The sequence below is a fragment of the Cervus canadensis genome, chromosome X (genome assembly GCF_019320065.1).
Source record: "Cervus canadensis isolate Bull #8, Minnesota chromosome X, ASM1932006v1, whole genome shotgun sequence".
Classification (NCBI taxonomy): domain Eukaryota; kingdom Metazoa; phylum Chordata; class Mammalia; order Artiodactyla; family Cervidae; genus Cervus; species Cervus canadensis.
In genome coordinates this window covers 51,245,375-51,386,503 of record NC_057419.1, presented here as the reverse complement: position 1 = coordinate 51,386,503, position 141,129 = coordinate 51,245,375, and the positions used below count along the sequence as shown (strand labels likewise).

Below are 141,129 nucleotides of genomic sequence, written 5' to 3'. Positions count from 1 at the left end.
TCAGAAAGAAAGGGGCCACTTGACCACCCGAGGGTCCCCAATCAAATATGGTGATCAAATTCTTAGACTCTTGGAGGCAGTCCATCTGCCCGCTGAGGTTTCAGTCTCCCATTGTAAAGGACACCAAAAAGGGAGCACGGAAGTGTCACGAGGGAACCAAGCAGCTGACCAGGCAGCTAAGAGAGCAGCATTACAGAACCATGACCTAATAGGGATTGCCACCCTAGTTCCACAGACTGATTTACCAGAAACTCCTTCATATACCGAAGGTGAGATTCTTAAAGCTAAGAGTGAAGGCTTTCAAGAACATCATATGGGGTGGTTTCAAAAGGAGGGACTCCTTTTTCTGCCTGGGAACCTCCAATGGAAGTTGGTTAACTCCTTTCATGCCACCACTCATTTAGGGGAAAAGGCCCTCCAAAGACTACTAGAAAGGTCCTTCAGAGGAACAGGACTCCAAACGACTATAAGGCAAGTGGTCTCTTCTTGTCCCACTTGCCAATTAAACAACCCCCAAGGAGCTTGAAGACCCCAGTTGGCCCAGCCCATCCAATGACGTGGGGCCTATCCAGAAGAGGACTGGCAGATGGACTTCACCCAGATGCCAGTTTCTCAAGGGTATAAATACCTATTAGTCATGATAGATGCATTCACAGGATGGATTGAAGGCTTTCCCACCTGGACTGAGAAGACTGAGGAGGTGGCAAAAAAACTGCTCCACGAAATCATTCTAAGATTTGGTCTGCCCAGGTCATTACAAAGTGACAATGGGACATCATTTACTTCTAAGGTCACCCAAGGGGTCACTAAAGCATTGGGCATTACTTATTATCTCCATTGTACATGGAGGCCTCAGTCTTCAGGAAAAGTAGAAAGAGCCAACCAATTCTTAAAATCAGCGATAAAAAAAGATAACCCAGGAGACCTCCCTGGGATGAAAGGAGGCTTTACCAATAGCTCTCCTCCGCACCCGTATTGCCCCTAAGGAACAGGTTGGTTTTAGTCCTTATGAGATGCTATATGGGAGACCTTTTGTTTATGTCAATGACCTCTTCCTAGATCCAGAGGTTCAGACCCTCCAGTCTTATACCATGGCCATTGGACAATTCCAACAGGATATACACTTGTGGGGTATGACTGCTAAGTCACTGCTAAGTCACTTCACTCGTGTCCAACTCTGTGCGACCCCATCCCTGGGATTCTCCAGGCAAGAACACTGGAGTGGGTTGCCATTTCCTTCTCCAATGCATAAAAGTGAAAAGTGAAAGTGAAGTCGCTCAGTCTTGTCTGACTCTTTGGGACCCCATGGACTGTAGCCTACCAGGCTCCTCCGTCCATGGGATTTTCCAGGCAAGAGTACTAGAGTGGGGTGCCATTGTCTTCTCCGTGTGGGGTATGAACCAGGACCCAAAAGATTCTAAGGAGTCACCACTATATGCTCCAGGGACACAAGTCCTAATTAAAGTCTGGAAAGATGGGTCCCCAAAGACTCAACTCCAGCCCACATGGAAGGGTCCCTACCCTGTAATACTTTCTACCCCCACAGCAGTCAAGGTTCCAGGACATGACTCCTGGATTCACTACTCACGAGTCAAGCCATGGAAGAAAACAGAAGAGGACACTCAGTACACCTGTGAACCCCTGGGAGCTCTCAGATACCTATTCAGAACTACAAATGAGTGCCATTCTAATGAATATTCCTAAAATCTGGTCTCTGGGGATAAGATTTCTCAAGACAGCTCTAAAGAGCCAACACAACTTGGCAGGGATAGTACTCCAAAGCAGACAGGAGATAGATCTTTTGATCTCTGAATAAGGAGAGACTTGAGCCATCCTGGCAATGTAAATTTGAAATTGGCTAATGCCCCTACTAGTCCTTGTTATGCCATATTGATGCTGCTTTTGATTGTTCCATGTACTGTTAATTGTCTAACTTGTCTTGTCTCTGCCCAGGTCAAGCTGTAACATGCAGTGCCAGTTCAACAAAGATATAAAACTACAGGCGACCATGGAAAATATCACTCGCCCTTAGATGGACACCGCTATGAGGACTCCGAGGCCTGAGACTAGCAAGAGGGGGAGGCCCAATGCCACTTGCCATCCCAGTTCAGCAGGAAGTAGCCAGAAAGACCTCAATGCCCCTATTCCCAAAGAATTGGACCTCCCATCTCTTGAGAAGGGAATGTTAGGTAGTTAGAATAGGGAAAAGGAGTCCTGAATGGCAGTGGCTAAAAGACCTGGAAGGGAAAAGCCCATGAAAATAGAACAAAGGAAGGTCCGAGGACCGGAGTGAGGACCTCAGGTAAAACAAACAGCACTCCTGGCTGGCCCAATTTACATAGGACAGGCCCAGGGAGAGAGAAACATAAAAAGAGGAGCCAAAGCTAGCTCTCTCTCTCTCCCGCGTGCTGGGGCTCTCTTCTCTTCACGTCTTTGGGTCAACATGCCCTCACACCTCGAAGATGGATTTTCCTGCTATTATCTAATAAAATAGAGTTGTAACACTGAGCTGTAACACTGATTTATCTAAGAGCTATAACACGGTCCGTTCGAGACCTGAGAGCTATAACACGGTCTGTCCAAGACCCGAGAGCTGTGACACATGGAGGGGAGCTTTAATGTCCGCCACTCCAAATCTTTGTTGTGACGAGACAAAAACCGAGGAGCATACACTCGCCTGACAATGCTATTCAGGCCACTGATGACCAATTTGAAGATGACTGTGAAAGGTTGTTGCTGAACGATAAGACGCCGTGATTCTTTGCCTCCGGAGGAGACGAATTCAATCCAGGGCCAGAAGCGAGGCTGGATCGCTCAGAGCTTTTGTGTGATAAAGTTTTATTAAAGTATAAAGGAGATAGAGAAAGCTTCTGACACAGGCATCAGAAGGGGGCAGAAAGAGTACCCCCCTGCTAGTCTTTGGCCGGATGTTATATAGCCACTGCTACTGCTGCTAAGTCACTTCAGTCGTGTCCGACTCTGTGTGACCCCATAGACGGCAGCCTACCAGGCTCCACCATCCCTGGGATTCTCCAGGCAAGAACACTGGAGTGGGTTGCCATTTCCTTCTCCAATATAGCCGCTAGCAGTCTGTTAATGAAAAGAAAGGAATGTCTTAAAACTCAGAATGGCACCAGATGATTCATCCCAGGCCATAAAATGATTGACTTGAATCTTGTAGAAGGGCAGATTACCATACAAATAATTTCATTTACATAGATTAGGGGAACAATATCTGAGTATAACATACTGGTTTGTCAAGTAGGTTCTGAGCCATTTGGCGGAAGAACTTTAAGACTGAGTCTGGGGTAAATGCATAGCACATTAACATAGCTTAAGACAAACATTTCCATAAGAAAAATGTATCAGTTAACTCAAGGTTTGATAATAGTTAGCTTCAGGTGAAACCAGGTGTCACTATGGCAACACAGTATTTGAAGAGAAACCTCCTTTTATTTTTATTTTTTCAATTATTTTTATTAGTTGGAGGCTAATTACTTCGCAACATTGCAGTGGGTTTTGTCTTACGAGAAACCTCCTTTTAAATTTGTATAGAGAAGGAAAAAAATATCATTAGTTTGTTTCCTCCTGCCGCTTAAGAGAGATAAAAATGTCTGACACTTGCAGCCTATTTCCTCCGTTTGGAGACCCCTGGCCTTCCTGCCTGTTACCCTCTCATTCCCCCCTTTTCTTTTAGGAGAATTATGTTGCCTCGGGAAAAGGGGCGTCATTCTCATTCCATAACTGCTTCCCAGCTGACAAGGGGCGTTGTCCCTAAATTGGTGAGGCAACATATTCTCCTAATCCTCATACTGAGGATGTCTGATCCAGGGGCCCCAAATAGTAGTTGGAAGAAGCTGCAGCGATAGCAGGAGTTTGAGCAACCATTTGTAACTTAAAAGCTTTCATGTGACTAGAAACAAATCCAGTTACACAGTTACAGATGCAGGAAGCAAACAGCAAAAACAAAACAATCAGAATTATTGTAATTAAGATAGTTTTCCACCATGGGGAACTAGTTAACGTCTCTCAAAGTGAGGCAATTGAGGTTTCAGCAGTATCCAAAGCCCCAGTCATCTTGTTCATGTGTTTAGTAAAATGAGTAATATTAGTGCTCATATCAGGTATATATGTACAGCACTGGGTATGAATAGTGGCACAAGTTCCTCCTTGCGCAGCTGTCAGAATATCTAAAGCCAATCTGTTTTGTAAAACCACCTTTCTAATTTGTGCTTGTTCAGCATTAAGAGCTGAAATAGCTTTTTGAGAATCTTGCAATGCCTGTTGAGTAAAATTAGTCAAAGCATCCACTCATAGCATAACATCTGTAGTTCCCAAAGAGGGAACAAACACTGCAGCCAAATAATCATACCAGTGAAATACAGACCTTGCCCACCGAGTTTTAAGGCAGGGTAAATTAGCAGGCTTCTCTGGAAGCTCTGAAAATATGAAGCCGTGAGTAAAGGCTAGACCCAGGGTGCATCTCCCTATCCAGCCAGGGGGAAGCCATGCCCATAGGTAACAGCCACATATCCAATAAGTCCCATTTGGAGCAAGCCAGCCTGACTGAGATATCCAGTCCCAATCAGTGCCTGGCCAGGCAAAGGGAGGACCTGAATTGTGGTTGGAAAACACGGGAATGATTACATTGCATATTTCCTGAGGCAATAATCCCAATTGCTTCCAATCATTGTAATTAAGTTGTTGGCTAACTTTTGGGGATGACTCCGTTTGTTCCCAGCATTAGACGTCCTTTTTCAGGAGTTAGCCATATAACCTCATCCCATATTTTATAAACGTCAGGTAAAAAACCGTCAGATCTAGACCTATTTGTCTTATGTGTAGCAAAATAGTCATTAAACCGAGACAATGTATAATCAAAATTAAAAGTCACATTATGTCCATAGTTAAAGTACAAAGTCTTGCACCAGTCCATTTTAGGGTTGTTAGATGTCATCAGATGAAGAAGAGACATCACATATGATTGTTGTTGAAGGTATTCATGGGTTTGGAGAAAATCTTGTCCTTTAAGTGGAGATGTCCACCACAGGAAGCCTTCCACTGATGAAGAGGGGAGTGCTCCACAGACCCAGCAAGTTAGACCGATTGTGGAATGTAGCATAGGAGGGAGCCCAGGACAGGAAGGCATTGTCTTGAGGATCAAATGGCAGACTCAGGATCTTTGGAGTCAGCAGGAGTAGGCTCACATAGATTATCAGGCCCATCTGAAAAGTACAAAGTCAGAGCATAGAATGTAAAGACATAAAATGACATCACTTAGTTCTGGTCAGGGTGCCACCTCTTAACTCGAGTGTGATGTACCCTCGAATCAATCCCTGGCACTTTGACAGCTGTGGGAGAAGAAAGAATAACCTGGTAAGGGCCTTCCCAGAGGGGCTCGAAGGATGGGCCCCCAGATCCCAATGTTTTTATGAGGACCTCGGTTCCTGGCTCAAATAGAGGCTTGCTTGACTCAGAGGCTGGGTCAAGAGTCGTCTCCCAGAGTTCTGTTAATGCCTGTTGAAAAGCTGAGAGCTGAGTTACATAACTAGTCAATTCCAAGGCTTCAGGGTCTATAACAATGTCTGTGCATAAGAAAGGCCTCCCATAAATACATTCAAAGGGGGACAGTCCCTCCTTTTTTGGGGCAGTTCGAGGCCTCATTAAAGCTATGGGTAGGACTGTAATCCAGTTGTCCTGTGTCTCTTGAGTTAATTTGCGCAGATGTCTTTTAATAATGTCATTAGCTTTTTCAACCTTTCCTGAGGATTGGGGTCTCCAGGAACGGTGTAAGTGATACTCTATTCCTAGAGCTTTAGACACCCCCTGAGTTACAGCAGCTTTAAAGGTGGAGCCATTGTCACTCTGAAGGCTCCGTAGCAGCTCAAACCTGGGGATCATTTCGTGGATTAAAATCTTTATAACCTCCTTAGCTTGTTCAGTACGACAGGGGAAAGCCTCAATCCATCCAGTAAAAGTATCTACCCAAACTTGTAAGCAGGAATATCCATTAGCTTTTGGCATATGAGTAAAATCAATTTCCCAGTCCTCTCCAGCATACTTTCCACTTCATGGTAATCCAGATTTTGCTAGCTTTTCAGTCTTTGGGTTATTTTTCTGACAAACCTCACACCTTTTGATAATGTTTTTTAAAGTTTTCATTACATTTTTACCTTCAAACAAAGGAGAAGCCATCTGGTAAGTACTCTCTGCACCCAAATGAAAACTCTGGTGTAAACCCTTAAGAATTTTCCACTGAGCATTTTCAGGAATTATTAATTGCCCATCCTTGGACTGTAACCATCCTTTATCAGTAATCTTTGCTCTTCTTTTCTCATATCTTTCTAATTCTTCCTCAGTATATTGTGGCTTTTCCTGTTCCACAGGGCCTGTCCAGATCAAAGGTGCCTGTAGTGAAGGGGTTTCGTAAAGTGCCACTTTTCTGGCTTGACAGTCAGCTGATTACCTTCCACTACTTTACTCCCATCCCTGATGTGCCCTTTGCAATGCATAACAGCTACTTCTTTAGGACAATATATAGCACTTAAAAGTCTCTTGATATCTCTGAAATGCTTAATAGGTTCTCCTGTTGCTGTTTTAAACTGTCTTTCTTTCCATATTGCAGCATGAGCATGTAAAGTCAAATAAGCATACTTAGAATCGGTGTAGATATTTACTCGCTGACCTTTGCTAAACTTTAGAGCTTGGGTCAGAGCCACAAGCTCAGCTAAGTGAGCACTGGTTCCCTGGGGGAGAGATTTTGCTTCTAAAACCTGTTCAGCAGTCACCATGGCATAACCTGCTTTACGCTTTTCCATCCCGAACAGAAGAACTACCATCTGTAAATATTTCCATGTCAGGATTGTCTAATGGGGAATCCATTAGATCCTCCCGAGCTGCATAGTTTAAAGTTAGGAATTGGGAACAATCGTGATCAGGTGTTTCATTTTCTTTTTCAGGAAGCAAAGTGGCAGGATTTAAATTTCCACAAACTTTAAGCTTAGTTACTGGTCCTTCTAACAACAATGACTGATATTTAAGAAGTCTACTGTCTGTCATCTAAATATTAACCTTAGAATTTAAGATTCCACTCACATCATGAGAAGCCAGTACAGTAAGGTTTCATCCATTAGTCATTTTTAAAGCTTCAGGTGCTAATAAAGCTGCTGCCCCAATTACTCTTAGGCAGTGGGGCCACCCACGTGAAATTACATCTAATTCTCTGCTTAGATAAGCAATAGGTTGCTGGTGAGGCCCTTGGGGTTGTGTCAAAACTCCCAAGGCCATACCTTTTCTTTCAGTGACAAACAAATTAAATTCTGACCTTGAGGGCAAGCTCAAAGTGGGAGCTTGCAGGACAGCAGTCTGAAGAACCTTAAAAGCCTTTTGAGTATCTGGAGACCAAACCAGTTTGTCGGTTTGGGCCTGCTGAGTTTCAGCTATAAGTTTATAAAAAGGCCGGGCAAGTTCCCCATAACCCGGAATCCAAATAAGACAGTAGTCTGTGATTCCCAAAAATCCTCTCAATTGTCTTAAAGTCATAGGTAGGGGATGATTTAGTATAGGTTTAATTCTCTCAGGGCCTATGGCCCTAGTCCCTTCTGATATGATTAGGCCTAGATATCTAACAGATGGTTGACAAAGCTGAGCCTTCTCTCTTGAAGCCTTGTACCCGCAGCCTGCCAGAAAGTTTAAGAAATCTTCTGAGGCTCGTGAACAAGCTTCCTCTGTCTCAGCACAGAGTAAAATATCATTGACATATTGTAACACCACCACTTCAGAGCTATTAAAGTTTTGTAGATGCCGTGACAAACTTTGTCCAAATAAGTGAGGACTGTCACGAAATCCCTGGGGCAAAACTGTCCAGGTTAACTGAGAAGCAGGCTGGTAGGGTCCTCAAGGGCAAATAGAAATTTCCTTCGCCAAAGGCACTGAATAGAAGGCATCTTTCAAATCAATTACTGAGAAATATTTGGCTCATTCAGGAATTTCAGACAATAGAGTATAAGGATTAGGCACCATGGGGTGTAAATGCCTCATTCATTATTTGTAAATCTTGAACTAGTCTCTATTTACCATTTGATTTCTTTATACCCAAAATAAGAGTGTTGCATGGACTGTTACAGGGAACTAATAGTCTCTGCTCCTTTAAATTTTTGATGATGGGTTTTAACCCTTCCGTAACCTCGGGTTTCAGTGGATACTGCTTCTTATGTGGAAATAAGTGTGGGTCTTTGAGCTTGACAACTACAGGAATAGCATTTTGTGCTCGACCCACAGATTTTCCACCAGCCCATGCTCTAGGATTTCCATTTTGTTCAACTAAAGGGAGAGAAAGGGAGGGCTCCATATTCATGAAAACAGAGGCATGGACCTTGCTCATCCCCAAAAGGGGTGATGGTGATTCTGGCACGATCATAAACTCGTGTGAAAATAGCACAGAATCCCTGTTGCAAGAAAAAGAATAACTGAAATAATACCTTTTGGCTCATCCAGACAGTCCCATTACAGAAGTGGATCGAGAAGAAAGTGGGCCAGGGGCTTCAGTAAGCACAGAATAAGTGGCCCCAGTATCTAAAAGGAAATTGATGGATTGGCCTCCCAGTTATCAATACCCGGGGCTCCTCAGGTGTAATTAGGATGGGAGCTTGTGTGGGGACCCCTGGGCACCTTCAGTCCTGATTGATTGTCTTGAGAGTCCGACCCCTGAAACCCATGCCTCTGGGGTCAGTCTCTCTTCCAGTGTGGTCCTTTGCAGACCGGACATGGAGCCGGGGGTGGCTTAGATGCCTGAGGGCAATCCTGCTTGAGGTGCCCCTCCTTTCCACAGTAATAGCAAGCCCATCCCTTTTCACCTGGGTCCCTCTGGGCATTTTTCTCAGGCTGTTTAAGAAAGGTTTTCATAGCCATTGCGAAGGCTTCCGCCTGTTCCTTTGTCTTTCTCTGCCTTTCTTTTCCTCATATTCCCTACTATAATAGACTGTCTGAGCCAGTTGTAACAGATTATCTAAAGACTGATTTGGTCCATACGCCCATTTTGATAATTTACGGCGAGTATCTGGAGCCAACTGAGTGAGAAATCTATCTTTTAATATCGCTTTTCCCTCATTTTCTACAGAACCGGTCTAATTGTAAAACAGTATTATACTTAAGAGACCCTCCAACTGGCCACCGTTCGCTGTCCTCCAGTGGGTACTGTGGCCATACAGTATCACATAGGAAGACCAGGTGTGTCTTCGTTAAGCCCTGGGGGTCAAATCTATCCTAGTTTTTCAGGATACAGTTCAAGGGAGTGAGGCTGGAATTGTTAGCTCCCATCTGTAAGAGAGAAAAAAAAAAGCGACCAGCGCCATCTTTCTACTGGAGGCGTCCCTCCCTGCTCTAGATGAGGGTGTAGACAGACTTTACACCAAAAGCTTTTCTCTCTTGGTCGGACTTAGTCTGTCCCTCGCCGACACAGGCATCATACTCGTCCCTCCCGGTTCCACCACCGAGACGGAGTGGGGATGCACCAGGGGTAGACCTGATGGCATCTCTACCTGACGTCCAGCTCTTCACCATTAAAACCTTGCTTGCCTCTTGTGAGGCTGCCAGGGTTAATACCATGACGGGCGGCCTGGACCTAAGTTTTAGCTTCCCCCAAAATGGTAAGATTCCCTACCCCCATCAGGTAACCTGGAGCCAGCCAATCAATATGCGCCCAGTAAGAACAAAGGGAGAGCTGAAAAGCCCGCGAAAGTCTGTACCGATAGAATTACTTTGCAAACATGTAACCAATCCGCTTAAGCCAGCTACTAACCGTTTTTGCATATCTTATAAATCTGTGTAACAAGCTTGAGCTCGGCGCTTTCTGACCCTGCACCACTGTGATGTTTGTGGCAGAAGGCCCTGGCTCGAGACAGTAATAAACTTCCCTTTTTGCGAGTTGCATTGTCTTGGAAGCCTTCTCTCTCTTCCCGCTCGGGGATTCGGACATCGGGCATAACATCTGGGGGCTCGTCCGGGATCCCTTGACCGGGAGAAGGGAACGCTTACAGGACAAAGGGGAAGGATAAATAATAACACCGGTGCTCAGGAAGCAGGGCGGCAGCCGACTCCGCGAGAAGGCTTTTTATAAAGGGGGAGCCACACGGCGTAAGGCCAGGGCCAGCGGACACGCTGGGCGGCAGCCGACTCCGCGAGAAGGCTTTTTATAAAGGGGGAGCCACACGCCGTAAGGCCGGGGCCAGCGGACGCGCTGGGCGGCAGCTGACTCCGCGAGAAGGCTTTTTATAAAGGGAGATAGGGGTAAGCAAGACCCTGGGGACCCAGAGTTACCTTCATCCACTGTTCAGGTGCTCCCCGTCCGAGTGGGACCAACTAACCCGGACGGAGAGCGAACCTATCAGTACTGGCCCTTTTCCACGAGTGACCTGTACAATTGGAAGACCCAAAACCCTCCTTTCTCAGAGAAGCCCCAAGGCCTCATTGACCTCTTAGATTCCATTTTGTTCACTCATAATCCCACCTGGGATGATTGTCAGCAGCTGTTGCAGGTGCTCTTTACCACGGAAGAACGGGAGCGAATTCTGGCAGAGGCACGGAAACGGGTACCAGGGGTCGACGGGAGGCCAACCGCCCAGCCTCATCTTGTGGACGAGGGGTTTCCTCTGTTGCGGCCTAACTGGGATTTTGAGCGGGTGGAAGGTAGGGAGCGTCTCCGAGTGTACCGCCAGACTCTAATGGCTGGCCTGCGGGCTGCAGCAAGAAAGCCGACAAATCTGGCAAAGGTAAATTTAGTAAGGCAAGAGCCCACTGAAAGCCCGGCAGCCTTCCTAGAGAGGCTGATGGAAGCTTTCAGGCAATATACACCTATGGACCCCCAGGCTGAGGAGTCACGCGCTGCAGTTTTGTTAGCGTTTGTGAATCAGGCAGCCCCAGATATTAGGAAGAAATTACAAAAGGTAGAGGGATTAGGAGAACAGACAATACAGGATTTACTGAAAGTAGCTGAAAAGGTATTTAATAATAGGGAGACCCCAGAAGAAAGGGAAGAGCGAATTCGGCGGGAAGAAAGGGAATTAGCGGAAAAGATCAGGAAAGAAGAGAGGGAACATAGGGCGAGGGAAAACCGGAAGAACCAGAAGGAGCTAGCCCAGATTCTTTTTGCGGGGTTAAAGGCCGGAACAGAATTGAGGGAACCTCGAGACCCCCGGACGGGAGAAAAAGAAAAACCAAAAAGGCAGGCCCTAAAGAAGGATCAGTGCGCCTACTGCAAAGAACAGGGGCACTGGAAAAACGAGTGCCCTAAGAGGGACTCAAGGAGAGGAATGACCCAGAGAGAGAAAATCGCCCCCGGAACTCGAGTTCTATATGCGGGGGAAGACAGTGACTAGGGGAGTCGAGACTCGGCACCCCTCCCCGAGTCCTGGGTAACCATACATGTGGAGGGGAAACCCGTTGGCTTCATGGTAGATACTGGCGCCCAACACTCTGTTTTAAATAAAAAACTGGGACCAATGTCTAAGAAAGCCAGCTTAGTGCAAGGAGCCACGGGAACAAAAAGATATTGTTGGACCACAGAACGGAAAGTAAATCTGGGGACCCACCAGGTGTCCCATTCGTTTTTGGTGATACCAGAATGCCCAGCCCCTCTACTTGGAAGAGACTTGTTGACTAAAGTTAATGCTCAGATCCATTTTGACCCCGGGGGAATGTCAGTCACGGATGGACTTGGACAACCGATACATGTCTTGTCCCTAGCCTTAAGGGATGAATACAGACTTTTTGCGCCTAAGTCCTCAGAGACCATAGCTCTAGATGTACAACCGTGGGTCCATAAATATCCATTGGCCTGGGCAGAAACAGCAGGAATGGGACTAGCTAAACAGAGACATCCGGTCGTCATCGAGCTAAAGGCCGAGGCAATTCCTGTGAGGGTGAAACAGTACCCTATGAGCCAAGAAGCTCGGCGGGGGATCACTCCCCACATTCGACGGCTCATGGAGGCCGGAATTCTCAGGCGATGCCAATCCCCTTGGAACACCCCCTTACTGCCGGTGAAGAAGCTAGGGGGGACAGATTACAGACCTGTCCAAGACCTGCGAGAAGTCAACAAACGGGTGAGTGACATACACCCAACTGTCCCTAACCCGTATACCCTCCTGAGCAGTTTACTGCCTGAGTACACTTGGTACACTGTGCTGGACTTGAAGGATGCCTTTTTCAGCCTACCCCTGGCAGTCCAGAGCCAGGAGATATTTGCCTTTGAGTGGACTGAGGGGGAAGGCCAACCGGTAGTACAATTAACTTGGACCCGCCTCCCACAGGGGTTCAAGAACTCCCCTACCTTGTTTAATGAGGCTCTGAGTGAGGACCTCTATGAATATCGGGCTTGCCACCCAGAGGTCATTCTGCTACAATATGTAGATGACCTTATGTTGGCTGGAACCACAGAGGAAGCTTGCGGCCGTGCCACTGGGGACCTATTACAAACCCTAGGCATCTTGGGGTATCGCGCTAGCGCAAAGAAGGCACAAATAGCCCGGCAAGAGGTCACCTATTTGGGGTATAAGATCAGGCAGGGGCAAAGGTGGCTAACTCAGGCCATGAAAGAAACAATATTGCAGATACCAGAGCCCAAAAACCCCCGCCAGGTGAGAGAGTTTCTGGGGACTGTTGGATATTGCAGACTGTGGATTATGGGGTTTGCTGAGAAGGCCCGGCCCTTATATGAGGGAAGTAAAGAGACCCCAAAGTGGACTTGGACTGAGCCAATGAAACAGGCTTTCCAGACACTCAGACGGGCCCTACTAGAAGCCCCAGCCCTTGCCCTGCCTAACCCAAATAAGCCATTCCAGCTGTTTGTAGATGAAAAGCAAGGAATAGGAAAGGGGGTCTTGACTCAACAATGGGGACCATGGAAGCGGCCGGTAGCATACCTTTCGAAGCGATTAGACCCGGTGGCCGCTGGGTGGCCCCCTTGCCTTCGCATCATTGCAGCTACAGCCCTCCTCGTCCGCGACGCTGACAAGCTGACGTATGGACAGCAACTCTCGGTTTACACCCCCACGCCGTGGAAGGGGTTTTAAAGCAGCCGCCGGGTAAGTGGATCTCCAATGCCCGCTTGACACACTACCAGGCCTTGCTGCTCGATGCCCCACGGGTGCGTTTTCAGACCCCTTGCTTCCTAAATCCGGCCACGCTCCTACCCAACCCAGAGAAGGACAGCCCTCTCCATGATTGCAGTGAGATACTGGCTGAGGCCCTGGCGGCACGAAAAGACTTAACTGATGTACCCCTAAGCAACAGTGAGCTAGTATGGTTCACCGATGGGAGCAGTTATGTAAAAGATGGGCAAAGGAAGGCGGGAGCCGCCATAGTTGATGATTCAGGGCAGAAGATATGGGCTGAGACACTACCCCCAAACACTTCTGCACAAAAAGCAGAATTGATTGCCCTAATACAGGCTCTGGAGCAAGCCAAAGGGAAGAGAGTCACCATTTTTACTGACAGCCGATATGCTTTCAGCACTGCCCATATTCAAGGTCCCATATACCAAGAAAGGGGATTTCGGACAGCTGAGGGAAAAGAGGTCAACAATCTGCCTGAGATTCGCAGGCTTTTGGAAGCTGTCCAACTACCCCGGGCAGTAGCTATAGTACATGTCCCCGGTCACCAGAAGGGAGAAGACCCTAAGGCGCGAGGCAATCGTGCTGCTGATGCGGCCGCTCGAGAAGCGGCTAGCCGGGACTATGCCGCCCCCATATTAGCCGTGGGACTTCCACCCCCTGGTATGGGGACCTTGCCACCAGTTCCCGAATATTCCCTCCCTGATCTTGCCTGGATCAACAAGGATACCACCCTCTAGAAAGATGACCAAGATGGATGGTACCGAGACCAAAACAACAACCTGATCTTGCCTGCCACCCTGGGTCGTCACCTGTGTGAACACCTGCACACAACTACACACTTGGGAGAAAAAAAGACCCTAACACTTCTCCAGACGGCCTGCCTGAGGTTCCCTCGACAAAATGCAACTGTACGAGAGATAATTCAAGCCTGCGAAGCGTGCCAGCTGATGAGGGCAGAGAAGAAGCAGCACTCGGGAACGAGGTACCGAGGGGAAAAGCCAGGGCAACATTGGGAGATAGATTTCACCGAGGTAAGGCCAGGCAAGTATGGGTACCGCTATCTGTTGATACTGGTAGATACCTTCTCGGGGTGGGTAGAAGCTTTCCCCACTAAGGGAGAGACAGCAATAGTGGTTGCTAAAAAGATCTTAGAGGAGATAGTGCCTAGGTATGGGCTGCCAGTGACTATGGGCTCTGATAATGGACCTGCCTTTGTGAGCCAGATTGTACAAGGGCTGGCCCAAGCTCTGGGGACGAAATGGAAGTTACATTGCGAATATAATCCCCAGAGCTCAGGACAGGTAGAGAGAATGAATCGGACCCTAAAAGAAACTTTGACAAAGTTGGCAATAGAGACTGGCGGGGACTGGGTGACCCTCCTCCCCTTTGCACTCTTTCGGGCACGTAACACCCCTTATAAGCTGAATCTTACTCCTTTTGAGATTCTGTATGGAAGACCCCCTCCTGTGTATCCTATTTTCGAAGAAAAATATCTGCCACCCCCTACTTTGGGACAATTCCAGCAAACTCTGATAGCATTAAGTAAGGTGCATAACCATGTTTGGAAATTGATTCGAGAGATACATGAGGGCCAAAACAAGAGGGCCCTCCCCTCACATAATATTAGCCCAGGTGATTGGGTTTGGGTAAAACGACACCAATCTAAAGTATTAGAACCTAGATGGAAAGGCCCTTATGTCGTTCTCCTTACCACTCCTACCGCTGTCAAGGTCGACGGGATTGGACCCTGGGTTCACTGCAATCACGTGTGGCAAGCCACATCAGAAGAACAGGAAAAAGCGCGAGCAGAATGGAAGGCGAGTCCTCACCCGTCAAATCCTTTGAAACTGAAACTCGTCCGCTGGGAGGCCTCCTAATTCTCCTGCTGATGGCAGCTCTCATCGACCCAGGAGCGACCAGTCATAACCCCCATCAACCTGCTAAGATCACATGGAAACTCAACGACGGGCAAACTCATGAGCTGCTCAATGAGACCTCAGGAATCCACCCTCCAAACACCTGGTGGCCGGACCTGAACTTCGACCTCTCAAGCCTCTTCGCAAAGCAGGACGGTCTCTATGATAAATACTATAGGGATGGGATAAAAAACCATAGGTTGGGGTTTTGGGCTTGCCCGGGCTATGTAAAAAATAACTGGAAAACCTGTGGTGGCATAGAAAGCTATTATTGCAGGAGCTGGAGTTGTGTGACCTCTTGTGATGGACCCCAGAGGTGGGATGTCGGAAACAGAGATCTAGTTAGCTTCACCTTCAAGGACCGTAGACACCAGGGGCCTCAGGTACGAGTACGATTTAACCAGGAACGGGTGAAGAAAGAAAACCGCTGGACCTCAGGACTGACTTGGGGTTTTCAGCTTCACGTAAATTGGCCCGGCCCCTACCCAGGCGAGCTTTTAATCATTAAACAGGTTATTGAGCCGGTGCAGGTACATAGTTTAGGTCCCAATCTGGTCAAAGCATTACAGGGGCACAAGGCGACCCCCAAGCCAACCCCCTTCAGACCAAGCTTGCCAGGAACATTTAACATCTCCTCTACCCCAAGCCTCAGAGGCAAACTGACAGAAACCCCTGGCCCTCTGGCTGTTACCATTAGCTCAGCAATTCAGGACCCCCTATGGGCCTTAGTGAATGCAGCCTTTACGGTCTTAAACCATACCAACCCTAATGCAACCCAGTCCTGTTGACTTTGTTATAATCTTCACCCCCCCTTCTATGAGGCCATAGGCCTCAATGTCTCTTACCACTTATCTTCAGGCCAGAACCCACCCCCATGCCGATGGGAAGAACGCAAGGTTGGCCTCACAATGAACGAAGTTTGGGGACAGGGACTCTGTTTGGGCACAGTGCCACGTGATAAAACTTCCCTCTGTGCCCGGACTATTAGTAACCTACGCTTATATGGCAAAAATTGGATTGTGCCAGAGGTTGGGGGCTGGTGGATTTGTTCACATACTGGGCTAACCCCATGTTTAAATGTGAAGGTTTTTAACCAGAGTCAAGAATTCTGTGTCCTGGTTGCTGTAATGCCAAAAATCTTATACCACTCTGAAGAGGTTATGTACTCACATTGGGACCGAGAATTGCTAAGACAAAAGAGAGAGCCAATCAGTGCGATCACCATGGCAGCCTTGTTCAGTCTTGGGCTGGCAGGAGCAGGGACAGGAATAGCTTCACTATCTCTGCAAGGCCAAGGGTTTTCTTCCCTACGAGCCGCCATAGATGAAGATATAACTCGCATAGAAGAATCAATCAGCCACTTAGAGAAGTCTCTGACTTCCTTGTCTGAGGTGGTCTTGCAGAATAGGAGAGGATTAGACTTGATTTTTCTCCAACAGGGTGGGGTCTGCGCGGCTCTGGGAGGAGAATGTTGTTTCTATGCAGACCATACAGCAGTGGTAAGAGAATCTATGGCAAAAGTGAGAGAAGGGCTGGCGCAACGAAAGAGGGAACGGGAGGCCCAACAGGGATGGTTTGAGTCTTGCTTTCAACGCTCCCCCTGGCTGACCACCTTAGTTTCCACCCTCCTGGGCCCGCTTATAGTGCTATTATTAACACTTACATTTGGCCCTTGTATTTTAAACCGGCTAATGTCATTTATTAAAGAACGTCTAAATACCATTCAGAGTATGGTATTGAGGCAGCAATATCAGATGGTAGCCCAGGATGAAGAGAAAGATTCCTCTACAGGAACAACAAGACAGAGGGGAATGTGAGGCTGCCAGGGTTAACACCATGACGGGCGGCCTGGACCTAAGTTTTAGCTTCCCCCGAAATGGTAAGATTCCCTACCCCCATCAGGTAACCTGGAGCCAGCCAATCAATATGCGCCCAGTAAGAACAAAGGGAGAGCTGAAAAGCCCGCGAAAGTCTGTACCGATAGAATTACTTTGCAAACATGTAACCAATCTGCTTAAGCCAGCTACTAACCGCTTTTGCATATCTTATAAATCTGTGTAACAAGCTTGAGCTCGGCGCTTTCTGACCCTGCACCACTGTGATGTTTGTGGCAGAAGGCCCTGGCTCGAGACAGTAATAAACTTCCCTTTTTGCGAGTTGCATTGTCTTGGAAGCCTTCTCTCTTTTCCCGCTCGGGGATTCGGACATCGGGCATAACACCTCTGATGCCACCCGGGGTGCAATCAGGATAACCTTCCGGAATGCCTCCTAAGATAAGACTGCTGGCGGAAACATTCATCACCTAGGTGCCTGTGCACAACCCTGAGTATATTCCTGACCACAATATGACCGATATGAACATGAAACAGATGTTCCTTCCAAGCATCACCACACCAGTATAAGAGGCTCCTCTAGTCCACTAAGAGCCAGTGTTACCAAAGGAAAAAAAAAAAAACCCATTGCAGTTCCAATCTGAGGAACCTTTAACCTCAGAGATGCTCTTGGAGTTAGAGCTCCATCTAGCTTCCGACATTTCGATTCCTAGTGAGGCTAGGCGCTTCCTGACTACCAATCCAAGTTTGGAACCTAGGCCACAGTACACAGTAGCAACATAGATTACAAGTCCCTTGAAAGCCTATGATCCAATAGATTAGGTTAGTACTTCTAGTTCCCAAGGAGTTATGAAATGGTCAAAGAGACCGAAAAGTTTGACGGAGAAAGGAGGGTTCGGCCCACACGCTATGCCCATTTCTGGTCGGTACCCTAACGAGACGTTAGTTGCCTCTTGGCATTGGCAGGTCGGTATAAACCCCCGATAGGTTTCTGCCATAAGCTGTATGAGGTCGCCGTGGGACCGCAGAGCAGGGCTCCTCACTTGCCTTAGGATGACTGTACTGTAACCCTCCTCCCCCACTTTGTCTATAAAAACTCTTACCCCTGCTTGTGGTGGGGGGTGGTGCAGTTGGCCTTTGGACAGATGTTCACCATCCTCCCCCACCCGAGTTGCCAGCATTTGAAACAAAGTAAAATTTCCTTTCCACCAGCCTGGCCTGTTTACTGACTTTTGAGCAACGAACAGCTGGATCCCCAACACATACCTTTTGTGTGTTTTTTTGTTTGTTTTTTTAATTTTTATTTTTATTTATTTATTTATTAGTTGGAGGCTAATTACTTCACAACATTTCAGTGGGTTGTCATACACTGATATGAATCAGCCATAGATTTACACGTATTCCCCATCCCGATCCCCCCTCCCACCTCCCTCTCCACCCGATTCCTCTGGGACTTCCCAGTGCACCAGGTCCAAGCACTTGTCTCATGCATCCCACCTGGGCTGGTGATCTGTTTCCCCATAGATAGTATACATGCTGTTCTTTTGAAATATCCCACCCTCACATTCTCCCACAGAGTTCAAAAGTCTGTTCTGTATTTCTGTGTCTCTTTTTCTGTTTTGCATGTAGGGTTATCGTTATCATCTTTCTAAATTCCATATATATGTGTTAGTATGCTGTAATGTTCTTTATCTTTCTGGCTTACTTCACTCTGTATAAGGGGCTCCAGTTTCATCCATCTCATTAGGACTGGTTCAAATGAATTCTTTTTAACGGCTGAGTAATATTCCATGGTGTATATGTACCACAGCTTCCTTATCCATTCATCTGCTGATGGGCATCTAGGTTGCTGTCCTGGCTATTATAAACAGTGCTGCGATGAACATTGGGGTGCACGAAACACATACCTTTTGGTAACATATTTTGGTGGCCAATGTGGGGCTGGCTACTGTTGGCTATGGCTATCTACAGCTGGCTATGGCTATTGCTGGCTCCTGTGCTTTCAAGGCACCTGGCTCTCCTGGGTCTTCCAGGGGAGAGCTGTAGCTGTGACAGTGTATTAGCCTGCTGCTTGTGGTTCGCTCACCCGGGTAGGGGATTTGGGGGATGTTCTTAGCAGCTGCCGAAACCATTTGTTTTGAGGATCCTCCCTGTTTCTCCCCTGCTTGGTACTGGCTGCCAACTTACGCTTTTCTTGGTGGAATGGAAACTTGCATCTGGGATGAGCTGATGCGCTCCAAGACTGGGTAACCAGTGTGCACACGGGCAACCTTTCCATTTGTGAGTGCTAGTGCTATTTGGGCATTCTTGCCAGTTGGTTCTGATGTGCATCTGATATTGAGAACTGTTTGGGACACAGGGTGCTATTTGCCAGTTGGTTCTGACATGTGTCCGATGTTGAGGTTCGTTTCTGAGCACTGACTGCTATGTGAGCATTGTTGCCAATTGGTTCTGATGTCTGTCTGCTATTGAGGACCATTTGTGAGCGTGAAGTGCTATTTGGGCTTTCTTACCAATTGGTTCTGACATCTGACTACTGTTGAGGACCGTTTTTTTTTTGGGGGGGGGCACGTGTTTGTTTGGGACTCTGTACCGGTCACCCTCAGAGAGGGTTTATGATAGATCTGTCATTTGGTATATGAGTGCATATTCCATTTGTGTGATTGGTATTCTTGTTGCCTTATGTAAAATGGGAAATACAGGTTTAATTCATTAAGAAAAACTTCAGCTGTAAATTTATGCCTAAAAAAGAAAGATGATTTTTTTTGGGGGGACAAGGTATGGCTACAGTATTCTTCAGACTCTGGAGAAGATTAAGATGAAAGTCTTGAAATTTAAAAAATTGGTTCTTTTTGCATATGCTGGAAAGCTAACTTGATAAAATACTTTTTTCAAACCCTGAGAAAACAAAAATATGCCTGGGAAAAAGTTTGAGATTGACGTTTATTATGTCCTTTTTTTTAAATCACGTCCTTGAAATAAAAACACAGTGCACTTTGCCTGGCTCTTCGGCCTTGGGTTAACTATGCAAAGGAAAAAAGGCTTCCCCCCACCTCCAAAAAAAGGTTTTAAGATTGAATGTTTAATTTGGATATTCTGGCTATAATCCATGGACTGATTACCTACTTTTGTATCTCGTAAGACCAAGAGGGAAACTAAATATGTTTGGGTTTATTAAACATATGTATTGTACCACTAAAGAAAAATTATGCTATGAAAAAAATGTATGTTTTTTGAGGTTATAAAATATGTTCTTATGTTTGCCAATCAGAAAATGTTGGCATAACATTTCAATCACTTGTTTCTTGGTCTTGTTGAAACTTTCAAGGGTTAAAAATTGTGATATGTAAAAATCATAAGCACATTTTGGTATGTAAAACAAGTAGGATGTATGTTGACAAAGAGAAGGTATAAAATATGGAGCTATTTTTGTTGAAGAAAAATGATGTTAAATTTTGTTCTACAGTTGTTTCTGGATGAATAAATACAGGACATGTTTGTTTGGATCTAGAAAGTGACAAAAGGTTTGTTAAAAATAAATTTTGGATTAAAAAAATACATTTCAAGATTAAGATTAGACTGAATTTAATTAGGTACTAACAGTAAACTGATACAAGACTAAAGTTAGTTTTTCTCTCTGTTAAGAAAGCAAAAAAAAAAAAAAAAAAAAAAAAGAAGAAAGCAAAGACCCCCCTGGAATATTGACCTGATTTTGAAAACAGACCTCTAATAGAAAGTAATTGTTTTGATTCTAATCAGACTTTTGACTCCAAGGTTCAGGATGGAAAAATTGTCCAGTAAAGTTGTCACAGAGTATAAACTGCTCATGATGTATAACACTGCTTGCTTTAAGTGTACCACTTAAAGCACATGTACAATGTTTGTGTGACAATTGGATATGAATGATAAAATGTATGACCTATAAAGCATTTGCCTATTTAACATACTTCCGAGCCTGTTCATGATATCTGATTAGTTTTCCCCCAACGTGGACAACTAGGCAAATATATAAATGAAAAGGAGGCCTGGCACCGAGGGACATGGATGGGCCCAGAGAAGGCAAATAAACCACTTTGGCAACATTGGATCAATGCTCCTTATGGAAAGAGTTGCAACTTAATAGGGGAGAATAATGGAAAAAATATTCACACATTGAGGTATGGGAAAGTCATTCTGGCCAATACATGATTTAATATGAACTTTAGGCTAACCAAAATAGCCTGTTTGTGGCCTATCAAACATACATTGTACATCTGCTTTAATCATTAAGACAGAAAATAATACAAAGGTAGATTTTGATTACTATCCTCATTGCAATATGTCTAGTAATTTTCAAATTTTTGTCCAGGTACTATGAAAGTTTATTGCTTTCTTGCTCTGTACCTGTCCCTCCTCAAAAATGAGGAATATCAAAGAAAAGGGGGGATTGAAATGGAGCAGAACACTATGGTCCTTGCCCTGCCCCCATGTTCTCTGCTTGGCTTTTGCCTGTGGAAAACTTTAGTCAAAGAATGAGTTTAATCACAGAAGTGAGAAATGCTGAAACAAAGGGAAACAGTCAAGGGAGACTAAATAATAACGCAATCATTAAGCATAATCAAGGACCCATAGTTCTTTCTCAAGGGCTGTAGATAATATTCTGAGCCATATCCTGTGAGCAGTAGGAAATAGAATAGGATTCTATTTCAGATCCGAAAAGTTGGTGCTGTGAAAATACTGCACTCAATATGCTAGCATATTTGGAAAACTCAGCAGTGGCCACAGGACTGGAAAAGGTCAGTTTTCATTTCAATCCCAAAGAAAGGCAATGCCAAGGAATGCTCAAACTACTGCACAATTGCAGTCATCTAATACGCTAGCAAAGTAATGCTCAAAATTCTTAAAGCCAGGCTTCAGCAGTATGTGAACTGAGAACTTCCAGATGTTCAAGCTGGATTTAGAAAACGCAGAGGAACCAGAGAGCAAATGGCCAACATTCGTTGGATCATTGGAAAAGCAAGAGAGTTCTAGAAGAACATCTATTTCTGCATTACTGACTATGCCAAAGCCTTTGACTGTGTGGATTACAACAAACTGTGGAACATTCTGAAAGAAATGGGAATACCAGACCACCTTACTTGCCTCCTGAGAAATTGGTATACAGGTCAAGAAGCAACAGTGAGAACTGGACATGGAACAACAGAGTGGTTCCAAATTGGGAAATGAGTACATGAAGGCTGTATAATGTCACCCTGCTTATTTAACTTATATGCTGAGTACATCATGTGAAATGCCAGGCTGGAGGAAGCACAAGCTGGATTCAAGATTGCTGGGAGGAATATTAATAACCTCAGATATGCAGATGATACCACCCTAGTGGCAGAAAGCGAAGAGGGACTAAAGAGCCTCTTGATGAAAGAGAAAGAGGAGAATGAAAAAGCTGGCTTAAAACTCAACATTCAAAAAAGTCAGCTCATGGCAACCGGTCCCATCACTTCATGGCAAATAGATGGGGAAAGAATGCAAACAGTGACAGACTTTATTTTCTTGGGCTCCAAAATCACTGCAGATGGTGACTGCAGCCATGAAGTTAAAGATGCTTGCTCCTTGGAAGAAAAGCTATGACAAAACTGGACAGCATATTAAAAAGCAGAGACATTACATTGCCTACAAGGGTCTGTGTAGTCAGAGCTATGGTTTTTCCAGTAGTCATGTATGGATGTGAGAGTTGGACCACAAAGAAATGTGAGCATGGAAGAACTGATGCTTTTGAACTGTGGTGTTGGAGAAGACTCTTGAGAGTCCCTTGAACTGCAAAGAGATCAAACCAGCCAATTCTAAAGGAAATTAGTCCTGAATATTCATTGGAAGGATTAATGCTGAAGCTGAAGCTCCAATATTTGGGTTACCTGATGCAAAGAACTGACTCATTGGAAAAGAACTTGATGCTGGGAAACTTTGAAGGCAGGAGGAGAAGGGGATGACATAGGATGAGATGGTTGGATGGCATCACCGGCTCGATGGACATGAGTATAAGCAAACTCTGGGAGTTGGCAATGGACAGGGAAGCCTGGTGTGCTGCAGTCCATGGGGACACAAAGAGTCAGACACAACTGAGTAACTGTACTGAACGGAGTACAGCTCAGGTATGAAAGTACACAGAGGTAAGGGAACTTGACTAAGATCTCAGAGCTCAGAAGTGGAAGCACAGAGTGGTCAGACAACTGGCCTAAGATCACACAGCTCAGATATGGAAGCACAGAGAGGTTAGGCAACTTGCCTAAGAATACAGAGCTCAGAAGTGGAAACACAGAGAGATTAGGCAACTTGCCTAAAATCATACAGCTCACATGTGGAAAAACAGAGAGGTTCTGTAATTTATAAAAAAATCACACAGATCAGAAGTGGAAGCAGAGAGAGGTCCTGCAAAATGCCTAAGAACACACCACTCAGATGTAGAAACACAGAGGTCAGGTAACTTGCCTAGGATCACACAGCTCAAATATGAAAGCACAGAGATGTCAGGCAACTTATCTAAGATCACGCTACTCAAAAGAGGAAGCACAGAGAGGTAAGGCAGTTTGCCTAAGATCACACAGCTCAAAACTAGGAGCACATAGAAGTTAGGCAACTTGCCTAAGTTCACCCAGCTCAGATGTGCAAACACAGGTTTGAAAACTTGCCTTAGATGTGTGCAGTCTCAAAAACGACAGAAGGATCTCTCTTCATTTCCAAGGCAAATCATTCAATATGGCAGTAATCCAAGTATATGCCCTAAACACTAATGCTGAAGAAGCTGAAGTTGAACGGTTCTGTGAAGACCTGCAAGACCTTCTCGAGTTAACGCCCAAAAAAGATGTCCTTTTCATCATAAGGGACTGGAATGCAGAAGCAGGAAGTCAAGAGATACCTGAGTAACAGGCAAGGCTGGCCTTGGAGTACAAAATGAAGCAAGGCAAAGGCTAACAGAGTTTTGCCAAGAGAATGCACTGGTCATAGCAAACACCCTCTTCCAACAACACAAGAGATGACTCTACACTAGATACTCAATAGTGAAATCAGATTGATTAATCACATTAGATCATAGAAAAATCAAGAGAGTTCCAGGAAAATATCTACTTCTGCTTTACTGACTACACCATAGCCTTTGCCTGTGTGGATCACAACAAACTGTGGAACATCCTTAAGGAGAGGGAAATACAGGACCGAGTTACCTGCTCAACTTACCTGCTCATAGCTTAGAAGTGGAAGCACAGAGTGCTCAGGCAACTTGCCTAAGATCCCACAGTTAATCGGATGCATGCAGAGGTCAGCCAACTTGCCTAAGATCATACAGTTCAGAAGTGGACATAAAGAGAGGTTAGGCAACTTGCTTAAGAACACACAACTCAGATGTGGAAGAACAGAGATATCAGGCAACCTGACAAGAATCATGCAGCTCAAAACTGGAAGCACAGAGAGATCAGGCAGCTTGCCTAAGATCACAGCTCAGAAGTGGAAGCACAGAGTGTTGAGGCTACTGGCCTAAGATCACACAGCTCAGAAGTGGAAGCACAGAGAGAACAAGAAACTTGCTTAACATCACAGAGCTCACATATGGAAGCCCAGAGAGGTTAGGCAACTTGCCTAAGATCACACAGCTTGAAAGAAGGATAGAGAAGTTACGACACTTGCCTAAGATAACACAGCTCAGATGTGGAAACACATAAGAGGTCAAGAAACTTGCCTAAGATCACACAGCTCATAAGTGGAAGCACAGAGAGGTCTGGCAACTTGCCTAATATCACAGAGTTCAGAGGTGGAAGCACGGACAGGTTAGGCAACTTACCTAAGATCACACAACTCACAACTGGAAGCACAGAGAAGTCAGGGAAATTGCTTAAAATCACAGAGCTCTTAAGTAGAAGCCACAGAGGTCAGCCAACTTGCCTAAGATCACACAGCTCAGAAGTGGAAGCACAGAGAGGTCAGGTAACTTGTCTGGGATAACACAGCTCAGATATGAAAACACAGTGAAGTTAGGCAACTTGCCTAAGATCATACAACTCAGAAGAGGAAGCACAGTGAGATTAGGCAAATTGACTATGATCACACAGCTCAGATGTGGAATCACAGAGACTTTAGGCAACTTGCCGAAGATCACACAGCGCAAAAGTGGAAGAACAGAGAGTCAGGCAATTTGTCTAATATAACACAGCTCACATACGGAAGCACAGAGAGGATAGGCTACTTGCCTAAAGTCACACAGCTCAGCAGTGGCAGCACAAAAGATCAGGCAACTTGCCTAAGGTCACCAAGCTCAGAAGTGGAAGCACAGAGAAGTTAGGCTACTGTCTAAAAATTCACACAGCTCAGAAGGGGAAGAGCAGACAGTTTAGGCAGCTTGCCTGAAGTCACACAGCTCAGATATAGAAGAACAGACAGGATACACATGGGACCTAAGATCACAAAGCTCATTGTGGAAAAACATAGAGATCAAAAAACTTGCCTAAGATCACAAAGCTCATAATTGAAAGCACAGAGAGTTTAGGAAACTTGCCTTATATCACACAGCTCACATGTCGAAGCACAGAGAAGTCTGGCAACTTGTCAAAGATCACAGAGCTCAGAAACGGAAGCACAGATAGCTTAGGCAATGTGCCTAAGATCACACAGCTAACACATGGAAGCACAGACAGGTTAGGCAACTTCCCCAAGATCACACAGCTGAGATATGGAAGCACAAAGAAGTCAAGCAACTTGCCTAAAATCTCACAGCTCAAAAGTGGAAGCACACACAACTCAGGCAACTTGCCTAAGATCACACCTGGAGAGGTGGAAACACAGAGAAGTGAAGCAACTTGCCTAAAATAAGACAGCTCAAAAGTGGCAGCACAGAGAGTCAGGCAACTTGCTTAACATCACACAGCTCAAAGGTGGAAGAACAGAGAGGTCAAGCAATTTGCCTAAGATCACACAGCTAAAAGTGGAAGTACATAGAGGTGGCAAATTGCTGAATATCACAGAACGTAGAATGGGAAACATGGAGAGGTTAGGCAACCTGCCTAAGATCACACAGCTCAAATGTGGAAGGAGGGGTCATGTAATTTGACTAAGATCACAGAGTTCAGAAGTGGAAGCACAGAGAGGATGGGAAAATTGCCTAAGATCACACAGCATAGATGTGGAAAAACTGAGAGGTTAGGCAACTTGCCTAAGATCACAGAGCTCAGGAGTGGAAGCACAGAGAGCTTAAACTACTTGCAAAGATCACAGATGCTGAAGAAGCTAAAGTTGAATGGTTCTATGAGGACCTACAAGACCTTCTAGAATTAACACCCCCAAAAGATGCCCCTTTCATTATAGGGGACTGGAATGCAGAAGTAGGAAGTCAAGAAACACCTGGAGTAACTAGCAAATTTGGCCTTGGAGTACAAAATGAAGCAGGGCAAAGGCTAATAGAGTTCTGCCAAGAGAATACACTGGTCATAGCAAACACCCTCTTCCAACAACACAAGAGAAGACTCTACACATGGACATCACCAGATGGTCAACACTGAAATCAGATTGATTATATTCTTTGCAGCCAAAGATGGAGAAGCTCTATACAGTCAGCAAAAACAAGACTGGGAGTTGACTGTGGCTCAGATCATGAACTCCTTATTGCCAAATGCAGACTTAAATTGAAGAAAGTAGGGAAAATCACTGGACCATTCAGGTATGACCTAAATCAAATCCCTTATGACTATACAGTGGAAGTGAGAAATAGCTTTAAGGGACTAGATCTGATAGACAGAGTGCCTGATGAACTATGGACAGAGGTTCATGACATTGTACAGGAGAGAGGGAGCAAGACCATCCCCAAGAAAAAGAAATGCAAAAAAGCAAAATGGCTGTCTGAGGAGGCCTTACAAATAGCTGTGAAAAGAAGAGAAGCCAAAGCAAAAGAGAAAAGGAAAGATATACCCATTTGAATGCAGAGTTCCAAAGAATAGCCAGGAGAGATAAGAAAGCCTTCCTCAGTGATCAGTGCAAATAAATAGAGGAAAACAATAGAATGGGAAAGACTAGAGAAAATTAGAGATACCAAGGGAACATTTCATGCAAAGATGGGCTCAATAAAGGACAGAAATGGTATGGACTTAACAGAAGGAGAAGATATTAAGAAGAAGTGGCAAGAATACACAGAAGAACTGTACGAAAAAGATCTTCACAACCCAGATAATCATAATGGTGTGATCACCCACCTAGAGCCAGACATCATGGAATGTGAAGTCAAGTGGGCCTTAGGAAGCATCACTATGAACAAAGCTAGTGGAGGTGATGGAATTCCAGTTGAGCTATTTCAAATCCTAAAAGATGATGCTGTGAAAGTGCTGCACTCAATATGCCAGCAAATTTGGAAAACTCAGCAGTTGCCACAGGACTGGAAAAGGTCAATTTCATTCCAATCTCAAAGAAAGGCAATGTCAAATTATGTTCAAACTACCGCACAATTGCACTCATCTCACACGCTAGTAAAGTAATGTTCAAAATTCTCCAAGCCAGGCTTCAAAAATACATGAACTGTGAACTTCCAGATGTTCAAGCTGGTTTTAGAAAAGGCAGAGGAACCAGAGATCAAATTGCCAACATCTGCTGGATCATTGTAAAAGTAAGAGAGTTCCAGAAAAACATCTATTTCTGCTTTATTGACTATGCCAAAGCCTTTGACTGTGTGGATCACAACAAACTGTGGAAAATTCTGAAAGAGATGGGAATTCCAGATCACCTGACCTGCCTCTTGAGAAATCTGTATGCAGGTCAGGAAGCAGCAATTAGAACTGGACGTGGAACAACAGACTGGTTCCAAACAGGAAAAGGAGTATGTTAAGGCTGTATATTGTCACTGTGCTTATTTAACTTACATGCAGAGTACATCATGAGAAACCCTGGGCTGGATGAAGCACAAGCTGGAATCAAGATTGCCGGGAGAAATATCAATAACCTCAGATATGCAGATGACACCACCCTTATGGCAGAAATTGAAGAAGAACTAAAGAGCCTCTTGATGAAAGTGAAAGAGGAGAGTGAAAAAGTTGGCTTAAAGCTCAACATTCAGAAAACAAAGATCATGGCATCTGGTCCCATCACTTCATGGCAAATAGATGGAGAAACAGTGGAAACAGTGGCAGGCTTTATTTTTGGGGGCTCCAAAATCACCATAGATTGTGACTGCAGCCATGAAATTAAAAGATGCTTACTCCTTGGAAGAAAAGTTATGATCGACCTAGACAGCATATTAAAAAGCAGAGACATTACTTTGCCAACAAAGGTCCGTCTAATCAAGGCTATGATTTTTCCAGTAGTCATGTATGGATGTGAGAGTTGGGCTATAAAGGAAGCTGAGTGCTGAAGAATTGATGCTTTTGAACTGTGGTGTTGGAGAAGACTCTTGAGAGTCCCTTGAACTGTAAGGAGATCCAACCAGTCCATCCTAAAGGAAATCAGTCTTGAATGTTCATTGGAAGGACTGATGTTGAAGCTGAAACTCCAATACTTTGGCCACGTGATGCAAACAGCTGACTCATTTGGAAAGACCCTGATGCTGGGAAAGATTGAAGGTGAGAGGAGAAGGGGATGACAGAGGATGAGATGGCTGGATGGCATCCTCTACTCAATGGACATGAGTTTGAGTAAACTCCGGGAACTGGTGATGGACAAAGATGCCTGGCATGCTGCAGTCCATGGGGTCGCAAAGAGTCAGACAGGACTGAGCAACTGAACTGAACTGAAGATCACAGAGCTCAGAAGTGGAAGCAGAGAGAGGTCAGGCAATGTGCCTAAGATCACACCACGAACATATGGAAGAATAGAGAGGTTAGGCAACTCCCCTAAGATCACACAGCTCAGATATGGAAGCACAGAGATGTTGGGCTATTTTCATAAGACCACACAGCTCAGATATGGAAGCTCAGATATGGAAGAGGTCAGACAATTTGCCTAAAATCACACATCTCAGAAGTAGAAGCACAGAGGATAGGAAACTTGCCTAACATCACAGAGCTCACATATGGAAGCACAGAGAGGTTAAGTAACTTGCCTACAATCCCACAGCTTGAAAGTGGAAGGATGGAGAAGTTAGGCAACTGTCTAAGATAGCAAAGCTCAGGAGTGGAAGCACTGAGATTTTAGGGAACTTGCACAAGATGACACAGCTCAGATATGGAAGCACAGAGAGGTTGGCAACTTGCTTAAGATAATGCAAATCAGAAGTGGAAGCACAGAGAAGTCAGGGAAGTTAATTAAAATCACACAGATCAAAAGTGGAAGAACAGAGAAGTCAGGCAACTTGCCTACAATCACACAGCTCAAAAGTGGAAGCAGAGACAGCTTAGGCAACTTGCTAAGATCACTGAGCTCTTAGGTGGAAGAACAGAGAGGTTAGACAACTTGCCTAACATCGCATAACTCAGATGTGGAAGCACAGAGTTGTCAGTCAACTTGTCTAAGATCACACAGCTCAAATGTGGAGAAACAGAGAGTTTTACAACTTGCCTATGATCACACAGCTCAAATGTGGAGAAACAGAGGGTTTTATAACTTGCCTATGATCACACAGCTCAAAAGTGGAAGCACAGAGAGGTTTGCAACTTGCCTAATGAAAGGTTGCTGTTGAACCATAAGTTGCTGCGATTCTTGGCCTCCGGAGGAGACGAATTCAATCCGGGGCCAGAGACGAGGCTGGATCGCTCAGAGCTTTTGTGTAATAAAGTTTTATTAAAGTATAAAGGAGATAGAGAAGGCTTCTGACATAGGCATCAGAAGCGGGCAGAAAGAGTACCCCCCCTGCTAGTCTTCAGCTGGATGTTATATAGTCAACTTGAAGACAGAGTCTGGGGTAAATGCATAGACCCCGTGGACTGTAGCCCACCAGGTTCCTCCTTCCATGGGATTCTCCAGGCAAGAATACTGGAGTGGGTTGCCATTTCCTTCTCCAAGATAGTCAACTAGCAGTCTGTTAATGAAAAGAAAGGAATGTCTTAAAACTCAGAATGGCACCAAGCCCCTCATCCATAAATTGCATTTTGTGATAATCTTGGCACCAGATCCCAGGCCATAAAACGATTGACTTGAATCTTGTAGAAGGGCAGATTACCATACAAATAGTTTCGTTTACATAGATTAGGGGAACAATATCTGAGTATAACATACTGGTTTGTCAAGTAGGTTCTGAGCCATTTGGCGGAAGAACTTTAAGACTGAGTCTGGGGTAAATGCATAGCACATTAACATAGCTTAAGACAAACATTTCCATAAGAAACACGTATCGGTTAACTCAAGGTTTGATAATAGTTAGCTTCAGGTGAAACCAGGTGTCATGGCAACACAGTATTTTAAGAGAAGTCTCCTTTTAAATTTGTATAGAGAAGGAAAAAATATCGTTAGTCTGTTTCCTCCTGCCGCTTAAGAGAGATAAAAATGTCTGACACTTGCAGCCTATTTCCTCCATTTGGAGATCCCTGGCCTTCCTGCCTGTTACCCTCTCACTAAGATGACACAGCTCAGAAGTGGAAGCACAGAGAGGTTAGGCAAGTTGCCTAAGATCACACAGCTTCGAGGTGGAAAAACAGAGAGGATCTGCAACTTGTCTATGATCATACAGATCATAATTGGAAGCATAGAGAGGTCACACAACTTGTTTAAGATCACCCAGCTCTTAAGTGGAACCACAGAGAGGTCAGGTAACATTCCTAAGATCACACATCTCAGAGGTGGAAGCATGGAGCAATTAGGCACCTTGCATAATATCAAACGACTCAAACTTGGAAGCACAGGGAGGTCAGGCAACTTGGCTAATATCACACTGCTCAGAAATGGAAGGACAGAGAATTTAGGCAACTTGCCTAAGATCAGACAGCTCTTAGGTAGAAGCACAGATAGGTTGGGCAAGTTGCCAAAGATCACACAGATCATAAGTGGAAGCATCAAGACATCAGGTAACTTGCCAAAGATTACCCAGCTCAGATATGGAAGCACACAGAGGTGTGCTAAGATAACACAGCTCAGATGTGGAAAAACAGAGAAGTCCTGCAACTTGGCTATATCACACAGATCAGAAGTGGAAGCACAGACATATCAGGCAACTTGTCTGATATCAGAGCTCTCAAGTGGAAACACAGTGAGGTTAGGTAACTTACCTAATATCACACAATGCAGACATGGAAGTACAGGGTGGTCAGGCAAATTGCTTAAGATGAAACAGCTCAGAAGTGGAATAACACAGAGCTTAGGCAACTTGCCTAAGATGACAGAGCTCAGAAGTGGAAGCACCGAGAGGTTAAGCAACTTGTGTGAGATGACACACTCAGATATGGAAAACCAGAGAGGTCCTGCAACTTGCCTCAGTTCAGTCAGTTCAGTCACTCAGCCGTGTACAACTCTTTGTGACCCCATGGACATGCCAGGGTCCCTGGTAGCATGCCAGGCTTCCCTGTCCATCATCAACTCCTGGAGCTTGCTCAAACTCCAGTCCATCGAGGCAATGATGCCATCCAACCATCTCATCCTCTGTTGTCCCCTTCTCCTCCTGCCTTTAATATTTCCCAGCATGAAGGTCTTTTCCAAAAAGTCAGTTACTTTCATCAGGTGGCCAAAGTATGGGAGTTTCAGCTTCAGTATTAGTCCTTCCAATGAATATTCAGGACTGATTTCCTTTAGGATTAACTGGTTTGATCTCCTTGCAGTTCAAGGGACTCTCAAGAGTCTTTTCCAACACCACAGTTCAAAAGCATCAATTCTTTGACATTCAGCTTTCTTTATAGTCCAACTCTCACATCCATACATGACTACTGGAAAAACCATAGATTTGACTAAGCAGACCTATGTCAGCAATGTAATATCTCTGCTTTTTATTTTTTTTATTTTTTATTTATTTATTTATTTTTTTTATATCTCTGCTTTTTAATATGCTGTCTAGGTTGGTCATAACTTTCCTTCCAAGGAGTAAGCATCTTTTAATTTCATGGCTGCAGTCACCATCTGCAATGATTTTAGACTCCCCCCCAAATAAAAGTCTCTCACTGTTTCCATTGTTTCCCCATCTATATGCTGTGAAGTGATGGGACCAGTTGCCATGATCTTAGTTTTCTGAATGTTGAGTTTTAAGCCAACTTTTTCTCTCTCCTCTTTCACTTTCATCAAGAGGTTCTTTAGTACTTCTTCACTTTCTGCCATAAGGGTGCTGTCATCTGCATATCTGAAGTTATTGATAGTTCTCCTAGCAATCTCGATTCCAGCTTGTGCTTCATCCAGACTGGCATTTCACATGATGTACTCTGCTGCTGCTGCAAAAAAGTTAAATAAGCAGGGTGTCATTATACAGCCTTCACATACTCCTTTCCCAATCTGGAACCACTCTGTTGTTCCATGTCCGGTTCTGTTTCTTCTTGACCTGAATACAGATTACTCATGAGGCAGTTATTCCCATCTGTTAAGAATTATCCACAGTTTGTTGTGATCTACACAGTCAAAGGCTTTGGCATAGTCAATAAAGTAGAAGCAGATGTTTTTCTGGAACCCTCTTGGTTTTTCAATGTTCCAACGGATGTTGGTCATTTGATCTCTGGTTCCACTGCCTTTTTTAAATCCAGCTTAAACATCTGGAAATTCACAGTTCACGTACTACTGAAGCCTGGTTTGGAGAACTTTGAGCATAACTTTGCTAGTGTGTGAGATGAGTGCAATTGTGTAGTAGTTTGAACATCTTTTGACATTGACTTTCTTTGGGATTGAAATAAAAAGTGACCCTTTCCAGTCCTGTGGCCACTGCTGAGTTTTCCAAATTTGCTGGCATATTGAGTACAGCACTTTCATAGCATCATCTTTAAGATTTGAAATAGCTTAACTGGAATTCCATTAACTATGATCACACAGATCCTGAGTGGAAGCACGGAGAGTCTGGCAACTGGACAAAGATCACACAGATTAGAGGTGGAAGAACAGAGGGTCGGGCAATTTGCCTGTGATCACACAGCTCATAGGTAGAAGCACAGATTGGTCAGGAAACCTACTAACATCACACAGGTCAGGGGGGGAAGCACAGAGAAGTTAGGAAATTTACTTAAGATGACACAACTCAGAAGTGGAATCACAGCGAGGTCTGGCAACTTGCCTGAGATCACACAGCTCATAAGAGGAAGCATCAAGATGTCAGACAACTTGCATAAGATCACATAGCTCATGTGTAGAAAAAAACACGCATCCTGCAAGGTGCCTATGATGAAACAGATCAGAAGTGGAAGCACAGAGAGCTCAGGCAACATGCCTAACATCACAAAGCTCATTAGTGGAAGCACAGAGGTTAGGCAAGTTTGCCTATGATCACACAGCTCCTAGGTGGAAAAACAGAGTTCCGGCAACATGCCTACGATCACATAGATTGGAAGTGGAAGCACAGAGAAGTCAGGCAACTTGCACAAGATCACACAGCTAAGATATGAAAGCACAGAGATGTCAGTCAACTTGACTAACGTCACAGAGCTCAGAAGTGGAAACATAGAGAGGTTAGACAACTTGCTGAAGATCACACAACTTAAACATGAAAGCACAGAGATGTCAGGCAACTTGCCTTAGATCACCAAGCTCAGATATGGAAGCACAGAGAGGTTAGGTAATCAGCCTGAGATCACACAGCTCCTAAGTGGAAGCACATTGTAGTCAGGCAAGTTGGCTAACATCACAGAGCTCAGATATGAAAATACAGAGATGTTTCACATCTTGTCTAGCAATCACAGAGCTCAGAAGTGGAAGCACAGAGAGGTTCAGCAACTTGCCTAAGATCACACAGCTCAGAAGTGGAAGAAAGAGATGTCAGGCAACATGACAAAGATGACAGAGCTCGGAAGTGGTAGCAAAGTGAGGTCAGACAACTTGCCTAAGATCACACAGCTCAAATGTGGAAGCCTAGGGAAGTCAGGCAATGTGCCTAAGATCACAAAGTTCAGAAGTGGAAGCACAAAGAGCTTGTGCAAGTTTCCTTAGGTCATTCAGCTCTTATGTGGAAAAACAGAGAGGTCCTGCAACTTGCCTATGATCATAGAGATCAGAAGTGGAAGCACAGAGATGTCAGGCAACTTGACTAAGATCACAGAGCTCAGAAGTGGAAACACAGAGAGCTTAGACAATTAGCCTAAGATCACACAGCTGAAACATGAAAGCACAGAAATGTCAGGCGACTTGCTTAAGATCACCAGGCTCAGATATGGAAGCACAGAGAGGTTAGCTAATCAGCCTGAGATCACACAGCTCCTAAGTGGAAGCACAGAGATGTCAGGCAACTTGCCTAAGATCATATAGCTCCAATATGAAAGCACAGAGGCGTTACTCAACTTGACTAAGATCAGAGAGCTCAGAAGTGGAAACAGAGAGGTTAGCCAAATTGTTATGACCACACAGCTCAGACATGGAAGCACAGGGTGGTCAGGCAACATGCCTAAGATCAGAGAGCTCAGAAATGGAAGCCCAGAGAGATCAGGTCACTTGCCTAAGATGACAGAACTCAGAGGTGGAAGCACAGAGAGAACAGGCAACTTTTGTAATATCCCAGAGTTTCGAAGCAGAAGCACGGAACAATCAGGCAACTTGGGTCCGATCACACAGCTCTTAATAGGAAACACAGAGATGACAGGCAACGTGCTTAAGATCACAGAGCTCAAAAATGGAAGCACAGAGAGGTTAGGCAACTTACCTTAGAACACTCAGCTCTTATGTGGAAAAAGAGAGAGGTCCTGCCAACTGCCTGTGATCATAGAGATGAGAAGTGGAAGCACAGAGAGGTTAGGCAACTTGCCTTAGATCACACAGCTCAAATGTGGAAGCATAACGAAGTCTGGCAACGTGCCAGGATCACACAGTTCCAAAGAGGAAGCACAGAGGGGTCAGGCAGCTAGCCTAAGATCACACAGCATAGAGGTGGAAAAACTGAGAGGTCTGGCAACTTGCCTAAGATTGAACAGATCAGAATCGGAAGCACAGAGATATCAGGAAATGTGCCTAAGACCACACAGCTCCTACATGGGAGCACAGAGAGGTCAGGCGACTTGTCTCCCATCACACGGCTCACATGTTGAAGCCCAGAGAAGTTGGAAATTTGCCTAAGATGACCGAGCTCAGGAGTGGAAGCACAGCGAGGTTAGGCAAGTTTGCCTATGATCACACAGCTCCTGGGTGGAAAAAGAGAGCTTCTGCAACTTGCCTATGAGTAAATAGATTGGAAGTGGAAGCACAGAGCAGTCAGGCAACTTGCACAAGATCACACAGCTAAGATATGAAAGCACAGGGATGTCACTCAACTTGACTAAGATCATAGAGCTCGAAGTGGAAACACAGAGAGCTTAGACAGCTTGCCTAAGATCACACAACTTAAACATGAAAGCACAAAGATGTCAGGCAACTTGGCTAAGATCACCAAGCTCAGATGTGGAAGCACAGAGAGGTAGGTAATCAGCCTAAGATCATACAGCTCCTAAGTGGAAGCACAGAGATGTCAGGCAACTTGCGTAAGATCACACAGCTCATAAGTGGAAGCATCGAGACGTCAGACAACTTGTCCAAAGACACACAGCTCTGAAGTGGAAGCACAGAGTAGTCAGGCAAGTTGCCTAAGATCACACAGATCTGATATGAAAATACAGAGATGGTTCACATCTTATCTACCAATCACAGAGCTCAGAAGTGGAAGCACAAATAGGTCAGGCATCTTGCCTAAGATCCAAGCATAGAGGTGTAAAAACAGAGAGGTCTGGCAACTTGCCTAAGATTGAACAGATCAGCGTTGGAAGCACAGAGATATCAGGCAATGTGCCTAAGACCACAGAGCTCCTACGTGGGAGCCCAGAGATGTCAGGCAACTTGCCGAAGAGCACGAAGCTCAGATATGGAAGCACAGAGGGGTTAGGTAATCAGCCTGAGATCACACAGCTCCTAAGTGGAAGCATGGAGACTTCAGACAACTTGTCTAAGGTTACAGTGCTCTGAAGTGGAAGCACATTGGAGTCAGGCATGTTGCCTAAGATCACAGAGCTCAGATATGAAAATACAGCGATGTTTCCCATCTTGTCTACCAATCACAGAGCTCAGAAGTGGAGCACAGAGAGGTTAGGCAACTTGCCTAAGATCACACAGCTCAGAAGTGGAAGAAAGAGAAGTCAGGCAACTTGACCAAAATAACAAACCTCAGAAGTGGAAGCAAAGAGAGGTCAGACAACTTGCCTAAGATCACACAGCTCAAATGTGGAAGCACAGAGGGGTCAGACAGCTAGGCTAAGGTCCCACAGCATAGAGGTGGAAAAACGGAGAGGTCTGGCACCTTGCCGAAGATCACCAAGCTCAGATATGGAAGCACAGAGAGGTTAGGTAATCAGCCTGAGATCACACAGCTCCTAAGGGGAAGCATAGCGACATCAGACAACTTGTCTAAGGTTACACAGCTCTGAAGCGGAAGCACAGAGTAGTCAGGCAACATGCCTATGATCACACAGCTCAGATATGAAAATACAGAGATGTTTCACATCTTGTCTACCAATCACAGAGCTCAGAAGTGGAAACACAGAGAGCTTAGACAACTTGCCGAAGATCATACAACTGAAACATGAAAGCACAGAGGTGTCAGGCAACTTGCCTAAGATCAACAAGCTCTGATATGAAAATGCGGAGATATTTCACATCTTGTCAACCAATCACAGAGCTCAGAAGTGGAAGCACAGAGAGGTCAGGCAACATGCGTGTGATCACAGAGCTCATGAGTGGAAGCATAGAGACGTCAGACAACTTGTCTAAGGTTACACAGCTCTGAAGTGGAAGCACATTGTAGTCAGGCAAGTTGCCTAAGATCACAGAGCTCAGATATGAAACTACAGAGATGTTTCCCATCTTGTCTACCAATCACAGACCTCAGAAGTGGAAGCACAGAGAGGTTAGACAACTTGCCTAAGATCACACAGCTCAGAACTGGAAGAAAGAGAGCTCAGGCGACTTGACTAAAATCACACAGCTCAGAAGTGGAAACAGAGAGGTTAGCCAACTTGTGATGACCACACAGCTCAGACATGGAAGCACAGGGAGGCCAGGCCACTTGCCTAGGATCACCCAGCTCAAATGTGGAAGCATAGGGAAGTCAGGCAATGTGCCTAAGATCACACAGTTCTGAATTGGAACCACAGAGAGGTCAGGCGGCTTGCCTAAGATCACACAGCATAGAGGTGGAAAAACTTAGAGGTTGGCAACCTGTCTAAGATTGACCAGATCAGAACTGGAAGCACAGAGATATCAGGCAATGTGCCTAAGACCCCACAGCTCCTACATGGGAGCGCAGAGAGGTCAGGCAACTTGTCTACGATCACACAGCTTACATGTTGAAGACCAGAGAAGTTGGAAACTTGCCTAAGATGACCGAGCTCAGAAGTGGAAGCACAGAGGTTAGGCAAGTTTGCCTATGGTCACAGAGCTCTTAGGTGGAAAAGCAGAGTTCCTGCAACATGCATGTGATCACATAGATTGGAAGTGGAAGCACAGAGAAGTCAGGCAACTTGCACAAGATCACACAGCTAAGATATGAAAGCACAGAGATGTCAGTCAACTTGACTAACATCACAGAGCTCAGAAGTGGAAACATAGAGAGGTTAGACAACTTGCTGAAGATCACACAACTGAAACATGAAAGCACAGAGATGTCAGGCCACCTGCGTAAGATCACAAAGCTCAGATATGGAAGCACAGAGAGGTTAATTAATCAGCCTGAGATCACACCGCTCCGAAGTGGAAGCATAGATATGTCAGGCAACTTGCCTAAGATCATATAGCTCCAATATGAAAGCACAGAGGTGTTACTCAACTTGACCAGGATCAGAGAGCTCAGAAGTGGAAACAGAGAGGTTAGCTAAATTGTTATGACCACACAGCTCAGACATGGAAGCACAGGGTGGTCAGGCAACATGCCTAAGATCAGAGAGCTCAGAAATGGAAGCCCAGAGAGATCAGGTCACTTGCCTCAGATGACAGAACTCAGAGGTGGAAGCACAGAGAGAACAGGCAACTTTTGTAATATCCCAGAGTTTCAAAGCAGAAGCACGGAACAATCAGGCAACTTGGGTCCAATCACACAGCTCTTAATAGGAAACACAGAGATGACAGGCAACGTGCTTAAGATCACAGAGCTCAAAAATGGAAGCACAGAGAGGTTAGGCAACTTACCTTAGAACACTCAGCTCTTATGTGGAAAAAGAGAGAGGTCCTGCAAATTGCTTGTGATCATAGGGATGAGAAGTGGAAGCACAGAGAGGTTAGGCAACTTGCCTTAGATCACACAGCTCAAATGTGGAAGCATAACGAAGTCTGGCAACGTGCCAGGATCACACAGTTCCGAAGTGGAAGCACAGAGGGGTCAGGCAGCTAGCCTAAGATCACACAGCATAGAGGTGGAAAAACTGAGAGGTCTGGCAACTTGCCTAAGATTGAACAGATCAGCATTGGAAGCACAGAGGTATCAGGCAATGTGCCTAAGACCACACAGCTCCTACATGGGAGCACAGAGAGGTCAGGCGACTTGTCTCTGATCACACGGCTCACATGTTGAAGCCCAGAGAAGTTGGAAACTTGCCTAAGATGACCGAGCTCAGGAGTGGAAGCACAGTGAGGTTAGGCAAGTCTGCCTGTGATCACACAGCTCATAGGCGGAAAAAGAGAGTTTCTGCAACTTGCCTATGAGCAAATAGATTGGAAATGGAAGCACAGAGAGGTTGTGCAACTTGCCTTAGATCACTCACCGCTTATGTGGAAAGTCAGGGAGGTCCTGTAACTTGCCTATAATCATAGAGATCAGAAGTGGAAGCACAGAGATGTCAGGCAACATGCGTACGATCACAGAGCTCAGAATTGGAAGCACATAGTGTTTTAACAACTTGCCTAAAAGCACACACCTCTTAAGCGGAAGCACAGAAAGGTCAGACAACTTGCCGAAGATCAAACCAGCAGATGTGGAAGCACAGAGAGGTTAGAATGCTTTTCTAAGTTTGGTGCAATCATACAAATTACAGAATGATCTGTGTTGTTTTCAACGCAAACCATTCAATATGACCGTAATCCACATCTACGCCCTAATAGTAATGCCAAAGAAGCTGAAGTTGAATGATTCTATCATGACCTTCAAGACCTTCTATAACTAACACCAAAAAAGATATCCTTTTCATCATAGGGAACTGGAGTACAAAATTAGGAAGTCAAAAAATACCTGCAGTAACAGGCAAGTTTGGCCTTGGAGTACAAAATGAAGCAGGGCAAAAGCTAACAGAGTTTTGCCAAGAGAATGCACTGGTCATAGCAAACACCCTCTTCCAACAACACAAGAGATGGCTACACAAGGACATCACCAGATGGTCAAGAGAGAAATCAGATTGATTATATTCTTTGCATCTGAAGATGGAGAAGCTCTATGCAGTCAGCAGAAACAAGACCGGGAGCTGACTATAGCTCAGATCATGAACTCCATGCTTCCAAATTCACTTAAATTGAAGAAAGTAGGGAAAACCACTAGACCATTCAGGTATGACCTAAATCAAATCCCTTATAATTATACAGCGGAAGTGAGAAATAGATTCAAGGGATTATATTTGATACACAGAGTGCCTGAAGAACTATGAATGGAGGTTCATGACATTGTATAGGAGGCGGTGATTGAGACCATCCCCAGGAAAAAGAAGTGCAAAAAGGCAAAATGGTTTTCTGAGGAGGCCTTATGAATAGCTTAGGAAAGAAGAGAAGTGAAAGGCAAAGGAGAAAAGGAACGGTATACCCACTTGAACGCAGAGTTCCAAAGAATAGCAACGAGAGATAAGAAAGCCTTCCTCAGTGATCAGTGCAAATAAATAGAGGAAAACAATAGAATGGAAAGACTAGACATCTCTTCAAGAAAATTAGAGGGAACATTTCATGCAAAGATGGGCACAATAAAGGACAGAAACAGTATGGACCTAACAGAAGCAGAGGATATTTAGAAGAGGTGGAAAGAATACACAGAAGAACTATACAAAAAAGATCTTCATGACCCAGATAACTCACCTCTGAGTCAGATCCCTGTGATCTCTGTGATCACTCACCTAGAGCCAGACATCATGGAATGTGAAGTCAAGCGGGCATTAGGAAACATCACTAAGAACAAAGCTAGTGGAAGTGATGGAATTCCAGTTGAGCTATTTCAAATCCAAAATATGATGCTGTGAAAGTGCCACACTCAATATGCCAGCAAATTTGAAAAACTCAGCAGTGGCCACAGGACTGGAAAAGGTTAGTTTTCATTTCAATCCCAAAGAAAGGCAATGCCAAAGAAAGTTCAAACTACTGCACAATTGCACTCATCTCACATGCTAGCAAAGTAATGCTCAAAATTCTCCGAGCTAGGCTTCAACAGTGTATGAACTGAGGACTTCCAGATGTTCAAGCTGGATTCAGAAAAGGCAGAGGAACCAGACACAGCTGTGTCTCCCTGAGTGTGGGCTAAGTGTCTTCGGTCATGTCCGACTCTTTGAGACCCTATGGACTGTAGCCTGCCTGTCTCCTTTGTCCATGGGAATTCTCCAGGCAACAATACTAGAGTGGGTTGCCATTTACTTCTCCAGGGGATCTTCCTGATCCAGGGATCAAACCCCTGTCTCTTAAGTCTCCTGCATTGGCAGGCAGGTTCTTTACCATTAGCACCACCTGGAAAGCCCCAGAAGTGAAAGGGATAATCCACCAGGCTCCTCTGTCCATGGAATTCTCCAGACAAGAATACTGGAGTGGGTTGCCATTCACCTGGGTCTACCTAGGTCACAGGCTTTTTCTTTACCTTCTGAGCTACCAGGGATGCCCCTTCCAAATGGACTCTGCCCTTTCAGGCCTTTTAGCCCTGCAGGTTCCCGGCCCTCAGTAGCCTCTAGACCCTTCCTCTTCCCATCTTCAGACCTCTCCCTCCCCTGCTCTTTAAGTTCTCACCCCTTCGGATGCCTTAATTGCCTGGACATCCCACCCTCCTCTCCCAACTTAAGGACCCATCTCATGGTCTCTGTGTCTGGAAGGCTGTTGAAGCCGTGTGGCCGTGGGATGGTTCATGGTGAAGTCCAGGGCCTTGTGCTCTGGCTCCTAGGGCTGCTGGCTGGGCCAGGCGGGACCAGTACTGGATTTGGTAGCGGAGGACTGAGCTTAGAACCAAGGCTCAGGGCTTCAGCTGAGTTGTCGAAAGGTACTGCGTGGTGGTGTGGGCCTCATGGAAGCCTAGCGTCTGCTCTGTCACCTGGCTCCTAGTTGGGGCTGGGGCTTCCGGTGTCGTTCAGGTCTCCGGAGTTGGAGGGGGTTGGGGCCTGGGCGAGTCCTCAGATCCTGCCCCCTGACCTGACCGCCTGCTTCTCTTTGCAAAATAAGGGAATGTGGAATCGGACCGCAGGTGGTTTCTACCGAGAGGGACTGCAGAAATCCAGAGAAGGCAAGGGTGAAACAGATGGAGTGAGAGAAACAGGAATTGAGGGATATACACCTAGTGACACAGAGACAGTAATGGAGACATAGAGATGGAGGCAGAAAGAGACATATAAGAAGGTGTGTGAGGGTCAGAAATGCAGGTGGGAAGACCCTTAGGATCAAATGGAGTCCAAGGCGGCAGAGAAACCGAGGTGGGAGTGTAGAGTTCTGAGCTGGGTTGAGGGGCTGAACCAACAGAGGGCGGTCAGGCCAGGCCTCCTCAGGCTGCCTGCCCACTTACCCTGTAGCTGAGCAGCCTCAGAGAGGCAGAGAGAGGTGCCCTAACTGCATCCTCTTTCTTCCTCTCTCTCATTTCTAATTTAATCCCATCTGTTTCCAATAGGGGTCACAGTGGCTCTCCCACAGTTTCTTCCTTCCTATCTTCCTCCCTGCCTGAGACCCATTTCTGCCTTTATCTGTCTTGATCCGTCTCTCAGCTCTCTGCTTTGATTGATCTGGTTGGTGGCTCTCACCCTCCCTGAGTCCTGGGGTTTGTCATCCCTCTGTCCGCTTGTGGTGGGAAAGGGAAATATTTGATGGATGGAGTTAGAGATGTGGACATAATCAGGGAAGAACCACGGGGTCCAGCCCTGTTGGTGGAGTAGGGGAATCCCTCTGTCCACTTCCTCAGGCAGAGACCCTGAGAGGCTAGGGAAAGAGAGATGGGGAAATCAAAGACAGACAGCAAAGAAAAGATAGGGAGAGGCACATAGATACCAAGCGAAAGAGAAGCCCAGTTTACAGAGACATTGAAGGAGAGATGAAGATGCAGAGAAGGAGACTGCAAGAAAGAGAGGAAAAAAAAAAGTAGTACATGTTAAAAAAAAAAAGAAGGAAAAAAGGAAGTGAAATTGAGGAGATAGAGACAGAGATAGGGAGAGACAGATACAGCAGAAAAAAAGAGAGAAACTGAGGGGCAGAGAAAGTCAGAATAAGACAAAGAAGTGGAATGAGAGCCTAGAGAGTGAGAGAAAAAGTAAGACAGGAGAATTGGGTGCACCCTTACCCGGAGTCTGGGAGTTGCTTGGTCTGAGTATTCTCATTTCCTCTGTTCTTTTACTGGCCATTGGAAAATGCGGCCTGGATGGGCAGGACAGCCCTACGAGCTCTACCCCCGCTGGTCCCAAGGCCCAGAGGTGGGTGGGAGAGCTGCTTTCCCCAGGGATACACCTTCAGAGATCTGTGCTCTGATGTTGGAACCTGGGGACCATCTCAAGAAGCCCATTTAGGGCCAATTTAGGGAGCTGACTAATGGGGGCCATCTCCAGGTGAACTGCAGTGTCATCGGATTACCTACAAGTCTGTAGAGGAGGAAGGATGTGCCAGTGATCACTTCGGTGGGGACAGTGGAGCCTTCCTGTCCTTACCCCCATTATGCATATGAGGAAACTGAAAGTACAGAAAAGGTAAAGCAACTTGCCCGTGCTTATACAGCCTGAAAGTGGCAAAAAGAAAGTGAAAATGAAAGTCGCTCAGTCGTGTCCAACTCTTTGTGACCCCATGGACTATTCAGTTCATGGAATTCTCCAGGCCAGAATACTAGAGTGGGTAGCCTTTCCCTTCTCCAGGATCCAACGCTGGGATTTATAGTCTTCTTTAGAATGTGAAGAGTTTCAGAGAGGTCATTTGCAACATAATTTCCAGGACAACTCCTTATCTGTCATAATTACTGGTGTCATTTGAAGGTTTTCACAGGCCATAGCAACAATTTCTGAGCGCCCTTTGTTATAATAATAATTTCAAGGACAGCCTTATCTCAATGGAGATTAAAGTTGTCAACAATCCTGGGCATTCTCAAAGGGCTGGGGGATTCGGGGATTCGAGACAAAGTTTCCCAACTGAGCACCTCACCACATCAGGTGGTGCAAACTGTTTTTATGATGCAGAATGGAAGCTCTTCCTCTACAGCCAAAGGACGGGAGAGCATCTCCATTCCTTCTTAGATTCCTTTAGTTAATTATAAAGGTAATTATCAGGCTGGTCTCTGGGAGTTTCCTCAGTGAGCATTAGAAAGAAAAAACAAGACTTCCCTGGCAGGCCAGTGCTTAAGACTCCGTGCTTCCATGGCAGGGGGCACAGGTTCAATATCCCTGGTTGGGGAACTAAGATCCCTCATGCCATGAGGCGTGGCCAAAAAGAAAAAAAAAGGAAGAAAGGAAAAACAAGCCCATGAAGCTAAATTTTTATTGCAAAATACAAAGAATAGGGCCAAAGAGGAGTTTTTAAACTTTTCAGTGAAATAATAAACAAAAGGAACCTGTGTTTCCTAATACTAAAGGAAATTTCCATTCTAATGTGCCACACCAAACCCTATTAGTAATCTCAGTCCACACCCCTCATTTCCCACAGGTTGTAGTCTTAACCTCTGGGTGCTTAGAGAGTACATGGGGAGAGTGGGCTGTCCTTGGAGGGAAAGTCTTCACACAGGCATCTTTTGAGATGTGCCAGATCCTGAGGTCCTCAGCTGTTGATCCATGCCTGATGCTCTTGCTTTATCCCTCAAATTGGTTATCAGGCTCCTCCAGATCTAAATCTCCTAAATAAATCTGTGTCCCCCTCCCAGGCAATAGGAAATATTAATTGCGCTTTCCAGCCTTAATGGGAGCTTAATGGTTTTGTGAGCCCCACCTGCTAGAATAACATATAGACATGTCTACCCCAAAAGGTAGCTTCAAAACACAGTAATTGACAAAAGATTAACAAGCAATCCAATAGAAATAGAAAAGCAAGCAAGCAAAGGATGTGGAAAAACATTTTACAAAAGTGGAAACCCAAGTAGCCAATAACATATGAACATATGCTCATGGTAAATCAGAGGACTGTGTCTTAAAATAGCAAAATATTATTTCATCACTCAAACAGGCAAAAAAAAAAGCCCTTAAAATCCAAGAGTACTAAGTGTTGCTAAGGATTTCTGGAAACAATGGGTCTCATTCATAGTTCATAGGAATGTAATGGGTACACCAATCATTTTGGGAAAGCTATTTGACAGTATCTACTAGAGCTGCATATATGCACACCCATCACCTTGTGCTGCCATTTCTAGGTGTACACCTAACATAAATGTGCACAAATGTTAGCCAAAGACATGTACAAGAATATAGCAGCTTTGGATTTGTCTTGTGGTACAGTGGATAAGAATCCACCTGCCAATGGAGGAGACACAATTTGTATCCTTGGTCCAGGAAGATTCCATATGCCTCAGAGCAACTAAGCCCATGCACTGCAACTACTAGCCCGTGCTCTAGAGCTCGTGAGCCCGAACTACTGACCTGCAAGCTGCAATTACTAAGCCTGTGCACCTATAGCCTATGCTCCACAATGAGAGAAGCCACCACATTGAGAAGCCGGTGCACTGCAACAAAGAATAGCCCTGCTTGCTGCAACTAGAGAAAGCCTGAGCACAGCCAAAAATAAATAAAATAAATTTTAAAAATTATTTTAAAGTGTCTGTCAAGGAAGGCTATTTAATTTCATAGTAGGTCTTGCTTCTGGTCAACTAGCTCACTTCTCCTATTAGGTGTAGAGTTTTTTAGATGGTTCTCTTGAATTTTCTAATAACATCAATGGGCTTCAACCAAAGAACATCAGGAATTCACCAATAGTTAAAATTGGGTTTATCAGCTCATCACACTGAGGGAGAACACACATCACAGAGAACCATGGGGCATCTCAGTTAAGGGAGTTAGAAAAGTCGTCACAAGATTTGAATGTGTGTTAGATGTTTGTGTTGACTCTTGTGATGTGACAAGGGCTGCTTAGTGGCATTTAAGACTGGACAGGCTCTGTTGGCCAAAAATCCCACAGGCAGTTACCAAAAACAAGATAATGATCATTTGTCCTTGTAATAGATCCTGGACATAGTATCCTAGGTAATCCAGCCTGGGCCATGGAAACATGTCCTATGGCCCAGCTGGTCTCTTGTAGACAGCCCAGTGCCTTTTTTTTTAACCCTCATCGGAAATTGTTCTATTGACCTGTAGTATTTATATAAAGTGCAGCAGAAGCTGTCCACCTCTGGAATCATCAGTTTCCAGAGAATTCCTAAAAATCCTCAGTTTGAAGCCTATTAATAAGGTCTTTTCCACTGAGACTCATGGGAAGTTTCCCTTTGATCATGCAGACTTTGTTGAGGTGGATATTTTAAAAATGCAGCTTTAACATATTATGGAGATATCTAGAGGTATCACATGAGTCTTTAGTCACATTGGCCTGTAAGAGGGTAGGATTCGAGGAGAAATGACAGAACAGAGTGGGGCAGTCTGTTATTAACACAAAAGTAGCTAACTAGAGGTGGTCCCCAGAGGGGTTAGAGCTCATTGCCATTAAGGCTAATGGTAATACTTTAGTCCCTGGAAGTTTGAGGGTTAGGGTTAGAAGTCTGTTGATTTTACTTTCCAAATTCCATTAGGTCTCTCCACTTTTTCTGAAGATTATAGGTGATAATGGCTGCAGAGTTTCCGGGGAAGTTAAAACTTTACAGAGTTTTTCTAATACAACACTGTAAAGCAACTAAACTGAAATTAAGTTATATTAAAAAAAAACTTTATGGAGTTTTAAAATACGTTATTTAGGTGTAATGCCTGTCCCTGCTACTGAAGAGATAAGTTGAGTTGGGAATTACAAAGGCAATCTATTTCCCTATCCTTAGAGCAAAAAGTCTCTGGCCAGTAGGAAAAGTGCAGTTCACCTGGAAAATAAACCACAGCCAGATCTTGCTCATAGCCCTTTGTATGTGTGCTAAGTCAGTTAAGTCATGTCTGACTCTTTGCGACGCTATGGACTGCAGCCTGCCAGGCTCCTCTGTCTATGGGATTCTCAAGGCAAGAATACTGGAGTGGGTTGCCATGCCCTCCTCCAGGGGATCTTCCTGATCCAGGGACTGAACCTGTGTCTCTTACATCTCCTGCATTAGCAGGTGGGTCCTTTACCACTAGTGCCACCAAAAGGGCCTCAAGCTGTTGGTTCCTATCCACACCTTACATTTTCAGTCTTTAAGAGCTTAATGGTTGTTAAGAGCTGTGACGTTCAAGGGAAACATCTCAGCAAGACCCATCAATGTTGGTCCAGTGTCAAGGCTATTATGAAGCATTTTTGCTAACTTCCACTCTTGTGGTGATCTCAGGTGTCAATTGGAGAAAAAAACACACAACATAAAAATAGTGAAAGTGAAAGTCACTCAGTCATGTCCGACTCTTTGCAACCCCATGCGCTATGCAGTCCATGGAATTCTCTAGGCCAGAATTCTGGAGTGGGTAATCTTTTCCTTCTCCAGGGGGTCTTCTCAACCCAGGTATTGAACCCAGGTCTCCTGCAGTGAGTTGAGTTTTACTCAGTGACTTAGAGAACTGGGAACTGTTTCAAAGAGGCAGGGGGTGGGGGAGCCAGTAAATGTATGAATTTTTTGGCTGGAAAATACATGTGGTCATGCACGCACCTTCGTAAAAGATTGCTGCTAATCACACACACACACACACACACACACACTCACACACACACACACACACACACACACACACACACTCACACACACAAAAAACCCCACCATATCTCAGTTAAGTGTTTTAGTGCTTATCTATGGGAAGATGCAAGAATCTGGTGTCATTGAAATTCTTCCCTAGATATGCATCTTTGTTGTCTAGGGGCCCATATATACAAAACAAAGAATGTTTTCCCCTGAATTCCTTTCAGGGTGTACTTGTAGGTCAGTGACTGCAGTGGCTAATGATTTGAGCCTTTTAAAATTTGAATTGTGGGCTACATTCTTTATTTACACAAGTAGTGGAAAGCTATATAGAAATTCCTTCATTTGTTATCCGTTTTGAGAAGGGTTGTGTAGTGTAAGGGTTGTGTAGTGAATATGAAATTATCACTGTGAAAGGCTAGTTACATTTCCCTATGAAAGGAGAGGGGAAGAATTTTGTCTGCAGGAAAATGAAATTTGACATAATATGCTCTAAAGAGAGTTATTACAGCTGATTTAAACATTAACTCAGGCCCTTGAAAATTTTATCATGGCATGCTATTAAAAAGTCAGCACTTCTTGGGGGATTCCTTTGTGGTCCAGTGGTTAAGCTCTGAGCTCCCAATGGAGGGAGCATGGGTTCTATCCCTGGTTGGGGAACTAAGATCCCGCATGCTGGGTGTCCAATAAATAAAGTAAAACAATTTTTTAAAAAGTCAGCACTTCTTAATCCTCAAATACAGAAATGAAGAGGAGGGTGTTTCCTTTGTTAAATAAAATGACCTCTCTCCTTTAGGTAGATAAAACAAGCAAGCTCTACATGTAGTTTCTGCCCTTTTTCCTAAGGAATCTCTCAAATTGATGATCTTGTTCATAACAAAAGTTTCTCAAGGTGGCTACTTAAATCTCAATTTTTTCCTGGCAAAATTATGCCACTTAGAGAGATAAACATATGTGTTGACATTACAGTGAGAAAACAGGAATGAAGCAAGTGCTTGGCCTGAAAGGGGCACAGTTTCAGACTGAGAACATCTCCTAAGAAATGCAGTGTTCCATAAAGGTGGTGGTTGTGTGACTTGATGTCTCCAGATTTTGGCCAAAGGCCAATTATCACTGATCATGGACCAGGAATAAATACCCTCCTGATTCTGGGTGGATGAAACTAAACAAAGCAATTCCCAGGGAAACAAAGACAAGACTGAGGAAAGTTCACATAAGGTAGTTTTTTTTCCAATTTATTTTTAGTGGTAAAATACACATTACATGAAATTTATCTCCACCATTTTTAAGCGTACAGTTCGGTGGTATTAAATGCATTCATAGGAATGAACCTGGTGGTTCAGTGGTTAAGAATCTGCCTTCTAATGCGAGGGATGTGGATTCAATCCCTGGTCATGGGACTAAGATCCCACAGGCCACAGGGCAACTAAGCCTACACACCACAACTACTGAGCCTGAGTGCCTCAACTAGAGAGCCTGCAGGCTAAACTAAGACCTGATACAGCCAAAAATAAATAAATAATTTTAAAAAATACATTCAGGACTTGCCAGGTGGCCCAGTGGTTAAGAATCCACCTGCCAGAAACAAGACAAGGGTGCCCACTCTCACCACTACTCTTCAACATAGTTTTGGAAGTTTTAGCCACAACAATCAGAGAAGAAAAAGAAATAAAAGGAATCCAGATTGGAAAAGAAGAAGTAAAAGTCTCACTGTTTGCAGATGACATGATCTTCTACATAGAAAAGCCTAAAGACTCCACCAGAAAATTACTAGAGCTAATCAATGAATATAGTAAAGTTGCAGGATATAAAATTAACACAGAGAAATCCCTTGCATTCCTATACACTAACAATGAGAAAACAGAAAGAGAAATTAAGGAAACAATTCCATTCACCATTTCTTGATCAGCTTGTGATGTGTGACAAATAGTGTATTTTATATGACCACTGGTTTTGACCAGCTCAGTGGTTGGACAGAGAAGAAGCTCCAAAGCAATTCTCAAAGCCAAACTTGCACCCAAAAAAGGTCATGGTCACTGTTTGGTGATCTGCTGCTGGTCTGATCCATTACAGTTTTCTGAATCCCAGCGAAACCATTACATCTGAGAAATAATGCTCAGCAAATTAATGAGATGCACTGAAAACTTCAACACCTGCAACCAGCGTTGGTCAACAGAGAGGGCCCAATTCTTCTCCATGACAACGCCTGATGGCACGTTGCATAACCAACACTTCAAAAGTTGAATGAATTGGGCTATGAAGTTTTGCCTCATCCACTTCATTCACCTGACGTCTTGCCAACTGGCTACCACTTCCTCAAGCATCAGGACAACTTTTTGCAGGGAAAATGCTTTCTAAGAGTATGGCAAATCCTGAAACAAGGATTTTTATGCTACAAGAATGTGTGTGTTAGTCGCTCAGTCATTGCCGACTCTTTTTGACTCCACGGACTGTAGCCTGCCAGGCTTTTATGTCCATGGGATTCTCCAGGCAAGAATACTGGAGTGGATTGCCATTCCCTTCTCCAGAGGATCTTCCTGACCCAGTGATCAAACCCTGGTCTCCTGCATCATAGGAAGATTCTTTACCATTTGAGCTACAGGGAAGTCTGCTACAAGAATAAGGAAACTTATTTCTCCCTGGCAAAGATGTGTTGATGGTAGTGGTTCCTATTTTGATTAATAAAGATGTGTTTGAGCCTAGTTATAATGACTTAAAATTCACGATCTGAAACCACAGTTACTTTTGTACCAACCTAATATTTACCTCTGAAGTTACCTTTAGCAAATTTCTTTGTTTCTTCATGCGAATTTGAGTTATTGATTTGGTGTCCTTTTTTTGCCACGTGTCATGCAGGATCTTGGGCTTCCCTTGTGGCTCAGCTGGTAAAGAATATGCCTGCAATGTGGGAAACCTGGGTTCGATCCCTGGGTTGGGACGATCCCCTGTAAAAGGGAAAAGGCTACCCACTCCCGTACTCTGGCCAGGAGAATTCTGGCCTCTCGCAAAGAGTCAGACATGACTCAGCGACTGTCACTTTCACTTTCACATGCAGGATCTTAGTTCCCCTACAAGGAATCAAACCCAAACCCCACTTCATTGGAAGTGCTTTATACATACTTATTGAACTCCTATTATACTCTAGGTTTGGGGATGCAGTGGTGAAGAGATTGAAGACTGTCCCCGTGAAACTTACACTGTAGTTGGGGAGACAGTATATAAAGCATTATAGAGGAAATATGATGAAAGAAATTGATAAGTGCTACAGTGGAAAATAAAGCAGACCTAGACACAGAGAATTTGAGTTAGAAAGATCAAGGAAGGCCTCTGTGAAGGGTGATATTTTCTAAACAGACCAGGATGAAACAAAGGAACAAGCCACATGCAAAATGAATAGCAAATGCAAAGATACTGAAGTTGGGAACATGCTCGGCATGTATGAAGAAAAGAAAGGAGAAAAGTGCAGGTACAGAGAAAATGAGGGGGACAGTGGTAGGATGGGAGGTCAGAAAGGTAACATGGGCAAGATCTCACAGGACCTCATGGACCATAGGCTTTATGTGGGTACATGGACTTTAGCTTTTATTCTGATGGGAGCTGGGAGGAGGGAATGCTGAGTACATAGGAACATTAATTAGAATAGGGTCCCTCTGGCTGCTATGAGGAAAAGAAACTATCAGGGGGGCAAGGGAAGAAGCAGGGAGGCTAGTGAGGTGGCTACTGCAAGGGTCCAAATGACACACGTTAGTGCTGGCAGTGGAGGCGAAGAGAAGGGGTTGGATTATGGATCTATTTTAAAGGATTTCCTCAGAGACTGGATGTGGGGGTGAGAAAAAGAGAGGCATCAAGGATGTTTTGTGGTTTTTAAAAGAATGAAATAATGCCATTTGCCACAACATGGATTTGCCTAGAGATTATCATAGTAAGTGAAGTAAGTCAGAGAAAGACAAATATCATATAACATCACTTATACGTGGAATCTAATAGAAAATGATACAAATGAATTTTTTACAAAACAGAAACTAACTCAGATCTCAAAATCAAATGTATAATTACCAAAGGGGCTATATGGGGGAAGGTGGTGAATTAGGAGATTGGGATTAACATACACAAATTGTGTGTGTGTTTTCAGTCACTCAGTTGTGTCTAGCTCTTTGGGACCCTATGGACTGTAGCCTACCAGGCTCCTCTGTCCATGGCATTCTCCAGGCAAGAATACTGGAATGGCTTGCTCCTCCAGAGGATCTTCCTGACCCAGGAATCGAACCTGTGTCTCCTGCATCTCCTACATTGGCAGATGGGCTATTTATTGCTGAACCACTGGTGAAGCTCTACATACACATAGACAACTAATGAGGACCTTCTGCATAGCACAGGGGACTCTATTCAATATTCTGTAATAACCTATATGGAAAAAGAATCTGAAAGAAAATAGACATATACATTCACTATGTTGTACACCTGAAACTAATAAAACATTGTAAATCAACCATACTACAAAAAAATTTTTTTAAAAAGGATGCTTTATGGTTTTTGATCTGAGAAGCTGGGTGAATGATGGACCACTTATGGAGATGGGGGAGACTGAAAGAAGAATCGAGTTTTTGTTTTGTTTTTGTCTTTGCAGTGGAAGGGCAGGCCTTGTAAGACAGTAAGTCAACAGTTGGGGTTCGGGGAAGTTAACACTGAAATGCTTATGAAATACCCAAGTAGAAATGTTGAGGAGGCAGTTGGAGTTTGAATCCCAAGAGGCCCGGGCTAGAGATGTGAATTTGGGAGTAACAGTAAATACAGGCTATTTTTAAAGAATCTGACTGGGATTTCTCTGGTGGCCCAGTGGTTGAGAGTACATCTTGCAGTGCTGGGGACACGGGTTCCACCCCCGGTCAGGGAACTAAGATTCCACATGCTTTGAAGTAACTAAGCCCCTGTACCACAATTAGAGAGCCCGTGTGCCAACAGCTGAGATCAGATGCAGCCAAATAAAAATTTTTAAATAAATAAAATAAAAAGAATTAGAGTGACAGAGCTCTGGAGGAGCTCATACTGGCAATCAAGTGCTCCAGCCTGAGGCCAGACAGGCTGTTTCCACTCTGTCATGAGGAAGTACAATCCTCCCACCTTCCGTGGTCCTGGAAGGGAGAAAAAAAGAAAAATCCTAGCAAACAGCAGGAATGACAACCACAGAGAGCCAATGGACTTGTTTTTATGTTTTTACTTCTGCAAAAGTCTATCCGCATCCCTTGTAATTGGGGTTTGATTCTTAGCTCTCCACTCCCCCCGCATGGCTTGACTCCATCTGCAATCTGTCTCCTAGAGAATGCCTCAGAATAATTGGTCCCCTGATGGCTCCCTTGAAAAGCACCACTCAAGGTATTGGCGGGGGGGGGTTGCTTTGGGGGAATTTGGGTGAAGGAAGGGAGGTAGATGTGTCTGCTCATTAGACCATTTTGCCACACTCTCCCAGAAGGCTTCAAAATACAGCGAATGAGAACATGTCCCACTGTGCTTCAGGCTCACCAGCCTTACTTCACTTCCTTGAACGTGCCATGCTGCTTCTCAGCTTAAATCTTTTTCTTGTGCAGCTCCCTTGCCTGAAATGCTTTCCCCCTATACCCATCTCCCTGGGTAACTCCTCCTGGACTTTTAGATCTCAGCATAGATATCCTTTCTCAGGGGGAATTTTCCAAGCCCCCTCCCCCACTATGGGTGGTAGACCCTCTTACCACTGGGTACTTGACAACTCTGGTGTACAAGCTAAATTTGGTTGAGTACTGCCAGACAATTGCCCAAAATGGCTGCTCAAGCCCAGACTCTCACCAACAGTACATGAAGGTCCCTGTATCTCCACAAGACTGCCAAATTTCATGTGATTCAGTTTTCTAATTTCTTCCAGTACGGTGGATATAAAGTAATATGTCATTTTTTAAAAATTGCACTCCTCTAATGATTAGTAAAATTGAGCATGTCTTCACATGCTTGATAACCTCATGGGTTTCCTCTTGTGTGAGCTGTCTATTCCTATCCTTTGCCCATTTTTCTTTGAGGCTCTTGTTTTTTTCTTGCTGTTTCTCAAAGTCACTTTTATATTCTGGATGTTTAATCTCGGGAGATTTCAGCTATAGCAAATAGATATTTGCTGTTTCATCTGTTAACTTTGTGTATAGGGTCTTTCATTAAACAGAAACTGTAAATTTTGATGTGTACATTGTCATTAACATTCTTCCTTGTGGTTTGTGCTTTTGAAGTTTTGTTCAGGAAGTCCCTCCCCATCCCTAGGTCACATAGTATATTTTTCTATTAACTTATAGTGTTTTCTTTAACACGAAAATCTTTAACCTGTCCGGAGCTATTGTTTGTATATTGTGTGAGGACTCCAGCTTATTTTCTTTCAGTTTTCCATACACCATCTTACCTTTCTGGCCTTAGAACACATCCCAATACCTGGTAAGTCAAGTCTACTTTCTTATCTTTTTCAGAAATGATTTAGCACTTCACAAATCTTTATTCTTTTATATATATATTTATTTATTGAGATATAATCACATACATAAGATTCATCATTTTAAAGTGTACAATTAAATGGTTTTTAGTATATTCACTAAGTTGGTCACCCATCAACGTTATCTAATACCAGAACATTTTCATCACCTCAAAAAGAAACCCTGTACTTATTTGCAGCCACCCCTGTTCCCTTCTCTTCTCCCCTCAGCCCCTGGCAACTACTAATCAACTATCTCTATGAATTTGCTTATTCTGAGCATTTCACATAAATGGAATCACAAATTATGTGAATTTTTGTGTCTGGCTCCTTTTCACTCTGCATAATTTCAAATTTCATCCATATTGCAACATGTATCAGTACTTTGTTTCTTTTTATGGATGAGTAATCCATAATAATAATAATCCATAATAATATGGATGAGTAAAATATTCCGTTTTATGGATATACCTCACTCTGTCTATCTAGTCATCAGTTAGTAGATATTTGAGTTGTTTCTATTTGGGGGTTATTATGAAAAATGCTGCTTCGAACATTCATGTAAAAGTTTTGTGTGGACTCTTTATATACATTATTGAATAAGATTTATTGATTTTCCTTAAAATGTTCAGCTGGGATTTAAATTAAGATTATATAGAAATTATATAGTAATTTGGATGTAATGGAAATAGTTATAATATGAAATAGTCTCATCCAAGAGAATGAAACATGTCTTCTTTTATTCAGATTATCTTTTGTGTAACAATATTACCACAAATTTCTCAGCTTAAAACATTAACTAACAGTATCTGTGGGTCAGGAGTCAGGGTATGGTTTAATTGGATTCTTTGCTTCAGTTCAGTTCAGTCACTCAGTCATGTCCGACTCTTTGTGACCCCAAGAATCACAGCACGCCAGGCCTCTCTGTCCATCACCAACTCCTAGAGCTTACTCAAACTCATGCCCATCGAGTCAGTGATGCCACCCAGCCATCTCATCCTCTGTTGTCCCCTTCTCCTCCTGCCCTCAATCTTTCCCAGCATCAGGGTCTTTTCAAATGAGTCAGCTCTTCGCATCAGGTGACCAAAGTATTGGAGCTTCAGCTTCAACATCAGTCCTTCCAGTGAACACCCAGGACTGATCTCCTTTAGGATGGATTGGTTGGATCTCCTTGCAGTCCAAGGGACTCTCAAGAGTCTTCTCCAACACCACAGTTCAAAAGCATCAATTCTTCAGCACTTACCTTTCTTCACAGTCCAACTCTCACATCCATACATGACCACTGGAAAAACCATAGCCTTGACCAGACGGACCTTTGTTGGCAAAGTAATGTCTCTTCTTTTTAATATGCTATCTAGGTTGGTCATAACTTTCCTTTCAAGGAGTAAGTGTCTTTTAATTTCATGGCTGCAGTCACCATCTGCAGTGATTTTGGAGCCCCCCAAAATAAAATCTCACAAAGTTGAAATAAAGGTGTTGACCAGAGCTACAGTCTCATCTGATGCTCGTCTGGGGAAGTATCTGTTTCCAAGCTCACTCAGGTTGTTGGCAGAATTCAGTTCATTGCAGTCATAAGACAGAAGGCTTCAATTTCTTGCTGGCTGTCAGCTGGGGTCACCCTTAGCTCCTAAAGGCCACCTTCTATTCCTTGCCATGTGAGGTTCCCCAAAGTGGTCAATTGTTTCATGAAAGCCAACAAGGGAGTGGGAGTTGCCTCACAAGTTGATCATTTCCACCTCATTTTTAACATGATTATGTACATGTAATCACATTCGTCTGGTCACCTTTGTACACACACACACTCAAAGGGAGGGGACTACCCAAGGATGAGAATACAAGGAGACAAGGATCATGGGAGCCATCTTAATTGTGTGTCCGTTACACCATCCCTGAGTATATAATCTTCAGGTTCATAAGGGGATGTGTGTAAGGATTTTGGGGCTTCCCAGGTGGCTCAAGTGGTAAAGAATCTGCCTGCCAATGCAGGAGTCATAGGAGATGCAAGCTTGATCCCTGGGTCGGGAAGATTCCCCTGGCAACCCACTCCAGTATTCTCTTTTTTCCTCCAACCAGGTTTATTAAACTTAACAAAATTCTGTATACAAGGTGACCTAAATATGCTGCTCCAAAACATGATACTTTCTTTAACTAGTATTTTGATAAGTCAATCCACAGAGTGTCAAAATGCAGCCTACTCTAAAATTAATAGAAAAGTGCTCAATATATATTACATGAATGGTCTAATAGTTCTATAAGATAATTAACATAAGGTACGACTGAGTCCCTGTGACAGGCTGCTGGAGAACTGATGCGAGTTGTCAGGAGGCCATTTTGTGAACTGCCACTGTGATGCCGTCATGTTTCTGGATCATAATCTTCCCATTATTTGATTCTAGATACACCACAAGAATATCAGTGGGGTCCGAGGTTAGCTTAGCTGCTTGCTGGGCTAGTACAGATATCACCCCAGCATGCTCATCTGACAGGGTTCTGCAGCAACCTAGATTGAGTCCCTGTGAATCTGTGCACAGGACTCCGAAAATAGATGGATTCTTCATTGTGTCCTCCAAGTGCTGCTCTAAGGTAGCCTCTATCCCGCTGTGTGTCACCTCCTTCTTTGCCACGGGTTTCAGGTGCCCCTTGGTCCCCATTCCAGTATTCTCACCGAGCAAGAGTTGGACACGACTGAGCACGCACAGTAGAAGCAGTTAGAATGGCTTAGATATACTCACAGCAACACAAATGGATCTTTCTTTTATTCACTTTTGATTTATGTCATGTTACCATACTTTTAAAATTCCAGCCAAAATGAAAATGCCTTTAAAAAATCTGGTTATAATAATGATACAAATTCATTGAAACTTTTTTTCAGATAACAGAGAAAAATGTAAAGGAGAATGTGACAAAGCATCTGTCATCTCCCCCTGCACCCACAATAACCACTGATATGCCCTTCCTGTCATTTCCCCCCCTATAGATACAGAAATTTTACCAAAGTTTTGTTTTGTTTGCTGTATCATTTTATGTGGCTTAAAATCCTTTTGGAACAATTTATGAATGAAACCGATCTAGATATCTATGGAAGACAAGTAGAGACAACTAAATAAAGACAGACACAGGAGGAGGGTTGCAGAGATGAAGGGAGAGAAAGAATAAGAGGCAGGAAGAGATAGATGGGAGGGGAAGACAGAGAGACCTATGGGCATATAAGGTCAGAAAGAGAAACAGAGCAATGGAGAGATGAAGATACTGGGAAAGAGACAAGGAAAGGATAAAAAGGAGCTTTTATTGAGCTCCTACTAAATGCCATTTTTTTAAAAGTTTTTTTAAAAATTGAATTTGTTATGACATTGCTTGGTTTTATGTTTTGGTGTTCCGTTAGGAGGCATGTAGGATCTTAGCTCCCTGATGAGGGGTTGAATCCATTGCTCCCTACATTGGAAGGTGAAGTCTTAACCACAGGACCACTAGGGAAGTCCTCTAAATACCATTCTTATTAAACCTTCAAAGCCACTCTGGGAGGCAGTTACTAGTAACCGCTTTATGCAGGTAAGGGACAGCATCTTAGAATGGTGAACTAATTGAAGTCATCACTCTGTAAAGGCCGTGGTCCATAGGCCATCCGTAACTGTTTATCCAATGAACAAAATTGTATATCTCCTCCCCAAGAAGAGGGGCGGCAGGGGGGACCAGACCCCCATTCCACTCCACTGAGTCATTTTTCCTGCCTGTCTGCTGAGGCGACTGCAAGGTCTGTTGCTCTGGCAACTGGCCTCCGACTGCCATGGCAACCGCCATCAAAGGCTCCAGCTCATCACCTTGCCCCTCGGGCATCTCCTTGGCAACGGGCAGGATGCAGAGGCTGAGGGAGCTAAAGGCTGCGCTTGCGTAGAGTGACAGGATGGGATGGGCAGGGAAGGGCAAGATTCCTCAGCCTGCGCAGCCGCAAAGCACCGCAGCGGTGCGGGGTAGCTCAGGCGCTGCGCACTTGCCAGTCAGTCCGCCTGTCCGGAGCCCGGCTCGCTGGGGCAGCATGGCGGGGTCGCCACTGCTCCACGGGCCGCGGGCCGGGGGCGTCGGCCTTTTGGTGCTGCTGCTCTTGGGCTTACTTGGGCCACCCCGCACTCTCTGCGCAAGGCCGGTAAAGGTGCGACCCGGGTCGGGCACTGGGTTGGGGTTGGGGGGGGGGAGGATGCTACAGGCGAGGGTCGGTGCCTGGCCGCTGGCCCCTGATCCTCGCTGGCCCCAGTTCTCGGGACCTGTGGAGAGATCGGCCATGGGGGCCTGGGGTCCAGCCTCCAGTCTGCGCCCAGGCCATGCCAGCCTCCGTCTCTTGGGTGTGCGGGTGGCAGTATCTGGGGGTCGTCTGGCTGCCGCGCCCTGCCTGCACTAGGCGTTGGGCCCGGCCTTGCCCCGCCCGCCGCCCGTGGCGCTGTCCACGGGCGTAGCACACTGGAAGGAGAGGGATGCGGACCTCGGTCTGTGTCCGAAGATGTGATGACAGGGATATGAGTGCGTACTGTCTCTGTGTGTTTCTTTTGATATAAGTGTGTGATGCTTCTGTGTGTGACTTTTCTCAGTGTGGCACCGGTGTGTTTGTGATTCCTGTGATGATGGAGTGACTTATGGGTGTGTCTGTGTGTTTGGGTGTGTTTCTGTGTGATTGTCTTTTTGTTTGGGAGGGAGTGGTCTTTGCATCCCCTAGGTGCACATCCCATTTCGGTTCTATTGAACTGAGAGACTGGGATTTTGTATATGTGTTGATGAGACTCTTTCTTTGTGGAGCTGTGTCATTGTGGAGAGAGGAGCCATGATGTCGCTTTCTGTGCGGCATTATGTCTTTAAGGGTGGTGCGTGCTCTTACATCTAGATGGCTTGGCAATTGTAACTGCATAGCATTGGTGAGTGTGAATGTTTGCAGTCCCCCCCCCCACCTCGAGTGTGGATGTGGCAGTGTTGGGTTGCATATTTGACATCTCAAGGCTTGTCAGTCCAAGTAGTGTGTGTGAGACCATGATTGACGTGTGTGATTCCCTGGGGGATCTCAGGGGTGGTGGCCATCAAGGGCACTTGGAGCACATCCTCCTCTAATGAAGAGTTCAAGGCTGTATGCATCAAGGATGGTTTTTTTTTAAAGTATTCTTTATATATGAGAATATATCTAAATATATGTATATATACAGTGTAAGAAATAATGATAAAATAATCCCTTTGTGTACCCATTACTCAGCTTAAGAAATCAAACATGATCAATAGTTAGAAGCCCCTGGGTGCCTCTTGCCACAGTAGCCTCTCTCTTCCATAATCATTATCCTGTATTTTCTGTTAATTGATCCCTTACTTTTGTTTGTAGCTTATCATCTATGTCTGTATCTCTAAACAATATGTTGTTTAGTTTTTCCTCACAGAGATGGAATTATACTGGGTGTCTGGCTCCTGGTAGTCACTAGGGGTCACTAGGAAGTCATCAGGGTATCTGGTTGTAACAGGCAGTCTGCAGTGGAATTCTGGAACTTGCTTTTTTTTTTACACATTGGTTGTGAGATTCGTCCACATTGAAGTATGTGGCTATAATTATTTTTATTACTGCATAATATTTTACACTATGAGTATATCATGAGTGTATGAGTATATCATGATTTATAGATGCATTTTCAATATGCCGGCAAGATTTTTGTTTCTAGGCGTTTCTTTTTTCCTCCCTTCACTTTTATGCTGTTATGAACAGTTCTGCTGTAATTTTTCATGAACCCTTGTCCAGTAGTATATGCACAAAAGCTACTCTGGGGTGTAACACCCCAGGTGTGGGGCATATATGTGCATCTTTCAAGACATTGCCAAATTGTTCCTCAACGTTATTTTGACAGTTGAGTTCCCAGCAGCAATGTATAAAAGCTTCCATTTTTTCTATATCGATATCAACATTTGATATAGTCAGACTTTAATTTTGGCAGTCTTTTGCACTCCCCCTGCATAGTGTATCTCATTGGTGTTTTAATTTGTATTTTCCTGATTACTAATGAGGTTCACTAGTTTTCATTTGCTTAGTAACTGTTTTTGGTTCCTTTTTTGTGAAATACTTGATCATCAGTATTGCCCATTTTTATATTAATTTGCTTTTATCTTACTGCTTTTTAGGAATTTTTGGTATATTGGACACTGTTCCTTTATTGATTATTTGTGTTACAAGCATATTCTCCTACTCTGATTTTACTTTTCATTCTTTTTATGGTGTCTTGGGATAAAAAGAAATTCTTAGCTTGATGTAGTCAAATTAATTTTTTCCCTTTCCATTGATCCCAAATTTGGATCATTTGTTTTTCCTGCACAATTTACTGAAATTGTTCCTGTCCCTCACAGCTCTGCAGTGTCCCTTCTGTTGTAGCAAGTGTCAGTGTGTGTGAATCTGTTTCCAAGCTCTGTTCAATTCTATTTCTTCCACTGCATTGAATCTGTGGTTTAACTTGCCCATTCAAATTTTAATTTCATTTACTTTTCTAAATGTGCTGTATGTTTCTTTTTCAAATCTTCATGGCCATTTAATTGTCTTTTGTTCCTTTCTCATACTTTTGATATCTTTTATTTCTTTAAACTTAATGAAATTGCTTCAAAACTGCCTGAACTGAACATTAGTCGCTGGGTAATTTATTTTACAGATAGACTTGTATATACAAATGATATATGTATACAAAAGATATATAAATGATATATGAACACAGTTATTCATTCCGACATTATTTATAAGAATAGAAAAAGATTGGAAACATCCTAAATGTTTATCAGTTGGACTGGTTAAATAAACTAGTGTACATTCATGGGAGACGGATTCAAAGCAGAAGAAAGGAAGGATCGAAGAAAGAATGCTTTTAGGGTAGGATCTAGACATAGATTCCAAAAAAACAAGGCATAGAACAGTCTGCTACCTTTCGGGTAAAACAAGTGGACAGTAGGAATCTGTAAAATGCAAATATTGGTTCCTATTGTCCACAACATTAATATAGAAAAATCCATTGCTGTCTTATCTACCATCTCTATTCCTATAAAGAAACCTGGTCTTCAGCAGCCCCGGGGGGCAAGGTGTGAGTCACTAGGAAATCGTTGGCGGGGGGTGGTGGTGAATCTAGGGGTCTTCGGTGGCCCTAAGTGTGGCCAGAGATATTTGTGGGTCTCCATTGGCCTTAGGGGTGTCTACTCATATTTGAGGGCCCACGGCACCTTTGGTGGCATCTAGGGATATTTGAGGTCCGCGGAGTCCTGCGGGTTGGGAGTCCTTGGCCGGGCGAACGCTGAAGACCTCCCCCCTCCAACCTGTCTTCCCGCAGGAGCCCCGCAGCCTGGGCGCAGCCTCGCCGCCCTTGGCTGAGGCCAGCGCTCCCCGCCGCTTCCGGCGGGCGGCGCCTAGGGGAGAGGCTGCGGGGGCTGTGCAGGAGCTGGCGCGGGCGCTGGCGCACCTGCTGGAAGCCGAACGGCAGGAGCGGGCGCGGGCTGAGGCGCAGGAGGCCGAGGATCAGCAGGCGCGCGTCCTGGCGCAGCTCCGGCGCATCTGGGGCGCACCCCGTACCAGTGACCCGGCCCTGGGCCTAGAGAACGACCCCGACGCGCCCACCGCGCAGCTCGCCCGTGCCCTGCTCCGCGCCCGCCTGGACCCGGCGGCCCTGGCAGCCCAGCTTGTCCCCGCCCCTGCCGCCGCCGCGGCGCTCAGACTCCGGCCCCCAGTCTACGACGATGGCCCCACGGGCCCCGATGGCGAGGACGCCGGCGACGAGACGCCAGACCTGGACCCCGAGCTGCTGAGGTACCTCCACGAAGGGTGGTCGGGGGGCGGGCGCCATCATCCTGGGAGCAAGGGGGCGAGGAGCGGCGGAGGGCCTTCACAGGGTGGAGGTGCGAACACCTAGGTACTGGGACCCTAGGTGGGGGCAGAGGTGCCTGGCTGGCTCCCTTCGTCCGAATGGCTGGAGTGGGAGGCAGGGACACCTGTCTCCAGAAAGAGGTGGGAAGCCTGAGTGGTAGGATGCTGCCAGGTCCCCGAGAGGTTAGAGGTACCGGCGCCCTCCAGGTCCTAGGGCCGAGGCGTTGACTCACAGACACCCCCTCACTGCAGGTATTTGTTGGGTCGGATCCTAACGGGAATCGCCGACACCGAAGCCGTCGCTGCCCCGCGTCGCCTCCGCCGAGCCGCCGACCAGGATATGGGCCCTGAGCTACCCCCTGAGGGCGTGCTAGGGGCCCTGCTGCGTGTGAAGCGTCTGGAGACCCCCGCACCCCAAGCGCCGGCGCGCCGCCTCCTGCCCTGAGCACCGCCTCCTGCCCTGAGCACCGCCTGGATCCCGTGCACCCTCCTGCCCAGGACACCCTGCCAGCTCCCACCAGCCACAGTTGCTGCCCTCGAACCCCAGGATCCCCACCCAACCCCACAATAAATATGATCTGAAGCAGTTATGTACTTGTTTGTGTGAGTGGCAGTGTCTAGGGGGCCTGTGGACTAAGTGGTGATGGCTCTCCTTAGACAGTGGAAGAAGAGCCCCAGCCCTTGGTCCAGCACTTTTAAGACAACCCCCTCCCTGCAGTCTCTGCCTCTCCTCCCTGGGGAGATCTCCATGTGGGCAGTGGCAGTGCCTACCAGATTTTGTGCCCTGTTTCTAGGCCTCGGTTGGGAATGGGGAGCCCAGAAGTCTTTGAGGGCCACTTTCAGCAGCAGCTTCTCGGAGTCCATCCCAAGGACCAAGCTGTTTGTGAGGCAGGTGAATACAGCTTGGATGGTCCTGGGATGTCCACTTGCACACATGAACTCCCTGACGTGGGGAGGGGCTTCCTGACGGAAGAGAAAGGGAGTGGGCTGCTGGCCAGGAGTCAGCCCTCCCAACGCTGTCACTTTCTGGGCCTTCAGATCATTGAGAAAATGTATTCATCAAGGTAGGAGGATAGGATGAATTTTGTTAGCTTGATATGTAATGTTGAAATATTTAATTATATATTAATAGTATAGAGGCCACTCTTATTGTACTGTTACCCCAGCCCTGAAGATATTGGGAGTCAATGTGGTGGTAGCTGGTGTGCACTGGCTATTCCCTCCGCCCCTAATTATCCATAAGATTTTGCTCAAATGTCACCTACTAAGGCTTTTTCCTTGACCTCCATGTCACTCTATTCCTCCACCTGCCTTTACTACATAGCCTCATGTCCTATCTACAAGGGCAGGGATTTTCCATGTCTTGCCTCTGCATCTTCTGTACCCAAAGCAGGGCCTGGCACATAGGGGTTTCCCCCACATTTCTTGAATGGAAGAATTCTCACAATTCAATAACATTCTCCCCACCCAGTCTCATTCCCACCCACATAACACTTGGCATGGAGGCAGTTTTGAAACCTAAGAACACAATTTATTTGTGCACAGAATCTCTCAACTTGACACAACACAACCAACACTATGTTCCACACTGCCAAAAAGCCCATCACCAAAAGAAAACCTCCCCAGGAGAAGAGACACCCAGTGTCCCACACAGCTACTTGCTGGTAGCGGGGGCCATGTGAAGGAACCATCACCTTGGTCTGGGGGAGGGTCCACTTTTCTAGACTTAAGACCTTCAGGCCACAGAGCAGCCACAGTGGCACATGGCTTTCTGGTGCCGGCCTTTATCCCCACCTGGCCCTGCCGTGGCCTCTTTTGCCATGGCCTCCCGGACCCTTTGGATCTCATGGATAAGTAGGGAAAAGGCCTCCACCACACCCTGGCGTGTCTTGGCTGAGGTCTCTATGAAAGGGGCCCCCCAGCTCTTCGCGAGGGCTGCAGCAGCAGCATGAGCATCTCCAGTGGTGGTCACAAGGTCACATTTGTTGCCCACAAGGACAAGGGGCTGGGTGTGGTGTGGGCCCCAGGTGGCCCGCATCTGCTGCAGCTGGGCTAGAGATGAGGGGTCATCGAGGGCGAAGACACCCAGCACACCATCGCCAATCGCCAAACACTGGTCACGCAGGGCCTGATGAGTGGCCTGCCCTGCTGTGTCCAGCACATTCAGAATGCAGCCTCCGTGGTCTAGGGCCATCTCCTTCCAGTAGGAATCCTGGATGGTGGGGTCATGATCTTCCACAAAGCACTGGTTGTTCAGCTGGATGGTCAGTGCACTCTTTCCCACACCACTTGCGCCCACCACCACCGCCTTGTACTCGGGCAGCTTCTTGCCTACACCCTTGGAGGGTGCCCCCCAAGCCCTGTGGCTCTGCTCCCGGGATCTAGGGCTCCAGGTGCCCAGGCCCAAATCAAACATGTCAGGCTTTGTCGGCTGTGCCATGGCTCCAAGCGGGCAGCTCAGGGAAGAGATGTGGACAGCAGGCTCTGCAGATGGGAAGAGAAGACAGTGGGGGTGGGGGGTTGGGAGATTAGATGAGACCATTTAGGGACAGCCAGGTGTTATTGAATCAACATTTATTGAGTGCCTAGTGTGTACCAATCACCTAATATAGTATATACATTATTCATGTTGTCTATTCTCTTATTCCCCTTTACAACATAAACTCTGTGAAGGCAGGGATTTTTAAAACACCTTGATTAATTTATATACCATAAAGTTAACCTAAAGTGTATAATTGTTTTTTAAATTCATTCACGGAGTTGTGTGACCATCACCGTAATCTTAGAACATTTCCAGTCACCTGAAAAAGATACCCCCTGCCCATTAGCAGTTCCTCCCCATTCTGGAGGGACGGCAGGAATTTCATCAGTTTTGATTTTGGATCATGTCACTGTTGGATCCCAGCCCAGGACACTGCCAGTCACAGTTTGTGCTGAGCAACATTCCTGCCCCAGGAGTTTATGTTCTAAAAGAAGGAAACATCAAGAGGGAGGGAATATATGAATACCTACCTACGGCTCATCCATGTTGATGTATTGAAGAAACCAACACAATATTTTAATTGTCCTTCAATTAAAAATATATTTTAAAAAGATGGAAACAATAAACCAAAGAATTAAGCAAATTATGAAGTCTGTTAACCATAATCATCGGAATTTAGTCTTTATTACTTATCCAACATATAGCTATTGAGAACCTACTATGTGGCAAGGACAAAGAGGTGGGGGACAAGAGATTAATAAACCCTGGCCCTCCTGAACGTGACTTTCTAGTCAGGAAAACAGACAACAGAGATAAATCAGTAAGAATGCTTCAGTAATAGGTGATAAGCAGGGAGAAGGTGCTTAGTTAATGTTAGGCATTTCTATTATAATTTAATTTTCATTCACTAATTCGGGGACTTTCCTGCATGCCAGGCATTGTGATGGGTGTGGAGATGGGAGGTAGGGTTGGGGGCAGGAGGTGTGGGGGTGGTGAAGTGGCTGAGAACAAAATAAAGTCCCTGCCCTTGGGAGGATTCTGGAAGTGAGAAAGAGACAATAAACAAGATAAGCAAGTAAATTACCATGCAGTTAGAAGACGAGGAGCACACAGCAGGTGCTCAATTAGCGTCGACTATTAATAGAATGTCACCATTAACCCATTCAATACACATCCCTGATCTTGGTTTGGTGTGTGGCCTCAGGATATGCATCATAATGGTTGAGGCTCCAAGTCTCCCCGGAAGCCCAGGGGCAGTGGCAGCTAGGCGGGATGGGAGAATTCTGTGGCATTTGGGGGATCCAAGGGTCAGAGTTGGGGTGGAGGGGAAGGTCCCAGGTGGAGATCCAGCTGTGGGGCCTCAGCCCAGAGAGGATCCCTGAAAATAGCTGTGGAATGTGCTCTCCCGCCAGGAAGGGGGACCTGATAGGGAGAGGTTAGCAGAAGACAGAGCTCTGGTGGTCCCGCCACCCCCACCCCCCACTCCGGTTGCGGGGCAGAAACGGAGAGATCCGATCTTGAGGATGGGCTCAGGGGAGGGGGCCAGCCAGGAGCCAGGGCAGCAGTGCAGGCCGTAGGGGACCTGTATGAGAGCAGAGCGGGATTTGGGGATGTTCCGAAGGCCGGCCTGACAGGGTTTTTGCAGAGGGTTTGGAGGCAGGGGACGGGGTGCAGGCAGCCGGAGAGATGGCCGCTGTCACCTGAGACGGGTGCGAGGGACCTTCGCTCTGGGCAGGTGTCACCGGGGCTGAGGCTGCCACGCAGCGAGGAACCGGAACTGCGAGGCTTGGGAAAGTGAGTGGCGGTGACTGACCCGAGGTCACACAGACCATTGCAGGGTGGCAGGGGAGTGGGGAAGCAACGGTGCCAACTGCCAGTGGAGCCACCCTCCCCCCAGGCATGAACCACTTCGTGTCGCCTCCCTAACCCAAGGAGCAGGGGTACGGGAGGGGCATGTCCACCCAACGGCAGTCCCTTCCATCTCCTTCCAGGATGGCCCGGGCTCCGCACCACCTCAATTAGGCATCCCCTGACTAGCCCAGGAGGCTAGCCCGGCGTGGGGCTGGGAGGGGGGCACACCCAGTTTCACCCCAAAGCCGCGCTCGGCCTGCACCTTCCCGCCCAGCTCCCAACTCCCCGTTCCCCGCCTGGGGCCTACACCCTCACCCAGGTCCGTACTCACGTTCTCACAAAGGCGGCCGGAGGTTGCAGAGACGGAGGTTGCAGAGATGGAGATTGCAGGTCTCTGCGGAGGGGAGGCAAATAGGGGAAACTGCCCTCACACCTGACCTCGGCCACACCCCCACAGCCTTAAGTGGAAGGACCGCCCAGGTCGGTGTGGGGGTGGGGGACAGGGGGAGGCCTGGTGCCCCAGCTCACCTCAGTTCCAGGAAGGCCGGTGGCGTTGGGACCCCAATCGCCGCTCTGACAGGGAAGGAGATGCTCCCCCAGGTCCCAGTGGCGGGATGGGGAAAGGGAGGGAGTGCACATGCGCATCCGGCTGCCCTCAGGCCCCTTTGCTGGCGCGCACCCCTGACAGTTCAGCGCTCCCAGGTGGGTGTGCCCGGAGGTATTCTTGAGGTGTGCTGTAAGCGCTGACCACCCTGTGTACCTCGTGCATCCTGCTGCACCTCTTCTTTACCTTGCCCCCACCTGGGACGTGATTTTGTGTGTTTAGTGTATGGGAGGGGGTTGTTACATTTTTGACCTGAGTGTCCCGTCTTTGCGAAATGTTTTGTGAGGGCCTCTCTGAGGCCTGGGAGCGTGCGCTGCCTCAAGCAGGCGTTTTGATAGCATAGGAGAGTTGCATCCGGTCCTGAAGGGAGGAGAGAGTTGCAAAGCAGGGGTTATTCTGTAAAGGTCAAAAGGACCTGATTTGAGATAGATATGTGCCAAGTTACATTTCCCAGACTCCCTTGCAGCTATGGCTGTCATGTGACACAATTCTGACCAATGAAATGTAAGCAGGAGTTGTGGAAGAGGGGCAACCAGAATGCTCCTTTAAAGGGGATGACTGAGCTGACCAGCAGCCCCTTTTCCCATTCTCTTTTCTTGATTGGGTGAGGCTCTGATAGTCATCTTGGGAGCATGAGGGTGGCCATGAAGAAAAGTCCAGGAAACATCAGCCTGGACTCCTTTGAGTAGCCAAAGCAATTCTCATTACGTAGGGGAAATAAAACAGCCAAATTAATCCTCCAATTCCCCACCCTTGGTCAGTAGTAGATACTCCTTCCCCCAGGAAAGCTACCCATGACCATCAAATCTAAGCATGGTAAACCTGGACATTGTTCCCCCCCTCCACCCCCACAATCAAGACAAAAAGACATATAAGAAGGCCGAGGCCTAATGAGGACACTTCATGATCATTTTTCTCACCTTCCCAGCCCAGGGTATAGCTGGGACTAGCTGTGAGCCTTCTATTTCTAAGGCAGGTGCTCCTTTTCTCACAGAGTTCACCATTTAACCTCTTATGGAGCCAGTTAATAGAGCTGCTTGCTCTATTGTCAGTTACTTTTTGGGGGGCACTGGTTGAACAGGGGGTTGACCTGATAAAGACCCATAAAGACCCACACCTTCATTCCTTCATCACTCATCAGCTCTGTTGGCCAGAAGGGTGGCTTCTTTACCCACTCAAGATTAAAAGCTTTCTCCAGGTGTTGTAACAGTTTGTACTTTATTGCATATGCAACCCTGCCACACTACAGTTGATTCTCTTGCCCTTCAAAGTAGGTTTATATCAGGCCCCTTTGGGGTCACTGAGCTGTGCTCCCCTTTCCTTTTGCGGCAGAGTAGATAGAGTCCCTTGAGCAGGCAGTGGGCAGGGAGAGATATACAATCGATGACCACAGTCTTCATACGAGTACGTACACTTAAATCAGCACCCTGGGGGAGTTGGAAAGGGTCTTCAGGATGGGATGAACTAAGGCTGGTCTATCTTGGGACTCTGAAGGTAAAGGAGCACATCCTGGGATTTAGTCTGAGTGGGGTATGTCTTCCCCAAACTTGTTCTGGTGGGCGATGTTCTTCACCGCTAGGAGATCCTGAGAAGGAGGCAAGAGAGGGGAGGTAAAGTGAGCACCCCTCTACCTCAGCTAGGAGGCAGCCCCAACTCCAGCCCTCAACCACACTGTCTCTTGGCCTATCCCACATGCAGAAGGGTTTCCATTTGTCCCTTACCCAATCACAAAAGGTGTGTGTGTAGGGGAGGGAGTGTGAGTGAGTGTGCACACATTAGAGGGTCTGTCCAGGGCCCACCTTGTGGTGGACATAGGCCTGACAGTGGTAACACCAGGCAGACAGGTCGGCATAGCTGAGTACTAGTGGGTGTCCTGAGCCTTCATGGTGTTGGAGCATATGAGCACTGATGTAACGACCGCAGTAGACCTGAAGTTGGGGAATGAGTGTTGGGTGGAGATTAGACCCACCTAGGGTTTGCTCCTGGGTCAACCTCCACCCCACACTCTTCTTCAGCTGCATACCTGATAGCAAGACAGACACACCCAGTTCTCCTGGAGTGTTCCACAGTCCTGACAAGGTTGGGTCACGTTCAGCCCTGTCTCAGGTATGGGGCATACTGCTGCCAAATGGGGACACCAAAGCAGTGGTCTCACTGCATAAAACATGACCTGGGGTGGGTAAAACTGAGTAAGCTAGAGACTCCATCTCCCCATTATATGTTCTTATAGCACATACTCCTAGGTTGAGGCACAAATGGGTGTGAGAAGGAAGCCACCGTTCTAGCCTCTCCCTGAGCTCACCTGGTCAGTGTCAGCATGATCTCCAAAGACCTGCACTGGCACTGACTCATTCATGTCTTGACCTCCAGCTGCCTCTCCTAGGAGTCCTTCCTCTTCTGGGGGCTCCTGTACACATGGAGAGGAAAGATGTATCTAGAAGGCCTGATCCTCATCCCTTCTTCCCCTTACCTGGGTGTGGTGGGCCTTACCTGAGTCGTGCTATCTAGGTCCAATACTCTGAGATTCCCCGTCAGCTTACTAGGGGATGTCTGGACTGTGGCTCCTTGCACAGGTAAGGCTGGAGGAATCCTGTTTTCAATGCATGAGGCTGGAGGATTTTGGATCAGCTCAGCTCCCCCCGTGGCCCCCTCTGAGATGGTCTGGTCCAGTGCAGCTCCTTGTGTGGCTGTGTCTGAAGACTGGCCCTGAGTAAGTTCTACTGGAGCTGTCTCTGACTCGGTCTGATCTGGAGTGGACTCTTTCACAGATGCTTCTGAGGCGGCCTGTCCCATGCCTGCCTCCAGGATGTTCCCTTCCACTGTGGTTGTCATACAGGCTGACCCAGAACTGGCTGGTTGGGATGGCTTCTTGGTGATCAACTTAGAACTGGAGAGTCCCTCTTTGTTTTTGCGCTCTGGAACCACGGGAGGGAGATCCTTGAATGTGGGTGCTATCCCTTCTCTCACCTCTGATCCCTGCCCTCCCCTGAGCCCCCATCGCCCCCAATGCCCCATGCCCACTCACTCATGACCCGCAAACTGCGCCAGTATCTTCGATGGACTTGGATGGTTTCAGTAATAGACGCCTGGGCTCCTGATAGTGGGGGCCGCAGCCGGGTCAGCAGGGGCAGTGGATCCCCAAGGAGGGAGCGAGTGCAGGCAGCCATGGACTCTGAGATGGACGTCAGGTTATAACCACCCTTTGTTAAGGAAAAGAGGAGGGAAAGGTATGATGGGGTAGTCCTCAGGGAATTCAGGAGACACAATGTCTTGCCTCCCAATCTCCCCTTGGGGCCCTGAAAGTCTGGAGGGTGGGTACTGGGGACAAGTTAGTAGAACCCACATGTGTCAGATGAGCAGCACCCACTGTGTGAGATGGTTGTGAGGGTGATAAACTTGTGATGTAATGTGCAAGATAATATTAACCACAACAATGACAGCACTAATGGCAACAATAGTAAGAGCTAATGTTCATCAAGTGCTTGCTATGTGCTAGACCCTAGTTTTTTTTGGCCGAGCCTTGCAGCACATGGGATCTTAGTTCCCCAACCAGGGATCAAACCCCTTCCCTGCAGTGGAAGCACAGAGTCTGAACCACTGGACCACCAGGGAAGTCCTAGACCCTATTCTAAGCACTGAATCCTCACAGCCACATGGACCAAACTGGTACAGGAACCTGCCTCCACAGTAATGGGAACCCCTAAATCCACCCACCCAGAAGCCCCTGTCCTGCCCTGGTATAGGAACAACTGATCTTTCTCTCTACATGAACCTCTGTCCTGACCTGGTAAGGGATCCCCTGTTTCTCACACTCTATAGGAACCCCAGTCTCTGCTTTTTTTCCCGATAAAGAAACTTTGGCTCAGAGTGATTAGATGACTTGTCTGAGATCCTAACAGCTGGTAAGAAGTAGCACTGAGGTTGAAACCCGGGCTACCTGAGGAAAGAGTCTACCACTCCGCTCTGCCACAAGCAGGCCTGGGCACATGGTGGGACATCTTACTAGTCAATTAATCTTTCTGTGACTTTTTGTCCTCATCTGTGAAGGAGCAATAATAACAGCACATAAGATTGCTGAGAGGGTAAAACTAACATATGAACAATGCGTAACAATAAGCTACAGCTCTTGTACAAGGCTTATGACGTTCCAGGCACCCCTCCATGATTAGCCAACCACACCTTACCGATGAGGATACTGAGGTACAAGGGGCAGGGGCACTGAGTAATTTACAAAAGGTCAGTGAACTTCCTTTGTCCTAGGATTTTGTTGGATGCAGCTCAAGCAGAGGTAAAAAGCATAGACTTTGGCGCCAAGCTGCTTGGGTCCAAGCCTGGCTCTGCCATTATTAAATATGTGATCTCTGGCTAGTCACTACAGCTCTCTGTGTTTCAGCTTCCCTGATCTTGAGAGAGGAAAATGATAAGGTCAGCAGACCTTACCTCACAAGACTGCTTTAAGTAAATGCATTAGTTACACATGTTAAGTGCTGAGAGGTGTCCTGCACATAGTGAGTACTCAATTAAAGTTGCTCATGCTGGTGTTACTAATGCCCAGTGTGTGCCCACAACCCCAGGTGGGGACACCCAAGTCTTCCCAACCATCCTCTGACCATGGGAAGAGGGACTGAGAGAGTTACCTCTAGGATTAGGATGATATGGCCATTGGCCAAGCCCATCAGCAGGTGGGTGAGGTGGGCATAGCCCTCAGGCGACACCTGGCAGCCGCCCAGAGGATCCCCCCGGGCAGCGTCGAAGCCAGCTGAGACCAGCACCAGTTCTGGATTAAACTGAGGCAGAGAGAGAAGAGACATACTGAGCATGAAGGAGGGGGCATGGGGACTCAGTAGCTCAGGGAGACCCAGAGACATGGAGACAAGGACAAATGAAAACAGGGCGATGCAAGTCAGAGGGATGGAGACATGAGACCCGAAGCCCGGGAGACACAAGCCCAGAGCCCTGAAAATAGGGAGGGCAGGACATGGAGACACAAGAGAGACTTGGAGACATGGACACATCAGACACAGATTTTGAAACACAAGATACAGAGAGATGTAGATGTGAGAAATGGATGGACGGGGACACGAAGCAAAACTGTAAGCTGTGGAGACTCATGTCAAGAGACAGTGACATGAAACAGAGAGATTATGTTCTCACATACACACCCAAGGGTAAGACCAAGAGGCAAACACTCCCCTCCCTGGATAAAACATGGGACACATGTGTACAACACAGGGTTTTATACACAGTGCTAAAGAGAGGTACACACATGCTTCCATCATAGAAGATGACAACAAAAGTGCCACACACAGAAGATGGTCACATACAGCCACACACAATCAGACAGTCTCATACAAACTGGACTGTTCATGGTAAGAGTCACACATACACACACACACGTAATTTCTCAGAGGGAACAGTAATCTACAGCTACTCCTGCACCAACACAATTATACACATCACCACCAAAGTCAAAATAGTCATACATGTTGTTGCACCCACAGGAGATGGACACTTGCACACAGTCACACACATACTATTTCAAGAGTTACACAAACACAGAAGGTAGTCACAGCCACTGTGCACAGACATACATACACATCTGAACATGCATGTCTGCACAGAGGTCACAAAGATGGCACTCACATTCATCAACCCTCAGAGTTAGTCATGCATACATGATTTGTCACAGACATACATGGTTTACACATGGAGAAGAGAGTTACCTACAGCCACTCAGTGTCAGGCAAATACATATTAATATATAGGCCATAGGAGACAGTTGGAGATGACTGTCATAGAGAGCAATGTGCAGTGATGTACAATATCACAGCCATCACACAGAGCAATGGTAGTGACAAACAGCTACCTGCAGAGTCTCACACATACTCGAACCCCTCAACACCATGCAGTTCCATAGAGATGGCAGTCACACGGGGCCACCATCACACACAGACCAGCACTAGTGATGGTGTACACATGGGACATGTTCACAACCAGGCACACTTCCAGGCAAGATTACTCTCACACACCCAGAAGTCCTCACGGTTACACACAGAAGGCAGTCACAGACAGACACTGCACAGACATACCCAAAGGCCATCACACAGTCACATCCTCTCACCCAAAGCCATCACTACTGTCACCCACAGGCCCTCTCACAGGATCAGTCACCTGTAAGTTGGACACATGCACACTCACTACCACATACAGAGTCTCATCACGTGCACCCTGAATCATACCTCATAAGCAATGGGAAGCACCAGACGATGCCAGGCAGCCAGGTAGTCAGCATCACCCATGCGGGGCCCATTCCAGGCCACATTGACAGTGAATCCTGTGCCCACAGCTTTTCCTACCCGGGTACTGGCACCCTCATTCCCCACGGGAAAGAAGGTACCATGATCATAGCGGTGCAGGGAAATGTATAGCACACTGTGGCAACAGGGTGGGAAGGGGAGACACAGCTGGTTAGCAAGGTGCCCCTGAGGCATGGCCTGCCCATCTCCCTGACCACCCTCCAGCCCCTGCCCCAGCCCCTCACCTGGGGTCCTCCTCAAATATGTGCTGAGTTCCATTACCATGATGGATGTCCCAGTCCACGATCAGGATCCTGAGGAGGGGACAGCACCTTAGTTACCTGGCAACATTGGTTCCCTGGGGGAGGGCAGGGGCTACACCTCTGGTGTCTGTGTGTCGGGACATTTACCACGGGTGGCAGGACCCTGAGTCCCTGGGGAAAGCGCTGGGTGGCAGGCTTGTGGGTCCTATCTGAGTCCTAAGGGCTTCACTGTGGGCCAGAGCAAGTGCTCAGGGCCAGATCCTGGGCCCCACATGGGTAAGTGCCATGGGCCTTTTGAAGTAAGCACCAGAGGTTGGCCCCTGGGTTCTGCTAGGATAGTCATCAAGGGTCAGATTTTCTGGGGCAGGGGACCCTGGATTCTGTTTGATAAGCACCTGCATGCCACAATCTGGGGATCCCATTTGGGTCAGGCCCCAGAGGCTAGATCCTCCTTGGTCCTTTTCTGGAAGTGCTGGGCAACTGGACCCTGGGGTGTTTCTGAGTAACTTTGGGGGCTGCATTACAGGGCCTGCTGAGTAAGCACTGGGCAGTGGGGGCAGGGAGCCTTACCGCAGCGCATGCCCACTGATGGCCTGGGCATGGCGAGCAGCCACAGCCACAGAATTAAAAAAACAGAAACCACAAGCTGCATCCGGTTCTGCATGGTGGCCAGGAGGTCGCACTACAGCAATGCCATTCAAAACCTGGGGGAGGGGCAGGAAGCAAAGATTAGACCACCCACCCTCACCACTTTCCCTCCCATTTCCTCTCTTCTTCCCTGTCTCTTGTCCCCCTACTACTCCACCAGCTGCTAAGGCCTCCTCCCCACCGCCCTGTAGGCCCCATCCCCCTGGGTGCACTTTCCTGTGAGCAAGGCCTCTGGCGAGCTGGGGCTGGGGTCCCCTTTCCTCAGGCTTGGCCCAACTCTCAGAGTTGCCTCTTTCCCGCCCCCCTGCCCCCAGGACTTCCTTGCCAGGAGCCCAGGGTCCCCTCCCCAAAGTGCAGGCACCTCTCCGGCCAGTACTGCCTCCACCAGGCGACAGACGGCGCCTGCAGCCAGCTGTGCGCAGGAAAAAGTGCTGGAGCAGATGTAGATGGAGTCATAGTTGGCACCCTCACGGCGCAGCTCCCGGGTCTTCATCTTCTCCGTGGCCCGCAGACGTTCCAAGTGCTCAGCACTGGAGGTACAGAGGGGGCACTTGAGAAGACAGCCAGGTAATTCTGTCCCCTTCACATCCCCCCCCACCCCGTGTCTTGTAACAGCTCCATGTATCAGAGAGGCAAGCCCAGGCTCCACGCTCTGAGGCCCATCCTACCCTGGCCACGTGGGTCTGACCTGTGGCAGGTGAGCAGCTCAGCATCTGTAGCGGGTCTTGCAGGCAGGGCATGGCAGCGCTTGGCAAGGCCCAGTTCATCCAGGTGATGCATGATACAGTGGATGCGCTGGGGCATCTCAGGATGGTAGCTAGGAGTAGGGGAACAGAGGCAGGGCTTAGTACTGAAAGCGTGGGTCCCTCCCCACCTCCCACTTAGCCTGGCTCTCTGACTGCCTACTTATCCCACAAGTTGTAGTGGTCCATCATCCGCTGGTCATAGACCAACCCCGTGCGAGCCTGCAGCACCGGCCATATTGGAATGGAGAGCTCAGGGGACTGTGGCAGTCCCTCTTCCTCCTTCTCTTCCACATCATCCTTCTCCATAGTGTCCTTTTCCTCCAGGGTCTCAACTGCAAGGAGAGGCTACATTCACCCTACTCCCTTACGCCGCCCCCAACCTAGATCCCTGTAATACTCTGGAATGAGGTTTACCCAAACCTAAAAAGGGGTGGGAGGCCTGAAATCAGGGCCCAGTGAGAGAGAGGGCCTGATCCCCCCAACCCAGCAAGGTAGCCCAGGAAGGTCAGAGTGGGGTCTGAAGAGAAACTCCTCCCACAGCTCATTCCCTGCCCAACCCCTGACCCAACACACTCCCTGCCACCTACCTGATCTCACAAGGCTCTCCCAGAAGGGTTCAAGGGCTTCTAGAGCACAGGAGAGTGACACCTGGGCACTGGAGATCAAGTGAGGGTAAAATGTGACCAACCGGCCCCTGAGTGAGCAGTGAGGGGCCTGCTTCTCCCCTCCTCCCCCTGGGCTTACCTCGGGCAGGGGGCACCAGGACACTCCAGTGTGGGACAAGGGTCACCCAGAAGGGTGTGGAGGGAGGCGCTGACACCTTCAGCCAGAGAGCGGAGATTATAGCCACCCTGGGAGAAGGAGGGCAGGAAAGAGCCAGATGTTACCAGAGAAGAGTATGAATGACACTGGGGTGGTGCTGGCTGCATGTCAAGGCATTTGAAGGGTGATTTCATTTGCTGAGCAAATAATCTGAGGTGGTTACCACTATTATGACGCACCTCTGACATAAGGGAAGCAGAGGTATAGGGAAGTTGAGGGACTTAGGTGAGGCTGTCCAGCTAGTAAGTGGAAATGCTGGGGCAAGAACTTCTGCCAGATTTGAATGTTGTTCTTCTGTCTTCCAGGATCCATGGGCTGAAGTGGAAGTGAGTCACTCACCTCCAGTGAGAGGATCAGCTTGCCTTCTGCAAGACCCATGAGCAGATGGGTGAGCTGGGCGAACCCTGCTGGAGTGGCGGCCATCTCACCCTGGGGGGGGACACGGAGGGTCAGCCTGGCTCCACGGGGCCTCCTTCTGCCCTCCCGCCATCCCCGTGTACCTGCCTTACCTTGGGGTCCCCTTGGAGGGCATCAAATCCAGCAGCTACCAGGACCAGCTGGGGCTGGAACTGAAGGAGGAAGGAATCACATGAGGCCACCTGCTCTCATGGCCCATCCCTCAACATCACCTCTGCCCCAGCACACCCCAGAGCCCCAGGACCTCAAATGCGACTGGCAGGAGGACGTGAAGGAAAGCGGCGATGTAGTCAGCATCTTGCATCCCCACCTGCAGACAGGGAGGCATGATGGGGACGTGCTGCTATCTGCTCTGAAGGGCAGGAGTGGGTCTCACTTTGGGGGTGAAGGGTGGGCAGACACTGACCTGGTTCCAAGGCACGTTGATGGTGTATCCCTGGCCTTGGCCTAAACCTGTGGTGGACCAATTAGAGGCCTTAAGATGGGGCCAGAACCGACCCTGCTCATAGCGGTGGATGGAGAAATAGAGGACACTGGAGGCAGAGAAAAAAAAGAGGTGCGGGGTTCAGTCAGTACTCCCCAGAAACCTCCAACCCACAGCTACCATAGTTGACTTAACCACTCATTCATTCTCTCATTAATTTCCCCATGAATTTTTAAATTCATATATTCATTCTTCCATTCAGTTGCCAAATTATTCATCTTCCCATCCATTAATTCTTCCATTTATTTACCCATTACCTTACTCACTCATTCATTTGGTCTCTTACTGAAATTCCTCCCACAGTAAACACTGCTGCCCCTTTCAGTGCCCATACAGTTCTACCTCTGAGACTCCGAGAGCTATCAGGTCTATTCCACCCCCGAGGGCTCCTGACCCCATGGGGGACTCTAGATCATGCCTGCTTACCCACCTGCCTCTGTTACCATGGTAGTGACCACAGAACATTATGACACCGGAGGCCCATAGGGGCATGTGGCTCTTAGTTAGTGGGAGCCAGGTAAGGCTGAAAAGAATGCCAGGCAAAGCTAGGGAGCTTCGTATTTTCACTGAAGGAAGTGGGGAGACTCGGGAGCTATGTGGGGCTGGAGTAGGGATGCTGGCTGGGGCTCTATGAGGCCAGTGAGGGGGCAATTCCTTCTCCAATACCTTACAGGCCACCTCTATCACTTCTGTTTTCTAGAGAAAGCACTCAGAGTAGTGAGGAAGACTGACACAGAACAGATACTGAAGTCACAATGGTATATGTTCTGATAGTAAGCCCAGTAGGAAGGCTTGATTCTGAATGAGGCGATCAAAATGAGTATCTCTCATCCATCCTTCTATCCATCTGTTCATTCACTTCCTGCCTTGTTCCAGAAAGGATTTAAGGCAGCATTTTTTTCTATTTTAGGAAAAGGCAAGAAATAGTAGTAAACAATGAATCTAGGCAAACTTAACAGTCACATTTTAATAAATGTTCATCCTGTAGTTGTGAAATTAAATGCAAACTGGAGTAAAAGGATTTTTGAAATAGAAGAAAACTATCTTGGAATTGGGGGATGAAGTCCATGCAAAAACTCTGGTCTTGAGCAGATGGGGGGGTGATTGTTTCACTTTTGACTCTGATAGATAAACATACAGTAGAACATAAAGATTATCATCAGGGAAAGAAAGGACTAAAGAAAAGATCTGAAGAAAGTCCAAGTTTATAAAACAAACAGAAGGAGATAAAATAAGTTCAACTGGGAATTCCCTAATGGTCCAGTGGTTAGGACTCTGTGCTTTCATTGCCAAGGGTCTGGGTTCCATCCCTGGTCAGGGAACTAAGATCCCACAAGCTGATGTGTAGCCAAAAATAAGTAAATAAATAAGTTCAATCAATTTCCAGTAAAAGAATGGTAGATTAATAGCACAGGTTTACCTTCTCACTCCCCTACAATCCTATCAAAAGATAGTAAAGATATTTTAAACAAGAATCAACAGTAGGAAAACAGAGAGTGGGAGAAAGGACGTCAATTAGAGACTTCAGCAAATCCCTGGTAAGTTGTCTGAGGATCCAGGGCCCCAGTGAGCCCTTTCCCATACTGAACATGTTGGGAGGATATCCAAGACAGTTTGAAGTTTCCCTTCTGGAGAAGTCAAGAACAGATCTAGGTCAATGCACTCAAAATCAATTCTGTCACTGAATGAGAAACTCACCAAATTAATTTTTTTCCTTTTAACTACTAAGTTTTAGTTTATTAAAGGAATTCTTGTTAATTTTCTTAGGCATGATAATAAGATTTCCTTAGTATGATTAGTCATTCTTTTTGTTTTAATAAATGCCTTGGAGGCAACAGCTATATTCTTCTCTGGATATATGACTGACTATATGTATAGGTATGAAGAACTATGAATATATTCAGTACATTCTTCCTTATGAATAAGAATGTATAAATGAAAAAGAAATCTATCTATGACCTTCAATCATCCAGCTTCCTATCTCTGTCTCTTAACTCCATCAAGAATTGAAGTGAAGTGAAGTCGCTCAGTCGTGTCCGACTCATTGCGACCCCATGGACTATAGCCTACTATGCTCCTCCATCCATGGGATTTTCTAGGCAAGAGTACTGGAGTGGGTTGCTATTTCCTTCGGATAGTTCTTAAAACATTGTTATGAAGACAAAGAAAATAAGTAAACTAAAGCTTAGTAGAGCATAGACACAGAGAGCAAGAAAGCGATCTTGGAGATTAAAAGAATTCATAAACACACAATTCAACAGGAAGACTGTTGAATTAGAAGGTAAAGTTGAGTAAATCTCCCAGGACACAGAGCAAAAGGAAAAAGAGACAGAAGACATGAGATAAAAAATAAGAGATACAGAGGATCAACCCAGGAAGTCTAACATCTGACTAACAGAGAGACCAGAGAGGACACAGTAGAAGAAATCATCAAAATCTAACAGAAAACTTCTGAGGATTTAAGAAAGGTGTGAATATTCTGATGTAAAATGTCTACCACTGGTAAGTAGAATCAGTGGCGAAGTGAAAATTTAGGTCACCAGGAAGAACCTAAAACCTTCCAGAAAGGAAAATATATTGGAAAGGAATGAAATCAGACTGATATCTGGACATGTGCCAGCAACACTGAATGGTGGAAAATAACAAAGCAATGTCTGGAGAACCACCAACCTAGATTAGATAAAGTGCAACAGGAGCGCAAGAGCCCTTTTACAAGGGAGAAAGTATAATTTATGCAATCAATTCAATAAAAGCCCAAGTAAAACATCCTACAGATGTGCTCAGAAAAGTATAAAATTATATATTTACCAGACTATTCACTGTAGAATTGTCCGTAATAGCAAAGACTGGGAAGCACTGTAAATGTCCTAGGATTAAATGACCAAAGGTACAGCCATACCATGGAACATGGTAGAGCCTTACAAAGAATGAGATGCTTTTCAGAGGTACTAACATGGAGAGGTGCCCACACCATACTGTTAAAAGCAAAAAAGCAAGTTGCCAAAGAAAATGTAGTGGTAGTATGTTAATAATAGTAATAATGATGAATATTTGTATATCTACAGGAAAAATTCAGTTACTTTTGAGGTTGGGAATTACAGGAGACTCACTGCTTTAGACATTTTGATATTATTTTTTTTTGGCTGTGCCATACAGCTTGTGGGATTTCAGTTCCCTGACCAGGGATTGAACCCCAGCTGTGGCAATGAAAGCCCAGAATCCTAACCACTAGGTGACCAGGGAACTAACTCCCTTTAATTTTTTAACAAATAATTGGAAAACAAAGTAGTATTTTGAGGTTCACTTCAGCTCTGGGGTAAATTGGTGAATGAGCCCTCCAAATACCGTGGACTCAAATCCTGTCTCTTCAACTTCTCTGTACGACCTCTTAACCTGTAAGCCTCAGTTCCCTGATCTGTAAAATGGGGACCCCAATAGCCCCTGCCTCAGAATGAAATTGAGAGAGACAGCAGACATGCAGAGGGCAGCACTGAGCCTGTTCCCAGGACAGGTCCAACCAATGAATATGAATGCCTTCCCTTCCCTCTGGGGCCCCTTCTGGCTGCGCCTGTAAAGGTAGGGGGTGGCTGGGAATCTAGCATTTGGGGTAGTACTCTAGCATCCCGGCATACCTAGGATCTTGGTCAAAGGCGAACTGTATTCCCTGACCATGGTGCACATCCCAATCCACGATAAGGACCCTGTGAATGGGAGAGAAAGGGGGCCACTATGTAAGAAGATCAAGGGAAGAAGTGCCCAGACCAGGACACCACACCTCATATCACCCTCATTACACCCGCCCTGCTGCTTGCTGCTGACCTCTGAATATCATGCTTCTGTTGGGCGTAACGGGCAGCCACGGCCACGTGGTTGAACATGCAATACCCATCCATGAGACTGTGCTGGGCGTGGTGTCCAGGAGGCCTGAGCAGGGCAGGGAAGGCCACAGATTGCTGGTGGTGGGGTTCTCCTCTGCAGAGATGGACTCTTCCTGCTCTCTACTCCTGGACCACCAACTCCCTCAGTGCTGATGCCTGCACAGCTGCCAGGAACTGAGTACTTGGGGCCCTCAGACCCTCACCCCTAGTCTACTCTTCTCTCTCTGAAGGAAATTTGAAAATGCTCATTAAATGATCAATGCATACACCCTCATACCAAGTCCTTCTGCTCCTGGGGACTTAGTCCACAACCTATATAACAAAAAGGGTGAAATAACATGTTTATAATTGGATGATATTTGTTGCAGCATTTTTTTGGAAACAGCAATTGATTGGAGAGAACTAAAATGCCCAATGGTAGGGGCTGGTTAACTTACTGCGTATTTGTATAATGGTGTTCTACACAGGTCTAGCCTATACACTGTTAAAGAAAAAAGCTTTCCAAGATATAAAAGTGAAAAACGCATGGTACAGGAAGTGTATTGAATGCTACCATAATTTGTGGCTAATAAAAGGGAGGAGGGCTTCCCTCATAGCTCAGTCGGTAAAGAATCTGCCTGCAATGCCGGAGACCCAGGTTTGATTCCTGGGTTGGGAAGATCCCCTGGAGAAGGGAATGGCAACCCATTCCAGTATTCTTGCCTGGAGAATCCCATGGACAGAGGAGTCTGGCAGGTTACAGGGCATGGGGCTTTAAGAGTTGGGCACAGCTGAGCAACTAAAACCAAAGGGGAGGGAGGAAAAAAACTACATCTTCTGCATTTCATCACTTCTGGGGTGCCAAGGATAATAAGATGGACTGTGATTTTTTCACATGTCAACAACAAAGCAGGAAATTATGCCAAAGGAATTCTGAGGCATTACTGTTTCTAAGATGCATCTGAATTTCAAGATGTTACAAATATGAAATAATATACATCCTAGAATCAATAAAATATGGTATTTATCCCACAAATAGGCACAGACTGTTTCCAGGAGGACACATGAGTCATTGGTTACAGTGATTACCTCCAGGAGAGGAAGCAGGGGTCTGGAGACGGGGTGAGGGGTAGGGAGGACTTTCACTTGTACCTGACTGTCAACCTTTTTTCACATTTGATTCTTGAACCATGTAAATATACTATCCATATCACTACCTTTCACATTTGAGAAAGGAATTTTTTTTAATGTAAAAAGCCAAATGCCAGTGGGCCCTACCTGACGATGGCCATGCCATTCCGGATCTCAGCCCCCAGGACTGCATCCACCAGCCTGAGGACAGAGCCTGAGGCCAGGCAGGCACAGGTGTATGAGTTCTGGAGAAGACAGTAGGGAATCAGAGAGGGGAATGAGGGAGAGAGTGGCCACTCAGCTACTCCCTCCAGGGTGGTGTGGATGTGGGAATGGGGAATCCCAGGATGGCCACCACCCTCTGCCCTCACAGTTCTCATCCATACCGGATGCAGATAAACTGAGTCATAGGTATCTGCTAGGACGTGGAGTTCCCCCTCGTTCATGTACTGGGTCGTTTCCATCAGATCAATGTATTCTAGGCTGGGTACATAGATGGGGAATGGGATTCAGGGGTCCGGCTTCCTCCCTGGCCCTGAACCAGGGCCCCATACCCTCCCCAATAGAGTCCTCCATTCATCAAACCCCTGGACAAGTCAGGCCTCCTCACCTGTCAATGTAGGAGATAGCTGGGGTAGAGGACACCTTCCGTGCTCCTTCCCCAGTCTGTCTCATTTCTAGTAATATCCTTTGTCCTCTGCTCTGGCCATATCAGATCCTACCTCCAGGCCTTTGGCCAGACTGTCCCAGCTGTCTGGACCTCCCTCTCCTCAGCCTTCTTCATTGGACTCATTCTTTTTCTCTTCTCAGCTCTGATATTCCCTCTGACAAGCTAACTTTCCTTGAGACATACCACAACAGGCCTCTTATTCTGGGTTCCTTCAGCCCCGCTGGGGGAACCCTCTGATCATTCCATCCACACATCCATTGTCTGTTTACACATCAGATTATAGTAACAAAAATAGCTCACCAGGGACTGATGATATGCCAGGCACCATTCTAAGTACATATCACACCCTCCTTATGTTTACTAGCTCCCAGGTTACAAGCATGACACTGAGATTCAGAGAGGCTCAGTGACTTGCCCAAGTGACATTCCTTCTCAAAGCATTGGCCCAGGGGCAGCCGCCTCCCCATCCCCTACGAGGCTCCTAAACCTTCACCTGTGAACCAACATCAGCTCCTCCTTTTCGGCGAATCGGGCCTAGGGAGACAAGAGAGAGACAAAGGGCTAAGGATCTGCTCTGGCTGTGCCCGGGTCCCTCCCTCAGTCACTGCCTTCCGCCCAGGATGATGGCTGGGGGACTCACCTGAAAGGACACGCAGCGGTCCAGGAGGCCCTCCTGGATCAGTTGCTCCTTGATGGCATGGAGCCGCTCTGGGCCTTCCGGGAAGCTGGGTTGACAGAGATACAGATATATGACACTGGTGAGCACCACATCTGCCCCATCTGCCCTTTCACGGCTGCTGACCCGTGAAACTGGAGTCACCTCTGGCACCTGGTGGCTCTGTTCTCACAACATATCCAGAGCCTGACCCTCTCGTATCACCTCCAGTGAATGCTACCATAAACTCTGGCTTGGGTTACTGCACTCAGCTGGCCTCCTGGCTTCTGCCTCTGCTCCCCCAGCAGTCCTTTCTCTGCACAGCAGCCTAGACATTGGTTAAAACTCAAATCAGGTCACGTCCTTCCTCTACTCAAAACCTTCTCCTGGCTCCCATCTCATTCAGGGTAAAAGCCAAAGTCCTCTCCATGCCCCAGAAGTCCTGTGACCATCTGCTCCCATCACCTCTCTGACCCCCATCTCCTACTGCTTGCTTCTACACCGGGCTCCTCCCTATTCCTTAATGAAAACCAAGTTTCCACTTGCTCTCCTTCCTGCCTAGGACAAGCTTCTCCCAGATGTCTCTTTAGTTCACTCCCTTACCTCCTTCAGATCTCTGCTCAGATAATGAGGCCTTACCTGATCATATTTAAAACTGAAGAGTACCCTCCACCGCACTTTCTGCTACTCTCCCTCCTGCTTCAGCATTTCTCCATAACACTTCTTCTAACATACTTTATCCCTTGTTTTTTGTTTGTTTACTGTGTCTCCCTCCTCTACAATGTAATCTCCACAAAGGCAGGAATTTTGTTTGTTTTGTCTACTGCCTGTCCCTAGTGCCTCTGGAGATAGATATGTATTTGGTAATGAAGCCTTTTGCCATCTGGAGTCTTCCACTGGAAGAGGGGCAATAGAAATTAAACTGGTAAACACTTAAGTATGTTGTTTTTAGTTACTAAGTCATGTCCAACTCTGCGACTCCATAGACTGTAGCCCTCCAGGCTCCTCTGTCCATGGGATTTCCCAGCCAAGAATGCTGGAGTGGGTTGCCATTTCATTCTCCACATAAGAATAATAATGGACAAAACAATGGCATGGGTTAGGAATATCTCAGGTGTGGGGAAAGGGGAGTGGCCAGGCAAAGCCCTCTCCAAGGGTCTCCTTGAGATCTGAATGTTAACTGGGAGAGGAGGCTGAGATGAGAGAATGCCAGGCATGTTGGAAGAACAGTAAGGGGATCAGTGTGCAGGAAGTGAAGCAAAGCAAATGAGGGGGAGGATTGGCTGATGAGGTCATGGAGGTGATATGGAACCAGGTCACGTGGAACACTGAAGGCCAGGATGAAGAATTTAAACTTTACCTTCAGGGAAACAGTCTGTCCTTGAAGGACTTTAAGAGAGAGAACATCATCGCATGTATTCTTTTAGGCTGCTGTGTGGAAAACAGGCAGTAGGGGTGAGGATGGAAGCAAGGAGGCCTCTGCAAGTCTAGGTGAGTCATAATGGTAGTGGCAGTGGAGGCAGCAAGGACAGGTCAGATTCTGAATACATTTTGAACAAAGCCAAAAGAATTTGCTGATGGATTGCAACATGTGACTGAATGGGAAGTGTAATTCTTCCATTTCAGCACAAAGGTCCCTTCTTCAAGGAAGCCTCCTGAGAACCCTGGATACTAGTCTAAGGTCCTCTAGTAAACACTCTTGAAAGCCCTGGTCTTAGGTCCTCCTTCATTAAACACCTCACATTGCTGATGGCTACTTCGAGACCTGTTCTCCTACTTACCTGTCAGCTCCCTGTCTTGTCTGACACATTTGTATCATCATCTCTGGCACACAGTAGGCACTCAATAAAGGTTCGCTGGCTAAATGAACCCATTCGAGCCTGAGCCCCATCTCCCTAAATCATCTGCTTCCAGTCTCTAGGCTAGATTAAGAAAGGGTTCATTCTTGCTAATGGGCTCTAAGTGCATATATTTGTATAGTCTGGGTATGGCCTGGAGGAGCCAGCCTCACCTGTCATCCCAGAGGCAGTGGAATTCATTTAGCTGTTCATCGAACACCAAGCCAGTGCCAGACAGTGCCCTGGCCTCCAAGTTCAGATCCTGCGAGGAAAAAAATGGGAGAGACTGATGCATTGAGGGTCTGAATCAGTGGGAACATCCCACACAGTCCAGGATGGAGAACCTTAGGGTTTTGATTGTCCCAGGAGGCTAAATTGAGGCCAGGCCCCTCTCACCAGCCCTTGCAGCCCCATGATTAGGTCTTGCTCGGCTGTTTGGCTAAGCTTCTTCATTCTGCCTTTCTTCTTTACCTCCGCTAGATTGGGGCTGGAGCGGAGTATGGCACCCTTTTTAACACCTCGCTTCTGCCAAACAGAGAGAAAGGTCAGAGTCCAACGCACAGCCCGCTGCTCCCCCTCCCCCTCATCAATGCAGGTTGGGGGGCCTCACCGAGGTGATGCTGGAGTCGTGGGTGGGGGAGTGGGGATTGTGCCTACTCCTTCGCTCCTTGGGTGTAGTGGAATCCTGACCGGTGGAGGTCATGGCTGGGGAGACTTCACCCCTGACGCGGTCCTGGGGGGTGGGGTGGAGGTAACTGTGAAGGGGCCCGAACGCCCTTAAGACCCCACATCCCAGCCCCTTCCCAGACCCCGCCCCCTACGCTAGTCTCCTTCCCTTATGCTGGCTCTTCCCCACCGCCTTCTAAACTCCGCCTCTCAAGGCTCTCTCCCTCCAACAGGGTGTCCATCCTACCTGGTCCCGCCCATTCCACTAGGCTCCATCCCTTTAACACTATTCTTTCTCCTTTCAAAGTCTTGCCCTTTAACAGAGCAATTAACCCCCAAGCTCAGTCCGTTCTCACCGCCCCTTCCGCTCTATCAACCCTTTCATTCCTCAAAGCCTCGCGCAGACCCCACCCCTTCGCAAACCTGCCCCTTCCAGCCAATCTCCCGAGATAATCAGCCACCCTTTCACTCAGCCAGACCCAGCCCCGGCCCCGACTCCACCCTTAACGATTCACGTAACTCCACCCCTTATCGGGCCAGCCCAGCACCTTCTACTTGGCTAGATCCTGACCCTAACGCTTCGACAAGCCCGGCTCCTCAGGGGACTGCCTCTTTCCCTCCAACAGGCCCCACCCCCTACCCAGGTCCAACCCCTAGCGCTTCACCAAGCCCCTTCCAGCCAGTTCGAACCGCCTTCCGCTGGCCCCTCCTCCTTCTCGCCGCCATTGGCACCGACCAATCCCTTCCGCTCCACCCACCGGGTGCAGCCCCTTTCTCAAACTCCGCCCTTGCCTGGAGCCTCCAAATTCCTGACAACCGCAGGTGCGTGATCCCCTCTTTTACATTGGGCCGGTCTCTCCACAGACCGCCCCGATTCCGCCCACACAGGGGATCTTGCCGCGCCGCCGCGCCCCTAGTGCGGGCCACACCCCCCGTGGATTCACTAACGGCTAATCCACTTCTCTGCGCGCGACGCTGGCCGTACTGCGCCTGCGTGAGGCGCGTGCCGGCGGTTCGACCAAGCGCTCGGGCTCAAGCCCGACCCTCTCCCAACCACCAGTGCTGTCGTTCTATCGGCCATGGCCGCCGTCCCTCATTCCCGGTCCACTTACCTTAGGAGCCCTCCAGACCCGCGCCAACTTACCGTGCGATGACTCAAGAGTGCAAGCAAGCAAACAAGGGCGTTAGGAAGGGGCGCTTTCTCACCTCCCCGTGGCTTCCCGCGCGACGCGCCGTAATGACGTAGCCCGGGCGGGCTGGTGGTTGTGCCTGGAGAGCGTTGGAATCTGGACAAGGCTGGTGGCGGCCAAAATGGGAGTGGTGATGATGATAAATGTGAGGATTTTCTGAGTTCATGTTCACTAAGGTAGTACACAAGAAACATTCACCAAATGTTAGGTATTAATATTCTGCCGCGAAAATGAATGGTGGAGCGGAAGGAGTCTTGGTAGGGGCAAATAATTGTGATAATAGCAAGTATTGTTGTGACAGGCATTGTCATAAGCCACAGTACTATGAGGTAGTTCCTTGAGGCTGCTTTGCAGATGAGGAAACTAAGGTTACGTGACTTAACCATGTGACCTTGGGCAAGTTACTGAACATCTCTGTGCTTCAGTTTCCTCATCTGGAAAATTGTGATAATGATAGTGCCCAGAGACAGAATGGACCTCAGGAGGGGAGTTTTTATTTGGGTGGTGGCCCTCCACAGGGTCACTTCTGCTCCCATGCTGTAATAGAAAGTGTGTGCCGTAGGGGGGAGTTGCCCCTGTGCACCCCATCCCCAGCTACCTCACATCGCATGTCTAAATGTCAGCCCCACAGTAAGCCAGTTTGTCCTCCTAATCTCCCTCTCTCATTCTTCACCATTTCCTACCGGGCTGTAGGCTGGGGTGGGAGAGATAAGCGGTCTGAGGTTCAACATCGCTTACTAACAAACAGATTGACAGCCCCATTGCCCAGTAGCTGGGTCCTCTGACCTTCTTGCAAACCCCAGTTCAAGCCTTCTCGTCCCTTACAGTCTTTTCCTATCTGACCATGTGTTTTGTCCCAGTGGAAGAGCGTTACAGTCTTAAGACCTTTAAGCCTCTGCATAGACCAAAGAAAGCATATACACCCTAAGGAGCATTTTGAGATTGTGATGCAGGGTAAAAGAGTAGGGAGTCTTGTAAAGGCCAAGGCCCATATTTTTCTGAATAGTCAGAAGAGAGATTTCTCTAGAGCTGACGATGGCAAACTTTTTCTATAAAGGGCCTAATAACAAATATTTTAGGCTTTCCAGGTCTTATATGGCCGCTGTGGCATTGTCTTTCTTCCTGTTCTCCTTCCCTCTCTTCCTTTCTTTTCCTTTCTTTTGGTTCCCTTTCTTTCTTTTCCTTCTTCTCTCCCTCCCTTCCCCTCCCTTTCTCTTCTTTATGTTCTTTTTTTCTCTTTAAAAGTGTAAAAACAGGTTGCAGTCTGGCTTTGGCCTGAAGGTCACGGTTTGCTGATCCCTGCTGTACAGTGTCAGTCTTCGGTTTCCTTTATCTGGCTGGGATTCTTTTACAGGATGAGTGCAGAGGTTCCATGTTTCCTGAGGATTGGTATTCCTCTTGTGTGAGGTGTGAGTGTAGGGATTCATAGAAAAGGTCAGGTTATTTCTGCTGTTCTTGTACTGGGTCAAGCAAATGTTCCTGGACAGAATGAGGATAGGGATTCCTATAGTTTCTGTAGTGGTGTTCCTCTATGAAACTAGGCAGGGGTTTCTACACAGGAAATACCAGTTGTTTCTAGGGAACTCCAGGCTACACATTCCCATACAAATTCAGGATGAGGCTCTATAAACTGCATTATGACAGGTTCCTATAAAGAGGTGGTTGTGGTTGTTTAGTTGCAAAGTTGTGTCCAACTCTTGTAGCCCACCAGGCTCCTCTGTCCTTGAGATTTCCCAGGGAAGAATACTGGAGTGGCTTGCCATTTCATTCTCCAGGTTATCTTCCCCTGCTGCTGCTGCTTAGTCGCTTCAGTCGTGTCTGACTCTTGTGTGACCATATGGACTGTAGCCCACCAGGCAACTCTGTCCATGGAATTCTCCAGGCAAGAATACTGAAGTGGGTTGTCATGTCCTCCTCCAGGGGATCTTCCCAACCCAGGGATCGAACCCTGGTTTCCTGCATTCCAGGTGGATTCTTTACTGCTGAGCCACCAGGAAAGCCCATAAAGAGATTATGTAGCCCAATTCAGGGTCAGCATGGGTTTTTCTGTAAAGGTTCAGAGCTGTGTTCATACAAACTTAGGATTAGGTGTTCATGTCCAGAGTCAGTCTAGATTGCTATTAATTGTGCTAAATTATGTTAGCTGCTGTAAAACCTAGAATCTCAGAGGCTTCACAGATGCATGTTTATTTCTTACTCATACAAAATCCATTGGGAATATTTATTACTGGTCATTCATGGACCCAGGCAACTTCATTTCACAGCTCTGCTCTCCTCTAAGCCCTTGGAATCCTCACTATTCAGCTAATAGATGGGGAAAGAGAGAGTCGAAGATTCTTTGAGAGAATTTTATGGACGAGGTCTGGAAGTGTAGTATGTCAATCTGCCCACATTCCATTGGTCAGAGCTCTGTCACATGCCCATATCTAATTATAAGGGAGGTTGGAAAAGTGAGTGAGCCTAGGAAGAAAAGGAACAGGTTTGAGAGCGTACAGCAGTGCCTGCTACAGGATTCTATAGACTCCACAGAGCTATGCTGTCCAATGTGGTAGTTACTAGCTACACACTGAGCCCTTGAAATGTGACTAGTCCAACTTGAGATGTACTGTAAGTTTGGAATACACACTGAGTTTTTTTTTTAATTGGTATAAATAAATATCTCGATAACATTTTTGGGGGGGTGAGCTGTGTCATGGGGGATATTAGTTCCCTGACCAGGGATCAAACCTGAGACCCATAAAGTGGAGAAAGAGTGTGAGTCAGTCACTCAATCATGCCCGATTCTTTGTGACCCAATGTACTGCAGCCCACCAGGCTCCTCTATCAGTGGGCTGTTTCAGGAAAGGATACTGGAATGGGTTGTCATTTCCTTCTCCAGGGGATCATCCTAACCCAGGGATCGAACCTGGGTCTCCTGCAGTGCAGGCACATTCTTTACCGACGAAATTATGAGGGAAGGCCCCCTATAGTGGAAGTGTGGAGTTCTAACCACTGGACCACCAGGGAAGTCCCAGCAATAGCTTTTAAATTGATTAAAATAATTTTATTTATTACTGACTGTGCTTGGTCTTCATTGCAATGTGGGCATTCCTCTCATTGTGGAGAGCAGGAGTAACTCTAGCTGTGATGCTTGGGCTTCTCATTGCAGTGGCCTCTCTTGTTGCAAAGCACAGGCTCTAGGGCGGGTGGGCTCAGTAGTTATGATTCCTGGGCTCTAGAGCACAGGCTCAGTTGTGGTGCTCGGGCTCAGTTGCTCCACAGCATGTGGGATTGTTCTAGATCAGGGATGGAACCCATGACTCCTGCACTGTCAGGCGGATTCTTTACCACTGGGCCACCAGGGAAGCCCCTATATCGATTACATATTGAAATGAAATACCGTTGGTCCTTGAACAAAATGGATTTCAATTTGTGGGTTCACTTGTATGCAACTTTTTTTCAATACATGCTACTGCTACAGGATCCGAGGTTGGTCGGATCTGTGCTTAGTCGCTCAGTCTTGTCTGACTCTTTGCGAGTCTATAGATGTGAAACTGCTGATGTGGAGAAACCAAATATAGAGGACTGACTATAAAGTTATACATGGATTTTCACTGCTTGGAGGTGTCAGTGCTCTTCCCCCTTGTTGTTAAAGTGTCAACTGTACTCAATTATGGTGGGTAAAGTATAATATATATCATTTAAATTAACGTCACCTGTTTTTCTCTCTTTTTAATGCAACTGCATGAAAATTTAAAATTACACATGTGACTAGAATTGTATTTCTTTTGGACAGCACTGCTATCAAGAATTCTCTTTAATGTATCAGGACAGGGGTTCTCATGGAGGTACAGAGGTTTCTCTACAGGGTCAGGTTGTTTTGTCTGAGGTCTGGAGAATGACCCTATCATCTGGTAAGACAGGTTTGTAGAAAAATATGAGGATTGGAGACATTGTAGAATGAGAGGGAAGGATGTGAAGGCAGATTAAGCGTGGCTGTTCCTTTAGAGGCTAGAAGGGTGGTTTTCTGTAGAGGGTCAGGCCAGAGGATCATAACATACTGAGGCCAGGTATTTCTGCATGGGATCAGAGCTGGGTGGCCAGAGACACAGATTGAGAGACTCTTTTAGGGGTTAGGCCAGGGTTTGTTTGTTTGCTTGCTTGCTTGTTTTTCATTTTGTTGGGGGTATAGCCAATTAACAGACAATATTATGATAGTTTCAGGTGAACAGCAAAGGGACTCACCCATACATATACACATATCCATTCTCCTCCCAACACCCCTCCCATCCAAGTTGCCACATGACATTGAACAGAGTTCTCTGTGATACAGTGCGTCCTTGTTGGTTATCCATTTTAAATGTAGCAGTGTGCGTGGTAAGTTGCTTCAGTGTTGTCCAACTGTTTGCGACCCTGTGGACTGTTGCCTGCCAGGCTCCACTGTCCATTGGATTTTGCAGGCAAGAATACTGGAGTGGCTTGCCATTTCCTACTCCAGGAGGCCAGGGTTCTTGTACAGACTCAGGACAGGTGATCATGGTGATTCAGATTCTGGATTGTTTAACAAGGTCGGAGCAGAAGTTCCTGTGCAGGATAGATGTTTTTATATACTGGTTCATTTCTTGGATGTCTCTCAAATCAGAGGTTCCCTTTGAGTGTGAGAGCAGGGTTTTCTGTACCAGCTCAGGACATAAGTTCCTGAAAGGACTCAGAGGGTGGTCCCATGCAGCATCAGGACAGAGATCCTGTGCAGAGGTAGGACACGGTCACCTTCACAGATTCAGGTGAGGGTTTCTTCTGTTGGGTCAGGACAGTGGCTCCTGTAAAGGGCAAAAGAGGGGCTTCTGGAACAAGGCTGGGAAAGGGGCTGTCGTAGAGAGTCACAGGGCTTCCCGTGCAGGGTCACAGGGGTGTTTCCACAGGGGGAGGTTAGGAGTTCCTGGAAAGGATCAGGTCAGAGATTCCTATAAATGAGTCAAGTTAAGGATTTCTGTGGAGAGTCAGGATAAAGGTTTTCTGCCTCAAGTCTGGTTAGAAGTTCCAGGATAGTTATAGTCAAGGCCTCCTGTAGAGAGTCATGGCCCTGGCGCAGAGGGTGAGGAGGGGAAGCCCTCTAAAGTGTCTGGGAGGAGGATCCTATGCAAAGTGAGGCCATAGGTGGCTGCATAGGATGAGATATGGGCTTAAAGTTGAGGATTAGGACAGGTGTCCCTGACACAGGGTTTCCTGTGTAAGTTCAAGACTGAGGTTCATGTTGAGAGTTAGAGCATGAGTTCCTGCATGCTCTGCACGGTGGGTTGTGAGAATCAGGCTCATTGTGCAGAGTGACATCAGGAGTTGTCCACCTTGGAGGCAAGGGCTTCTAAACTCAGTCTGGATTTTCTGCACTCACTATATTTTCTAGTGAGTGAGGTATTTGAAAATGCCACCTGAAGGGCAGGGCTCCAGTACATTTTGAAGACAGAGGTGTCCTGTCCAAGGTCAAGATAGGATTCCTATAAAGAGAGAGAGGCTAGGGAAGAGGGTCAGGACAGGCATTTCTGTTAGGGGTGGTACAGGGACCTTCTTTCAGTGGGAGTTCCAGATTGCCAGCAGGAGTAAGGCAGAGGTTCTTGTGCCATGGGAGGCCAGGGGTTCCTCCTGTGCAAGGTGAGGGCTGCTGTTCCTGTCCAGAGTCAGGCTGGGTTTCCTGTTGATAATTAGAAAAAGGGATTCCCTTAGAGTCCCAGAACTAGGTTTCTGTACTGGGCTTGGGCAGCCATTCTTATAGCCGGTGCGGACCCGGGTTCCTGAGCAAGGTGGGGCCAGGCACATTTCCACACAGGTTCTGAGAGGGGTTTCTGTTCAAGATGAAGACTAGGCCTCCTCCAGGCTGAGAGGGCTGGGGTCCTGTGGGGGCAACCAGGCTTTTACAGGGCCAGAGCCCTTGTGGACAGTTCCTGTAAGGAGTGTGTGGACCACTATGATTCTCACATGGGCTAGTGTGGTGACTGCTCTGAAGGGGTGCTGCTGTGTTCAGGACAGCTACTCACCCCTACTGTGTTCAAGTGTGTGGACCCACAGTCCCCACCTTGGGGCTCCAAGGGAGAAGCTCTACAGAGAACCAGACCAATTAAGTGTGAGTAAGACTCACTATACCCACTCCAGTATTCTTGCCTGGAGAATCCCAGGGGCGGCAGAGCCTGGTGGACTGCCATTTATGGGGTCGCACAGAGTCGGACACGACTGAAGCGACTTGGCAGCAGCAAGACTCACTATAGTGAAGGGAGGGTCACCCATCTAAAACCCACTCCTTCAACTCAGTGTGGTTAGGGCAAGTCCTGAGCCTAGCTTTTCATTAGTCAAATGAGCATGAGTGCAGTTTCCTCAGGCTTTTTTTTTTTTTTCCCTCAGGCTTTTTTTTTTTTTTCAGGTGTTCATGAACTAAGGTGGCTGAAGCCTCTCAGCTGTTGCTGACCCACAGTGAGCACTCAGTTAAAGGTGCTGCTTTCTGTTAGGAGCTGCTGGAAAGCCTCGGCCAGCTGTGGTGAGCCACTTAACCTGTCTGGTTTAGGATGTCACCTGACTGCTCCCATGTAAAGGTTTGTTAAATGGAAGTACAGGTTCCATGTTCAGGGAAGCAGTTCACCCTGGTGAGTAGGTAGGTGTGTTGGGGCGGGAGCTGGTACTGTGGGGAGCTCCCCGACCTTCAGGGTCTAAATATCACCCCCAGAGGGCACTTTGTCCTCCTAATCTCCCCCGCTCGTTCTCTACCATTTCCCACAGGGCTGCAGGCCTATCTGGGTTGAGAGAGGTAAGAGCTGAGTGACAGAAAGGCCCATAGACAGCCTCACAGTCCCGCACTGGCCTTCTGACCTACTTGACGGCTACCATCCCCCCCTCCCTTCCTCCCTTTCCTGTCCTCAGATGTCTGATGTCCCTTAGAAGAGGGTTTCTAGCTTACACCAGCTGAAACTGATGGCTCAGACGGTAAAGAATCTGCCTGCAATGCAGGACACCCGGGTTCAATCCCTGGGTTGGGAAGATCCCCTGGAGAAAGAAATGGCAACCCACTCCAGTATTCTTGCCTGGAGAATTCCATGGACAGAGGAGCCTGGCGGGCTACAGTCCATGGGATCGCAAAGAGTTAGACACAGCTAAACAACTAACACATACATTGTCAGCCACTCGGAGACACTGGGACATGGCCCACGCCATACGATATGCTCACACACATACAGACTTACACAGAAATACTGTTGTCACCAGACCCACAAAGACATTCTAAGACTCAGACCCTCACGGTCCCACAGCTGTGCCTCACACACCATCATATAACAGTTCTTGTTCAACGTTCCGAAATGTGTATGGATCCACTTCTGTGCCCAGCACACATGCCGTCGTGCTGTCTCAAAGATCACCCCACTGGTGCACAACCCCACACATTTACTCAGCATGTGCTGCCGCTGACACACTTCCACATACTTCACACACTCACCCCTGCCCAGCTTTTCAAGTGTATCTGGAGTCACACACATCATGTCACACAGCCTCATCCCTAGTGCCCGTTGCACACCAGCTCCCGCCATGATGTGTTGGTGCACGTGCTGTCTCATACCACCTGGACGCTGTCACACTCAGTTTCACATATACCATTACAATTGTGAAGCCCCATGTGCCATCTCCCATGGTCACACATGGCAGCCCACAGTGTCATGCAATAATCGTGGACACAGATACACACACACACCCCCAGTCCCACACAGACTCACATCTCTATTTTCAGGACTCTGGTGGTTTTATTTTACAGAAGCTTTGAAGGTCCAGCCCAAGGTTTTTCTAGGTCCCAGAAGGTTGGGTGGGACACACTGCTGGCTAGAAATGGGGAGGGAACACCAGACCCTGCCCTGAGGCCATTCTTTGTGCCCTCATGAGCTGAGTGGGGCCACCACAGAGGTGGTGGTGGTGGGAGGCACAGGGCCTGTGGGGAAGGAGCCTGTGGGTGAGCCCAACAGGGGTCCTGGGAATGGCATGATATGGCTCACAGGCCCTGACAGCACTACAGGGCCCAGGCCTTGGTAGACATGGGCAGTACCAGGTGGGCCCAATGTCAAGCCTGAGGTCACCTCCCCACAATTCCCGCTACTGCTGCCCCCAGCCACCACCATGAAGCCGCCAGATGGTCCTTCTGCTGCTCCTGTAGCTCCTAGGCTGGATCCCCGTTTCTTTTTCCCTTTCCCAGAAGCCTTGCGATTTCGAGTCTGGATACCATCCTTCCTCATGGTCAGTGGTCGGTTCACCTGCCAAGAGGGAGGCCATGGCTGTTTCCCAGCTCCACATCTTGCTCTATGACTCCTCCAGGGATGACCAATTCACCCCACTTCTAAGAAGAGAGAACTTATGACAAGAATCCTGAAGTTTTCAGGCTGTGAGTTTGGGAAAGCCTCTCAGGTTGATGGGAGCTGCCCCTGGTCTAGGGCAGGGCAGGGGAGTGGAAATTAGCTGATGGCCTAGGGAGGAGGTAACAGGTGGGAATCAGGAGAGAGGGTGGAGGGGTGAGGGAATGAGGGATGGAGGAAGGGTGAAGGAGGAGGAAGGAAGGAAATATCTAATGGAGAAGGGAAGGGGGAAGGGTGGAGGGGAAGGAAGGGAAATGGGAGGAAGGAGAGGAGGGAGGCTCCAAGGGCCCTGGGTCACCTGGTGTAGCTTGTAGTAGAGGCCGCAGGCGTTGCACACAGGGTCCCCGCTGGCATTTCTCCGCCACAGTGTCGTGGTGGTTGTCTGGCAGTTGGTACACTGGGTCCCTGCCCTTTTGCTGACAATCTGGGGGAGAGAGCAAGTAAGCATGGACACACTTCTGGGTGGAGGACCAAAGAGGTGAGGGTCAGGTTGAAGGCAGGGTTTGCTTCAGGGAGAGGGCTGGAGTTTCTGTGTAGGTGAGGACAGGGCCTCCCTGCCAGGATAGGCATTTGGAGTATTTTATGGGGCACTACACAATTTGCATGTAACTTTGGCCATCCACTGGAATCATTATGTGAATTAGAAGTAATTCCCCTGCATCCTAGCCAGTTCAACCAACACATCTGAGGAGGGTTTCAATCAATCCCTAGTGGTTCAAAGTGCCCCAAAGTGATCCCAGTGTGACGCAAAGGAAGAAAAGTGCAGGGAGAGGATAGGATTCCTGTTTGCAGTCTATGTTGTTTGGTCAAGGATAAGAGGTACTGTACAAAGCTGGTTTCCTGGGTGGATGGGGAAGGAGCGGAGCATGTGGGTTCTTATAGATCATCAGGACTGGGATTTCTGTGCAGGTTGAGAACAGCAGGGATGGCAAGGCTTGGTGTTACCAGGCGCTTCTTGGGTCGGATGAGGGGCCTGTTCTGCCCATTCATCTTGTGATAGAGGCCACAGGCATTGCACAGGTAGTGACCTGTCCTGTCCCGCCGCCACAATGGTGTCGCCGTTGCTCCACAGTTCACGCATTCTCTGGCCTCTGGTGGGGTAGACAGAGGGCAAGAAGGACTTAGTCTCAGACCAGCTTTCCCTTGGTCACCCCCACCAACCTCAACCTCCCAGTCCTTTTTTGAGAACCTCACCACAGGGGGTTAGGGGCAGAGTTCCACGAAGCTTAGGGGAAGAATAAGGTGCTGGATTGAGGGGGCTCCCAGTGGGAGAAAAGTAGGTACTAGAAAAGTCAGGACCCCCGTAGGCACTGCTAGGGACTGGAATTGAAGGTGGTGCAGTCCCCAGTGTCAAGAGGTCTGGACTCATCCGCTCCGTCTTTAAGGTCTCCAGGAAGCTGCTTCCCCCTTTCCCATCCAGATCTTCTGAGGCCTGGGGAGAGGAGTCCTCACGGGTGGGGCACACAGTTGAGGCAGGGTAGAGCCCGGTCTTGCCATAGGCCCAGCTAGCATATGGTGAGCCCCCGGGGATCCCCTCCATACAGTTGATCAGTGGGTACACCTGAAAGACTATGGGGGTATGGGAAAGAAAGAGGAAAGAAGAGAAACAATCAGTCTAAATTCGTCTTACTTTCAGGGTCTAATGATGCCCAAGAGCCCCAATATGGTGACCAAGTTTCCATGCTTTGAACAGGTGACCAGAAGAACTGCTGGTGTTTGAGTGACTCCAGTGTTCTGAGCCCTAGTGGTTGCTCTGTCCCCTGACCTCCAACCATTTCCAAATGAGCTTTGAGGATGACTTGTTGGGATTTGGAACCGCATATATTACCTGGAAACTCCAGCCACTGTCTACTTCCATCATTGCTTCCCGGTATGGCTACCCCAAGAGGACAGGTTGGGGAGCAATGGCATTCCCAGTTCTGGACTTGACTAGGAGTCAGCACAGAGATGTGAAGCCTTGTCCCATTTTCCAGAATTGACTCTTTGAAGGATTCTGGGTTTCCATGACAACCTTGACAGCACAGAACCAGTGCCAAGATAGCCACCCAAAGAAGTTACCTGGGGAGTGTCTGTAGGCCTCAGTGTCCCTGTAGTAGGCCAGTGCGGCAGCTGCAGCCGTGGCAGTGCTGGCGGCAGTGGAGGAGGCTGCTGTATCCAAGCCCTCAGACCCGGGGGGAAAGAAGACCCCCGATTCTGGTGGTGAAGATACCAAGGCAGGGTCCATAAACTGGGGTAGGGGCTCGGAGGTCCCCAAGGCCCCGAGGCCAGGGAACTCCATGGGGCCTCTGGGGTTTGACCTGTGAGGACAGGAGGGGTCCTCAGACATAGAAACGCCCCTCTCCCCTCTCTATTCCCTCTTCCTCCTTTCTCCTTCCTCCCACTCCATTCCCTCAATCCTCTTATCCCCCTTTTCCACCTCCCTAGTACCCTCCTCTTGCCTCCTCTGTCCACCCTCATCTCTCCCTTATCTTCCATTCAGTTCTCTTACTCCCTATCCTGCCTCTTTCCCCTTCTTCCTCTTATCTTTCCTCTCCTCCTTTTCTTTCCTTCATACCCTCCTTTTACTTCTCTTCTGTTTTATCTCCTCTCCATTTTCTCTCCCCATCTCTTTCTCCTCCTCTCCCCCTCTTCCTTCACTTTCTACTCTTCCTCCTCCTTCCTTCCTCCCTGCTCTCTCTTTTTCCCTTCTTCCTCTTCCTCTCCCTGTCCTTCTTTTCTCCCTGGTCCTCTATCTCTTCTCTCCTTCTGTCTCTTCCTCCTCTTCCTCCCCTTTTCTTAGCCACCTCCCCCCTTCCCCATTCAACAACTGCTTCACTCCTCTTTCCTTCTCCTCCTTTGTCCTCACCTCCCCTCTTTTGTCTTCATCATTCTCCTTTGCCTCCCTTTCTGCTCATCTCTTTCCCCTTCTCATTTTTTCTTCTCCTCCTCCTCCACTTTCACTTCTTCCTCTACCTCCACCACCTCACCCTCCTAGGAATGTGTAGGTGGGGTGGGCTGAGCTGCAGAACCAGAGTCCCTTGAACTCCTTGGTCATTCCCCAGACCTTGGGGTTCAGCCTCCTGTCTCCCCAACTTCATCCCTATCTGTTGCATCTTGCCTTCTGACTTTCTCAGAAACCCCATGGTTTCCGGCTTGACTGTCCCCTCCTCCACCTCCGTTGAGTGTGCAGACAGAGGGCCCCCTCAGTTCCTCCCTGTTTCATGGGGGGGTCAGTAGCCCCACTGCTTATCTCTGCCATCCCCGCCCAACTTTTGAAATCACCCCAAGGCCTGTGGCTTCCTCTGAGGAGGGGGACAGGTGGGAGGTGTTCCCTCTGCCTGTACCCTGTCCTCTGGGGAGGTCTGCCATAGTTCTGCTTTCAAGTTCGTTCAGTCCCCACCATCCCCAGGCCTTAGTTTCCCCATCTGCTGGATAGGAGGTGATGACAGGGGTCTTTGCCCCTTTCCTCTATTCTTCTCTGTGTGTATCTCTTGTCTCCTTGTGTTTCTTTTCCCCAACCCTGCTTCTTGTCAAGTCTGGCTCTCTATTTCCCTCCCATTTTTCTATGCTACCATGATTCGTCTTGCACTCTCTGTGCTTTTATAAATGTCTGTTTTTCCTCCTCCCTTTGTCTGTCTTCCCATGTCTCTGATTCTCTTTCCATCTTTATCTCTCCTTTATCTCTTTTTGTCTATCTCTTTCTTTGCTCTCTATATTTTTCTGTTTCTCTTTTTTCCTCTCCACTCATCTCTCTGAATGTCTGTATATCTCTCCTGCTCTGTCTCTTTCTGCTTGTTTGTCTCTTCCTTCGTGTTTCTCTCTGGGTCCTCTGGCCTTATTTTAATGTCTTTCTCAATGTTCTCAAACCCCTGATCATACCCTTCTGCACACAACCCCAGTTGAGGAGTCAGGAAACCTACCCCCACCCTTGACTTGCCCTGTCAATCTGAAAGCCTTGGTCTCCCTGTCTGTAGGGTGAAGTGACAGAGATAAAGAAGACCACCTTCCCCTGCCTAAGTGACCCATTGTATTGCCTATGTAGACAGGCTCACAGCTGGGCCCTAGGTTGGGGTTGTGCTGGGAAAGAGACAGCCCTGTCAATGTACCTACCATCAACCTTCTCTAGGCCCCAAGGCACCTTCTGTCTTCTCTGGGGACAGTGTCTTGCCTCCTCATCTCCAACTCCATCTCTTTCCTCTCTGTCTTGCCATGATTCTATCCTTGAGTCTCTCTCTGCATTTCTATCTTACTCTCCTTTTCTGCTCCTGAGTCTCTCCCTCTTTCCTGTCTCTCCATCTCTCTTACTCTTCCTTTGAGTCTCTGTTTTTCTTCTTTCTCTTCATGTCTCTGTATTTTGCTCCTTTTCTGTCTCTCCTCTCTTTGTTTTTTTTCCTCCTTTTTCTCTGTCTCGATTTGTTTCTTACTCTTTTTGTCTCTGTTAACCACTGTACTTTTATCCCCTCATCCTCTCCTCACCAGCACCCCCCCAGTCTCCTTCCAACCCCACTGCCCCTGTCCCTACACCTTGTACCTTGGCAGGTCCAGGACTGCCCACCCCTCTCTGGCAGGGGCCCACCTCCCCCCGCCCCCCCCCCCAGTTATCTCTCTGGACAGAGATAAAGTTTATCTCGAGGCTGGGGGATATGAAAACTCCTTATCAGCTGCCCCACTAGAGTAAGTGCTGCCCCAACGGGTGGCAGGCAGCTGGCCGGCCCTCAGCTCTCCCTCTGTCCAGCCCCTCACCCCAGGTAACGTCCCCACCCCAGCCCTCAAGGGAGGGTTCCTCGGGACTGAAGGGAGTACAGATGGGATCTGGGGGCAGATGAGTCTTGGGAGAGTCTGAGATGGAGTTTGAGGATTAGATATGGGGTTAAGGAGTCAGGGGTTTGGGGAATAACTATGGAGTTTGGGGTCAACAAATGCAAGTTTAAGAAGCAGTGAAAGGTTTGCTTGAAAAGTCACATTTTGGGATCAGAAATAAGTTGGGAAGGCAGAATCAGTGTTGGGGATCAGAGGCAAAGTTTGAGAGAGAGGGAAAGTTGAGAAGTTGGAGCTATAGTTTAGGGGTCGGGGTGGATTCTGAGAGTCATGGAAAAGTGTGAGGGTCCAAGGGTTTTGCTGGAGCAGAGACGGAGTTATATAGGCAGGCAGAGGTGTGTCTGATGACTAGAGATGGCTTATAGGAGCACAGGATGAGTTTGAGAATAGAGATACAATTGGAGTGCAGAAAGATTGGGTCCAGAGAGGGCACCTAGGGGGACAGAGAAATATCGGGACGCTAAGATGGGGTTTAGAGAAGGCAGACAGGAGGATTCATGTGACAGAACAGATTGAAGGGGTGGACTTGGTGTTTGGAGTGATGAAGACATTTTTATGCATAGGCAAGGAGTTGGGGGAGAGAAATGGTTTTAGGACATCAGAGAGAAGTCACAGGGAACAAGTACAGGATTTGAGAGGCAGTGATGGGGTTTAGAGCATGGAGCTAGGGTTTGGCAGTCCAGAGACAGGTTTAGGAGGTCAGAGAGAGAATTGGGGGCAGAGACGGGTGTTGTGGAGTAGGCAGGGGCTTCAGAGCAGAAAGAGGTGTGCGTGGTGGTGGGCACAGAATTGAGCCTTTGTGGTGAATTCAGAGACAAGTTTGCGTTAGTGAAAGTCATATTTGGGGCAGAGGTTAGGATTTGGTGGGATGAAAGCATGTTTCAGGTCAGAGATGGAGTATGGTGGGCAGAGTTAAGGGATCAGGAGAGCATAAATATCTTGGAAGCAGTGGATGGGAGTCAGGGCAGAGAGAATTGGATTTAGGGGGCAGATTTGGGGTACAGATGGGGGTTGGAAAGATAGAGGTGGTCTGGAAGAGCTGTCAGGGGATTCAGGGGTGGTAGACACTTTGGGGACCAGTGGTGGGTTGGGGAGCCTAGAGCAGGCTGGAGGAGTAGCCTTGAAGTAAGGGGCAGCAGGCCCAGGGTTTGCCTTGCTGGGGGCTTTTAGGGGGCTGAGACTGACCTGGGCTGGTTGGTGCGGAGGGTTCAGCTGCTTTGGGGATGTGACGAGCTCAATGTGATCCCAGGGGGTGTCCAGGCTGGCCTTGGCCTTTGAGGCTCCCTTCCTCCTTCCCTCCCTCCCTCCCCTCTCCCTCCTCCCTCCTCTCCAGGGAGTGGCTGGTGCCCCAGTGGGTGGGGCAGGCCAGGGGAGGGGGCGGGCCCCCTACTGGTGGGGCACCTCTTGGGCAGTGGGGCCTTCTTCCACCCCACCTGCCCACCCTGTAGATTCTTGGACCCTGTTTGACTTGGGCTTCTGTGGGCTTCAGTGTCCAGTCAAACAAAAATGGGCTGAAAGCAAGATAAAATGAAAATAGCAGATATGGTTTCATGATCCCACTGGGCTTTTCAGTGAGTTTTACAAACGTAAAGCCCCTACTGTGTGCTTATCCAGGTGAGGGCTGGCCCCTTATGTATGTGTCTTCCTGGCCAGAGGGAGAGAAGGGCTGTGACTGTACCCATTTTGCAGGTGATAAGAATGAGGCTCAAAGAGGTTTGGTGGGAATTTGAATCAAGATGTTGGTGGGACATCTTCAGGACCCAGGCCCACCCCGGGGACCAGGCCAAGACTGGCGGGAAGCAGAGGCACATTCACTCAGCGCCCCACTGGGGCTTACGCCAGCTCTGGCCTGCCCTGGGGCAGCAGATAAGTCTTATCAGATGGAGGCCGGCGTGGCTGTTGGCTCCGCGGTGGTAACAGGCTGTCTTGGGCTGGGGGGGGGCGGGGCTGGGGGGGCGCCCAGGGACAGTGGCCTCAACTTCTTGCCCGCCATGCGGCTTTGGAGGCGGGAAACAGGTGGGACTAGGGGTTGGTTCCTCTGCAGGTCCTTGAGTAGGATAAAAGGGGAAAGGAAGGAGGGACGGATAGAGAAGGGAGAGAGGTAGAGAGATGGGAATGATGAGACACAGATAAATAGAGAAAGAGACAGAAAGAGACGTAGAGCTGGAAGGAGACAGAGAGAGGGCACAGAAAGGAAGGAGGGGTGAGAGACGCACAGAGAGAGGGCACAGAAAGGAAGGAGGGGTGAGAGACGCACAGAGAGGGGCAGAGACAGTTAAGGGCAGACAGAGGCTAAGAGAAAGGGAGACAGGTAGAGAAGGACAGAAGGTGCAAGATAAAGCCTGAAAGTGACAGAGGCCAAGGATACAGATGGAGAAACTGAGAAGGGAGAGAAAGATGATACAGAGACGGGGAGGACAGAGACACAGATTCAGCGACAGAGGCTTTGAGAGGAAGTGATGAGACCCCAAGTAGCAGCCTGGCATATGCCCTGGGTAGGTGGTGCCAGGGTGGGTGGGATGGGAGGGGATGTGGACTGATGTAGACCCGTGTGGCCTGTGGCCTGAGAGGGACCTCCAGAGAGCCACTGGGCCCCTGTGCCACCTTCTTATTCTGTTCTCCTTCCCCCACATAGTAACAATGGTGACAACGACCACTGTCTCATTGCTGACACAGACCCGTGTCCTATTCTGAGCACTTTCCCCATGTAAAATCATTGAATAAACATGTAAATATAGCTGTCCAACTTGGGTCCCTGTAGGGCAGGGGGTAAGACTAACCAGCCATGGCCCTGGGACTCCACGGGCCGGGGAGTTCCCTGGTCCACCCATTCTATGGATGAGGTGACGGAGACACACCAAGGGCAGAGGGCAAGGATGAGTAGGCTCTGCTCACTCACTGGCCCACCCCAGAGGGATTTTATCATCCTCATCTTACCTGTCTGGGCCTCACTGTCCTCATATGCAAAATGGAAGATTTGAGGAGGAAAGGAGGCTATTTATTGAGCTCCTGCTCTGTGCCCCACTCTGTGCCAAGCCCTTGTCAGTAACAGAGAGGACAAAGACCCCTATGACTCAAGTGATGATTTCAGGACATCCACTCTGGAGCTGGCCCATCCTCATTTATGGGCCACCCTTACCACTGACTGGCGTGTGGCCTTGGGCAGTTACTGTCACCTCTAGACTTCAGTTCCTCATCTGAAAAGATGGGGTACTAGCGGCCACTCCACAGGATGATTAGAGCAACTCAATGAGACTTTATCTATTAAGTGATTTCAACTCACTTGATTCTGAAATCTCAATAAATGTTAAGTATTCTTATTTATTCATTGAGTGCCTACTGTGTATGAAGGATGGTATTTGGTCCTATTTTATTAGCACTACTTCTAATGCTAGTACTAATGCTAGTAATATGCTGATACCAATACCAGTACTAATTCTAACACTGATACTAGCACTAATGCTAATTTTAATAGTGATACTAATAATGTTTATTATTAGTAGTAAGCATTAATAGTAATGGGCTTCCTGGTGGTTCAGATGGTAAAGAATCTGCCTGCAATGCAGGAGACCCAAGTTCAATCAACCCACTTCAGTATTCTTGCCTAGAGAATTCCATGGACCAGGGAGCCTAGTAGACTACAGTCCATGGCGTCGCAAAGAGTCAGACACGACTGAGCGACTAACATAACATAACATAAATAATTATGCTAATTCTAATCTAATATGAGTACTTTATTAATATTCATACTAATTCTAGAACTAAATTATTATTCATTTTAATTCTATCAACGACTCCAGTGGCTAATAATAATAATACTAATTCTGATACTAACGTTTTTCCTAGCACTAATATAATAACCACAGCAGCATTGTTTGCCAAGCCACCCCAAGCACTGTGCTCAATGCTCTCCATGCATCATTTTTATCCTGATCTCACCAATCCTTATGGTGTAAGTGCATATAATTGCCCCCATCTTCTGGACTGGGAATAGGTGCAGAGAAATGAAAATGTTCATCCAAGGCCTTGGGTTCTTTCTTGTCTCAGCTCTGACTGATTTGCTGCCTGATTCCTGGGCAGGTCAACCTCTGAGCCTCAGTTTCTTTGCTTGGAAAATGGGTATAATCATGGAACCCACCTCAAATGTTGTTGAGAGGCCACTCAACACAGGGCCTGCCTGCACATCATAAATGGTAAGCTCTGTAGTAGTAACTCTCTTCACTATTATTAGAAATAGCAGGTGCAGTGTTGGGGTAAGGTGGGGAAGTCTACCCTCTGCAGAGGCATGTCTCAGACAAGGGTTTGGCTGCTGGACTCACAGCCCATTTCTTCATAACTGGAGTGGAGAAAGGGTTCAGAACGGAAGTAAAGCGTGGGGAGTGGGGGCCTCAGGGCTCTGCCTCCATCAAGAACCAAAACCCTGAGGCTCTGAGGCCAGGCCTCACCCCATTCCCTCCCCCATCCCTGTGGAGGGGGCACAGGCCCAGAAGTCTGTGGTGACAGTTCAGCCAGCAGGGAGGCAGCTGGGAGTGGGCAGATAAGGGAATCTCCAGGGCCAGGCCAGGCTTTGGGGGAGCCCAATGAGGGCGGGGGTGGGGGCGGGGGTGGGTGTCTGGGCCAAGCATCCTTTCCCTCAGGCCTCCATTTGAGACTCAGCCCCAACGGCCTCTCTTCCTCTCTCTTCCCAGAAGCCTTCCCTGACTGGTTCCCTCCCTCCTGGCATCTTCTGGGGCTCCAGAGCTTGGTCCAAGCCCATGGCATTTGGACTATTCTTGTCTCTTCCAGACTGTGGAGTCCATCAGGGCTGGGACGAGCCTGACTCCCCTCCGTGTCAGTAGCACCTGGAGAAGCATCAACCAAAGTCGACTAAAGAATCAGATGTTTGCCTTAAAACCACACTATTTTGTTTTTAAGAGAAAACTATAAAAGATACTATAACAAGCACTCACCTTTGTCAAATGTTAATATTTTGCCCTATTTACTTTAGGTCTTTTTTAAAAGAAATATATTACAGATACAGTTGATACCCTTGCACCAATTTAATTTCATTTCCCCCTCTCCTTCCACTACCTTGAATTTGGTGTTTATCTTTCTCATTAATGTTTTGATATTTTACATTGCATTACTGCACATGTATGTACCCATGAACAACAAATGATACTTGGGAGTTTTGGCCTGTTTTTGACCTTCATACAAATTAAATCATATAGTATGTGCTTATTTTGCTCAGCATAATATCTGTGAGATTCATCCACATTGTTGTATAGCTCATTTTTTTTTTATTGAGATGTAATTCACATACCACAAAATTCACCCTTTAAAGTATACATTTCAGTGGTAAGTAAATTCACAAGGTGGTACAACTGTTAACCACTTTCTGATTCCAGAACATTTTCATCATCCCATAAAGAAACCCTGTGCCCATTAGTAGCCATTTCCCTTTCCATTTCCCCCTCCCCACAGCCCCTGGCAACCACTAATCTACTTTATATCTCTATGGAGTTGCCTGTTATGGACATTTCATATAAATGGAATCATACAACATGTGGGCTTTTGTGACTGGCTTCTTTTACTTCACATAAAGTTTTCAAGGTTCGTTAATATTGTAGCAGAGAAGGCAATGGCAACCCACTCCAGTACTCTTGCCTGGAAAATCCCATGGACGGAGGAGCCTGGTAGGCTGCAGTCCATGGGGTCACGAAGAGTCGGACACGACTGAGCGACTTCACTTTCACTTTTCACTTTCATGCATTGGAGAAGGAAATGGCAACTCACTCCAGTGTTCTTGCCTGGAGAATCCCAGGGACGATGGAGCCTGGTGGGCTGCCGTCTATGGGGTTGCACAGAGGCGGACACAACTGAAGCGACTTAGCAGCAGCGGCAGCATGTTGTAGCATGGATCAGTACTTCATTCCTTTTTAGGGCTGAATAACTTTCTATCACATGAAAACTTTATTCTGCTATTCATTCATCCAATTAGTGAACAGTTTTGGCTGCGTGAATAATGCTACTATGAACATGTGAAAATTTTTATGTGGATATATATTTCCAGTTCTCTTGGGTGTGTATCTAGGAATGGAATTGCAAGGTTCTGTGGTAATTCTCATTTCAGCTTTTTGAGGAACCTCAAAGGTATTCTCCAGAGTAGCTATATGAAGGTTATACATCCTCTCCAGCACTTGTTACTGTGCTCATTTTTGATCCTAGTAAATGTGATATGGTATCTCATTATGCTTTTGACTTGTATTTCCCTGATGGCTAATGATATTGAGCATCTTTTCATGTGTTTGTTGGCTTTTTTTTTTAACCATACCATGAAACCTGCAGTATCTTAGTTCCCTGACCAGGGATTGAACCCAGGCCCCAGCAGTGAAAGCACTGAGTTCTAACCACTGGACCACCGGGGAATTTCTGGTTGGCCATTTGTATATATTCTTTATAGAAATGTCTATTCACATCCTTTGCCCATTTTAATTGGGTTGTCTTTTTATTTTTGAGTATTAAGAATTCTTTGTTCTGGATGCTGGACCCTTATCAGATATGTGATTGCATATATTTTTCTCTTATTTGTGGGTTATCTTTTCACTTTCTGGAGAGTGTCCTTTGAAGCACAAAAGCTTTTAGCTTTTTTTTCCTTGGATGCGTCATGCAGCTTGTGGAATCTTAGTTCTCTGACCAGAGGTTGAACCCAGGACCTTGGCAGTGAGAACATGGAGTCCTAACCACTGGGCAGCCAGGGAATTCTCAAAAGTTTTTAGCTTTGAAGAAGTCCAGTTTATTTATTTTTCTCTTTGTTTGCTATGCTTTAGGTGTCATATCTAGGAAACCATTGCCTAATCCAAGGTTGTGAAGATTTATGCCTAGGTTTTCTTCTAAAAGTTTTATAGTTTTAGTGCTTTGTGTTTAAGTCTTTGATCCATTTTGAGTTACTTTAATGCGAAGTAGGGGTCCAGTTTAATTCTTTCCAGCTGTCCCAGCACCATTTGTTGAAAAGACTATTCCTTCCCCCATTGAAATGTCTTGGCACACTTGTCAAAATCAATTGCCCATGGTGCATAAATTTATTTCTGGACTCTCAATTCTATTCCATGGATCTGTATATTTATCTTTATGCCAATACCACATAGTCTTGATTGCCATATTATGTAAGTTTTTAAATTGGGACGTGCAAGTCTTCCAACTCTGTTTCTTTTTCAATAGTTTTGTAGCTATTCTGGATCCCCAAAATTTCCACTTGAATTTTAGGGTCAGTTTGTCAATTTCTGCAAAGAAGTAAGCTGGGATTCTGATAGGAATTGCACTAAATTTGTAGATCAATTTGGGGAGTATTGCTATCTTAATGCTATGAAGTCTGTAATTCATAAACATGTGATGTGTTTTTATTTAGGTATTCTTAATTTCTTTCAACAATGTTTTATAGTTTTCAATGTATAAATCTTGCCCATCTTTTGTTAAGTTTATTACTAAGTATTTTCTTTTTCTGATGCTATTGTAAATGAAATTGTTTTATTAATTTCATTTGTGGGTTTTTCTTTGCTAGTGTATAGAAATACAATCAAGTTTTCTATGATCTTGTGACTTACAACCTTGCAGAGCTTTGTTGTAATGGCTTTGTTGTGGGTTCCTTAAGATTTTCTGTGTACAAGATCATGTTATCTGCAAATAGAGATTGTATAATTCTTTCTTTCCAATATGGATGTCTTTTATTTCTTTTTCTTGCCAACTTACCCAGACTAGAACCTCCAGTACAATATTGAAGTGCTGAGGGGGGATATCCTTGTTTTGTTCCTCATCTTCAGGAGAAAGTATTCAGTCTTTCACCATTAAATATGATGTTAGCTGTAGATTTTTTGTAGATGCTGTTTATCAGGTTGAGGAAGTTCTCTTCTATTCCTAGTTTTTTGAGTGTTTTGTGTTTTTGTTTTAATTTATTTTTAATTGGAGGATAATTGCTTTAAATGTTGTATTGGTTTCTGCTGTACATCATTGTGAATCAGCCATTGTTGAGTGTTTTATCATGAAAGGGTGTTGAATTTTGTCAAATGCTTTTTCTGTATCTGTTAAGATCCTGTGGATTTTGTCTTTTATTCTATTAATATGGTATATTACATTAATTGATTTTCACATGTTGAACTAATCTTACATTCCAAGGATAAATCCTACTTGGTTATGGTGTATAATCCTTTTATACGTTACTGCATTCTATTTACTAGTATTTTGTTGAAGATTTTTGCATCTGTATTCATAAGTGATATTAGTCTATAGTTGTTTTTTCTTACCTTGTCTTTGTCTGGTTTTGGTATCAAGTAATGATGACTTTGTAAGTTCATTCCCTTTTATTGCCAAGTAGTTTTCCATGGAATGGATATACCATATTTGGTTAACCATTCATCTGCTGATGGACATTTGGGTTGTTTACAGTCTTTTCTTTATTACAGCAAACCTGCAACTTACAAACTCATACATCTCTGTGCACACACATGTGGAAGAGTTTTTTTTTCCTGGGGCAGGGGATATCAGTCTATCCATCCTTCCACTTCCCCACCCATCTATCCATCCACCTGTCCACGTACCCCTTTATTCATCTATCCATTTACTGCCCTTCCTTCCTTATTTCTTCCTTTCTGTTATTCCTTTTCTTCCATCCTTCCTTTGTTCCTTCCTTCCTTCCATAAATCATCTATCTCTTGGAGCATAGCATCTGGGTCCAAGGCAAGTTATTTTTGTAAAAAATAGGCAGGAAACCTGCTACAGCTTTTGGCAAAGCCTTTCATGTGCTAAAACTCACATCCTTAACCATCCTCTGTCCCCAGCATTTTGGGGGCTCCCTGGGAGTTTACTCATAGGGCATGGCTAAACTACCATCTGGAGACCAGAGTCCACAAGACTAGGGGCTCCCTCACCTTAAAGAGAGTCTCATATGTACTCCTTCATCCATCTCTTATTTGCCTAGGTACCTGTACTCTCCCCTTTCCTCTTTGCCTGCCTCATTCACCGGTTCCTCCTCTTGTTTCAGAACTCTATAAGTGTCCTTGGATCTCTTCTCTAGTTGACATTTTCTCTCTTGGTGAACTTATCCAGTCTCTGTCTTCAGAGTATCTCCAGAATCTAACCACTTTTCACCACCTCTCCCACCAGCACCAGTGTTACTCATCTGAACCACTGCAGTAACCTCCTCCTCAGGGTCCCCCAGCTTCCACCCTCAACCTTGCAATCTGTTTTCCTCAAAGCATCCAAAGGGAGCTTGTTAAATCCTAAGTCAGGTCATGGCTCTCCTCTGCTCATGACCCTCCTGTGGCTCCCCTGTGACTCAAAGTAAAAGCCAGAGTCCTCTCCATGGCCCATGAGGCCCCGCACCATCTGTCCCCCCAACCTCTCCCAGCTTACCTCCTGCCACTCCCCCCACTCTGCTCCTCTGTACTAGCCTCTTCGCTGCTCCTCACAGACACCAGACCCCTGCATGTATCATGGCCTTTGCACTAGCTATCCTCTCTGCCTGCTATGTTCTTCCTGTAGCTATTGGCACAGCTCCCTCCCTCATCTTTTCAGGTCTGGGCTAAAATGTCTTCTTTCTCAGTGAGGTTTCCCTGACCATCCTATTACATATTGGAAAATGCTTCAGTTTTTTTAAATCTGTTGCCACTTTTCCAAAGAACCTATCATCCTCTAACACACTTGCTGTTTTCCTTACTTAATTTTATTTCTTTTCTGTCTCTCCCACTAGAATGGCAGCTCCACAAAAATAGATAAGTTTATCTCTTCTGTTCAACACTGTCTTTCCAATGCCTGGAACAGGCCCAAGCACACAGTAGGTGCTCAATGTATGTTTATTGATTGACTGAATCAGTAAATGGTGGGGGAAGAGGACAGAAACAGAGAAAATTTGTTCTTGTCCCATCTGTCTCCTCTTGTCAGGAGCAGAGCCTCAGTTGAGATGAGTCTGAACCTACCAGATCCAAACGTAGAAAGTGCCACATTCCGCAGGGCTGAAACCAGCTAAGGTGCTCCAGGAGGAGGTAGTATTATCTGGGCTGGCCCTTGAAGGCCCCATGGGAATCACAGAGATCTTGGAGTTCAGTCAAACCAGTTGGGTGGAATAAACAGCAGGCAGCACTTGGCAGGAGTGAGCTGAATCGAAAAGGATGAAAAGGATAAGCTCACTGACAAGGGGAAATCTATCGGGGGTCTTGAATCCCAAGGTGATGACCCTGAATTTGGTCCTCAGAGATGTCATACCCCCTGGTCACTGACCCCCAAATAGCTCAGAGACCTTATGTTCTAGAAAAACAGCCATATATAATGCTGAGACAGTAATAATAAAGAGCTCATGTTAATTGAAAGTTATTTATTGGGGCAGCTTGGATAGGGGACTCTCAGACATGTTGGTCCCAAACCCACCTCAGATCGCCCAGCAAAATGCACAAAGTGCCCGAGTCCTCAGTCGTTAGAGGTTTCTGGGCCTGGGTGAGGGTTTGCAGGAAGGAAGGGACGGGGTGACGTGGCAGAGGGTAGAATGGCAGAGCACTAAACCTCCATCATGAGGAGATATAGTTGGGACACCTCAATCAGGTCTTCATCAGGGTCTCGGAAGTAGATGGACATAATGGGCCCTTTTGCCCCTGTTATGGGAACTGGACCCTCCTCAATGACATCACAAGCCTGAAGTGGGAGGAGAGAACAAAAATCATGCATTCACAGTCCATGTTTGAGACCAAAATTTCATTCTTTACCGTGGCCTAGAAGACCCCTGTATCTTTCACATTTCATTTCCTACCATTCTCTTCTCCCTCACTCTGTTCCAGCTACTTAACAGCTCTATGACCTCAAGCAGAGTACCTAACTGCTCAGCACCTCAGTTTCCTCATCCATCAAATGGGGATGATAATGTGCCTAGTAAGTGGCAGAGTCAGAATTCAAACCCAGGCAAGTCTGGGCCAAAGTCCATACCCTTAACCCCTATGCTTTACCCACTTTACTTCCAAGCCAGACTTTTTCACTGATATTTTCCAAAAGGGTCCAGGTCAATTTGCACAAAGTAGATTTAATACCTCAATCTGTGTTCCCCAAAAGGAGGACCAATGTCCCCTTCACATGAAATCATCTTAAGTATTACAGGGACACTAAATTAAATTATAGTGAGTCAAAAAAAATTACAATGAGTCAGAAATTATTCCCTATTCAGTCCTCTTTCAATCCTCCTGATTATATCAAGAAGAAAGTGTCTGGTGGATGCAAAGTCCTTGATACCTCTCTAACCAACCTAATTTTGTCAAGCCCAGAGATTGGGGGAAGCAGAAGTGGCTAGAATCTAATGACACTGCGATGCTTTTACAGCTGTTTGTTTTTTATAATTGCCTCCCCTTTATGCCAAGATATGATGGGTTTCCACTTACTTGGTTGAATATTTTCTTTTTACACAAATGTATTTATATAAATAGAGTTTAGGTATACTGTTTTCCACAAGGGTGATGTAAAGTTTTCTTTTAAAATACATTTGTTTATGGGGAAAATTATGTCCATGATAATGAGTAAACAATGGTGTGCAAACCTTATCTGGATGTGATGAAACCTGTTATGTCTGAAGTTTGAGTCATGCTTCTGTTTTCATTGCATCTGTGGCAGCTTTCTCAAAAGAAGATGGAAGTCTGACTCACCTTGAGGCACTGGACCATTTCCTCCAAATGCATCTTTGTGATCAGGCATATATCCAGGGAGCCGGGGACCAGGTGAGTGGCTTTGGGTTCAAATTCCTTTCCCACCTCGTGGAGGTTAAATTTCTGGTCTCCAAAACACAATGCTTTCTGGTCTCCCTGTTTGGGGGGAGAAAACAACCTGGAACTAAACCTCCAAGGTGAGTGTGAGGCACAGCCCCCGATCTACCCCAACAAGGTTAACAAAGAAATAGAACAAGGCTTTGATGAAAAATAGCCACTTGGTGCCCCACTCTTATCTTGTTCCCTAGACGCAAATGCTTTCAATGTGTTTATGTGTTTCTTCTAGAAATTATTTCCATACCTCCAAATAATATGTTGATACTATCCATGGCAGAGACTATAATCTGCCTGCTTAATATACATTTCTCCCCTTTTTCTTTTAAACACAACCCAAGTTTCAGTGGGATCTATTGCACACCGAGCTTTAAAAACCTGCATTTCCCAGCATTCCTTGCTGGGCAGCCATGGAAGGCTGACAATGAAATGTTAGCAGAGGCTGTGAACCATGCTTCTGAAAACCTTCCCACCCCACTGAGCTGAAACTTTTTGCCTACTCATTTCCTCCTTTCAGCCACTGCCCACACCCTGCCTGCCTACCTCTAGACTGATTGTTGAATGAGAGAAAGAGAAAACTCTTTTATTTAACCCACTTAGCTTAACCCAGTTAAATTTTCTCCCACGTGCCTCCAAACACAGTCCCTAACTGATGTGCCACTATTTCTTGATTTGGCAACTTCAGACATTTTCTATCCTTTTCCTGCTATGATAAATGAGAATTTAGCTCATCCACAATACTACCCCTCCCAATAGAATTCTGTCATCAGTTTTAGCTCCTCTTTTGATTCCTTTACAATTTAAAAATAACCCACTTGCACCTTAATGTTTTGATGGATGAACATAGTATCTCATTGACCCAACTATCCTCTTCATCTTGCCTCTTTCTCCTGTGCCTGTCAACTTTTGCCATTTTTATTTATTTATGTATTTAATGGCAAAATATTTTAATTTTTCATAAAGCTATTTCCCCTACTCCATAGACACCACACAGAAAAGAATCTGTATGCATGTCTTCTGGTTGAGCAGGAGGATGAGACTTCTGCCATTAAAAAAAAAAAAATCACTTTTATAGTCCCTTCATATCACCATGGTGAATACTACATTCATTCTATCAGGAAATGACTTTATTTCACTTGAATGATAGTTCAGCTGAGTATAGAACTTGAGGTTGTAGGTTATTTTCCCATAGCCTTTTATATGTGGCTTCATTGTCTTCCTGAATCTGGTATTGCTGATAAGACGTCTGCTGTTAATCTGTTTTTCATTTCTTTTATATATGATGCATCCACCCTCCACTCTTGCAGCTTTTAAGACTTTTCTTGATCCTAGATGTACTGAAATTTCACTCCAGTGTGTCCAGTTACCAAGGACTGAGGCTTCATATGCCTATTATTGTTGATGCATGCAGGGCCCTTCTCTTGTTTTACTTGTATACTTAATCTCTTTATCTCCAGTCTTCATTCCTGTCCCCAACATAGGCAATGATTATAATGTGTTTGATGTTCATTCTTTGGTTTTCATAAGTTATTGTAAAAGGTGTATTATTGTTTTATGTGTGTATGTTATAAATGGTACTGTGCTATAGACATGATTTGGCTTCACCATCTTCATTCAGCATGATCTTTTTAAGATCCGTCCATCTTGCTGTGTATACATCCAGTCTGATACTGCATGATTCTATTTTTACACATGACATTTGATGTTGGAGCTTCCCAGGTGGTGCTAGTAGTAAAGAATCCATCTGGCAATGCAGGAGATCCAAGAGACTTGGGCCCAGTCCCTGAGTTGGGAAGATCTCCTGGAGTAGAAAATGGCACCCTACTCCAATATTCTTGCCTGGATAATTCTATGGGCAGAGGGACCTAGCGGGCTACAGTCCATAGGGTTGTAGAGTTGGACACAACTGAGAGACCAAGCACACAGCACAGAGCACACATTCCATGTTAATTTTACATTTTTTTTTTACCCTGTTTGCCATTCATGGGCCCTTTCCATTGAAGGCAATCAGTGTCTCTGCATCTCCCACTCTGGGAGTTGTTCCAAATTCTCAAGGATTGTTCAATCTCTGGAAACCTTTTTACCTTGAATCTGTTTTTCTTGGGGACGTTCCTTCTCCTGACCCAAACTGGACTGATTGTGTTCTAGGTATCTTTCTGGATCTTCCTCTTAGTATCCACTGTTTCCTGACTTTGATGTCTTATTCCTGGATTAATCACTCATTTTGATAACATATTCTCAAGTAATTTTGAAAGCAAGTAGGCCAAACTTCTGAGTCTTTTTATTAATATGTCTAAGGATGTTTTATTCTACACCCACCTTGATTAATAATTTGTCTGGTTATAGAATTCTAGGTTGAAATGTTTTCCCTCAGAATCTTGAAGTTGTTCTTCTGTTGTCTTCTGGTCTCTGACTCTTGGGAAATCTGAAGTCTGCATATTTCCTTTTCCTTTGTAGTTGAACTACTTTTTAACCTCTCTGAAAACTTCTAGGGGCTTTGTATTTATTTTGATGTTCTATAATTTCTTAGGAACATATCTAGGTGTAAACATGCTGGATACTCAGCTAACTCTTTCCATATAAGGACTGGAAAGTTCTTTCACATTATTCTGTGGTTATTTCTTCCCTTCCTTTTTCTTCACTGAGTAGTGAAGTCCCACTGTTCAGAGTTTGGAATCTCCTCCACTGGTCCTTTCTAAATTTTTAAATTGTGTGTGTGTGTGTTTTGGAGTTTTAGGCTACTTTTTAAAGTAGTATAATCAAATTTTACCCCAGCTGCAGTTTGGCATTTGGGGAAGTTGTTACCTCAAAAGTCATGACCTCCATGCCCAGGATCTTGGAATAAAACATAGTGGTGTCTTTGAGTCTCTTTACTGTCATCACAATGTGGTCAAGTCTATGGATAAGACACAGGGAAGGGGTCCGATTGTTGTCCCTCCATGACTAAAAAAAGAAAAAAAAAGAGTCAAAAGAGACCACACTGCCACTGGTCACACCCATGTTTCCTGTGTTTCCTTCTCCCCACTTCCCCTCACCTCCCTAGTGACTATACTTCCTTCTACCCGCATTCCAAGGGGAAAGTCCTGGGAGGAATCTTCAGTACTTATTGCTCATGTGTGGATTCACAAGAGTCCATGTGTCTGCTATGACCACCCTCCACTGTTTTCTTATTCTTTTCCTTCTTCCAGAGGGATAGAGGTGAAGATAGGAGAGTTGAGACCAAAAACCAAACTCTTCTTTGTTTTCCCAGAGCTGGAATTCATCTCTTTTTTTTTTTTTTATTCTGAGCTCAGATCAAGTGTAGAAACCTTCATAGTTATATAAAGTTCTGCAGTAAAAACTTTTCATCATTGCTCAGAACTGATCAGCCTTTCATACATGTACACCCACAACCAACTCTCACTTACCCACCAATAAGCCCCTTAATTATCCAGTCACCTTTACACACACACCCCCAAACACACACACACACACACACCCCTTATTTTAAATTATTTTGCTTCTCAGAACTACAGAGATCATGCATCAGGTACACCGGGTGGTCTTCTGATGCTCAGATTTGGCTACTTTCATCACTGATCCACTTTAGTAAGAGCAGATCTCAGAGAATGGAATTCATCTCTTTTATAAGAAATAATAAGACACAGAGGAGGCCCACTTCCATGAGTACAAAACCTTTATTGGCCAATTTAAAACTCAGTCCCTTCCTTTATCACTCCACAGTTAATCACAGAGGACAGGACAAGAAGGGAGCATCTCAGATGCAGTGATGTTTCTGGCATGTGTGCCTACAGATCAACACTGACACGTAGGGGGACAGCACACCACCCTACCACTCATTTCCTGCCTTCAGCACACGTCCCACCAGATCTTTCTCTTGATTCGAGTTCTTTAGTAATTTGTATGTTTACATTACATCTGCTACAGGATTATAAGATGCCTATGCACCATAAATTACAGAGTATAGTGGTTAAGAAATATATTGTGGAGCCAGACTGATATTTACTTACTCCCTGGGCTGAGAGAGTTTGGTTTCCACTTCTGGAAAATGGGTATGATTTTTTTATATGTTTTATAGTACTGTTGTGAACAGCTTAAAAAAAAAAGTTGGGAGGAATTCCCCGGTGGTCCAGTGGTTAGGACTTGGTGCTCTTACTGCCAGGGGCCGGGGTTTGGTTCCTCTTTGGGGAACTAATATCCCATAAGCTGGGCAGTGTGGCCAAAAAAAAAACTTACAACAATGCCTGATAGCAAGTGCTATAAGAGTTAAGGATGATGATGTTGTGGTCATCTTGTTAAAATCCAGACTCTCTGTACTGTGACCCTCAGTCTTTGCAACCTATTTATTTATTTATTTTCACTGCATCAGTTTTTAGTTGTGGCACTTGGGATCCTTCATTGTTGCTCATGGGCTCCAGAGTACATGGGTTCTATAGTTGAGGCGCCTGGGCGTAGTTGCCCTGCTGGCATGTGGGATCTTAGTTCCCCCATCAAGAATTGAACCTGTGTCCCTGCATTGCAAGGCAGATCCTCAAGCACTGGACCATCAGGGAGATCCCCTTATTCATTGCTCTTGGATTCCAAGCCACATTGTCCTTTGGCCTGTTCCTCATAAGGGCCATCCTTGAACCTTTAGCCTCGGGGCCTTTTGCACATGCTAGTATATGTCTCCTTGATTAGAATATAAGCTTCATAAGCGTAGAAATTTCTGTTTTGTTCCCCACTGTGTCCCAAACAGCTAGCAGATGTTCTATAATATTTGTTCAATTAATGAATATCTACTACGATAATTAGACCCAGTGCCTGGCACAAAGTCTGGCTTATGTTCTAGTCCACTCTGTTCTATTCTGCTGTGTTCAATTCCCTTTCAAACCATTACATTTAAGAAAAAAACCCATTACATTTTAAACAATCACTTTCACTTGAGCCCCAGCTTTAAAAAAAAAAATACTGTGCTTTTCTATTTTCACGAGTGAAGGAGGCATTAGAAAAGTTCTTGAGTTCTGCTGTTTTCATGGATAAAGAGTATCCATATGCAAACAGAAGCCATAGAACTGGGGAAATGATTGACATTTGAGCTTCATTGAAACTAATGTTCTATGTATTAAAAATCTTATTAACCTTTTAATGTCTGTAGGATTGATAATAGCACTCCCTTTTCCGTCCTGATATTGGTATTTTATGTTTTTTCTCTTACTGAGAAAACAGAATTTACTAATAGTTTATTAATCTGTTCAAAGAACCAATTTTTGACATTAATTTTCTCTGTTGTATGTTTTCCATTTCTCCAGTTTCTGCTCTCTTTATAATTTCCTTCCTTCCACTTTCTCAGGGCTCAATTTGCTGTTCCTTTTCCAGGATATGGAAGCTGAGGTACTTGATTTTCAAGTTTTTACTTCTGTACACATTTAAAGCTATAGATTTTTCCTTGAGCACTGCTTTAAACTGCTTTAGCCACATCCCCCAAATCTGATAAGTATTTGGAAATCAACTAACTCCTTCCATTATTTGATGCCCTACTAGCTCACATTCACCCCCCAATTCTGCTTTGCAGATGTGGAGCTCCATCCTTGCAAATTCAAGGATAAGCAAAGCTGGCTCTCTTGAGGAACTGGAAGAAGGCCCATGTGGCTTGGAATCGGAGAGTGAGTGAGACAGGAAGAGGGGAAGGCCAGGCCAGATCATGCAGGGTTTTGAGATGAGGTTAGGGAGGCTGGTTTTTAAAAAGATGACTGAAGAAAAAATGCACAACCTAAAAGTTGTTGAGTTATGTTATATTTCAGGACTTGACTGAGGACTGAGGACAGTAGCCCAGGAGACAGCTGCCCAGATAGCTGAGGAGCTGCTCCAAATAGGTAAGGGAGGACTCTGGATATACAGGAATTTTTGCTGAAAAAAAAAACCAAAACCCATGTAGTCAAACATCAAAATATTACTGCTAATCACAAAAAGCAGCCTTCTCAAGTTAATGATTTTAGCACTTTTCCATGTATGGGAGGATGCAAGAGTCTGGGCTCATTGAAATCTTTTCTCAGGTATGCATCTTAACTACCTAGGGCCAGTATTCTTAACTACCTAGGGTATTTCTCCTAAATGCCCCCAGGGCGCATTATTGGGAGGCAGCTGCAGTGGCTGCTGGCTTGAGGCTAGGCAACATTCATTGTTTACTTGGAACAGCAGGCACCATTCCCTTTCTACAAGCAAGACACTTAAGCTTACTATGTGTCAAGCTCTGTTCTAAGCACTGCATAAAGCATAATCCACTTTATTTCTCACAACCAAATATATGTCTATATGTGTATTACATATGTAAATATATATAAACTAGAATGTCCAAAATACTATAGCCTCCCTCTGGCCTCCTCCACAGGGACGGCTTCTATCTTCCTACAAAGTCCTCGTCAAGGTCTCCTTCAGGGTGCCAGTGGCCCTTGGAATTCTTTTAGCAAACCTCAAGAGCAGCGCTCTTTCCTGGCCGCTCCCTGTCCCGCCCCACCCCAATGGCCCTGGCTGAACCAGCTCCTGGAGCCGCCCCTAGGGAGCTGAGCTGAGCGGCTACCCACTCCTGCAGACCTGCTGACAGTCTGCTGTGTGTTAGAGCAGGGGCTTTCTATGTCGCTCTGCTGCCCCCTGCTTGTCTTTGAAAGAGGAAAGAAGAAGGAAGAAGGTGGGAAAATGGATGAAAGCACACTGGGATAGCCACATAGAAGGGAAGCAGGTTGCCAGGCCCAGCTGGGAACTCTCAGCCTTGCTTGCCAGAACCCGTGCCCCAAGACCCCCGGGGGCTACCCCATTCACCTTGCTTCTCCAAAGTCCAACTCCACATCCTGGCCAGCAGCCTGGAGTGCAGATGGCACAGTGTGGTAGGCTAAGTGTCTTTGCCCTCAGCCTCCAGATAGCCCTCTGGCTCAATGCCTGCAGATCAAGGGGCAGGAATGGGAAGGCCACTGACTAGGGACTGCTGGTGTTAACAGAGGTAGATGGTGCAAGTACAAGGACTCCGACCTGAAACACAGGGCCTCGAAAGTGAAAGCCTAAGGTGTCTTAGCGAGCTCAGGCCACCATAATATAGTACTATAGACAGGGTAGCTGAAAGACTAATTTATTTTCTTACCTTTCTGGAGGCCAGAAGTCCAAGATCAGAGTGCCAGTATGATTGGGTTCAGATAATATCTGCCTTCCTGGTTTGTAGATGGCCACCTTCTTGCCAGGTCCTCACATGGCAGAGAGAAAGAACAAACTTTCTGGTATCTTCTTCTTTTTTTGAAAAGTTCCCTGACCAGGTACAGAACCCGTAGCCCCTGCAATGGAAGTGCAGAATCTTAACTGCTGGACTGCCAGGGAAGTCCCTCTGGTGTCTTCTTATATGGGTATTAATGCCATCTTGGGCCTCCCTGGTGGCTCAGAGGTTAAAGCATCTGCCCGCAATGCGGGAGACCTGGGTTCGATCCCTGGGTCGGGAAGATCCCCTGGAGAAGGAAATGGCAACCCACTCCAATATTCTTGCCTGGAGAATCCCATGGAGGGAGGAGCCTGGTAGGCTACAGTTGACGGGGTCGCAAAGAGTCCTCATGACCTCATCTAACTGTAATTACCTTCCTAAAGCCCCTAATATATCACATTGGGGGCCTCAACACATGGATTTGGGGAGGGAGACACAAACATTCAGTCCACAGTTAAGGATTCCTTTGTAATAACATAGAAAAACTCCCCATCCTGAAGTTTGGGGAGGACCTTTATTCTAGGGTGTGAGATCTCTGATCTATTTAGAGTGTGTCTCCCAAGTGTGAGATCTTTGATCTGTTTGGGAGTCTGTGTCTGGCGTATGAAGTTAGGAACAGTCTGAGTTAGAGTATAACTACACTAATTTATAATGGATCTGTTTCCAAGCCAAGATCTCGAAGCTATTAAATATTCTCTGTCCCAGGGTGCGAGTTTATGAATGCTTTTGGGGTGTGAGCTCTGAAGTCCTCCCCTTCCCACCCCTTTCTCAACCCCATCTTCACCCTCCACTGCTGAGAGGGAACATTCATCAGCCCCATTGCTGTTCACCTTACCCGGAGCTGAGTGCCCTTTCTCTTGTTAATGACCTGTCTAGCCCCTGGGGCATGTGAGTTTCAGATTCTTGTACCTTCAGATCTTGTACACTCTAGATACCCACTCAGACAGTCACACAAATGCTTTGTGCTGTGCATATTGGTTTTGCTTAAGATTTTCCTTTATGAAGGATTACACATGAATATAGGTTTGTATGGGCTTCCCAGGTAAAACTAGTGCTATAGATCCCACCTGCCAATGCAGGAGACATAAGAGATGCAGATTCTATCTTTGGGTTGGGAAGATCCCCTGGAGGAGGAAATGGCAACCCATTCTAGTATTCTTGCCTGGAGAATCCCATGGACAGAGGAGCCTGGTGAACTATAGTTCATGGGTTTGCAAAGAGTCGGACACAACTGAAGAGACTTAGTACACAGCACACATAGGTTTGTATAAAAGGTTCCAAGAGTACATCCAGTATATGAACTACACTGGTGATCCCCAGCTCCACTCTCCAAAAATGACCACTGAAGTCAGTTTCTAGTGTTTCCTTACACACACACATATGCAGAGTCACCATAACCATCTCCTACCTACTTTTCCTGGTCAACAGCATGTCCCGTGGAAGGCATCCCCACCCCACAGGTAGTTCCATTCATTCTGTATCATGTTAGGTGGGTGCTCTGAGATACAGTATAAACCCCCACCATTTGTTTTACTCTGCAACTATCATTGGCTAGAAATGGACATTTACAAGGTTTTCCCGGCTGTTTGCTCCTGCCAGTCTTGAGCACACAGCTCTGTGCATGTGTGTGCACGTTTGAGTTAGAAGTGTGATTGCTGGGTCAAGGGTTCGTTCATTCAGTGGACACCTAATGAATGGGATCTGTGTACCAAGCACTGTTCTTGGCACTGGAGAGACATCAGAGAATAAGACAGATAAGACAAATGTCCCTGCCCACATGGACCTGACAGTCTAGCTGGGGAGGAGGGTGTCCAATTTTTATTTAGATGTTTCACAAGGTCTTGGGAGGTTTCACTCTCATCAGTGGTGCCTTTATTCCACTGCTGTCTGTGGGGTGGGGTCTGCAGCAGGAGGCAGGCTGCCTTGACCTTTGCTCTCTACAAGACCTGCAGGGGCTGGGGCTGGGACTATCTGTTTGGGGGTGTGGGTGTGTGTGTGTGCATGTGGCCAGGGATGGGGGATATGGAAACTGCATGGTCCACTGGAGAGAGTGAGAGGAAATAGGGATACAAGAGACCCCTTTATGGTGTTGGAGGGAGCTGAGGAGCAGACCACCCCCCCAGCTCACACCCACAGAGGGTGTGCTGGAATAGCAGGGCTAAGGAATCTAGTACCGTCTCAGAACATAGCATTGGGTGATCGGTGTCTGGACACCTTTGGGGTCACAGAGACAGGGGTGTGATCATCCTGGAGTCACACAGGGTGGGGTGTGAACACTCCTGGGGCCACATAGACAGGAGCGTGATGCCCACATGAAGCAGCATACACTGTGAACAGCCTTAGTTACTCAGATGTGGGTCTGGGCTTTCCAGAAGTCACACACACTGGACACTGCATACTTTTGGAGTCACACAGAGTGAAGTATAGACACTTCTGGGGTCAGACTGGCTAGTGTGTCGATATGGTTGCAGTCAAACAAACTAGACTATGGATGGTCCTGGGGTCAGACAGATTGGTATGTGTACACTGCTGAGCTCAAACACACTAGGGAGTGGATACTCCTGAGTCACCTGGACTGGTTAGTAGATATTCATAGGGTTATACATACTGGGGTGTGGACACCTCTGAGGTCAGATAGCCTGAGGCATGGACACCCTTGGATTTGCACAGATTGTAGTGTGGAACCTCTAGGGTCACTCAGACTGGGATGTGTGCTTCTAGGATCAGACAGCCTAAGGTGTCGGCAACTGTGAGGTCACACAGAGTGGGTGTGGAGAGACATGGGGCCACAATGATGGGGGTTTGGACACTCCTGGAATCACATAGGCTGGAGCATGGACAGATATGAGGGTGCTCAGAGGCATGAACAGTCCAAGGGTCACAGAGGGCTTGGGACACTCTGGAAGTTAAACACACTGGGGAGTGGACACCTGAAGTCAGACATGTTGTGGACTGGACTCTCCTCAGGTTGCACAGTCTGGAGTGTGAGCATCCATGGTGTCCCACAGAGGCGAGGAGACTCCTGGGGTCATAGTGACTGAGGCTAGGACAGTTCTATGGTCACATAGGCTGTGTTGTAGACATCACTGAAGCCTCAGTGAAAGGGTACAGACATTCTTGTGGTCAAAGAAGTGATGAGTTGGTACCCCTTGGGCTAGGGACAGAGGGTGTATACTCCTTTGGTCACACGGAGTGGTTAATGGATACTCCTCAGTATAGACTGGGGAGTGGACTCTGCTGAGGTCAGAGGCTGTGGTGTGTGTGGCTCTGGGGTCACATATATGGGTATTTAGACCCTCATAGGGTAACACATATTGGGGAATGGACATTTGTGGAGTCACACACAGTGGGGAGTCAACACTTCTGGGGTCACTCATATAGGGTTTGAACACTCAGAATCTCAGGGACTTGGATGTGAACACTGCTGGTGTGACACAGCTTTGGGGGTGGGCACTCTTGGTGTCACACATACTCTGTGCTGTGTGCTTTGTTGCTCAGTCGTGTCTGGCTCTTTGCAGCCCATTGGACTGCAGCCTGCCAGGCTCCACTGTCAATGAGATTTTTCAAGCAAAAATATTGAAATGAGTTGCCATTTCCTCCTCCAAGGGATCTTCCCAACCTAGGAACTGAACCCATGTCTCCAGTGTCTCTTGCATTGCAGGTGGATTCTTTACCCACTGAGCCATTGGGGAAGCCCGAATGCATATTAACTCATTGTGTAGATGGGATTCTTCAGGCAAGAATACTGGAGTGGGTTGCCATTTCCTTCTCCAGATCTGTGGGGATAACTTATTTCCCACCTCCTTTGCCAAGACATTTTGAGGATGAAGTGACATTCTCAAGTTAAAACTGCTTTGTAACGTGAAGTACAAGGCTGAAGATTTTTCCTAAAATTCAAAGCACAGAACTGGTTGGTCCAATGCATGGCGCGAGGAGCTGGGAGAGTGGACACCAAGTTTGTAATCATGGATCTAACTGTGTGACCTTGAAAAATTCACTTGTTTAGCCCAGCCTGAGATTCCTGGGGACCACACCTATCTGACAGGGAGTCATGGGGACAGATGGCTGTCCCCAAAAGTCATGCTTCATCATCCCTAGTGTAGAGATACTGCAAAGCAGCTGCCCAGGTATAAACTACAATTCCCACACCTTTTGCACAGGAATGGGGTCATATTGAGAGGGTAACAGGCAGGAAGGCCAGGGGTCTCCAAATGGAGGAAATAGGCTGTAAGTGTCAGACATTTTAATCTCTCTTAAGCAGCAGGAGGAAAAAACTAGCAATATTTTTTCCTTCTCTATACAAATTTAAAAGGAGACTTCTCTTAAAATACTGTGTTGCCATGACACCTGGTTTCACCTGAAGCTAACTATTCTCAAACCTTGAGTTAACCAATACATTTTTCTTATGGAAATGTTTGTCTTAAGCTATGTTAATGTGCTATGCATTTACCCCAGACTCTGTCTTCAAGCCAAATGGCTCAGAACCTACTTGACAAACCAGAATGTTATACTCAGATATTGTTCCCCTAATCTATGTAAATGAAACTATTTGTATGGTAATCTGCCCTTCTACAAGATTCAAGTCAATCGTTTTATGGCCTGGGATGAATCATCTGGTGCCAAGATTAACACAAAATGCAATTTATGGATGAGGGGCCTGGTGCCATTCTGAGTTTTAAGACATTCCTTTCTTTTCTTTAACAGACTGCTAGGGACTTATATAACATCCAGCTGAAGACTAGCAGGGGGGTATTCTTTCTGCCCCCTTCTGATGCCTAAGTCAGAAGCTTTCTCCATCTCCTTTATACTTTGATAAAACTTTATTACACAAAAGCTCTGAGCGATCCAGCCTCATCTCTAGCCCCAGATTGAATTCATCTCCTCCGGAGGCCAAGAATCCCAGTGTCTTATCATTTAGCCACAACCTTTCAATATGGCCAGTCCTGCTGAATGGAGCTTGAGCTAAAATGATGTGTATACTTAACAAACAGTCGTGTTTTCTTCATGTGCCTTTTGTTCATCTTTTGGAGGTCAAGAGGCCCAAGAGAGGGACGTCAGTTTACAAGGAGCCTGGGGTCCTCTGCCACTACTTGGAAGTCCACCTATGAACCAGGAAGACAGGTATTAGTTTGTGATGCTTATTATTGTGTGACATCACTGGCATTGGGGTGTTGGTTTGTTACTGCGGAGAATTCATTCCTGAACACACACACAGTGCTGTGTGGATTGAATCCTCTGTGGAAATGGGCTCTGCAAGCTGAGGAGCCCATGGACAGGGCAGCCTTCTTCCTGGAGACCTCCTGGCTTCTAGGAGCTGCTTGTCGTTCTTTTATAGCAGACACAGCTCTGGCCAGCAGGAGGGGATAGGAGGGCATTTGCATCTCCAAGTTGGATACCAGCTTCACTGCTGGGGGTGGAGTGACCCTGGACATTTCTGGTGGCTGCTAATATTTTTTGGCTTGTGGCCCCATCACTCCAATGTCTTCCTCCATGGTCATAATGCCACCTCCTTTGTATGTGCATCTCCTCTTCTGTCTATCTCAAATCTCTCTCAGGCTCTCTCTTATAAGGACACTTGTGGTTACATTTAGAGCCCATCAGATAATCAAGATAATCTCCCTGTCTCTAGATCCTTCACTTAATCACATCTACAAAGTCTTTTTTTTGCCATGTAAGTAATTGTCACAAGTTTCAAGAACTAGGAGGTAGATAATTTTCTAGGGCTATTAGTTAGACTGGGTTTTCCAGGTGGCACTAGTGGAAAAGAACCCACTTGCCAATGCAAGAGACCTAAGAGACATGGGTTGGATCCCTGGGTCGTGAAGATTCCCTGGAGAAGGGCATGGCAACCCACTCCAGTCTTCTTTCCAGGAAGATCCCGTGGACAGAGGAGCCTGGTGGGCTACAGTCCATAGGGTTGCAAAGAGTCAGACATGACTGAAGCGATTTAGCAAGCAGGCATGCATTAATTAGCCTTCAATAGTTGAGGATGGCAGAAAGGAGCCCTTGGGGGAGTGACATCTTGGTTGAAATCTAAAGGATATGAAGTTAACCAAGCAGAAGAAGGGGAGACAGAATGTGCCAGCGACATGTGTCAAGCTCTTGGAGATGAGAACAAACAATGTTTTTTTTTATTTACAGAAAAGAAAGTCAAATTTATTTAATGGAAAACTAGAATTAATAAAAATTAGCAAATACACACACAAAAAATATGCACACAGCAGCAGCACTATGTATTGACTCACATAGGAGAAAATCAGTGCTCCAAAAACACTCAACATGGCTTGTCAGTTAAAGGAAAAAAAATCCGCGTGTGCACACACACACACACACACTCATGCACACTCACACACACGCACAGGCACACAAAAAACAACAAAAAAATAGAACTCAGTATTTTTCAACAGTACACTCAATCTACAACAAACAGAAATTCAGAATTACATTACAGTCCTTCCTTTTTTAATACAAAAGATGCCCATCTTGTGTGTAAATATCTATATTTTTCAGTGGTTTACTGTTGACTTATTTTTAAATATATTAGTGTTATTACATACAACCGTTTCTTGTATTTAATAGCCTTTCCTTTTATTTACTGTCATGTGTCTAGCTTCCACCTACCAAAAGTTCTGGTTGGTAGGCAGACAGGTGCCTTATTCTCTGGGAAATTGAATGCAATGGTTTTAAACACTGGCCAGAAAATGTTTCATTGCCATTTTAACACATGGAAATAGTTATACTAATGTGTAAATTGCCATTTACTGCAAAAAGCTGTGCAATGCTGATGTCAAAGACTAGGCAGTCACTGTTCATAATGGCTGTTGCAATTCCCTCATGAATAGATCAAGGAATGGCTTCCCAAGCCAATTGCTGCCTATGTGCTTTTAGCTCAAGTTGATAAGCAAACTTTTCAGCTTGCTCGGGTGTTCCTATCAGCTGTACAATTGCAAAGAATTGCTGGTGACCATCGTAGTTTTCCTGTTTCTCCAAGACTAGCATGAAGTGAAAGTCAAAACAGGACTCCACCAGCACCCAGTCAACAGCACCAGGAAGATTAATGTCTGTAGCAAGGAAAACTATATCCTCTCCCTGTAGGATTGTCATGGACTCATGGTCATGCATAAGATGTGGCACAACAGCATCCAGAGAGCCTTGCCATTTATAGGCAACACCAGGGAATGGACAGGAGCAAGGCCTAAACTCACAGAGCTCTTCGTAGTATGCTTTTTCTGTGTATGGCAGAGTTAGTTCACATCCAGAAGAGGCATATGTACAAGGGAAAAGTACTGAATTGGCCACTTTATCCATAGCCAAGTTGCGAGTGGATCCCAATGGGCTCCGGCAAGTCAGACAGTGTGTGAGCTTTCGGCAACAGTTGTGACAAACAAGACCGCCACTCTGACAGGGAAGAATGGGTGGTAACACATGGTCAAAGCAGAACGGACACTCATAAAAGACTCGCCAGGCCATTGTTGGCCGCAGCGGTGCCAGTCAGGGCAAGCATGCTCTGGGAGGACGGTGCGCACATTGAGGTTCCAGTAGGTACCACTGGTGCAGCCTTAGGACTCATTTCTGTGGGCAGAGAGCGAACCTCAGATCTCGGTCCTGGCTCAAAGGTTCTCCGTCGCCAGCGCCAACAGCCACCACCGTGGGCAGCGCCAAAGCCTCTTCCTCAGGCCAACACCGAGAGGACACACTGGGTCGCTGCTGTCACTCGACAGTGTGCCCCTCAGTGGCCGCCCCAGCTCTCCCTGGTCGCCACAGTTTTGCACATCATCAAACCCCGCCGTGCACTCCCGCTAAATAACACACACAATGACGGCAATCGTCAGGAGGCGTGACCTCACGCGTGCTGGTGGCTGGAAGGTGACTGAGAACAAACATTATTTTTTTTTTTCAAACATTATTTTTAAAAGTATGTTTATTTATTTGGCTGCCCCGGGCCCTAGTTGCATGACAGGGAATCTCTGATATTCATTGCAGCATGTGGGATCTGTTTAGCAGTGTCCTGTGAAATCAAGTTCCCTGACTGGGGATTGAACCCAGGACCTCTGCTTAGAGCAGAGAGTCTTAGACACTGGACCACCAGGGAAACCCTAAGCATAAAAAATTTCAACCTGGGGAAACCAAGCTGTTTAAGGTAGCAGACCAGCCTGTCAAGCAATAGGCACATCGCCAAGGCCCAGATTAGCCTAGGCAGGCAGAGGGAAGAGAAGGAAATAGGCAACCTGGCAATATCCTGGTGCAGCTCCATAGTTGTGTGTAATGGACAGGCTGAGGGCTGGCCTGTGCCTCTCACCAGACCTGGAAACTTGGGCCACCAGCCCCTACTCATGCACTCAGGAAGGCAGGTCTCTGGACCACAGTGTCCCCCCAGCACAGGTCAGTGAGGACTGACAGTGGTTAAGATACTGGCTTCTAGAGTTGGGTGACCTGGGACCCCTGGCAGGATGGCCTTGTGCAGTTTACTTATCCTCTCTGAAGTCCTCTCTTCCCTTTCTTGTACTCCAGGTAGTAGGGGTTTGCAAATGTTAGTAATTATGAATACCAAGAGATATTATGAGCCTTGGGATATTTCAGGGGAGAGAGGTAAGAAGAATGCAGGGCCTCTAGGTCTGTATTCAGGGCACCAGAGCTCACTTCCTCTTTTGTAAGCTGATTTAGTCTCTTATTGGTCAAGCTGGTTCAAGTTGGCTTCTGTTACTTGTAAACAAAAGCATTTTATCTGATAAAGGTTTTTCTTTTTTCTTTTTTTTTTTACTTAGAGAATTAAGAAAAATTTTAAAGTGGAGGGTGATGTGATGAAAAATTTAGCTGAAGTTCAGCAGTTTTTTGTTTTTGTTTTTTTTTACATTTTGCATTTGCAGCAGGCAGAATGATGCCCTTACCCTTCAAAGATGTCTCAGTCCTAATTCCCAGAACCTGTGAATATATTAGGAATTCCCAGGTGGCACTAGTGCCACAGATCCCATCTGCCAATGCAGGAGATGTAAGAGATATGGGTTCGATCCCTGGGTTGGGAAGATCTCCTGGAGGAGGCATGGCAACCCACTCCAGTATTCTTGCCTGGAGAATCCCATGGACAGAGGAGGCAGATGGGCTACATTCCATAGGGTCGCACGGAGTCGGACACAACTGAAGGGACTGAGCATGCATGCACCTGAATATGGTGCATTATGTGGTAAAAGAAAAATCAAGGTTTCAGATGGAATTAAGGTTGTAAATCAAGTGACCTTAAAATAGGGAGAGTATCATGGATTATCTGGTGGACCCAGTGTAATCACAGGGGTCCTTCAAAGTGAAGAGGGAGTCAGAATCGATAAGATGGGAGAACTCAGCTGAAGTTATTAGCTTTCAAGATGGAGGAAGTAGGCCAGGAACTGAGGAATGCAGGGGCCTCTGAAAGCTGGAAAAGGCAAGAATACACAATTTCCCTTAGAGCATCTAGAAAGGAACACAGGCCTGCTAACGCCTTGACTGGAGGCCAGTGAGACCCGTGTCAGATTTCTGACCTCCAGAGCTGTAAGGTATTAATTAGTGTTGCCTTGAGCCACTAGGTTTGTGCTGATTTGTTACAACAGCGATAGGAGACTCATACAGCATCCATTTATTTTTCTCCTCTTAATGTCATTGAAGAGAAACTCAACACCTTTAACTTCAACTAAAATATGTAGTATAAGCCCGCTTGTGTAAATTACTTTTATTTCTCTTTCTCTCTGTACCCACCAGTCTTGCCTTCTATCTGTGTACATATGTAGAAAAACATGGTGAGAGAAAATGGTTATTTCTTAGTGGTGAGACTTAGAATAATTTTTTTTTTATTTCTAGAAGGTTTTTGTTTGTTTTAATTAGAGGATAATTGCTTTACAATATTATGATGGTTTTTGCCATACATCAACATGAATCAGCATTAGGTATACATGTGTCCCCTCCATCTTGAACCCCCCTAGAGTGATTAAAAAAAAATGTTTCATCTTTGTGCTTCTTTGCACTTTGGGGGGGCATTTTTTTTTGTAATGAGCAGGCATTATTATCATTATTTTTAACCAAAATGATAAGGTCATGATTATTCATGTTCATTGCCAAAGCCGTAGCCACAATTGAGCAATCTGTGCATCCCAGATGTGGGCTTCTCAGAGCCAAGCAGCACAGCCCAGATCTAGCCTACTCCTTCCTCCTCTCTCCACATTGTAGACAAATAGATAAAATTTGTGCCTGGCTATTCTGGGCTGAACTGTTTTCTTCCCAAATTCAGATGTTGAAGCCCTAGTCCCCAGTTGCTCAGAAGGTGACCATAACTGGAGATATGGCCTTTAAAGGGATGATTAAGTTACGATGAGGTTGAGTGGGCCCTAATCCACTCTGATTGATATCCTTTTAAGAAGGGCAAGATTAGGACAGCAATAACACAGAAAGACCAGGTAAAGACACAATGAGTAGGTGGCCATTTGCAAGCCAAGGAGAGAGGCCTCAGGAGAAACTAACCATGCCAGCACTTAGATTTGGGGCTTTTAGCCTCTGGAATTGTGAGAAAATACATTTCTGATGTGTCAGCCACTCATCTATGATATTCTGTTATGGCAGTCTGAGAAGACTAATACACTGACATTACCTGCTGCTGCTGCTGCTGCTGCTAAGTCTCTTCAGTCATGTCTGACTCTGTGCAACCCCATAGACGGCAGCCCACCAGGCTCCCCCTTCCCTGGGATTCCCCAGGCAAGAACACTGGAGTGGGTTGCCATTTTCTTCTCCAATGCCTGAAAGTGAAAAGTGAAAGTGAAGTTGCTCAGTCATGTCCAACTCTTCGCGACCCCATGGACTGCAGCCTACCAGGCTCCTCCGTCCATGGGATTTCCAGGCAAGAGTACTGGAGTGGGTTGCCATTGCCTTCTCCGTGACATTACCTGCTACTTTGCTCCAAAGAAACAACTTCTGTGTGATAGTAATTTCAAAGCATGTTCTAAGAGGGCTGATTTAATTCCTGAAAGATACTTTATTTTCACAGTCTTATAACTTTTCACAAACCAGTCAACTTGTGGCAGATCAGAATGGTGCTTATGACTCCTCATTTGACAGAAAACACAGGCCCATGGGGCACATAGGAGTTGACTGAAGTCCCACGTTATCATGTGGATCTCCAGGCGCCAGCCCTGAACATGGCATAGGAATGCTGAGATCAGGGGCCAAAAAATACATCACTCTGTCTAGAACAGAGTCCATCACATCAACAGTTCTCTTCTGGAAGTATCACATTTGATTTTGGCCCTGATCTCTAAGATGTCCTCATCCTCTTGTTCAGAGAGCCTTTTAAAAATTTATTTTATTTTATTTTAAAAGATTTATATTTATTTTTGGCTGTGCTGGGTCTTTGCTGCTGTGAGCAGACTTTCTCTGGTTGTGGTGAGTGAGGACTACTCTCTAGTTGCGATGTGCAGGCTTCTCATTCCAGTGGCTTCTCTTGTTGCAGAGCACAGGTTCTAGAGCTGTGGTCTTCAGTGGTTGTGGCACATGGGCTTAGTTGCCCAAGAGCATGTGGAATCTTCCCAGACCAAGGGTGGAATCCATGTCTCCTGCAGTGTTAGGTGAACTCTCAACCACTGGACCACCAGAGACATCCAAAAAATGTTATATTATATTGAGCTATAGTTAATTTACAATGCTGTTTTAGTTTCAGGCGTACAGCAAAGAAATTCAGTTATATATTTGCTTATATTGATTCTTCTTCAAATTCTTTTACCATTTAGGCTGTTAAAGAATATAGAACAGAGGAGACAGTCTTTTTTAAGTTAAAAAAAGCATTGAAAACCTTTTTTAAAAATTTGCTAATGGTAATTTGATGGACACAAAATCAAACTGAACCCTTCCTGGCTCTCTCTCATTAATTCAAGGTATGAAATTTTCATGGATTTTTTAAAGCACATTCTTATTAATTAGAATATAGCTCAAATTTAAAATGAGGATCCAGCTGCCAATATTACTATTAGGACTTTAAGTTGAGAAAACATTCACCAGTCATTCTTGGACTTTATAGCTGACTGTGCAATGGTGAGGTCAGTGGGCATGCAGGTCCCTGGGGTGTCACTTAGCAAGCCAGGCAGAGAAAGCCTCCAGGACCTGCCTGAGGGCCATTGCTCCATGCTGGGCATGAAGAATGGGGCAGCTACGTTTGACCTTGTAATGGGCAGAGAGCGGCAGGGTAGGGGAACCCAGGAGAACTGCTCTGTGACGTGGCTGGTGGTCTCGGTTTTTATGGTGATGGGATTTGTATTTGGGTTGTCTTTAGCCGATCGTTCTGACTCAGAGTCCTTCCTGGTGGTGCACGCCTTTTTCAGCCAAGATAGATGCCAGTTAGAAAGATTCTGGGAGGTGGTCGAACATGTGGTGTCTCCTTTTGACCTTTCCTGAACTCTTCCAGTTGGTGGTGGCTTATTAGTTCTGTGTTCCTTACCAGGAACCCCAATCATAAAAAAACTCATGCAAATGGTTACTATGGTGCCTCACCAGGGTGGGCCATTTCAGTCAGTGTGCTTTCCCTAACAACTTCATTGGTCTTTATACCACTGTGCAGTGTAAATCTGATGAATCCCACTGTGTGTGTGTAGGTGTCTGTGTGTGTATGTGTGGGGGAGGGGTCTGGTCCAAAGGTAGGGAGCAGGGTTGCCAGGCATCTTATATGTACAGGACATATCCTGTATTTATTTTGTGCTATGTCCCTGCATTGCCTTTGTCAGGATACCCCAAATCTTGTATTTAGCTTTTTTCCCCCTTATTGACTTACCAAAACTGGATGTGCATGTCTCTCAGCAAGAATATTGGAGTGGGTTGCCATTTCCAACTCCAGGGGATCTTCCCACCCAGGGATCAAACTCCAATCTCTTGTGTCTCCTGCATTAGCAGGCAGATTCTTTACCACTAGCGCCACCTGGGAAACCCACAAAAACTGCACAGTTGGAGCCATTTTTCTGCCATAGTAATTGGTTCTTTGCGTTTTCCCTTGTGTCCCTCAGCATGTGGGATCTCAGTTTCCCTATCAGGGATCAAACTTGTGCTCCCTGCATTAGAAGCATAGAGTCTTAACCACTGGACCACAAGGGAAATTCCAGTATTTGCTTCTTAAATCGCTAACAGGGCAACACTACTGAAAATCATATGTCCCCAAATAAAGATCTGGAAAATCTCTTACAGTCGCTCCTGCAGATTTGAGGGAGGAAAGACCAAAAAGGGTGACTGAGAATGGAAAATACACACTGCAGAAAGGAAAAGGCTGTTTTGTGGGCAAAGTCTCAAGTTGTGACCAGGTAATCACTGTTTAGATATAACTTCAGCTGTGTGCACGTGCTTGGAAAATCAGCCAGTCAGGAATAGCCTCACCCCAGGGACTATATTCGTGAGACTTGACACATCAATGACAGGCCAAAGCTTCAAAAAGTGGGCAAACCATCTGAACAGGCAGATTACACAAGACATTACAAATGTCCAATAAATCTGAAAGGCATTCAACCTCATAAATCACAGGGGAAACTCAAATTAAAACCACAATAAGGAGCATAACATAATATCAGATTGTTAAAAAAGAGAGAAAAGAAAAAAATTCAAGGTAATTCTCTGTGCACTACTGGTGGGAATATTAAATGATAGAAGCACTTCCGAAAACCATTTGGAATTGAAAGTTGCTGCTGAGCCGTGAAAGATGCCAGGAATCTTGGCCTCTGGAGAAGAGGAATTCAATCCATGGCCAGTGACAAGGCTTGATCTCAGAGCTTTTGCATAATAAAGTTTTATTAAAGTATAGAAGAGATAGAGAAAGTTTCTGACATAGACATCAGAAGATGGCAGAATGAGTGCCCCTCTGCCAATCTTTAGAAGGAAGTTATATACCTACTAGCAGGCTGCTAATTAGAGAAAGGAAATGTCTCAAAACTCAGAGAGTGGCACCAGGCCCCTCACCCACAACATGCATTTTGAGATAACATTGGCACAATGTGAGTCATCTCGGGCCATAAAATGGTTGACATGAATCTTGAAGAAAGGCGGATTTTCAAGCAAATACATAGACTCATTAACATAGAGTAGGAGAACAACTGTATGAGTAAAACATACTGGTTTGTTCAGCCATTATGGGTTTTGAGTCTTAGGCAGAACCAATTTGAAGAAAGACAGAGAAGTACATAGCTCATTAACATAGCTTAAGAAAAAACATTTCCATAAGAAAAACGCATTGGTTAGCTCAAGGTTTGAGAAAAGTTCAGGTGGAACCAGGTGTCATCATGGCAACACAGAATTTTAAAAGGAACGTCCTTTTAATTTTGTATAGAGAAGGGGAAAAATCTGTCACTTGTAGTTTGTTTCCTCCATTTGGGGGCCTCTAGCCTTCCTGCCTGTTACCCTCTCAGAATCATTTAAGCAAGTTTAAATATACTTGTTTTCTGTGATCCAGAAATTCTACTTCTTCAGGCACATTGGAGAAAGGATAAACAAACTGTGGAATAATACACCCAATCAATTATCCCTGAGTGACTAATGGCCAGTCCTAGAGTTAGCTGGTAGAAAAATCCTCCTGAATATCAGCCAATCAGAGACAACCCCATGCTTCTACGGAACAGCCAATCAGCAAGTGCTCACTCCCACAGCCTGTTCTAAAAGTGGACAGTTGACAGCAGCCTTACTCCAGCCATTGCAGGAACAGGCTACAAGTCCACTGATGCTTCCACATTCTTGCTTCTCATGTCTGCCATCCCTAGATGCCCAACTCCTCTGAACCTTCTCAAAACTCTGGCTTCATTCGGGAAATCTGTGCTTTATAAAGCACAGCTTGCCCTCACAGGTAAATGGAAAGTTCACCTTAAATGAACAAAGCTAGTGTAGGTGATGGAATTCCAGCTGAGCTATTTCAAATCCTAAAATGTGATGCTGTTAAAGTGCTGTATTCAATAGGCCCACAAATTTGGAAAATTCAGCAGTGGTCACAGGACTGGAAAAGGTCAGTTTTCATTCCAATCCCAAAGAAAGGCAATGCCAAAGAATGTTCAAATTACTGTACAACCGTGCTCACTTCGGCAGCACATATACCAAATTACTGTACAATTGCACTCATTTCATATGCTAACAAGATTATGCTCAAAGTCCTGCAAGCTAGGCTTCAGCAGTACATGAACCAAGAAGTACCAGATATATAAGCTGGATTTAGAAAAAGCAGAGGAACCAGAGATCAAATTGCCAACATGCACTAGATCCTAGAAAAAGTATGGGAATTCCCCCAAAATCATCTGCTTCTGCTTCATTGACTACCCTAAAGCCTTTGACTATGTGGATCACAACAAACTGCGGAAAATTCTTAAAAGACGGGAACACCAGACCACCTTACCTGTTTCCTGAGAAACCTGTATGCAGAAGAAGAAGCAATGGTTAGAACCAGACGTGCAACAACAGACTGGTTCAAAATTGGGAAAGGAGTACGTCAAGGCTGTATATTGTCACCTAGCTTATTTAACTTATATGCAGAGTGCATCAGGCAAAATGCTGGGCTGGATGACTCACAGACTGGAATCAAGATTGCTGGGAGAAATATCAATAACCTCACATATGCAGATGATACAACCTTAATGGCAGAAAGCGTAAAGAAACTAAAGAGCCTCTTGATGAAAGTGAAAGAGGACTTTGAAAACACTGTCTTAAAACTCCACACTCAAAAAAAACTAAGATCATGGCATCAGGTCCCATCAGTTCAGTTCAGTTCAGTCCAGTCGCTCAGTCGTGTCCGACTCCTTGTGACCCCATGAATTGCAGCACTCCAGGCCTCCCTGTCCATCACCAACTCCTGGAGTCTACCCAAACCCATGTCCATTGAGTCGGTGATGCCATCCAACCATCTCATTCTCTGTCGTCCCCTTCTCTTCCTGCCCCCAATCCTTCCCAGCATTAGGTTTTTTTTTCCAATGAATCAACTCTTCGCATGAGGTGGCCAAAGTACTGGAGTTTCAGCTTCAGCATCAGTCCTTCCAATGAACACCCAGGACTGATCTCCTTTAGAATGGACTGGTTGGATCTCCTTGCAGTCCAAGGGACTCTCAAGAGTCTTCTCCAACACCACAGTTCAAAAGCATCAATTCTTCAGTGCTCAGCTTTCTTCACAGTCCAACTCTCACATCCATACATGACTACTGGAAAAACCATAGCCTTGACTGGATGGACCTTTGTTGGCAAAGTAATGTCTCTGATTTTAAATATGCTATCTAGTTTGGTCATAATTTTCCTTCCAAGGAGTAAGTGTATTTTAATTTCATGGCTGCAACCACCATCTGCAGTGATTTTGGCGTCCAAAAAAATAAATTCTGACACTGTTTCCACTGTTTCCTCATCTATTTCCCATGAAGTGATGGGACCAGATGCCATGATCTTAGTTTTCTGAATGTTGAGCTTTAAGCCAACTTTTTCACTCTCCTCCTACACTTTCATCAAGAGGCTTTTTAGTTCCTCTTCACTTTCTGCCATAAGGGTGGTGTCGTCTGCAGTTATCTGAAGTTGTTGATATTTCTCCCAGCAATCTTGATTCCAGGTTGTGCTTCTTCCAGCCCAGCATTTCTCATGATGTACTCTGTATATAAGTTAAATAAGCAGGGTGACAATATACAGCCTTGACATACTCCTTTTCCTATTTGGAACCAGTCTGTTATTCCATGTCCAGTTCTAACTGTTGCTTCCTGACCTGCATACAGGTTTCTCAAGAGACAGATCAGATCGTCTGGTATTCCCATCTCTTTCAGAATTTTCCACAGTTTATTGTGATCCACAAGGTCAAAGGCTTTGGCATAGTCAATAAAGCAGAAATAGATGTTTTTCTGGAACTCTCTTGCTTTTTCTATGATCCATCGGATGTTGGCAATTTGATCTCTGGTTCCTCTGCCTTTTCTAAAGCCGGGTCCCATCACTTCCTTGCAAATAGATGGGCAAAAAATGGAAACAGTGACAGACTTTATTATCTTGGCTCTGAAATCACTGTGGACATTGTCTGCAGCCCTGAAATTAAAAGACGCTTGCTCCTTGGGAGGAAAGCTATGACAAAGCTAGACAGCGTTTTAAAAAGAAGAGACATCACTTGACTGACAAAGGTCTGTATACTCAAATAGATGGTTTTCCCAGTAGTCATGTATGGATGTGAGCATTGGACCATAAAGAAGCCTGAGCACTGAAGAATTGATGCTTTCGAACTGTGGTGCTGGAGAAGACTCTTGAGAGTCCCTTGGACTGCAAGGAGATCAAACCAGTCAATCTGAAAGAAAATCAATCCTGGACTTGCATCATAAGGACTGATGCTGAAGCTGAAGCTCCAATACTTTGGCCACCTGATGGGAAGAGCCAACTCATTAGAAAAGACCCTGATGCTGGGAAAGATTGAGGGCAGGAGAAGGGGATGACAGGGTGAGATGGTTGGATGGCATCCTTGACCCAGTGGACATGAGGTTGAGCAAAGTCCAGGAGACAGTGAAGGACAGGGAAGCCTGGTATGCTGCAGTACATGGAGTCGCAAAGAGTTGGACACAACTGAGTGACTGAAGAACAAAGAGGATTTTGGCTCTGTTTGTAATAATTTTTAGTGGTTGCTCTAGGGATTACAATGAATACACCTAACCTTGTACAGTCTTTTTAGAGTTGATATTGTAGCACTTCAGGTCAAATGTGAAAGTTTTGCAACCATGTAGCTCCTTTACCCTATGCTCTTCTGTTACATTGTCAAGTGTGTTACGTTTGTATACTCTGAAACATCAAGAGACAATGATAACATTTTTGTTTAGAAAAGTCATTCATATTCTAAAGCATATATAAGGGGAAAAATGGTGTTCTGTGTTTACCCAGATATTTACCATTTCTGTTGCTCTTCCTTCATTCCTGAAGTTCCAAGTTTCCCTCTGGTATCATTTTTCTGTATCATTTCTTGTAGAGCAGGTCTGCTGTTGACAAATTATCATAATTTTGTCATCTTAAAATGTATTTTGTTCTCAGTTCTGAATGTCATTTTTGCTGATTGGAACTCTGGGTGACTGTTAAAACCAAGATGTTGTTCCACTGTCTTTTGGCCACCATATTTCTGATGAGAAATATGTGGAATTTGTATCCTTTTCCTCCTATGAGTAATGTGTGTTTTTCTCTAATTGCTTTCAAGATACTTCATCTTTTGTTTTTGGCAATTTGATTATGATATTCTTGACATTATTTTCTTTGAGTTTACGCTGCTTGAAGATCATTGCATTTCTTGAGTTGTTAATTTATATCTTTCACCCAAGTCGGAGATGATTTTCCTATTATTTCTTCAATATTTTTCCTTACCAGTATCATCCTCGGTTTCTGAGACTCCAATGACATGTATATTAGACCTTTTGATAATTTCCTGGAGGTTCCTGAAGTTCTCACTACATTTTTCAATATTTCCTTTTTGTTCTTCAAATTGGACAATTTCTATTCACCTATCTGCAAGTTCACTGACTCCTCTGTCCTACGTATTCTTCTATTGAGACTATCCAGATAATTTTTAAATTTCTAATGTTGTATTTTTGGGTTCTAAAATTTCCACATGGTTCTTTGTTATAGTTTCTTTATAGTTTTTACATACTCTGTAGAGTATTAAAAAAATTACAGTCTTTAAAACAGGTGCATGCATGCATGTTAAGTCGCTTCAGTCATGTCTGACTCTTTGTGACCCTGTGAACTGTAACCTGCCAGGGTCCTCTGTCCATGGGATTCTCCAGGCAATAACAATGGAGTAGCTTGCCATTTCCTACTCTAAGGGATCTTCCCAATCCAGGGATCAAACACACATCTCTTGTCTCCTTCATTGGTTGGGGACTACCTTACCACAAGTGCCACTTGGGAAGCCCCTTTAAAACTTATTTATCTTCCAAAATCTTCTAGCATACCATTCATTTCAGGTGTGTTTACCTTTCTTCATGAGAAATAGTTGGCATAATTTCTCTTTAAAGTCTTTTAAAAAGGTTTTGAGAATTCTAACATCTAAATTTTTACATGTTGTTATCTGTTGTCCAGACTCTGAGAATTGACTGCATTTTCTTGGCTCTTTGTATGTATAGGAAGTTTAGGTGATATCTTGGATATTTTAAAGATTGTGTTGTTTAGACTCTAGGTCTTTTTAATTTCCTGAAAATAATGATTTATTTGTTTTACCAGACAATCCACTTATTTAGGTTCAAACCACAAGTTTTATCTCCCCTTTTGTGGACTGTAGTATTCAAAGCTTCGCTATCCTTATGCACGTACAGCTCAGGAGCAAGCATGAGACTTGTGTCAGTTTATACGTGGAATTGGAGGATTCCTTTCTCTAGCTGTCTCTTCTGTGGCATTTCCCTCCCCATTCTGCAGCCTTTAGGAGCCTGTATTCTTGGTTCTCTGGCCAGAATGGTGTCATTTCTCTTGGATATTTAGCTGCCTACAGTGCTGCCATATGGTTCTGGAGTGGGGCCACCATTCGGGGCAAACCAAGAAAGAAAAAAGAAAAAAAAAATCCCCAGAGATTCCCCCCACTACTCCCCCACACTCTTCAGATTATGGTTGGGTACTGTGGTTCTGGGTGAAAGATCCTTATACTGTTGGAAATTCATTCTAAAGAATATGTGATCTCTCAGTTCTTTGGAGACTTTATTTGAATTAGAATTTATTTTAACTATTTGGGCACCTGTAGCAAAGAATTTGAAAACTGGATTATGTGTGAGTGTCTCTGTCCAGTGGGTGAGGTGTCTTGGAACCATTGGTTTCTGTGTCCAATTACCTGAGTCCCCTAAGTTGTTTGGGGGTATATTTCCAAGTTTTAAGTCTCTGTTCCTTGCAGGGGTGGTGGTATCAGTTCCAGTGTGTGATATTATCAATTTATTAAAGTACTACTTCCAATGACTGAAGTCTCTAAGCCATTTATAGACTTGAATCCCAAGGAATGAGAGCTCTAAGGTGTTCATAGTTCCTGTATTTGAGTGTGAGGTCTCTCAGTTGTTTTTGGTGTCCAGATCTCAGAATGTAAATTCTCAGAACACTTTTGGCATCTGTCTTGCATGGTACAAGGTTCCTGAACCATTGGAGGTACATTATTAAGCACAATATATCTGTTATTTTTGGAAAATCTCAATTCCAAGGTTGATCCTCTGTGCCTTATGGTATGTTGTATCTGAGCTCTTTTGGAATGTGTGTCCAGGCTTTGAGAGATCTTAAAAATAAATGTATTTTTCTCAAGAATTGAAGTCTTTGAAATGTGTGAGGTATTCTGTCTCACGGTGTGAGGTCGCTGAGGCATTGGGGTGGGGATGTGGGTGGGCGGTGAGGGCTCTGTTCCAAGAAATGAGGTCTCTGAGCTGTTTGAATTATAGTGTCCCTGGGTGTGTTCCTAGTGGCTCAGACAGTAAAGAATCTGCCTGTAATACAAGAGACCCAGGAATGATCCCTGGGTTTAGAAAATCCCCTGGAGAAGGGAATGGCCACCCATTCTGGTATTCCTGCCTGGAGAATCCACATGGACAGAGGAGCCTGGTGGGCTACAGTCCATGAGGTCACAAAGAGTCGGACATGACTGAGTGACTAAAATGTTCACTTTCACATTGGGTGTGTTCCACAGTGTGATGTCTTGGAGGTGGTTCTATATCTGTGCCCCAACGCTTGAGGCTTTTGATTTTCTTCAGGATGTTTGGTAGTGGTACAATAATTATGAATTATTTTTTAGTCAAGGTCCAAGAAATGAGGTTTAGCTGTTTGAGGATATGAGCTGTCTGAAGGGTATGAGGCATCTGAGTTCTTTTGGGTGTGTGTTCCATGCCATAAAACCCCTGTGTCACTTAGGGTATACTCACACTTTTGGTGGTTTCTGTGTAAGGGTGTGATACCTGTAACTAATAAGTGGTCTGTTAGAAAAAGGATCAGGTTTATGTCCCAAGTTGGAGTTGTCTTTGCCATTTGGTTTCCATGAAGTTTGTGAATCTGTTCGAGATCTGTTATCAAGGTAGGAGGTTTCCAAACAGTCTTTGTTTTGTTTTTGGTGTTCTCTGTCCAAGGTGTGAGATGTCTGAACTCTCTAGGTGAATTCAGATTCTCTGGTGACTATGATTAGGCTTCAAGGACTTTCTGGGGGACCTGTAATGCATAGTGTGAAATCTCTGGGATATTTTGGATCCTGGTCCCAACACAGGAGGTCTGTGAACTCATGGGCATCTGTGTTCATGGTCTGATGTCTCCATTTGTTTCCTGGCCTCTGTCCACGGGTTCGAGTTCTCTGAGCTTTTTAGGGTCTGGGTCCCAGGATGTGAACTTTCTGCGATTTGGGGATCTATGTTCAGAGTATGAAATCTGTGTGTTTTTTCAGGGGGAGGTTCTGTGACTCATGGGAATTATGAGCCATTTGGATATGTTTCCAGGTGCGTGAAGAATATCTTTCTATGGACAATCACTGATAAGGGTATGATATCTTCGACCTCTGTTCTGTTTCTAAGGGGTGGAGTCTGTTTAGTCATCTGTGTAACTGTGTGGGAGCACTGTTTGTCCGTGGATTGGGGTTCCAGAGTGTGAGACCTATGAACTGTTTAGGGTTTTGTGTCATATCCTCTGAACTGTTTTGGAGAGCTGAATCTCAAGGAAATGAGATCGCTGAGGTACTTACCACCTATGCCCCTGAGTGAATTGCTTGAGCCCTTAGGGGGTTGTGCGTTCCTAGGGTGTGAATTGCCAGAGCTGTCTGGGGTTTGTGTTTAGGTCTAAAGGTCTCTGACGTGTTAGGATTCTATGTGACAGGATGTGAGATCTCTGCTTTGGATTTTCTCTGAACTTGCGAGGTCTGTGAGGTTGGCCAGGAGTAGGGGGTGAAGAGAGTGGACCCAGTCCAAAGCTTGAGGCGTCAGAATTGTTTTTTGCTGTGCCCACAGTGTAAGATTGCTGAGATCTTTGGGACACTGTGTCTCAGGGTGTGAAGTCTCTGCAGTGTTTCCGAATCATTGTCCCAGCTTATGAAATCTCTGAGTTTCTTGGGAATTGCTGTCCAAGGCCTCAGAATCATGTTCTGTGTCCAAGGGTGTGAGGTCTTCATGCTTGAATAGTCTGGTACCAAAGAATGAGATTGTTGAGATGTTCATTGTTCTTTTTGTTGCAGTGTAAGTTTTCTGGGCTGTTGGAGTGTATTTTCTGCGTGTGTGTGAGGATTTGTGCTTTGCAGGGGGATATGGGTCCAGAGTTTTAAGTTTCTTAACTTTGTAGAAGCCTCTGTCAAAGATGTGGGAACTCATAACTCTTATGGGTCTAAATCTTACCACATGAAATCTTCGAGCTATTTGGCAGATGTTTTCATGTGTGAGGTCTTTGATGCTTGTGTGGGTCTCAGGTACAGGAATGAGGTCTTTTTTATTAAAAAAAATTATTGAAGTATAGTAGCCTTATCTTTAGCTCATGGGTTTCCTTGGTGGCTCAGTGGTAAAGAATCCATCTGCCAGTGCAGGAATGAGGGTTCAATCCTTGGGTCAGGAAGATGCCCTGGAGAAGGAAATAGCAACCCACCCCAGTATTCTTTTCTGGGAAGTCCAATGGACAGGAGAGCCTGGCAGGCTACAGCCCATGGAGTCACAAGTGTTGGACATCACTTAGGGACTAAAACAGTAACATCAACAAAACAACAAATAGTTGTTTTACAATGTTGTGTTAGTTTCTGCTGTACAAGAAAGTCAATCAGCTATATATATACATATATCCCCCCCTTTTTGGATTTCCTTCCCATTTAGGTCACCACAGAGCATTGAGTAGAGTTCCTTGTGCTATTCTGTAGGATCTCAAGAATAAGGCTTTTTATTTATTTCTGGGATCTGTTTGCAGGGTCTGGGTCCCTGAGGTATTTTTGTGAGTGTGTCATGCCATGGTGTTACACCTTTAAGGTATTTCAGGGTCTGTGTCCTGACGTGTAAGGTCTCTGAGCTGTTTAGGGTCTGTGTCCAGGGTCTTAGTTCCCAGAGCTGTTTCAGCCTTTGTGTTTCAGGGTGGGAGGTATCCAAGCTCTTTGGATTCTGAGCTCCATATGGTGATATCCTTGAACGATTTGGGATGTGAAATCTCTTTTCCTTTCAGATATGTCAGTCCCAGGATGTGGTGTCTTTATCCTGTTAGAGATTACTTTCTTTCTTTTTTCTATTTAATTAATTTTTTTTTCGGGCCATTCTGCATAGCATGTGGGATCTTAGTTCCCCGACCAAGGA

General features: G+C 46.0%; 7 protein-coding genes, 1 long non-coding RNA gene, 2 other non-coding genes and 1 pseudogene across 26 annotated transcripts; 3 read left to right on the top strand and 8 right to left on the bottom strand.

Moving 5' to 3' along the window:
* Positions 1-10,478: 10,478 nt before the first annotated feature.
* Positions 10,479-13,965, top strand: LOC122435912 (the record flags this gene model as incomplete). The annotated part of the gene is given in 2 exon segments (XM_043460018.1): positions 10,479-13,041; positions 13,044-13,965. Coding segments are annotated over 2 exon segments (3,369 nt in total), but the record flags the coding sequence as incomplete, so codon positions are not given.
* A 41,644-nt stretch (positions 13,966-55,609) lies between these two features.
* On the bottom strand, positions 55,610-55,942 carry LOC122435547 (ragulator complex protein LAMTOR5-like). Its single transcript, XM_043459732.1, has one exon. It carries the CDS (start codon positions 55,940-55,942, stop codon positions 55,610-55,612), a length of 333 nt encoding a protein of 110 aa, XP_043315667.1.
* A 1,220-nt stretch (positions 55,943-57,162) lies between these two features.
* PCSK1N (proprotein convertase subtilisin/kexin type 1 inhibitor) lies at positions 57,163-61,731 on the top strand. The gene is made up of 3 exons (XM_043459876.1): positions 57,163-57,438; positions 60,614-61,086; positions 61,396-61,731. The coding sequence occupies exons 1-3, from the start codon at positions 57,193-57,195 to the stop codon at positions 61,586-61,588; spliced, it is 912 nt and encodes a 303-aa protein (XP_043315811.1). The 5' UTR covers positions 57,163-57,192; the 3' UTR covers positions 61,589-61,731.
* A 927-nt stretch (positions 61,732-62,658) lies between these two features.
* Positions 62,659-67,143, bottom strand: ERAS (ES cell expressed Ras). 4 transcript variants are annotated; one of them, XM_043457909.1, is made up of 4 exons: positions 66,005-67,143; positions 65,808-65,870; positions 64,156-64,210; positions 62,659-63,627 (listed from the first exon to the last, which is right to left on the bottom strand). In XM_043457909.1, the coding sequence occupies exon 4, from the start codon at positions 63,581-63,583 to the stop codon at positions 62,879-62,881; it is 705 nt and encodes a 234-aa protein (XP_043313844.1). In that variant the 5' UTR covers positions 63,584-63,627; positions 64,156-64,210; positions 65,808-65,870; positions 66,005-67,143; the 3' UTR covers positions 62,659-62,878. The 4 variants fall into 4 exon arrangements, with proteins under 4 accessions (XP_043313844.1, XP_043313843.1, XP_043313845.1 ...); XM_043457908.1 differs by having other exon boundaries at positions 64,156-65,870; XM_043457910.1 differs by lacking the exon at positions 64,156-64,210.
* Positions 67,144-67,279: 136 nt separating this feature from the next.
* Positions 67,280-85,832, bottom strand: HDAC6 (histone deacetylase 6). 9 transcript variants are annotated; one of them, XM_043457903.1, is made up of 29 exons: positions 85,718-85,832; positions 84,518-84,640; positions 84,304-84,432; positions 84,081-84,169; positions 82,055-82,139; positions 81,908-81,948; positions 81,131-81,227; positions 80,892-80,989; positions 79,576-79,680; positions 79,389-79,457; positions 75,679-75,805; positions 75,517-75,582; positions 75,365-75,424; positions 75,195-75,284; positions 74,778-74,884; positions 74,621-74,688; positions 74,194-74,365; positions 73,976-74,104; positions 73,649-73,817; positions 73,210-73,343; positions 72,622-72,690; positions 72,320-72,512; positions 70,718-70,867; positions 69,106-69,280; positions 68,571-68,995; positions 68,383-68,487; positions 68,104-68,250; positions 67,880-68,008; positions 67,280-67,665 (listed from the first exon to the last, which is right to left on the bottom strand). In XM_043457903.1, exons 2-29 carry the CDS (start codon positions 84,608-84,610, stop codon positions 67,597-67,599), a joined length of 3,390 nt encoding a protein of 1,129 aa, XP_043313838.1. In that variant the 5' UTR covers positions 84,611-84,640; positions 85,718-85,832; the 3' UTR covers positions 67,280-67,596. The 9 variants fall into 9 exon arrangements, with proteins under 9 accessions (XP_043313838.1, XP_043313833.1, XP_043313835.1 ...); XM_043457898.1 differs by having other exon boundaries at positions 85,780-85,808; XM_043457900.1 differs by lacking the exon at positions 85,718-85,832 and adding an exon at positions 85,366-85,635 and having other exon boundaries at positions 84,304-84,429.
* LOC122434496 lies at positions 85,286-104,636 on the top strand. Of its 6 annotated transcripts, none has more exons than XR_006267383.1 (6): positions 85,286-85,395; positions 92,155-92,268; positions 93,964-94,149; positions 95,814-95,990; positions 102,998-103,110; positions 103,703-104,636. It is a non-coding gene; the product is annotated as an uncharacterized LOC122434496 (long non-coding RNA). The 6 variants fall into 6 exon arrangements; XR_006267380.1 differs by having other exon boundaries at positions 103,606-104,636; XR_006267381.1 differs by having other exon boundaries at positions 102,965-103,110; positions 103,606-104,636.
* On the bottom strand, positions 93,502-100,399 carry GATA1 (GATA binding protein 1). Its single transcript, XM_043457906.1, has 6 exons — positions 100,103-100,399; positions 96,179-96,417; positions 95,315-95,689; positions 95,066-95,211; positions 94,419-94,544; positions 93,502-94,021 (listed from the first exon to the last, which is right to left on the bottom strand). Exons 2-6 carry the CDS (start codon positions 96,396-96,398, stop codon positions 93,650-93,652), a joined length of 1,239 nt encoding a protein of 412 aa, XP_043313841.1. The 5' UTR covers positions 96,399-96,417; positions 100,103-100,399; the 3' UTR covers positions 93,502-93,649.
* A 4,805-nt stretch (positions 104,637-109,441) lies between the features above and the next one.
* GLOD5 (glyoxalase domain containing 5) lies at positions 109,442-118,727 on the bottom strand. Its single transcript, XM_043459731.1, has 5 exons — positions 118,692-118,727; positions 117,487-117,553; positions 113,491-113,630; positions 110,572-110,727; positions 109,442-109,576 (listed from the first exon to the last, which is right to left on the bottom strand). Exons 1-5 carry the CDS (start codon positions 118,725-118,727, stop codon positions 109,442-109,444), a joined length of 534 nt encoding a protein of 177 aa, XP_043315666.1.
* Positions 113,970-114,041, bottom strand: LOC122436194. The gene has a single exon (XR_006267951.1). It is a non-coding gene; the product is annotated as a small nucleolar RNA U2-30 (small nucleolar RNA).
* LOC122436195 lies at positions 114,187-114,266 on the bottom strand. Its single transcript, XR_006267952.1, has one exon. It is a non-coding gene; the product is annotated as a small nucleolar RNA U2-19 (small nucleolar RNA).
* A 5,897-nt stretch (positions 118,728-124,624) lies between the features above and the next one.
* On the bottom strand, positions 124,625-125,630 carry LOC122434495 (annotated as a pseudogene).
* Positions 125,631-141,129: the final 15,499 nt, after the last annotated feature.

What these genes read in the sequence shown, in the direction of transcription:
- LOC122435547 (XM_043459732.1), bottom strand. Translation starts at nt 55,942, where the DNA reads ATGGGGACCAAGGGGCACCTGAAACCCGTGGCAAAGAAGGAGGTGACA.
- PCSK1N (XM_043459876.1), top strand. Translation starts at nt 57,193, where the DNA reads ATGGGATGGGCAGGGAAGGGCAAGATTCCTCAGCCTGCGCAGCCGCAA. An exon ending in TCTGCGCAAGGCCGGTAAAG is followed by an intron (nt 57,439 to 60,613) that starts GTGCGACCCGGG and finishes GTCTTCCCGCAG; the next exon opens with GAGCCCCGCAGCCTGGGCGC. An exon ending in CTGGACCCCGAGCTGCTGAG is followed by an intron (nt 61,087 to 61,395) that starts GTACCTCCACGA and finishes CCCTCACTGCAG; the next exon opens with GTATTTGTTGGGTCGGATCC.
- ERAS (XM_043457907.1), bottom strand. Translation starts at nt 63,685, where the DNA reads ATGGTCTCATCTAATCTCCCAACCCCCCACCCCCACTGTCTTCTCTTC.
- HDAC6 (XM_043457903.1), bottom strand. Translation starts at nt 84,610, where the DNA reads ATGACCTCCACCGGTCAGGATTCCACTACACCCAAGGAGCGAAGGAGT. An exon ending in ACCGCTGCGTGTCCTTTCAG is followed by an intron (nt 81,949 to 82,054) that starts GTGAGTCCCCCA and finishes TTGTCTCCCTAG; the next exon opens with GCCCGATTCGCCGAAAAGGA. An exon ending in CAGAAGCATGATATTCAGAG is followed by an intron (nt 79,458 to 79,575) that starts GTCAGCAGCAAG and finishes TCCCATTCACAG; the next exon opens with GGTCCTTATCGTGGATTGGG.
- GATA1 (XM_043457906.1), bottom strand. Translation starts at nt 96,398, where the DNA reads ATGGAGTTCCCTGGCCTCGGGGCCTTGGGGACCTCCGAGCCCCTACCC. An exon ending in GGCCTACAGACACTCCCCAG is followed by an intron (nt 95,690 to 96,178) that starts GTAACTTCTTTG and finishes ATACCCCCATAG; the next exon opens with TCTTTCAGGTGTACCCACTG. An exon ending in TCTGCCCCTAACCCCCTGTG is followed by an intron (nt 95,212 to 95,314) that starts GTGAGGTTCTCA and finishes CTACCCCACCAG; the next exon opens with AGGCCAGAGAATGCGTGAAC.
- GLOD5 (XM_043459731.1), bottom strand. Translation starts at nt 118,727, where the DNA reads ATGGGGCTGATGAATGTTCCCTCTCAGCAGTGGAGG. An exon ending in GAGTTGGACTTTGGAGAAGC is followed by an intron (nt 113,631 to 117,486) that starts AAGGTGAATGGG and finishes TTTTCTTTTTTT; the next exon opens with AGTCATGGAGGGACAACAAT. An exon ending in AAATGGTCCAGTGCCTCAAG is followed by an intron (nt 109,577 to 110,571) that starts GTGAGTCAGACT and finishes CTCCCACTTCAG; the next exon opens with GCTTGTGATGTCATTGAGGA.